Source organism: Solea senegalensis, linkage group LG1, assembly GCF_019176455.1.
Source record: "Solea senegalensis isolate Sse05_10M linkage group LG1, IFAPA_SoseM_1, whole genome shotgun sequence".
In the NCBI taxonomy this organism is placed as follows: Eukaryota; Metazoa; Chordata; class Actinopteri; order Pleuronectiformes; family Soleidae; genus Solea; species Solea senegalensis.
In genome coordinates, this window is record NC_058021.1 from 13124195 (window position 1) to 13255759 (window position 131565).

General features: G+C 41.3%; 7 protein-coding genes and 2 long non-coding RNA genes across 14 annotated transcripts; 6 read left to right on the forward strand and 3 right to left on the reverse strand.

The window, feature by feature from the left end:
• Positions 1-841: 841 nt before the first annotated feature.
• pbx1a (pre-B-cell leukemia homeobox 1a) lies at positions 842-50726 on the forward strand. 3 transcript variants are annotated; one of them, XM_044022001.1, is made up of 9 exons: positions 842-1600; positions 2853-2926; positions 39589-39833; positions 41960-42150; positions 42311-42446; positions 43329-43488; positions 44428-44540; positions 46144-46242; positions 48842-50726. In XM_044022001.1, the coding sequence occupies exons 1-9, from the start codon at positions 1416-1418 to the stop codon at positions 48932-48934; spliced, it is 1296 nt and encodes a 431-aa protein (XP_043877936.1). In that variant the 5' UTR covers positions 842-1415; the 3' UTR covers positions 48935-50726. The 3 variants fall into 3 exon arrangements, with proteins under 3 accessions (XP_043877936.1, XP_043877945.1, XP_043877953.1); XM_044022010.1 differs by having other exon boundaries at positions 46144-46233; XM_044022018.1 differs by lacking the exon at positions 44428-44540 and having other exon boundaries at positions 46144-46233; positions 48842-48907.
• Positions 50727-53400: 2674 nt separating this feature from the next.
• Positions 53401-62578, forward strand: prtfdc1b (phosphoribosyl transferase domain containing 1b). The gene is made up of 9 exons (XM_044022032.1): positions 53401-53624; positions 53820-53926; positions 55631-55814; positions 57032-57097; positions 59678-59695; positions 60838-60920; positions 61096-61142; positions 61287-61363; positions 61991-62578. Exons 1-9 carry the CDS (start codon positions 53565-53567, stop codon positions 62036-62038), a joined length of 690 nt encoding a protein of 229 aa, XP_043877967.1. The 5' UTR covers positions 53401-53564; the 3' UTR covers positions 62039-62578.
• A 1915-nt stretch (positions 62579-64493) lies between these two features.
• LOC122779685 lies at positions 64494-73265 on the forward strand. Its single transcript, XR_006361598.1, has 3 exons — positions 64494-64834; positions 66290-66485; positions 73255-73265. It is a non-coding gene; the product is annotated as an uncharacterized LOC122779685 (long non-coding RNA).
• A 2390-nt stretch (positions 73266-75655) lies between these two features.
• Positions 75656-79842, forward strand: LOC122781937 (E3 ubiquitin-protein ligase TRIM35-like). The gene is made up of 6 exons (XM_044046061.1): positions 75656-76345; positions 77279-77374; positions 77478-77708; positions 77816-77838; positions 78459-78577; positions 78958-79842. Exons 1-6 carry the CDS (start codon positions 75938-75940, stop codon positions 79608-79610), a joined length of 1530 nt encoding a protein of 509 aa, XP_043901996.1. The 5' UTR covers positions 75656-75937; the 3' UTR covers positions 79611-79842.
• A 13076-nt stretch (positions 79843-92918) lies between these two features.
• On the forward strand, positions 92919-106877 carry LOC122780945. The gene is made up of 4 exons (XR_006361750.1): positions 92919-93735; positions 94669-94933; positions 103099-103249; positions 105647-106877. It is a non-coding gene; the product is annotated as an uncharacterized LOC122780945 (long non-coding RNA).
• On the reverse strand, positions 96789-98333 carry tcf21 (transcription factor 21). Its single transcript, XM_044044380.1, has 2 exons — positions 97768-98333; positions 96789-97299 (listed from the first exon to the last, which is right to left on the reverse strand). The coding sequence occupies exons 1-2, from the start codon at positions 98200-98202 to the stop codon at positions 97210-97212; spliced, it is 525 nt and encodes a 174-aa protein (XP_043900315.1). The 5' UTR covers positions 98203-98333; the 3' UTR covers positions 96789-97209.
• Positions 106878-114894: 8017 nt separating the features above from the next.
• Positions 114895-120449, forward strand: tbpl1 (TBP-like 1). Of its 3 annotated transcripts, XM_044034151.1 has the most exons (8): positions 114895-115088; positions 115823-115970; positions 116435-116682; positions 116808-116890; positions 117323-117386; positions 117821-117924; positions 118390-118484; positions 119048-120449. In XM_044034151.1, the coding sequence occupies exons 3-8, from the start codon at positions 116548-116550 to the stop codon at positions 119158-119160; spliced, it is 594 nt and encodes a 197-aa protein (XP_043890086.1). In that variant the 5' UTR covers positions 114895-115088; positions 115823-115970; positions 116435-116547; the 3' UTR covers positions 119161-120449. The 3 variants fall into 3 exon arrangements, with proteins under 3 accessions (XP_043890086.1, XP_043890099.1, XP_043890092.1); XM_044034164.1 differs by lacking the exon at positions 115823-115970; XM_044034157.1 differs by lacking the exon at positions 114895-115088 and having other exon boundaries at positions 115095-115970.
• Positions 120450-120451: 2 nt separating this feature from the next.
• Positions 120452-126264, reverse strand: slc2a12 (solute carrier family 2 member 12). 2 transcript variants are annotated; one of them, XM_044034130.1, is made up of 7 exons: positions 126151-126264; positions 125643-125772; positions 124707-124826; positions 122237-123526; positions 121714-121836; positions 121360-121492; positions 120452-121239 (listed from the first exon to the last, which is right to left on the reverse strand). In XM_044034130.1, the coding sequence occupies exons 2-7, from the start codon at positions 125665-125667 to the stop codon at positions 121146-121148; spliced, it is 1785 nt and encodes a 594-aa protein (XP_043890065.1). In that variant the 5' UTR covers positions 125668-125772; positions 126151-126264; the 3' UTR covers positions 120452-121145. The 2 variants fall into 2 exon arrangements, with proteins under 2 accessions (XP_043890065.1, XP_043890074.1); XM_044034139.1 differs by lacking the exon at positions 125643-125772.
• Positions 126265-128981: 2717 nt separating this feature from the next.
• Positions 128982-130196, reverse strand: lrrc34 (leucine rich repeat containing 34). Its single transcript, XM_044046495.1, has one exon. It carries the CDS (start codon positions 130194-130196, stop codon positions 128982-128984), a length of 1215 nt encoding a protein of 404 aa, XP_043902430.1.
• Positions 130197-131565: the final 1369 nt, after the last annotated feature.

Genomic DNA, 131565 nt, shown 5'->3' on the forward strand with positions numbered 1-131565 from the left:
GAAGTGTCACGGTTGTTGGTGCCAGATCTAGTGGGATTTGTATGTTAGAAGAATGACTATATCCAGCGAGCAGCAGGTCTGTGGGCAAAATGTCTTATTGATGCCAGAGGTCAGAGGACAGTGAGCAGGCTGGTCACTGTATCATTTGTCAATAATATAAATAATCACCCATTTACACGTGAGCTATTCTGAACAGCCAGCACCAGACCACACTGTTGCCACTTGTGTACCTTAAATAGTGGTCAGTGAGTGTCTTCTATATTATTAGAGTCTGTGAGGTTAGTTTTGGACACATAAACAGTGCCATATGAATCTGGCAGTTAGTGGCCAGTAAACATCTCAGCCACACGCCCTCCGACATCAAAGCAGACCCACAACCAATCACACGCTGCGTGTTTGATGCCCAGGAGTGTCAGGAAGTTTAAATTCAAGGCTGGCTGTTTGTGTTACATCATCAAAGAATCTTCCTTCAAACTGCTGCATGCTCAAATAAATTCACCCTGATTTATTTATGCCTCTGACTGATTGCATGGATGTAAATATTCCGCGGGAAAATATATCGTCTCTGTGACAGAGTGTCTTTTCCAAGCACCACCATGCTGTCCTGTAGGGTTAGAGTTCCGCTGCCACTCACAATTATTTATTAGGCTACATATTCACTCTCTATCCATCACTGTATTGCCACCCGGCCCGGTCACATCTCTTTATGTTTATTATAGTGTCCCACCTTCCCGAGGAGGATGATTGACGTTTGCGGAGAGGACCGAGGTGGGACTTGCGCGCTCCTTCTTCTCCAATCGTGGCTCGAGGGGCGGGGGCTTTTTTTTCATCCATACTCTGATTATGAGTCAGTTACCAGACATAAGCGAAACAATAACAGTTGGTGGTGACTTTGTATCCAAAAGCTTCCGCTGACAACTTAAGCTGGCGACTTAGGCGCGTTTTAGCGCACGAAGCTTGCGAGTGTATCGGAGGTTTTATATAAGAGGAGCGCAGCGGCGCGCTCCACTTTTAATCAGATTAGGAGCCTTTAATGTTCAATCCTGTTTTTTTCTTCCCTGCTGTAGCAGTGCACAGGAGTGGCCAGAGCCAAAAGCAGCGATTCAGATCAGATTTCACCTCAACCAGCTGAGAGAGAGACCGAGAGAGAGAGAGGGCGAGAGAGCGAGAGAGAGAGAGCAGAGCAGAGACAGGGTTTGTCAGTCTCCCTCCTCCCAAATCCAGAAAAGCTTACCAAGGAAAAAAGGAGGAGTGCCGGGGCTGAGAGAGAGAGAGGCGCAGAGGAATCCACAGGAATTCCCGAGGATATTTTCTCTGCTTCGTACTCATCGTCGTATCACAATCTAAAAAAAAAAAAAAGAAAAAGAAAAGAAAGAAAAAAGTTGGAGGCGAGGCAGCAGGGACCGTGGTCAAGGATGGACGAGCAGCCTCGGTTGATGCACTCCCACGGGGTAGGCATGGCCGGACACCCCGGCCTGGCGCAGCATATGCAGGATGGCACGGCGGGGACGGACGGAGAGGGAAGAAAGCAGGACATCGGAGACATATTACAGCAAATAATGACTATCACAGACCAAAGCTTAGACGAAGCACAGGCGAGGTGAGGCTGCTCACACACACACTCTCTCTCTGTACCTCTCACACACACACACACACACGCAATAATAATAATAACAATCATAAGAATAATAATAATAAAACACTTGTAAATCTGAGCGGAGGATTTAGAGTGGATCGGATCGATAATAACAATAATAATAATAATAATAACAATAATAATAATAATAATAACAACAATAAAGACAGTGTGGTTGTGTCAAGAAATGAAAGCAGTTCACGTCCATTGAAGAGACAACAACACCGAACTTGTGTAGATTTAATTATTTTAAAACTACTACGTTCACTTACATTTGAATCAAAACTATTAATTACTGCATGGTGAGTGAAGATTAGGATCTTTCCTCATGTGGAGCGGCAGTTTCTCTCTGACTCACAGAGATCAGATTGTAACCATGTATGAGAACATGTTGCAGATCCTCTCTCCTGCATAGTTGTAACCATTTGCACTATTAACGATAATAATAATAATAATAATAATAACCAAATATGATGCAAAGTACATTTGAGTCACGTTACAGTCACAAGTGTCACTGGATGGATTTATTATTGCACATTAATTCTGAGTGTTACCAGACCAGTTATGTTAAAACCAGTGGATTTGGTTCAAACATGATGAACAACTGTCTCTACTTCAGCTCAACTACAGTCAGACCGATTAATCAGTGGAGCCAATCAATTAATGATTTTTTTTTTTTTTTTGCCATTTTAAATAATCAACATCAGTGATTAATTTTTAATGAGTCGTCTCTTTATCACTTATTGATGTACATGTACACATTCCTGTTGTCTGTGGAATTTGATGGTGACCAAAACTAAACTAAAATATTTGCTTTATAAATTATTTTTCATTTAAAATACAAGACAGTGCATCACAGTGCAGATTGGACACACACTATGAGTGTTGTTCAACAATTTTAATGTCATTTATGTTAAAGTGTTATTTTTATCAGATGGAGGGGAGAAAAAAAAAGGGAAATTGGCCAAGTGTATCCACAAATTGCCATCGGCTGCACTGATTTCTGAAGATCAGCATCTTCCACAGAATAATCGGTCGACCTCCACCTGTTTGTGACAGCAGAGAAAATAAGAGGCAGAAACAGCAGGGAAATCTGTGAAAAATTGAGTCTCTGTGATGATGTTGTTGTGTGACTTCAGGATGCCCTGTACGATTATGACTGTTGCCACTTGTTAGAAGATTGATCTGGAAAGACCTGTGATGTCCTCTTTCTTAGGAAACATGCACTGAACTGCCACAGAATGAAACCTGCCCTCTTCAATGTCTTGTGTGAAATAAAGGAGAAAACAGGTGAGTTCAGTTTTTACAGTTTGTCTCTAACTGACGGGACCTTTCTTTTCTTTTTTTGTTGGTCTCACTTGTAACTGGTGTTTGCTACGAATATTTACAATCTTATACATTGATTACGGTGCAAAGACTGAAACATGTCATAGCAACAAAAAAACAAACCAACAAGTTTTTGTTTTGTTTATTTATAACATGTTCTTCCTGATTGGAGTCACACAGCATGCATGTGAAACGCTCTGGCTCTAGATGAAGTGCCGTCATTGGACAGGAGTGTTTTCATGCCGAGGTTTGGGCCTTTCTGGGGCTGGGCTTTTCTAACCCCCTTCCCCACACTCGCACACGCACGCACACACACACACACACACACACAGACTCACACAAACTCTCTCTGTCTGTTTTCTTTGGCCGAGTTCGCTGGTGTTTGCTAAGTGAGCTGTTTTACATGCAGAGGCAGGTCAGAGGGGTTTTCTGTTTATGTTTGCGACGGGGGTCAAAGTCATGAAAAGGAATGTGTGAAACTCGGTTAACAGCCGATTAAAAGGAGAGCGTCTCACATGATGAAAGGCTGCGAATATTCTCTGAGGGACGAGGACAGAGCGCCGCTTTTCAAGGAGGAGGAAATAAAACAAAAAAAAAAAATCTCCAATATAACCTTATCTGTGGGAACACAACTTTGAAGCAGGGCTTGAGATTATTGGGAGGGCCTCGTCGCTGTGTCTGGTGTTGTTGCATCGCGGCCGTGTCGACGGTTGAAAATAAACACACGGTTCCTCGCGTTGAGGCAACACCGTTTTCCTTAATTCGACGTGAAATGTTATTCCCTGACATTTCATTCTCGTGAGTCAGAAATTGGCACCGGCTTTCACTTTCAAACAGAAGGAAGGAGCAGATACCTTGGGTTTTTTAATCAGATTTATAAAGGTTAAAGAGTGTGGTCTGCGAGGTGGGAGCTGTCGTAGGCTGGGGCCCTGTTTTTAAATCGCGAGGCTCGGAAAGTGAGAAGTGAGAGAGTAATGCCTGGCTCTTTGTAAACTGTCTGGCGTCTCCCTGGGTTCAACCAGAGTTCGTTTCCAAAAAGAAGAACAAAGTGACTTGGACCTTTTCCTGGCTTTTCCCCCTGCCTCTCCTCTCTTCCCATCGTTCTTGGCAACCAGGTTTCCAGAGAGTGTCTGATGGGAGCAACCCCCGCCCCCCGCTCACCCCCTCCCACTCTCTGCAAATTCTCTTCCCCTCCGTTGAAGACCAAGTTTGGAAATGAACATATTTCATTTCATGCTTTATTCCCCCCTCCCTTTTTAATGTATCGTATTTTTCACTTTAACTTAAACAGCGCACATCTCAGCACTCTATAAATAACCACATTATTTCTTCAAAGGCAGAAAAGTGTTTAAAAGTGGGGGGGGAACAAAAAACCAAAACAACGCAATTTGTGAGAGAGGGCTTAATAGCAGTGTCCTTACTGTCTGCATGTGAAGAGCAGAGCTGCGGCTCATCTTCGCCCAGAGGAGGTTTGTGCAGACAAAAATCTGAAAATCCTTTCACTGCAGTGACAGAGAAAATGACTCAAACCTTCACCATGGCATTTACAGCCAAATGTGCTGAGTGCAGTGTATATGCGAGTGGAGTACAGCCTGTAATTTGTCAGGTCTTTTTTTATATTCCTTATAAAGAGTCAGCTTCTCCGTGCTTTTTTTTTTCTTACATTGTTGCAGTCGGAGTGTCTTTGAGCAGAAGTGCAAGCAGGAGGATTGTGCGGTGCAGCAGCAGCAGCAGCAGCAGCAGCAGCAGCAGCAGCAGCTGCTCTCCCCTCAACCTTTTTACCGACGAGTGGAAACATCTCTTTAGATCATACATCATTTGTTGCATGTAGTTGTTCATATGTCCTCTCCACTTGGTGTCGTATCACTGGCGCGCGAGTGTTGACAGGGTTGACAGCAGCAATACGGGACACTGACGGTCCACTTGATAAGCAGCTGACAAACACGGCACATGCCAATGGCGGCTCGAGCAGGCCTTAACTGATGACCCCGGCCCACCCCGCTGCCTGTGTATGTGTGCTGGGGTTGGGCTTGTGTCACAGTGGGAGAGTATTTAGCAAGCTTAAACAAGCTCGGGTTCGCACGCTGGCTCATGGAAAACTCCGGGGCGCAGGCTTGTGTTACCACTCGCAGACGTTCCTTTTGGCAGCCGGGGTTGTATTTCACGGTGCCGTTTGCCCCGTCTCCTGGCCCCTCGCTCCTTTTTTTAAACTCTCATCACTGTTTCTACATTTCCTGAGAGCACTTGAGAATTTGTTTTCCTGTGCACTGATTCACATCCTGTGAGGGGAGTCGGACAGCGGCTTTGTTTGTGTGGAACCATTACGGCGAGGGAAGCTGGCACGTACAGGTTGACTAAGTAAGAGAAGCCAGACACCAAGTCAGAGTTTCTGGGTGTCAGATTTCAGACCCACTCTCTTCTCTCACTCTCTCTCCCTCTCTCTCTCTCTCTCTATCTCTGGCCCTGGGACTGTTTCGTCAGGCCACTCTGTGTCAACAGCCTCACATTACCTCCATGCATGCTCGGGTCAGATGGAGAGCTCCTGCATGACTAATGTGATCAGTCGGCTAATGCATTGAACTTCATCAAAGCCGGAGACCTGCTGAATCAGTCAGGACTTAACATATTCACAGTTGTGCTCTGGTCACTTCCCGAGGTTCCTGCATATACAGTAGTTGTCGCCAGTGGCACAAAAGCAGAAAAGGCAAGAAAGAACAATAGAAAAACAATTTCTATCGATGATTCGTCTGCTTGTTTTTTTTTCCCCTTTAATTTAAGTTACCGTATTATGCAAGAGGAGCAGCAAATGTTTCTATTTGAGAATAAGTGTCCAGACATATTTGCATTCAATATGAAAATGCCTGAAGAGATTAAATTAAAGATGATCAAATTCGTCAGCTAAGGATTCAGTTAATATGCTGGAGCTGCAAAGGTGTGCGCACCGTCAAATTACATCCGTGTTAATCGGCGCACTATTACCATTAAATGTTGATGGAGGAACGAGTTGAGTTCCCGTGAAGCAGAGCATGGACCGGTCACTATATGGCTCCCAGTGCTGCTGTTTTTCAGTATTTAATTGACATGGCTGTCCATGATGAGTTCAGGGGTTAGTGTTGCCTCTCTTTGTTACTCTCCTCTCATCTCCAGTGACAGATGGAGGCATTAGTCTCCAATGTGGCGCTGTCCTGAAACTAATGGCTATGTCCTTGGTTTCCCCGCACTAGCAGGGAGACTGTATATCTGTCCCCGGCTTGGAAGTGCAGAAGCAGCAGTTTATCCCCCATGTTTTTAGTTTCCACGGAAATACGGCTGAACAGGACTCTGTCTGTTCCCTCATAAATAACTTCAAATAAATAACTTTGAAATGAGTGCAAAGTTTTCCTGAGAGAATGTTGCCAGGCTTTGATTTGCGGGCGTGGAGGAGAAGTCTACCTCCACTGACCACAAATGTTCATCTAAGTGAAAAATAATAAACATGTAATATAGTTTTATTAGTAGTCTGGGTGGGGAAGTGCTGATTGTAAGTTTAGCTTTGCTTTTAAAGTGAGTTATGCCTTACATAAATAGACTGGATTCCCTTTTCATCCACTGACAGTTCCTCTATTCATATTTATTTTCTCTGCATTATCGGCGCACTTCTGAAGCAACAGTGAGTTGTGGTTTTTTTTTGCTGTTCCCTGTCCGCTGATATAAACTCACTTGCAATTAGGACGGCTAATATATTATGCAAATGTTGACTGGCTTAATTGAGACATGTTAATCATGTTTTAAGAGGCTAATTACAGCCGTGTATATCTGAGGTGGGAGTAGTAATTAGCCGTGATATCATATCTGGCTGTAGAATGGTCATAGTCTGTGTGTTGTCATATGGCGAGTGTGTGTGTGTGTGTGTGTGTGTGTGTGTGTTCCTGTTAGATTTTACACCCATGCATTTCATACTTCACATTCCTGTGATATGATATGATAAGATATGACAAGATAGAGAACGACACAGAGATCAGGAGTCTGAGATCCGTCAGGCCCCCGCATTCAAATGCAGCGTAAACGCATTGTGTCTTTATCAATAGTTTCTTTTCCTGCACGTTCCAATTTAGTTATCTGATGTAGCAGCACTGGCCGCTCTGCACGCTGGGCTTTTATACGAGGCTGTGTTCTTAGTTTTCTGACAGAGATCATATTCCGATCCATTAAGTTAAGAATGCCTTCCCACTTATCAAATATAAAATTGCTTTAGAGAGGAAATTTGCTCTATGGCAGAGTGGAGTTTCTTTTTTTTATCAGATGTTTGTCTCTGGCGCAGCTTTTACTGTCTACAAAACAGCTCCAGTGACATTATTGCAGTTGCGATTGCCCCAGCCATTGTTTTTCTTATTGGTGCTGTTTGGATTTGATTGGATTTTCCACGGTCTTGTGGAATTGCCTCACGCTGTAGGACCAGTGGACGCGTATATTCTCATATCGTTGGATTGAAACACCTGCAGATCTTATTACTGATATGTTCGTGGGACTCCGACTGCACATGACTGCAACTACCTCTGAATATTACTGCTGTTCAGTTTATCACTTTTCCCCGTGTTAAATCTCTTTGGGAGCATGCACACGTTCCATAAGAGACATCATTAATTACTTCAAATATAAATCGTACATGTTAGAACGCGTTTGCGCCCTTTCATTGAGATGGCTGCCCCGACAGTTGAAAGCCTTTAATTTGAGGTGTGGGATCTCATCTCTCTGGCAACCGGCCACTATGATGTAAGTGGCGTGTTGGCAGCGTGCTGGAGTTTTACAAAGGACAACCACCCCCCCTCACACATACACACACACACAGACACCCAAACCACCACCACCTCTGCTCCGACTTCGATGAACAGTCAAACATAAAATGGCAAGCGCTCTTCCCCGGCTGACTTAGTAAAAATGACATAAATTAATACATGCTGCTTAAACGGGACCAAGATTAATGGTTGCCTTTCGCAGCAGCTTAGATCCACTGTCAGTCGCTGCTCGCTGCCCAGATGGAATCAACACCAATCAATGAGGCTGCTGCCTGACTCTCCATGGAGATCTGCTCAGGATGGGGAGAGAGACACATACACTTGCACACACGAATGTATATACTGTACACAGTTGTGTAAAAACAACAACAACAACAACAACAACAACAACATGAATCGCAGCCTTGTTGAAGTGGTGTTTGTATTTTTATTTTATTTTATTTTTTTATTCCTGTCTCCTCTTCTCCGAACAAACTCATCTCCTGTTTTACTTCACATACAGTGGGGTGTTCAATCAGGTGCCACAAAGTCAGATGGGGAAGAGCAGTGAGGCTGATGGCTCAGTCGTGATTGGATGTTTCAATTACTGATAGTAATGCCATGGTGTAGTGAGTCATGCAGTGCAGATAGCACCATTTATTTTAATCAGGACAGGGGAGAGATGGGTGTGGATGTGTCCCCCATCTCAGAGTAGTTTCACATTTAGATGCAAGGGAGTGTGCTCTCTCTCTCTTTCTCTCTTCCTCTCCCTTCTCTTCCCCCTCTCTTCCTCGCGCCCTTTACTCTTTCTTTATTTCGCAAGCACACACACACACACACACACACACACACACACACACACACACAATCAGGTAGATTTAGAGAGGAGGAGAGGTTGCTGTGGGTAACCCATGGCGACAAGGTACTCTCTTGGTGAGCTATTCTAATTTATGTTAATAAACCTTGCCGTTTGCGTGAGAGACAAAGGGGCCACAGATGAGCCTTGGTAACCTCGGCACCTTCGCTGGAAGGTAGAGACACAGACGAAGAACAATGCCGACAAAAACACACTCAAAGTGAAAGAGAGGGAAGAGATATTGAACTGCTGAGAAAGACACAAATACTGTCGCGGGGAGCGATGATAAATTTAGCCACACAAAGGGTTGTTTTTTTGTGGCTGCAAAATCAAACAGCCTCACGCTGGCAGTCTTCAGTGCAGTGTGTGGTATCTGCTGTGTGAGTGTGTTGGAAGGGCAGAAATAGGCAGACAGGCAGTCTCTCGGGATTGCAGCTGCTAATTCTGTGGGACCCATAGAGACGCGGGGTGCTGCAGTTTTGGATCACTTCCCAGGGCAGATGTGACACCACAGGTAGCATTTAACACAGTGGGCGAGAGCAGGAGTGTTAGCAGAGGTCAGCACTTGGCCTGGCTCTTGGCAGTGGAAAGACCATCTCAGGAAGGCTGATAAGAGCACTTAAAAATCTGCTTCTGAAGTAGTGCTGGCTGCTCTCAGGCAGAAATGGAGTCCTCTGCACGTATGAGGCAAGGAAATGTCAACAAAACGCACCCTGATGTTGATCAGAACGTGTGTTATTTGCTCCTTTATCAAGAGGAACAATTAAGGAGTCAAACTTGCCACGGGGGGGTGAGATATTTTTACTTGCAAATGCAGATGACGTGTGGAGAAAGAAAACAGATCGTTAAATCCAAATCACACTCAAGAACGTGTGTGCTTGCTCAATCCAAGCCGGGATACATTTGTAGTTGAACTGTACATCAAAGCCTCATTTCTGGATTTTGTGGTTGATGGCGAAATGGCCAAATCTTGCAATGTTTGCTCCCAATCGTGACGTCAAACAAGATACAACATGTAAACACTTTTTCCTCAGTAACAGCAATGAGGATTGATAACACAGTGACGCCTCCTTGCTGGTTCACTGTACTGTAGCTATCCACATCCCATCTCAGAGAGTGAAAGCTGTGGGTTTCCTCTGTGCCTTCTGTCTGCCAGCTTGCCTTTGGTGGTGTTAGTTCTGGACAGTTAACTCCCACTGAAATTATGTTAATTGCTGTCATTTTCTTTTTTCTACTTGAGCATAATCAGCAAATTATATACTCTTCTTCATTTATTACCAAGCCACTTCTAACGAAGCTTTTACCCTTCAAAGACCAAAAGTTTAGCTCTTTTAGTTAGGTAGTTTGCTCAAACGACATGTGTATACATGAGGGTGTATGTGCAGTATCGGTGATGTGTTGTGTTGTGTGTTTTACGCGCAATGCAGTGTTAGTTTCTGTTGTATCGCGGCAAAGTTCACTAATATCTTCTAAGAAAAGGTTAAAGCTCAATGATATAGACAGAATTAAACTCATATATACACCCTCTCTGTGGCTTCTTAATTCAGAATGTTTTGTTTTGGATATTACTGCAACTTCAATAATATTTTTGATTAACTGTGCAGAACTACCAAGGGTTGCACAATATGACATTAACACCTGAGACGTTGCTGTTTTGCTTCACAAAAATAGAATAGTGATGATTTATTACTGGCCCAGTGTGAGATTAGTGTTTTCTTGTTTTACAAGCTGCGCCACAGAACATGATAACCCATATTTACTTCCCCTGTACATGCTTTTTCCAGTGTAGTTGCATGGCATTATGGGTCCGCTATAGAAGCTTTAGATAGAACAGCTGTTCAGAAATAAAACCACATTTTCAACAAAGGTTTTATAAATGAAAAAGAAAATGCCAAAAACAAACAGAAACATGTTATTTTAAAGTCGGTTAGTCAGTGTCATTTTTCTTTATTTTTATAATTTTGTTTCTTGTAAAGCAGATGTTGTTTATGCAATTTTAATTTATGCAAGTGCAATCTCAGCATTTGGCAAGTGCACCAGTTTAAACAAGACGACAATTTTCATTTTACATAAAAGGCCCCATATTGTAGAAAGGGAAATTTCTATGTTTTTCTAAATTATAAACTACAGCGCTAAGTATCACAATCCACAGAGAAATCACACAGCCCATAATCAGCATCAGTGGGTTTTTTTTTGTTGTTGTTTTTTTTTTTTGAAAGGCCATTAGGATATCTGTAATTTCATGATGTCACAGCCATGCAGCCAGCACCACTAACATCACCACTATTATTGACTGACGATTTCTGCTCAGCCACAGTTGTGGGCTAAGATCCATTCCCCATGTGTTTGGTGCGGCTGCGTGTCACTCAGTAGACTGTCAGTCAGACGGCCAATCTGAAGAGAGACTCACACACACACACACACACACAAAATGTTTGCTTGAGCGTTAGAGAGAAGCTTCCCGAGGAATCCGCCAACCAATTTGTGTGTTCCGCCATCTACCGGAGCCGCCATTACCGCGATGGCAGGTCGCAGTGACTCACTGCCTGCTGCTGTCTGCTGACTGGGATTAGACAGTGGCTCCTTTTACTCATAGAGGTGCATTATACAATGCTTGTAAAGTCATTTAAGTTTTTTAGCTTAAAAAAAATAACATTTCAGAACCACCACATGTCATTAAATAAAGCACTTTATAATCTATTGATGGGACTGTAATTTACTAAGTTGCAGGCATATGAATTAAAAAAGGCGGACATGTTGGTTCTGTGTTTACTTAGGGAACCTATGACAACATGTGTATTTTTACTGGCAGATATTATTACAAAGGTGAATTTCAACACTCCACATGGGAAGTTGCTGCCACTGACGAGCTCAACAAGCGGCACCACGTGACCTGATGACTGTAAAGTTTCACGCTTGCTCAGAACAAAAGGCACCTTCGCCGACAGAGTGCGCGTCGGCGCCGTGTTCAAGTTCACATTGAGCCTCGTTGTTGTTCAAGGAGGGCTTTGGCGTTTATTCATGCTTTCGCCAGCCGCTAACAAGATATGAATCGACGACCCCGCGACTCCGCGCGCACCTCTCACGCCTTGAGCCGAGTGTCTGTTCTTCTATTATATTTTATTTGGATTGCCGGCACCACCTTGTAGCCTGTTTTATTGGACATGTCCTTCAGCACCGTGTTTAGCAGTCTCCTCCCCTAAACACATAAAATTCCTTTATGTTCCTATTACTTGAGTTTATGAAGAGCGTCTTCTTCACACCACCCCCCACATCACCCCACACACACACCCCATCCAGCCCCTTTCCCTGCCGATAAGATCATATTGATAGATTGATATTGGGAGAGCTGTAGTGTGATAAAGGCGCGAGGGTTAAGAGCTTCTTGGATAGTTTAACCTTGATAAAACAGTTGTTTCAGTGAGGCTGATTTTGCCCCATCCGTCTTCATCTGTCAGGGCCCCGCTGAAGTATGCAAATGAAGGCAGTAGAGGGAAGCGCCGTGTGTGGTTAAATGGGGCGTTGCGAATGTGCGGTGTACCGCGCCGACGGGGTGATACTACTTACTGTCCAAATTTAGTGTGTCTCTTCTGAACCCCCACTCAACCCCCCCTTTTTCCTTTTTGTCTGCATTTCAGGAATATATACAGCCGTGAGAGGAACTGTGGCCTCTCGTAAAATTATTACAGCCGTGGCAGCGGCGAAGCAGTTTATGCTTGTACATGTTTTATATGATTATAGATTTTAATGTTTTTTAATGTTTTAGAATGTAGTGCCTGCAGAACAGTGCGTTATCCCTTTATTAGTGTCATCGTGTGCTTGAGCGTCTGTATTTACATGTTGCAGCTGGTTTTATTGCACGCTCCCGCCATACATTTTGGAATATGGCTGTTTATCGCACTAATTAGTAAGTCTGGAGGTGTAAGGGTAATAATCTTTATGATAATAACTGTTTATGCTTAACACTGCTTGCCACCGTTAACGTTGCTTGGGCAGCTTCATTTGCCTGATTAGTTTTGTACCTACTCAGCAGCATTAGGGATGTTTTCTGTGTGTACTTGATTCTCTCATTTATCTCTCGCGTGTCGGCATATTGATTGATTCCCCTGCTCACTCATTATTTTGTTCTGTTCTTCACAACTCATTTTCAGAAAAGGGGGCCAACAGTGAGGACACAAACAGATACCTTGTCTGCTCTCTGCTGTCTGACTATAGCCACCACACACATAAAGCTGTCAATCAGGAGCTTTCCTGCCTGCCCTTTGTTATGGAGCCCGAGCTCTGTGGGTGGGTCCTGTGGGTGATAGATGGCTCAGAGAGCCTATCGGACTGCGCGGAGCATCCATCTCTGTCTGAAGCCTGTTAAACAAGCTTGGGAAAGCAGCCATGTAGTCCTAACCACCACTGGCCTCCACTAAAAAAACTCATTAACATTAATGAAGGATAGCTTTAAAGGTTCTACAATAATAGGCTTGAATTGGATTTATGAGTCAGATAGTTTGCCAGGGAGAGTACGTCATGAAACGTGTCACTGGTAGATAAATGGAAATGAGCGTTTGAAAGGTCCCAGGACACTGTCTCAACAAGGATTTCATCTCAACTTCAATGAGCATTTCTTTCTTTTTGCCCCTTTATCGTTTTCCCTCCAGCGCTCAAATCGAGTTGCATGTTCTAAGTAGCTGTGAAGGAAAGCAAGGTGTTTAATGTTTTAAGTGACTGCAGCGATAAAGCTGTTCCTCTCACACCTAGTGTTGCTGCTTCTGGAGAAAAAAAAAAAAGTTTGTAATGCTTTAAAAAAAAAAAAAAAGGAAAAAGAAAAAAGACCTTTCATCCTCGGCAGCACTGGCCATTTCAATATCTTGCAACTACCACTTTACCTGTCTGCAAGGTCCCTATAGATAGCCGATGTGAAACTGCCATTAGCCAGCCAATTCCTCAGCCACAGATTACTCTGCCCGTACGTAGTAATCACAGTGTTGAAAAAGGTCTGATTGCACTCCATCTAACCTCAAAAGTGCGGCACAAATGGGTTCTTCGAAGGTATGCCGTTGGTTGTTGGCATGTCATCATAGTGCATTAAGACTGTCAAAGGCAAAGTGGCAGTTTTTGCAACCACTTTCATTTTGTGTGAATGTTAAAAGGATGTAGAAATACACTCGGACTGCAGGCCAAACAAGGTCTTATTGAGATGGCGGGATTGTCTTTGTGTGCGTGAGCTGCACCTTGTCACGCCGTTCGCCGTCTTTCGGCCCGCACTGAATTTTCTATTTGAAATATTTATAATTTCATGCATCGCCCTGCTTTCATGGTTTCTTCCTCCGTCTCTCCTCCTCCGGCTCGTCTCCTCCCATCTCCCAGCGAGTCCACTCTCTGCTAACCTCTGATGTCGTTAGTGTTGGAGGGAGGTTGAGGGGAGAGAGGGTTTGCTATTCTTAATGAATTCCACTGTGTCTTTGCACTCCCCCACCTAGTTAACCCTGCCCCCACCCCACGCTCAAGGTGTCAAATTAGTGCAGCTGGAAAAGAACAAGGAGATGAGCAAGGTACATCTCACCCCACCTCATTTCTTCACTCTCCTTCAAATCACCTAATACAACAAGATATTCATGAATAGTATCCATGTTAGATCTCTGCAAAAATTAGATGCACTCCACGTTTTCACTTTAATGATTAAGGAGTGGGTAGTGCAGTTAATAACATGATACTGGTGCTGTACACACCGCAGCCAAAGGTTGTATAAATGTGATTTTTAACATCAGACACTGACAGTTATTTTCTGTGTTAGGATATAGTGGAGTAATGGACTCCTGAGCAGAAAAGTCACACTTCATTTGTGTGTTTTGTTATTTGTTATGGTAGTCAGTCTGTGTTCTGCCTCCCCACATTTATAAAGCGAGATGGCTGAGTCCAACGGCTGCTACACATTTCACATTACCAGGCTGAAGTGACTCATATTTAATCCGATTTTTTTTTTTTTCTCCCCTTGGTGTGGCTCAGATTTGATTTTTCTTTTTTTCAGGGCAGTTTGACACAAATCCTTCATCAATTCTGATTTTTGAAATCAGACTTGTGTGACTTTGGTAGGTGGGCCTTGCACAGGTTGGTTATGTGGCCATGAGACACAGGTGACAATGGTCATATGGAAATAGTTGTGGTAATAAACTTGCAGCACGGCAAAGAGAGCGACGTATATGCACTTTCACGCAACAGTCGCGTTCACATGAAAGTCAAATGAAAGACTTTTAAGTGAACCGTCATATCTGATATGTACTGAATCACATGGTAATGCTACTGTAGCCCGTGATGATTACATGCTCAGCATGGCTATGCTAACACCTGCCCTGTTAAATAGCTGCTAGCCACCACACTAGCCCACTGTACTTTTGAAACAGCACACATTTACCAACATGTCCCATGCAGACACATGACAGGAGCATGCAACGTCAACATAAAGACGAAACTTGACGTGTCCATAATTTTTAAAGTCTGCGCCACAGTTGGATTGCCGTTCTGTCCACTGGGTGTCTTAATTCAGTTGTCCTTCTGGTTTTGTGTTTATTGGGCTTTACTGTATAAACTCCAATTCCCTTTCTACTCTACTTGTACCGTAGGAAAGGTGGAGGTGTGGCAGATGGAGCATGGGTTTTGCTGGTTCTAGTGCAGTGAATATTATTAGATGAAGACCAACATATAGAAATGTTTTGAATAATTGGAATCAGATGATTATTATCATTATTATCATTATTATTATTATTATTATTATTATTATCATTATTTATTTATTTATTTATTTATTTTCGGCTTCTCCCTCGCTAAGATTTTTATACCAGATACCCTTCCTGATGCAACCCTCCCATTTATCAGGGCTTGGGACTGGCACATGGAGTATACACTGGATGTGGGCCCCCCTGTGGCTGGGGTCAATTTAGAGTGTCCAATTAACAATGAGCAATGGTCAGTGCTCAGGGGTACCCTTGACCTAGGGGGGATTTGAACTGTCAAGACACAAGCCAAGTTTCTGCTTGGCTATGGGCTGCCCTAAATATTATTATTATTATTATTATTTTTATTATTAATAATAATATAAAAATAACAATAATAATAATAATAATATTCAATTAATGATGCCAAATTTCAGTCTTTTTTTTGGTTTTGATCATTTTATTCATCATTACTTATGCAGTATTTTTTTATTGAGTGCACTGCAGTACAGACAAAAATATATACCATGAGAGAATAAAAAATTCAATTAAGTCAATGTGCATTATTTGTTAGCAAACTGTTTGATTACACAAGATGGCTGACCTCTTAATAGCTTATATGATCATCAAAGAGGGCAGTTATATACAGTATCAGTGATCTGCAGAGGTAGAAGTGGCTTCCAGATCCTTAATGTACATGGGCAAAAATAGTTGATTGCAGGTTGGTAAAATACTTGTTTTTGGAACGCCATGTTCTGTCCCGAGCTCCTCTCATCAGATGAGCACAGACGAACACAAACACACATTTCATAGGCGACAGTCAACCCCAAGGCAATCTCTCCTTGCGCTGAAAGTCGGCTGATATTTACACATATTTTATTGTGTTTATTGTCCAACTCTATTTTAGATGCTTTCCTTAGGACGTTTTAGTCGATGCAGCAGCAGTGGAAAGGACCTGTATGCAGAGTGATTTTAGCGAGACATTCAATAGGAGCGGGCTGTTCTGTTGAATGTTCCACGAAGACCAGAGAAGGTGCAGAGGTGCAATTCCACGTTTATTCATTTAGGTTATAATGACATTATTGATCGGCTGTACTTTCAAGATCATTCTGTATAAAAACTCAAACTTTACCTCGCTTTGTTTGAACTTGTTGCTTTCCTTGCATGTATTCAGGCAGATTAATAGTGAAAGTGATTGTGATAGCATACCAGACTCCTGCGTAGCTCTGCTGGAAACACTTCTGCATGAAGTCACAGCCTCTACACTTGGCTTTTGATCCACAGGAATGAGGAAAACACACCAAAAAGGCCAACTAGATGCAGAGAGACAAGCTACATAGCTGGTATCAGTTGTTTTTTTTTATAGGTTTAAGTGTTTCAGGGTGGATTTTTTTGCTGGGAGCATAGCAGAGTTGTTTTCATCTACTTCACCCTGCCGTTAACGGCTGATAGTCCTGACTCAACAGAGGGCTGGCATCCCCCTGTGGCTGTGCTTACTCACTTCTGAGCCCAGCGTTTAGTTTCCCTGGCAGAGCCAGGCCACAGCTCATTAGAGTAAGAGAATGTGCCTGCCTTAATTAATGATATGTAAATATCCTTGAATTGGCCACATTTGCATATTAAGAGAGATTTGTGGAATCTGTGCAGTAATATATTTTAATTAGGGATTAATTAAAAATAATGGGAATTTCATTTTGCCTGGCAGGTTGTGTTTGGTGTGAAGTGTGCGTCGAGGCCTGATCTCTGAATGTTGAGGCAACGGCCAACGTGTGAAGAAGGCTCCCGCTCCTCCACCCTCTATCTGTGCTGCATACAAACATGCCCTCACACACACACACACACACACACACACACATGCGCATGCTCTGCCATCACATTCCTTGAGATGCCAGAGCCTTCCCAGGGGGTCTCCACAAAGCGCTGTAGCTTTGAAAAGCGGGTGAAGAGGAGAGTGGGGGGTGGGGGGATCCAGCTTGAACACCCACATGTTTCTGGGGATGGTCCCAGTTTGGCTCAATTTCATCTCCTCTCATCTCTCTGTTTTTGGTTGTTTTTTTTTTACGTGTAGTGGGGGAATGGCTCTCAGACACGGAACACTAGTTATGTTGGCAATTATGTTAATGGAAAGCCATTAGGCCATGATTGTGTATGAGCGAATGGGGAGAGAGGGCACGTTTTCCGGAGATCCAAGTCAGTGTCTGTTTTGATCCACTTCTAGGAGACGCTCAGCCAAAACACATTCTCCATTATTTTCACCCATAGATCTTCAGTACAGCAAACAGTTTGACCATCATGTCAGGGGTTGTTTCGTTTCAGGCTGCCGGGTAATGATGTGCTCTGTGTGCTTTTTTTTTTTTTTTTTCTCTGACAGCTGTGAAAATAAATCTGAATAGAGACAAAGAAGCCATCTGTCATCAGCATCACTAATAGCACTGATAGCACAGCCACTATCACAGCATCTCCTAGGTGGAAATATCCCTATTACCAAGCATCAAGGCTGCTTCCTGCTTCCTGATGCTCCTCTCTGCTGCTGCTGCTGCTGCTGCTGTAGCGTCACAAAGAGGCAAAGTCTTCCCTATTTTTCCTTGAGTAAAAGCTGATTTTTTGATGCATTTGGTCACTTTATTGGTCATTTTCATTTGCAGTAAGTGTTTGGGTTTTTTTTTCAAACTGGGCTCAAAGCGGAGAGCTCCTTTGGCATTTGTGATGTGTCGCCAGTGCGCTGATGTTATTGATCCACGACCTTCCGAATTCATTAGGAGATCCAGCCCAACTGTGCCGCATCTTTATTTATGTTGCTGCCCCCTCCCTGGCCTGCCTCTATCAGCCTCACTCCCTGTCTGCCTCCCTCTTTCATCCTCCATGCATTATTCTTTTATTATTCTTTTACAGCTGCCTTATCACCCGCATTTTGGTGAGGATAAGACCTGTCATCTTTGGGTCTTGTCTGGGGAGATGATGGGAGACTTCAAGGGGGAGGAGGAGGTGGATGGGAGGGAGTGGGGTGGGCGTTAAGAATGCCTGCTGTCCCCCTCTTTTCCCATCTCAAACGGACATCCCTCTCTCTCTCTCTCTCTCTCTCTCTCTCTCTCTCTCTCTCTCTCGCTCTCTCTCTCTCCCTCTACATTGCTCTCGCTCTCTCTCTCTCCCTCCCTCTTGCCGTCTCTCTTTGTAATGAGAAACTCTCTCTAATTGAGGGAGCTGCAGCGAGCTGGCCGAGGGCGGCAGGGTTAGATTGTGATACTGGCTACGTGACCGTTATGCTGATAGAGGTGGCAGATCAATAATTTAGGCCCTGACCTTAATGGTGGTGTTAAAACGCTCATTCCTCTGGAGTCTGGAGGCCTTAAAGGTGCAGAGTTGGATAAAGCCACTGAGCTGGCTGGATGTGGAGGTGGAGTGGGGGATGGTGGGAGAAGCAGATAAGAGGAGAGGTGGAGGAAGACGGAGAGGGAGAGTGTATTTGCAGTCAGCGCCTCAGTCTGTGAAAGGCAGGATCATGAGTGATGTTTTTCCTACTTCTACATTCAGACACTCACATTGTCACCAACATTCATCCTCTTAGTATCTATATGAATGCTATAAGCTTTTTTTTTTTTTTTCCCTGTGTTTGGTATCTGGTTGTAATCCTTTTTCATAAGAAATTCTCCACCCTTTGTCAGTGATGCACTGAATGCATCAGCAGACAGCAGGAGTGAACATAGACTGCGGTAACGAGTGGGTTTAATCTGGTTCTGGGCTTGTCTTGTGCTCCTAGCTTAAGGCCATGCACATTGGAGATTCGGACAGCCATCGATTTGATTCTGAGGGACATTAACGTCACAGCCTCATGCGTCTCTCTGAATCTCTAAGACTGGACTCATTCCCTGCTGGCAGGATGCAACCATCTCAGCTCTCTCCTGCTCCTTCCCACCCTCCCACCCAGCCACCCTTAGGGGATGATATATTAGATATAACCAATTCAATTTTATGCAGCCAGGACAGACGCCCTGGAGACATAAACACACACATTTTTAATACACTCCTCACCAGGAAGCCCAATGCACCAGAGCCTGCGGCTGCCCTGGGTCTCCTCTCACACTCAATTATTAATGTAACGGCCATAGTGGCTTAATTAAATAATAAAGACAAGCTTGCTGCAAAGGAATGATCCAAGGACAAGTTGGTGAGCGAGGGGTAGCTTCTCTCGGTGTAAGTAATGACACGGATGACAAAGCTTGGTAGTAAATATGCGATATTATAATAAAATTTGATGAGCAAAATGTCTTATAAACATACATTTAATATACTGTGTATTCGTAGCTTGTTGTCTCACCATTTTTTATGCCATCTGTTAAAAGAGCGGCCGTATTCCTTCCCTCCAGATATACTGTATGTCTTTTAAGAGAAAGAGCCCTTTTCTTTAAAGAAAAATGTATAAATGATGTGAGGGAAAGGTGCGGAGTTTGGGCTTCGAGATCTTCACATAAATCAATTGTCCTGAGAGTTGGGTCAAACAGGGGCCTATGATACCTCAACTACATAAAAAGACAGATTTCTTTAGATTATGGATTCCTGCCACCTCAAGGGCAAGCCAGAGGAAGCACTCTGTCTGGGATGTGATGAAATGTGGCGTTATCTTTTACTTTGTTTCATTAGATTCACTGGAGATTACACACTCTATCCTCAAAGAGTAGATTCCCCAGCTTTCTAAGATGAGAGATCTTCTGGCCTTGGGGCAAAAGATATATTTCCGAGCTCCCGTCCTCAGCCCATTTCTTGGGGTTCGTGTCTGCTTTAACTTGCAGTTAATTATTCAAATTCATTTTGAAACGCTGGGTTACATTTTGAGTGGCTTGTTCTATGGCAAAAGCCGCCCCCCCAACCCACACCCCCCACTAATGGCAAGTAAGCTCCGCCATTAGATTGAAAAATAGGCCCATTGTGTGTGTTGACTTGGTGGCGTACTGCGATGAAGGATTGCGACAAACTGGAGTGTTTAAATCAGCGAATTGAAATTAATGCCCTCTCAAAGCCAAGCTTGCTGACGATACATTAAAGCTAATACCCCGGCGAGGTCGAGCCAATGTTTGTTTGTGTACATGGAAAAAAACACCGCGAGAGAATGAAATGATTGGATTTCACCCCAAGTAAACATGTTTATTAAAAAAAAAAGAAGAGAGAGAGACGCAATAAGAGGTTATAAGGGTTTTCTATGATTATTGTTTCTTTTTCCGAGTATACTAATCTTTCCTGACACGTCTCATTTATGGATGTTTCTCCTCGTTGTGGTTAGTCCTCGCCGCATCCTTTTGAGTACGTCCCTCTCTGTTCCATCAGCTGACACACGGAGACTCTTTCAAAGGTCATGCCTCAAGTCTGCCTTGTCACATCACTTATTCAGGCTGGTTTTATTTATTCATGCCACTTTTGGATTTTAATAATTGAATGCAGTGAAATGTTTCTTTCATACAGCTGTAAAGTGCTCGCGAGGAGTGTCGATGCTCGTGGAAATATGGCCGCGCGGGCTTCCTTATGCGGCTCGGACAGAGCGCTCCATGCAGAGTGTGAGCGCTTGCTGTCAGTAGAAGCCGTAATGTGTATCGATCGAAATTATCCCTCGCATTCACTGCAGCCAGAGGAGCCCTGAGATGCAGGGCAAAGAGGCAGAGCGTATAAGAGCCTCTTTTTGTACTTTTCTTTTTCCTTTTAGAATTTACTGCCAGTGGCTGAGAGTGGTATTTATTTTCCTCAGACTCTCCTCCGCGATCCTGGACTTGGCAGAGTGATTTTGTAGAATAGAAACATTATAGACTGTTAGTGTCAAAGTGTTAAATGTGATGTATAGAGCTGGGGGTTTCAGAGGGAGGAGGGTGGATAGGGTTGAGGAGGAGGCGGTAAGGAGGTGAGCACTGCCAGCCATGACTGGAGCAAGGTGCTCATGGGAGAGAAGGGCCATCCACCATGTGAGGGATGGCAGGCTAATGTGGCAGGAGGTAATGGCTTTTCTCAGTCCACTGAAACAGAGGAGAGATCATTAGGGGCCACCGTGCCGCACCGCGCCGTCCCTTTACTCTGACTCTGATATGGATATGGAGACACTCATTGTGTTTGTCTGTCTGTTTTTCCTTTGGTGCGGCTGACAGAATTGCTCCAAATATGGAGGAGTGTTTGATTATTAGTTTGGGCCTTTTTTTTTCTTTTTTATTGGGATGGATAGACGCTGACACTTTGGCTCACAGCTGAACTCTAATATGTCCTTAGAGAATGTTTCTCCAGTTGTGAAATCAAATCAAAGACCTGGCCTAGACCTGATAACACAAACAAACGTCTTCCCCTCTCTTTTGCTTTGGTGCACGGAAGCAATTCATGGACGCGAAAGTGTTTCTTTTTTATTCTTATTCACATTAATAACATAAGATTTTTAGTGGGAATCAAAGTGACTGCTGCAGCGTGTCATCGAGGCATCGTTTGACTTTGATCGGTTAAAGAAGATCACAGTCATTGTCACGCGTTGTATGTGTCGCGAGCTACAAAGCAACACATTTCTTTATAATTCAAAACTCAAGTGCTAATCAAAAGAGAAACTGGCTGCACCACTGCGAGTTGGAAAAAGCCCGCAGAACGGAGAAAATGGCCTTCAGTTTTCAAAGGGAAATAAAGACACTGCTTCATTGCCTTTGAGGTTATCAGTGTGTCTGGTCTGTGTTAAAAAGAATTACATGATTTGACACCTGTGTCTTAAAGCAGCACATACAATGAAGCAAATTAGAACTGCAGGCTTTTATCAAGACCAAACACTTTATTGTGACATATTTCACGCTTCAGCCACGGTATTGAGGAATCTTTTGGAATCCATGTTTTCTTTTTCTTTTCTCTTTTTTTTTTTTTTATAAGAAGCCTGAGTGTCTAAACTTTAATTGTGGGGAAAGGCAAGGGTGGCCATGCTTTTTGCAACCTGAAATAAAGGTGTGCTTTGTGCATCAGAGAGGAGTCCTCAAAACCGGTTAACAGCACTTTGAGCTGTCGGTCGATTTTTGCCCCGGTGAGCCTCCAGCGCGGCGTGACAGAGAAGATTGGACGTCATTAAGCTCTACACTCTTTCCGCTGTCTGAGGGGCTGTGAAATGGGCTCTGCTGCTGCCAAAAGTGTGGACTGTTATTGTGCATCTCCATCGCTCATGTGAAGTCTCAAACAGGCATTTGCAGCACATGCAACCTGAGCTGCATATTCATCTTGTTTTCCTGCTCTGTGTTGCTTTTTCCAGATGTTTTTTTTTTCCTTCTTCTTCTTCTAGTTCTTATATGCCCTTCTGTTTGGTGAAAAAAAAAAAAAAAAGGAACGTTAGATCTCTAACAAGAACATTCTCCCTGTGTTGCTGTCAAGACTCATACATGTCGCGTAGGAAAAAAAGCTCGGGAGAAATATGATCGCTCCTGTAAAATGGACCAATTACTCCCCATTGACAACCTTCAAAGCCCATTTTTATTGGCCGATTCAGCCAAATAAAACTTTATGGTATGCGCGGAAAGGGACGGCATCATTTTTGCATAGCTTTTCCAAGCCCAGCGTTTATATGATCCCTGTTATTACACCTCTGTGACATTTAAACTTTATTGAACAAGACTTTAAAATCTGTAGGCAGTATATAAAAGATTGAGGAATTTATTTCTTTCAGATGGGAGCAGAGTCCCCCGACAGTTGAGACCTGGTTGGAACAGACTCGGACATTTTTAACGGTGTAAATGATATTTATGTAAAACACAGTAGCCGCAAAAAGCTGTTATTTCGATTGGTGATGAAGATCAAAATATGGCGAAACGTGCATTTCGCAATATTCAGTTAATACCACAAACATATGGTCAGAGTGACCACTTATATAATAACATAATAAATAAACAACATGCATTAAAATAAAACACTATTATGTGACCAAAATGTGGAGATCCTACAGCTTTATTATTGATCAATATGTTGGATATTTAATACGTTTGTTTTGAAAATGAATTCCAGAAGATATTTTCATTGTATGTTCAAAATTCTGACAAATGTTGCTCTAAAACTGGCAGAAACACATTTGGCTTTCACCAAACAGTTCAATTAGTCAGCTTCATTCAACAATATTTGAATTATTAATGCGATACACGGTCACGACGGTTCGTGTCTCAGCTTTATTTGTTACTACAGATGAGCTTCTGTCCTTCTGGGGAGAGTAAATGTGTTTCCTTAGACAGCCAGACAGAGAGAAAACTACAGAGGGAAAGGGAAAAGCATGGGTAGAAAGGTCCTGCCCCCCTCCTCTGTGTAATTAAAAGGGGGTGTCTGTCAGGGGTGGCTGCTGCTTTGTGTGGCCCCATATGTTTGGGCGCTGATACAGAGAGGATTATTCTGTTTGGAAGCCTGATAACAGCCTGTTTATAACCTTGGCACAGACTGGAACCTAATCTGGCAGCAGCACATCTCTCACCACCACCCGCCCCCTCCTGAAATTTTCACTGAAAACCATATTGGCTTTTTTACCCCCACCCCAACCCACCCCTCCAACTGAGTGAGACAGTAATGACCCAGAAAGACTCAGGTATTCGACGATAACTCTCGCACATTTAAATGTATGTTCCAGCTCAGCTTGGCGAATGGCTGCTATTTCACTGAGACTGTCTTACGATTGTGAAAGTTAGACGTAAAATCATTCCGCCACACCTCAGTTTTGTGTTACACTTCTCCGCCTTTTCTTCCCTTTTGCGGACACTCAGTGAGTGCGCCCCCTTTGTCGCAAACTCCATTTTCATTTTTTTTCTTTTTTTTTTAATCTGCAGGCTGATTAGTTGAGTCTTTTGTTCTCGGTGTGTATTGCCACTGCGCTGCCTCTCACAAAAGTGAGTGTGTCATTATTTTAATTCTGCTCCCAAACTGCTTTGTGCTTTTCAAATAACGGCTCCTTTCAAATGCTTTTCCTTCACTAATTGCTACATGATTGATTTTCAGGAAATTATTTGAACACTAGTTGTACAGGACAGATCGAGGATTCGGTCTATTCTTTGGAAAATATATAAAAAAACTCCTGCTGGTATATGCTGTATCAGTGGTGACAGATTTCTAATGTGAGACGTTACTAAGTGCCTTTTTTCCCCCCAAGTATATACATAAAGTAATTTATTCTTCTATTCCACTTTTCAAAAAGAAATATTGTACTTTTTATTCTATTATTTATACCATTTTATATACCGTACATCTCGACCACAATGATATTTTAATTTATGTATGTATAGTGTGTGTGTGTGTGTGTGTGAGATGAATGTGGAACAAAATCAACTTTGTTTTCAAATTTAAAAAAACAGTGCATTTAGTCAATCACAAAGGCTACTGTTTTTTTGATTGTTCTATGTTCTGTTACTTGGGGAAAACAATGTAGCACATAAAATGTCACATCTTTAAGTTTCCATCCTTGCATTTGAGTAGTTAACTGAGGACAGACTTAAAAAGTCGTATCAGAAATCAAAAATGCTCACATATCACAAACGTTTGATATTTTTCCCCAAACGACTCAGCCCTGTAGATGAAAATGATTATTTTTTGCATGAATCAGAGGGAGAAATACCGAAATACCAGCTCTCTGCTCACCACGTCATTCTCTGCGGTTCTCCCCTTAAATGTTCATGTTAATAAGATGGCTCCAGCCTCGCTGATGAGTTTCCTGCATGTTGAATAAAAGTCACTCTCTGTAATGCACTGTTCTATAGTGAGGACCCTTAACTGGCACACTGCGGGAAGAGGCAGTGCTCAGAGTGGCAGGCAAAGAGAACTGTCAACCTGTCACATTTCTCCCTCCTCTTCCCCCTGATAAATTAAAGTTACACAGTGTGCGTGTTGTAGCAGAGGAAGGCTGTGCAGAAAGCCTGGCTCCTCAGGTCTCAGGAGATAGCTGGCAACTAGGTCAGACTGATAATGTAATCCGCTGACTGGATCCTCAGCCCACTAAATCCAGAGAGAAAAGCATGACAGGAAAAAAAGCGGAAATGTGGGAGGAAAATAGGAACTTTTATGTGTTGTTGCTCTTTCTTTAGCGTTGCCTCTCCGACTCTGGTTAATCTCGTTTACAGAAAAGTAGTGTTCGTGTATTCTATTGTGAGAAAATGCAACGTGTCCGGCCGCCGAGTGTCAAGTGATTAATCAAAAAGTGTCAATGCAACTCACACTCCTTATAGAAGAATCCCATTTGCACAGATTTCTTTCAATGCGCCGCATACTGCATTACACATCTACGACTAAACAGTGCGGGTCTGTGGGGATTGAGTGACAAGAATAAGTTCCTGCATCAGCAAGGTGCATTTTCATTCCCATGCAGTATTCCGGAGAGGCTCTGTGGGTCCACTGTGACAACTCTGCCTCCCTGCAGGTGTGGAAATGAAACAGGCCCTATAAATAGCCCAGGCAGCTGGGAGTAGAGCATTGTAAAGAAGGGGGGAGGAGGGAAGGGAGGTGTGTGTGTGTGTGTGGGGGAATTAGAGGTCCAGCTGGGGATGCAGGTGTGTAGAGGCTGACCGCCAGAATACGACTGCTATCTCACCCAGGGGGCCTGGAGAGAGGAGAGGCTGTGTGGACTCGAGAAGTGGAGTGTGGACAGTATTATTTGCTTGAATTCGTATTCAAGGAAAAGTAGCAAAAAAAACACGCTTTACAACTTTATGTTCAAGGTTTCCGAAATGATATGTAGGTTACAGTTCAGTGTGAAACACAGTGTGCATGAATAAACCTCCGTCCTATGACCCAATATTAAGCTGATGTGCTTTCATGGGATGAAATGACGACTAAGACTTGCGCTGAAGTCGTTTCTGGTATTTCGTCACACATATAATCGAAATAAATAGGAGCAAAAAACATGTTTTACATGACTGTTTCTACCACAGAGCAGCTAAACAATATTTGCATGATGAATTAATCCGTCAATTATTTCTGTTATTAATCAGTATTAGTCAGGAAATGTTGGAAAAACGTCGATCAGTTTTTCCCAAATCTCAAAATCATGATGTCAAAGGTCTTATTTTTGAATTATTGACATTTAGATACTGTATGTGGGGCAAGGAAACCAGGAAATATTCACATTTAAGAAGCCGAGAGCACAGAGAGTCTATTTTAATCATAAAAAAAAAACAAGCCGATCAAATCAATTATCGAAATTGTTGACAATTAATGTAGTAACCGATTCATCTCTGCAGCCCTGTGTATATAGTAGTGGGTGTAACACAGTTGTTGATGACAATAACTGACTCATCTAGACCTTCTCTCTCAGGCACTCGTATAACACCACAATAATAATATACACAAATACAATACATTAGGCAACACACAAGAAATTGTTGCATTTAATCATTTCTCACGTGATAGTGTAGACTTTCATTTTAATTGTGTATCTCTCAGCAACAGTTTGGTGATTAGATGAATTGAATTTAACTGAAGTGGGTCCTGAAAAAAAAGGAAAAAAAGTTTGATGCTGTTTCCATGGTTACCAAGGCTGTCTGACTGTTGAGTGTTGAGCCGCAGACTGTGGCTTTTCTTACCCCTCCTCTAATTCCTGTCAGTGTCTCTGGGCTATTATGTACAAGTTCACCCTCTGGAATAGATGTTTTAATATTCCTGTGAAAATACTCGACCGACGAGCTCATACTTTCACCAGTGTTACTTTGTTTAGTTGTTTTGTTGTCACAAGGATTATACACACAAAGGAACAGATTTGGGGCGTTTAGTGAGACATTTTCAGAATTTTATGGACCTTGTACCTTGATTAAAAAAGACAATAAGTTTGTGCCAGATGAAAGACTTCTTCCTTTTTGTCTTTTATCCCTATTTTATAAGAGTTAGACAGACGTGTGCGATTGTTCAGCGGCGATATGTGCTCTCCTGAGTGTCATCCCAGTTTAAAGTCTGTATTCAAACCAGTGTGCTGTGATACAGGAAACATGGGTTATTGTGACGGCGCTCGCATGGGTCTGGTTATTATGACGGCGAGACACTAACGTAAACACAGCTCACAGCATATAGACCAGTGCATTTGAGGTGATTTCAACTGACGCTGTGGTTGGATTTTATTTTGAGGGTTTGAGTCATTGATTTTTCACAATAAAAAACACACTGAACTATTTTGACAGCGCTGACCGCAGCGTCAATGCAAGTGCTGCATCTCTGCGTGTTGGATCAGAAAAATGTCAACAATCTGCACAACAGCAGACAGATATACAATATAATTGTTTTAGGATTTATATAAAAAACAGTCAGTGCTGCTGATGGTTCAGCCGCAGTTGTTTTTTCAATAATTCTCAAAATTCCTTGTTCATATATTAGATGTACTAGATTTTGTCAGTTGATATTTTTCCCGTGTTTACCCTTTTCGGACTGACACCGTGTCCTTTACCGCACAGTTACACATTGCATTCATGAGGAATCCGTTTGTTGAGTGAAGTGTGTCACCCTCCGCTACACTAGGTGGCGATACGCAGCAGCTTCAGCTTAGCGGTGGTTTCCAGTTGACCTATTATGTTACAGACAGTGACTAGTTGGTAGGGTGTTGCTTTCCTGCTGTCGATGACCTTAAGAATATTGAGTTGGCAGAGCATGACCTTGGCCTCCTTGTCTGTCCAGACATTTTCCTTCTATGTCTTCTTCTTCTGTGTATAGGCTTCTTCTTTTATTTCAAGGACACATCCAGGGGGTCAGGAACTGTGTAGCTTGCATAGAGTGCCCTAAGGCCCATTTATACTGTACGCAAAGACGACTCACTCATGCAAACAGTGAAGAAGCAACCTGCAGTTGCAGTGAAACAACAACAATGTAAAACGAGCTACCACAGCCTGCTGGTTTATCTACAGCCAGAAAACAGTGACCGTTTCACTCACTAGTGCTGTGGTTGTATTCGAGAGGCTGTTGTCAAAGGTCACGACAAACATACGGAAATATTCTCCATTAATACGACGACTTACATGTCGTGGGCTTCCATTCCACTGCCACGAGACCCGCTTGCGTTTCAGTCTAATTTCAGATCAAGCTCAATAAAATAACCTCTTAAATGGTCGCTATGGCTGTTGATGCCTGCAATCTGGCTCTCGGCACTGTTTGGGACGGATGTACGTGAAGCGGCGGAGTATAAATGGGCCTTTAGAGGCAGTTTGAATGTATACATGCCGTAGTAATCTGACTCCCAACCACATTATCTGAAATTTGATTCAGTAAAATTTCAATCAGACTAACATGTTTACATGTATCTTGAAAGTCTGCTTATTGTCGTCCCTAATCCAATAAGCAGATTGGTTTTTAACATCATTTAAACAGACTGACTGACACATTAAAGTCTTGATGTGAACGGGTCAGCGTGTGCCATGTGCAGCATGAAAAAAAACCCAAAAAACTGGGTCAACGTGCATCCAGTAGATTCATGTCACACGCGTGTCTCTCATTTCAATATGATATCTGTGTGTCTGGTGTGTGTGCTGCTGATGCCACAGGGCGATCTGCATACTACATTGCTCCATTGCGGTGTTGTCTTTATATTTTAAAATCAAACTTCTTGCTTTTAGGGCAGAAGACGTTGCTTTCATTTCCAGTGGGTGACTCGATATGCTCTTCATGTAAATGAAGTCTAGCACTTGCACACTGGTGTTTGCGTTAATGCATTCATCCCTCGGCACTGTATGCTTCTTCTTCTTTTTGTAGCTGGAGGCAAAAATGACACATTCCCATCAACAAAAAAAAAAACCCCAAAAACACTCTCCCTCATTCACACAGTCCCACGCCACGTTTCAGCGTTGAGTGACAGCAGGAGCTCCCACTGACCCACTATTCTGCTACAGTGGGACAATTCCACAGGCTTGTGATTAATGACTAGGCTTTATACACTAGTGGCGTGCTAGTCCTGCCAGCCAGGCCACTTAGACTGCTTGGACCACTACCTCTGCTGTAAACACACAGACACACACACACACACACACACTCTCTCTCTCTCTGCCTACAGGCATTGCATCGTAATATTCATTGTTACAGCTCTAAACCTTTGTCCCAAGCTGACCTCCACAACACACCAACACACACACCAGCTCTAACACACACACACACACACACGTTGTTACTGCATCATGGTTTAAACTTTTTTTTGTTGTTGTTGTTTCGTCTCCTATCTTCTTGCCCCTCTGCTTCCCATCCCAAGCATTAGTCAAATAGGATTTGCATCATGGCTGCGTAGTAGTTCTGCTCGTGTCGGATGCAATATCACAAATCCAAAAAAAGTAGTTAAATTTGTCTTTTTTTTAAAGTTTTTTACTGCTTAAATATCTGGCACTGTTCTTCAATCCCTAGACAAACATTGATCTGGCACTGCGCGCACGTTATAAGTAGATGTTAACAAAGACATGAGACGAGATATCTCTGTATAAAACGGAGTTGCCCTCCTCTATCTTTAATGGACAGCGATCCCTCATGTTGTTTTCCTCTCCTGACAGCTCGGGGCAGACTAAGCGTCACTAGTCTTTTGAACATCAGGCCTGACAAAACAGTAAATCTCACCGGGATTTCTCGTTATGACAGTGTCCAAACAAAGAGCACAAAGTGACAAAACAAAGTCACTTGAATTATTCTGCCCTAATGGGAAGCTCCCTTGTAAATTCAGAAAGTTGCTATCGTTTCCGTCTGGAGTAAATCGCTCTGGAGATACAATATTCATTGAAGCACCTTAAAGTCTGTCAAATGTTTTAGTTCAAGCGTCTGTACAGTAGTCATTTTGTTTATAGATGGGAAATAGGATGTACTGTATCGTTACCATATAGCACAAGTAAAAATACTCGATTCTAATGCATGGTTGAGAAATGTAAGATATACATTAGCATGAATTATTGCATTTTTATTACATTATTACATGAATTTAAGCGGTATAGAATGATAAATAATAAAAAAAAACGGTGACATTGACACTACATTGAAATTATAAAATTTTCCAATGATTCCCCCGTCCTTGTGATTTGCTCATGTCGCTGTTTTAATTTGAAAATGAGTTTTTCTGCCCTAGTTTAGATAATGAATCAAGTAAAAAATACTCAAATGTGCTGTATGTTATTACTTATTATTGTGTGTAAATGTGTATCTATAAACTGAACATTTCCTTTGGTTTTTTTTTTTATCTGTTAGTTCAACCAAATAAGCTTTTTTTTGCAGATGTCGTTGGTCTGAGAAATTGTGGTGTTTTCTGAGAAGTAAACTTGAGATTATTTTGGATTTGTCGAAATGAAAATCCATTTGAGTGAAGATTTGACGGATGACTACTTCGTCGTATTTGCTGCTTTCAATTTTCTGGAGGATTTGCAGATTTTGTGTCCGATATGATATCAAACTAAATACATTTATTTAATTGTATAGCCACGGCATCTGTAGAGGGAATAGCGGTGCAGCTTGATTGACGACGGAAATGTCTGGGAGCATTTTGTAGAACTGCCGCGGTGACAATGTTCTGATAGTTTTCGTTTCTCCGTTTGTTGTCGTGTCATGAGACAACAGAAGTGCCCTTTATAGTCTTGTGAGTGTGTGATATGAACTTATGCAGAGCCCGAGGCCTTTTGTTGTGCACAGACTGAGACATGCGAGAAGATTAAGAGGTTGATGGTGATGATGACGATGATGATGATGAATAATCAGGTCTTTCAGGATCAGCATTTATCACAGCGTACGTTTTTCACACAATGAATTCCATCCACGCGTTACAACGCGGCGTAGCGCTTCACAGATGCCGTGGAAGCGTAGATGCTCAGTTTTTGCATTTTATCTAAATATAGAGAAAAGACAATAGGATGATGGCGTGTTTAAACTGGCACTGGCACATTACTAACATTACTGTCATGCCGATCAAAGGGACCACTTGTGCTTTATGAAGAGACGCATTGTCATCATGGAAGATATTGGTCCCAGTGGAGATGAAAAGCATCACGGGATAATCTATATACAGCGAGGACAGTGCTGACTGATCCGTGTGACAGTGTGCAGTAGTATTTTAACCCCTTTTTATAATGTAAATTATTAACAAGAGCAAATTTGTCATTTCGATGAAAGCTAATAATTATGTTTGAAAAACATCCTGTTTATACATAATTCTTAAAGGTTCAGTGTGTAACATTTAGCACACATTGAAAACAGAATGATTTTACAAAAGTTAATTGTTTTTCATTAACCCCAGAATGGACCTTTAATACAAAAGTCAGGAGTCAGGCCAGCGCTTTAGCAATAGTCAACAACAACGGACGAGCTAAACATCATCTGAGTGTTGCTGCAAACTGAAGGCTCCATCGTTTCTCCAGCTCACTTGTGGGGGAAGTGTTAAGTGGATTTTCAGCTGCAACATGCAAATTTCGCCAAATGGCTGGCAAAAGAAAATGTCTTTGGCGACCCAGAAAAATGATCTATCTCTGTGTCTCAACCCAGACTGCGGGTTGGGAATGACTGGAGTACAGGATAATCACCATGTACGAGCACGGTGTGTTTCTGTTCGCTCAGTTTTAAATAGTGCGTGTATATTTACTCCTGCAGAGACGCAAACTACGAGCCAGCTTCACCCAGTAGTCGCAGTGTGTAAAATGCATGTTCAGATGTTGTCAAGTAAAGCTGAGCACAGCGAAGCGGAACCACAACCACTATTGTCTTATAGTGGCCATATGGTAGATATGTCCTTGCATGGCAGCTTAAGGGACTCTTTCTCCCTGAGATGAAACAATTGTGGATTCAAAATGAATGTCCCCTCGCTCTCTGAAGTCCGCGTTCATCAGGGCCCTGCCCTATCAACCGCCTCTGAGATTGTATCACAGGTCCCAAAAGGAACCTGGCCATAACAGATAGACCTAAACAATTATGGTCACACGGTCCCTGCATCTCCCATCTTCACAAAATACCCCACCCCTACTTGTCGAGCCCTGCTCTGTGCCTCCAGATGTGGCTTAATTTACTGCGACTCTGCTAATTGCTGTAATTAAGGATTAATTACTGTTAATTACCTTCGCATAAACTCATCACCAGTCAAAGAGCGGAGCCTTATGAAATGTGCCATGCACAGGAATACACACCGTGGGGACTTAAGGAGGATTGTGTTACTGGACCTCTTGTTTCATTTCTTGTCCTGGTGCGTGGGGAGGGCTTGTAGGTTAACAGTTAGGGCAGGATGTTAACTGTCACGCACCATCTCCTTGTGGCTCTGAAGGCTTAACACATCGCCACCTCAGCAACTGTTGCCTGGGACGGCATCGCTACACTCGCTGTTATTTGATGAGCGGCTGATATTTGGTTGTGGGGAAAGTAGAAAATTAATTTTGATACAGTAGGGAAGCAATTATTTCTGCATTTAATATGAATCATTTTGTGATTGGGCTGAGCAGTAATATAATATACAGTATATATATTTTATATATATATATATATATATATATACTTATATATCACAATGTAATCTTCCTCAATGTCAATATAACTAAGATTTAATAAGTATCAATATAATGTTTATGTGCAAAGACACTCTCTGTGTCTCTGTGCTGTGTCTTTCCAATGAAGAAGTTTCAAATTTTACCCTTAGGACATTTGTATCCTGAAAATGATCTATATCAACTCATTTGAGACCTTTCTGTTGAGATAATGTTTTTTCCATGGCCTATTTTGTGAATTTCTGGACTGAAAATTGAATTCAGCTCAGCCTAACTTAAATCTTATTTAAGAAATGTTTGAAATGATCCGACCTCTTGAGCAAAATGAATGGTCATGCTTCTGGTTCCTATGATGTATCGTACCATCAAACTATATTTTTATAAATGATGTATCAAGTCGGTGTAATTGTCAGAAATTGCTGGGTGTGTTTTCTGATTCTGACCCCATGTGAAATGTAACGGTTGTCTGACCTGTTGTGTGTCCAGTCCACTCTCAAATAAAGGTCAAATCAAAGGTAGACTTATGAATATTAACGCAGTCCCTGATGAAAATGTGTGTGCAGATAGTGGGCTCATGTGTCAGCAAAGTGCAGTTTACATGACATTGTTTTTTTTTTTTTATGGCCTGTACGTGTTCTGTTTCTTTTTTTTATATCATTATTATCGTTTTATGTCGTTTTAAGTAATGCAAAAGTTGAAACCCAACAGACGGAGATACCTCGTTTCGTGTTTAGACACAAAGCCCTGCCGGAACGCTATCCAGAAATTGGTGTTTGCTGTGATCAGTCATTTGTTTACTTTGTGTTTTCCAGTGCATGGTCCTCTCCCCACAGTGATGTCTTTGTCTCGCTGCTCGCAGGCTGACTGTGCAGCTCACTGCTCCACAAGCTTGTGACTTCTTCTTCTTCCTCTTCTTCTTCTGCTCAGCTCCTTATAGTCCGCGCAGCCTGGAGCCGTCAGAAGAGCCTGGACTGAGCATGAGTTTGATTCAGTCAAGAAGATATATATTTTAAGACACCTTAAGAAAGATTGACAGCCAGGGGGTAATGCATTGTCTATTTTGAATAATGAATTATTTTAATGAACGCCTTTAAATGGGAGCGCGCGCTGCACTGCATCGGTGGCAGGGCGGTGCTGGCAATGGTCTTCTCCTCTGGCGCTGGCTGCCTCATTATCAGGCCAAGCCCTCAGGCCTCAAACTGGCCTGCTTAAGCCTCAGATGATGACGATAATTACCGTTATTAGGAGTAGCTGCAGGGGGAACTTGTTCTGAAAAACACCAAGCTGAGTTTTTGCCTCGCTTGCCACTGCCACTGCTGCTGCTGCTGCTGCAGAAGAAACTAGCGATCGCCAGTGGAGGAAGCCAGAGAGGGTGAAAGACAGAGGGAGAGGAGGGAGAGGGGGAAAAAAAGGAGGGGATGAGGGGAGCGGCCACCAAATCCGCCTAATGTGACGCCTGTCAGCTCGTCTCCCACCAGCTGTCACCTCCCAAATGCACTGGGGTTCATTTTTTTAATTGACACCTCGCTTTCCTATTCCATTTCTATTTTTCGCCTTTCATTCTCCCTCCATCACTCTCTTCCCTCCTTTCCTGTATGATCCACATCTCCTTGTCTCTGCCTGTCCCTCCAGTGTTTCTCTAGTGTGTTTCCTTGTCCTTGGCACCAACCACACACACACACACACCCCACACCCCCGCCTAGTGTCAGATACAACACTCCAAGCTCTGCCCCCTTTCTGCACATGATACTTAAGATGGCTGATAAAACATAAAGCTGTTTTAGAGGTACTTTATGACTATGCCCTTGTGTACTGAGGCTGTACAGCTTCCCATTATCTGGTGATGGAGGGAGCATTTTGGGCCCGAGAAAAGTTTCCCATGAGTTCATCGATAGACCACAAATCTAGCTTTCGTCTTAGCGCGCAGAACATTTTAAGACAGTTTTAACAACACGGCGGTGAAAATGTAACGCGCCGCCGGTTCCGTCGTGAGCTCTGATTTGCACATTTTTTGTATAATTATTGTGCTTTCTCTATTAAACCCCGGATTTAACTCAGTAGAAATGATCATATGCCGCACACAGTAAACTGAATTTAATGAAACACAATAATCATTTGGTGTTCCCCGTAATGATAATAGTGTTGTTCTGCACTGTATTTTACTATATTATACTATATACTCTGTGGGCAGCATTAAATATGCCTGCGTTATGATAAATCCTTAGTTGGTGTATATAAAGTTGGACCAACTGAAAAATGTACACATTCATGCTCATGTTTGAAGTTGAAATGACTCTTAAATGCATATTATTTTACTAACAGTTGAGCAATATGATAATTATAAAAAAAGAAAAAGGCAACGTGCTGATGCATCGCCTAGAGATAGCAATAATCCATTAAGACCACTCATTTACCTTGTTGTCAATACAATCAAAAGATGATCAGCCACCAAAATGTATTATTATTGTTTCAACAACACACAACAGACTCATTTTTGTTTGAACTGTTGTCCGTTGATCAACTTTTGCATTGATTAATTGTTGATTTGGTTGAAAAGAAAGTCTGACAAATGTAAAATATATGTCAGAAAGAAGCGAGTTCATACCAGACATCTGTAGCTCCCTCCATATTCCTACTTAAGGTCATAGCTGCTAAAAGCATAATAAACCCAAACCTCTGACTGAACTATGGCGGTCAAGAAGTCATGTTTTGACTTCACCTCTAAACAGCTTCTGGTTATTTTGTTAGCACTCCACAAGTCCATGTGTAGACCACATATTTAGCTTTCAGCTACAGTTAAATATAAATACAGTAAACGCCATTTAGGGCAGTTTTGATTAAGGCAATATTTAGATGTATGCAGTCGCTTTCAATGGCACAGACTTTATTGTCATTTCACAGTGATTGCGCGTCCTTTATTGAAGCCCAGATTCAGTTCAGCAGAAATAACTAGATTATCAGTAAATGTGAAATAATGCAAACCTTGTGTTCATGTTCCCAGTATAATGATAATAGCGTTGCTGCTTAGCACTGTAGTAATGTAACACCACAGTGTGGGTCAGTGTGAAATATGGAGCAGTGCCGGCTCTTATGAAATCTGCTTTATTGGGTTTCGCATCAGATGCAGATGAGAGCAGGATGCTGAACTCCGTGAAGGGAGGAGCAGGGAGGGGAGGATTTGTATTAGTGATACTTGTCATGTCTGCTGTAAATCACGCCGCTTTCTCTTTTTTTTTTTGTCTCCGGTTCCTGGTTGTTGTTGTTGTTTTGTCTCAGAATGCTGTGTGGCAGGGATGAATGGTGGTGATGTTACATTATCATGTGGCTGTCGCTTTCACTCCTGCTGACTGGTCTGTGACAGGCCCACACACACACACACGTGCGCACGCGCATACACAGACACACACACACACACACACACGTATCCACGGTTGTGTCAGGAGCAGGCCTGATTTATTAACTGCTGAAACCTTAGATGACGTGTGCCCACACAATCGATAGACAGAACAGCCACTGCCTGGCTCTCTCTGGGGTCATGTGATGTGGAGGAGACACACACACACACACACATATATATATATATATATATATATATATATACAGCACAGTGATGCTGCTGCTGCTGCTGCTGCTGCTGCTGCTGCTGCTGCTGCTGCTGCTGTTGCTGCTGCGGAGTGTATTGCATTACTGTATTGATGGGAAATGGATCCAGTCCATTGTTGGCTGCTATAGCTGCCAGTCAGAGGCAGGCAGGGTAAACTTTCATCATGGCTGTCAGGGACATCACTGCTGCCTTGTTTGACCGTAAATCTTCCTAATTGTGACAGAATACTTCAACATCATTAATTAAACATGTTTTCATTTAAAAGCACTCACAGGGCGCCAGGCTGGGCGCTCAGGGTATCTGCCAATATGCATAGCTGTGTATTTTTCCCTTTGCATGCTTGTGTGTGTGTGTGTGTGTGTGTGTGTGCGCCTATGTGCGAGTTTGTGCGGCGTGTTTGTGTTTGTGTGCACCTTTATTCTCCCTGTATGAGTGGGTGGCTTAATCGTCATGTTTATTTACACTGCAGTTGTCTGCAAACAGCAGGCAGTTTGGCGATGGGCATGAGCCAGCTCTTAAGGAAGTAAAACAGCAGAAATTAATTTTGTCAATAACCAAAACAAAGGCTTATTCTTGGAGACCCATTTATTATTCAGGAAACGGCGGGAGAATTGTTTATGATACGTATTCATTTTTTATGCCTTGCCTTTTTGGGTTTAGTGCCCCACATCTCAGGGAAGGAATTATACAAGAGAGTGCACAAAGGCAAAGGAGGAGAGGAGAGGAGAGGAGAGGAGGGAGGGAGGGAGGGAGGGAGGAAGCATCAGAGAGGGGAATTGTGTCCCCTCATTGTTCAATTAAGTCTGTCGGTAATGATCAAGATGAGATGATGGCCATCTTCCTTTTGTAGATACTAATCTGTGACTGTCCACAGAATAAGAAAATCCCAGCACAGTATGGACTCCATGCCTTTGTTGCCACAATAGATTTGAAAGAGTGCATACTTTTTTTTTTTTTGCTGTTAAAGTGTTGGGAGTACGTGATGTATTGTAATAGAGGGCAATTCCCTCTGTCAGGTGATTATGTTAATGTATAGGCCACGGTTGTAGAGTTCACAACTAGCAGCCTGACTGGCATTGAGGTCTAATCGATTTCATTGCTATTACTGAACTGAAATAAATTAAGCTGATGGCCGTGGTTAGGGTAATTATGCCACAGCACAGTGAATTGTTTGATTTTCCTTATTAATTGTATTTATTTAATCCATTTCATGCTTTTAGTTGTGTACTCGGGGACTTGCAGGGAATGAATAAATCACTCTTAGGCTCATTAGATTCCCCCTCCGGTTGGGATGTGCCACTATTTTGTCAGAATCAAATTGGTGAGTGCTATAATTTCCCGCTGGTGTGATTCACATGAAAAATATCCACATATCCACTACCTGCACATGTGCGCGGACACACACATACACACACTCATATGCATCTGCTCCCCATCTGAACTCCTGACCTTTTCCAGCCGTCTGATGGCCATTGACATTTGCCTCTTGAGCTGAGCTTGCTCACGTGTTGGAGCTGATGGGAATGGATGATGTTATTGCTGGAGGAGAAAAAAGAAAGGGACAGAAATGCGGGGATCGGTGGTGGAGAGTGGGTGGTTTGAAAAGAGGAGGACGACGGTAGACAAGCTCCCCGAGCTGCCCCGGGAATCCATCTGGACCCCCTGCTCGCCAGAAAGGTCACAGGGCGACTCAACCCTACATCCTCATTACAAAGGAGCCGTCGCTGTGACCGGAGTCTGTTGGGCTGCAATATGGCCTCACTGCTCTGACTGTCACGCTACCTGTCATTTACCTTCACTGTCTGTCTACAATAATCACAAAACAACCACATAGTGTACAGTGGTTGCTTCCTGAAATATTTCGTTAGATGCACGGATTGAAGTGTGTCTGGAAAATGTGGCGCCGGCTTCTTCTTTGTCCTTGAAGACAGTGGATGGAATGGAGGGCTGCACCTGGTCGGCTGTTTTCAGCACCTAGGGAGAAAAGCAGGACACTCAGCTGCTTTACAGAGGGAGCCTTCTGGTGGCAGAAAGAGGCAGGACAGCACATCCCAAATACAAAAGCATGGTGTAACCATGCCTGTTTTAGCTGAAATAATGAAATGGAAATGGTCAGTAGTGCTAAGTTTGGAGTTAGTTGATCCTGTGTTCAGGAATCAGAACGTGTGTGGACTTTTCCCAGTTGATAGAATATGCTGCACACTTTAGTTTAAAACCCATAACAAACACACAAAGGTAAAAAGACTCTTTAGTCCTGTTTAATTAAACAGTACTTATAGAAAAGCTGATGCAGTAGTTTGTTTGTTTTTAAGACGTGAGTTTGGAGGTGTCTCTATTTATCATCACCAGTGTTGATGATAACTGTTGTATTAAAAAAGTATGCACGTTAATGCAATGTCAGTGAAACGCGGTGTCGTGTCAATTGTCGTGTACCTCGTGGACGTGATTTATCGGCGTCAGTGGGTGTTGTGTAGTTTTTTGAGTTTAATTCATTTTCCCAAAAAGAGACCAAAAGGAAAAAAAAAAAGGCAATAAACCAATCGTGATGACTTTGACTGATAGCTTTTTTTATTACATCACTAAAATGAATTATTTTCATCGTAACATTATGTCGTGAAAATCTGATGTAGTGAAAGGCCTAATAAGAAATGATGAAATCCAATGAAAGTGAATGTTTAGCCTTCAAATGTTTTCTATTATTTCCTAGTTTTTAACAAAAAGCTTTTATATTTAAAATGCGTCCTCGTGTAGTGTCTTTCGGTTTAGCCGAAACGCTCCAATCTCCTCGTCTGATTTATTTGAGACATGTATCCTCGCATTAATGTACGGTGTCACACTTGTGTCATTAGTTTGTTTTGCTTTGTAGGCAACATCTGACGAGATAATAAAGCCATCAGATAAACATAAAATAAAGCCAGGAACTAAACTTTGTCTGAGCATAAGGAGAGCAATGAAAGATGAACTGTGGTGGAAGGCTGTGTTAATTTTTTCCTCATGAAATGATAGTCAGAATCAATGAAATGATAGTTTTATGGCCTTCCTGAGCTGCCAGCCTCTGTGAGTCTGCAGGTTTTTATGGCACAGACTTGAACTATTAAAACGATGGCCATATTTCAGTGAGTTCACTTTGGTAGCCTCGAGCTTTAAAGGAAAAAAAAAACACTACTGCATTTTAGTCACTGTAAAATTCCTCTGCCTCGTTGTTTAGTTACTCGTTTCACCTTAAAAGTGAATCACAAAGCGCACGGTGCAGACACTAATGTTGATGTCATCACCTTCCCGTTCCTTCCACAGTGCTCAGTATCCGAGGCGCCCAGGAGGAGGAGCCTCCAGATCCACAGCTGATGCGACTGGACAACATGCTGCTGGCGGAGGGTGTGGCTGGGCCAGAGAAAGGTGGCGGCTCAGCGGCCGCAGCAGCTGCGGCGGCAGCCACGGGCGGCATCGGTGCTGACAACTCAGCAGAACACTCAGACTACCGGGCCAAGCTGTCCCAGATCCGACAAATTTACCACACGGAGCTGGAGAAGTATGAACAGGTGGGATGATGAATATTGTAGCACTTTTTAAAGCTACACTAAACTTGAACACACAGTGTTTGTTTTTGGAAACGCATTACTTTACATTACAGTGTAATAATAGCACAGTAATAAAGTGTAATATAGAGATACTGCAACTTCCACCTGGGCGATAACAATGGTATAATGTGAAGACAATATTCCAGTAATACCATGTCATTTCCATAGTAATACCCAGGCAATAGCTTGATAATGAGTATGACTGCAGGCTCACATCAGTGTAATACCTTCACATTAAAATACCTCAGCATCAGAATTGGTAATTAGCGTTGTATAATTGAAATCTATCCTCCCGCAAGTCCCACACCCTTTTTTAATTGGTTTTACCAAGCTGTTAATTGGTCACTGTGAAAGGTATTACCATGATATTACACTTATTAGTAACGCCACATTGTTACTGTGTTACCTTATTATCTGACCCTATTTGAAAAATATTCCATTTCATAAGTGAAAATTAAAATGCCCACTGAACATTTTGTCCAGCGAGGAGATAAATCAGGTTTTCCAAGTGATAAAAAACAGCCTTGGGTTTTTGTCAAGTTCTCCCCCTTTATGGCAATAATGTACTCCATTAAACAAGTGTAGGGCATTTTTATGCCTTTATTAAAAAAAGAAATGACAGAAATACATGGTAGAGAAAGACAAGGTATGGATGTGCGAGCCACACAAAGTGCAAACCAAGACTTTCTTTCTCTGCGTCGCTGAACTTGATCCGTGTTAACTCAAAAACGTCAATCATAACCCTGACTGCTGTTTTACATGTGCAGTAGTTAAAGGTGTGTGCAGTAGGTATGTACAGTGTGTTGAAATTTATTGCATGTTGCAAATGTTGCGGCGTCAGCATCAAAACTCAAAGGCTGCTTTGTTTGTCCATTGTGGGCTCTTGTAAGAGCATTTTGGTCTTTGTAGAGCTGACGCAGCTCCCGATATAAATATAAAAGGCTGATTCTGGTGTAATGAAAAAACAATAATTACTACTATCAGGTGATTGTACACTAATGAAGAATGAACTGTTATTATTTTACGTTCAATTTCTGCCAAATGAAAGTTTTACACACCGGACCTTTTACAAAGTGTGCTGGATTTAGCCTTATGAGAATGAAAGGTGAAATAAATATTGAATATTCTGTGAATGTTCTACACCGTAACTGCCGACAGGTCTCTCTTCACCTTTCATGTGGAGGTAACCTCCACTTGTGAACCTTACACAGGAATAAACAGGTATAAACGACGATTGAGATATTTTTAACCCGAGTATAATAATAATTTAACGGGCCAACTCGTGACAAGCCGAGCTTTGAGAGATGTTATCTCCAGCAGGCAAGCAGCCATTATATCAGTCACACGCCAGCTCTTTTCCAAAGACTGTAACTTCTTGTCATTCCCTTGGAAGTCAAAGCATTCTGGATTTGTCATCTTCTCCGAGGAAGGCGAGTCATCGCTAACTGTCACAGTCAATATACACCTGAGCATTTTGGTGTCACCGCGCCACGCACTCCTGCGCGCACGTAACAGTGAGCGGTGTCTGGCACACGTGTGCAACCGGCGCGGCGGCTCAGTGCATCACTTTGACTGACGTAACCCTGGTGTTGACAAGCAACAGACACCTTGACTCTGAATGCAGTCATATCCAGTGACTGATTCAGACAGAGAGAGAATGAGGTAGACTGAACGATGGAGTGAACAGAGAGTGAGACAGTTTAAACCTCTTCAATGTGAAAGGGACTGAAAGCCTGCTGTCATTTTAAATTTCTCTTCACTTGTCACATTTTCTCTCCCATTGAAGAGAGGGTCTTTTTAATATTCACAGTGGCGTACAGCCTGGCTGCCTCCACTGTACGACGACACTGCCACATTTGTTTGACGCGCGACATTGCGATGCATCTGCTCTTTTAATGCAGACTGTTCTTACTGCATTCAACACTGACGCTGTTACACTGTCAGCGCTGCTTCTACAAGGTAAAGGTCCACGCGCGGAGTTGCAGCCTCCCCGAGAATCCAATTTCATCCTTTTCGTTCTGTCTGAAGCCGCTGATCGGTCTGTGATAGTTCTTCTTTTTATGAACCCTGTCTGTCTGTGCATCCAGGCGTGCAATGAGTTCACCACCCATGTGATGAACCTGCTGAGGGAGCAGTCTCGAACACGACCCATCTCGCCCAAAGAGATCGAGCGCATGGTCAGCATCATTCACCGCAAGTTCAGCTCCATCCAGATGCAGCTGAAGCAGAGCACCTGCGAGGCTGTCATGATCCTGCGCTCACGCTTCCTCGATGCCAGGTGTGTGTGTGTGTGTGTGTGTCCGTGTCCACAGTGCCACTGTGTGAATACCCTCTGTTTCACTGTGTTTGATGTCTTGTAAATGGATTACTACGTGTGTTTTAACAATTTTCCGTTCTTTTCTTTCCCTTTTGGTGCTTTTTTCTTTTCTCCGGTCCAGACGAAAGAGGAGGAACTTCAACAAACAGGCGACGGAGATCCTGAATGAGTATTTCTATTCCCATCTCAGTAACCCCTATCCCAGCGAGGAGGCCAAAGAAGAACTGGCCAAGAAATGTGCCATCACAGTGTCACAGGTAACCAGAATAAACACAGCTCAAAGGTCAAAAACTAAAAATAAATAGATAAGTCTCTGACCTGAGGCCCAGTAGGATTTTACATCTGATTTTATATGAAGGTCTAAACACTTGGCTGTGAAATGTTTGCATAAATAAATAAATAAACACCAAATGTATCATCATTATTATTATTATTATTATTATTATTATTATTATTATTATTATGAACAGTAGTAGTAGTTGTTACAGTGTTATATATTTGACTTAGGAGAACAAATAGAGCACAGTTTGCACATCTGACCAGCGTACTCTCTGCACTATCCTGTGAGAGTCAGCTGATGCCGAGTATTATCAATGAACAAGTTAATACTGTGTGCGCACATAACATCACTGTGGCTCTTACATTCACTTGATACACTTGAACTTTGTTCGTGTATTTTTGTCTCATTTAGTTAACACAGGCTGATCACTTTGAATCCTTGCTCTTTCCATTTATTATAGATTATATCACACATATTATCCACGTTCTATACAGTATGTGTGTTTTTATTGTCTCCACAGAAATGAAATAACTAATAATAATTATTCATGTGCACGAGGTCTCTGGTTGTTTGTTTGTTTTGATTATTACTTTAGGACTGAAAGAACCATGTCAACATCTATCAGACGCATTAATCTACATCCTTACATATAGTTACCTATTTTTATTATTCTCTGATTTAATTTATTTAATAGATGAAGCAATCTGAATACTGGAAGACACTGCAGATGGCATTTTGTACGCCATATGTCGGGTGGCGATGATATGATATGCATGTTGATGTGATGTGTATGACATGCACTGGCGCCTTTCATACAAATGAATTCAATCGGAATTGTCTGTCCCCGCTAACTCGACAGGTATCAAACTGGTTTGGGAACAAGAGAATCCGATACAAGAAAAACATCGGCAAATTCCAAGAAGAGGCCAACATGTATGCAGCTCGGACTGCGGTCAACGCCACCAGTGTGTCTGCCCACGGCAGCCAGGCAAACTCCCCATCGACTCCCAATTCAGCAGGTGAGCTTTAAACCCTGCGTAATGAAACATGTGGGCACGTCACCAGATCTAGTCAAGATGGAGGAATCAGTGGTGACGTGTTTTTTTATATATATATATATATATATACATACACCGCAACTCAAGAATTCAGTCTCTGGCGCCGTTTCATTCCGACTAACAGCAACAGCCCTTCCTCTACTTACTACTCACCCTCACCCTTGCTTCTTACATTTCTTCTCTTTCTTCTCTGGCTTTTGTTGTCTGTCTCTCTCACTCATTTTCTTTCTCTCATTCTTTCCTCCCCTCTCTTATTGACCTCTCGGTCTTGTGGACGTTAATTTTTTCCTGCCTCTTGTCCGGTTGACCTCGTGCATGCCATTAAGCTGCTCAAAGGGCAAGCGCAGTCTTTTGTCATATAGAGACTTCGCTACTGTATTGGATTAGGACCGGGTGTTGAAATCAAGTTACGAGATGGTCTCTTTACATCTGGGGAGCTGGGGTCCATTAAAGGACGACAACTATTCTTTGAGCCTTCCTGCAGATCAATTATTACTTCCTTAATGAAACACTAGCAGCATGGACATTTAACAACCATATAATCAATAAGACTAGCTTTAACTGGACCTAAACAGTTTTATGATGATTTTCTGTCTTATTGTTCTCGTTGCTTGTTTTTTTTCCGTTTAAAATGATGGTTCAGTGATATTTTTGTAGGTTTGTAGAAAGAGCCGTTTTTCATGATGCCTGCGACACTCCCAAACTAACCCACCTAATACACTTTTGCTGATGCATGATCATTTTAACTCCTTTTCTATCCCTGTTTTCTTCTCTCCTCTCCTCTCCTCTCCTCTCCCTCTCTCCTCTCCTCTCTCTCTCCTCCTCCTCTCTCTCCCTCTCCTCTCTCTCTCTTCTCTTCTCGTCTCCTTCCTCCTCTCCTTTTCTCTTCTGTATTCTCAGGTTCTGCTGGCTCTTTTAACATGTCAAACTCCGGAGACTTGTTCATGAGTGTGCAGTCCCTCAATGGGGACTCATACCAAGGGGGGCAGGTTGGGGCCAACATTCAATCCCAGGTAGGCGCCTTTGTAAGTTTAGCGTCAGACAAGACAAGACTAAAAGCTCACACACCCTTGAGATCACTTGTGATGATGTTCAACCACTGACCAGTCTGCAGAGCAACTTGCCCTACACATTGAAACAGAGGTTATACTTAGCCTGAAGCCTGACATCAATGTAGAAGCTATTGTCAACCCAGAAATGAGTGCAGACAGTTTTGGAAACGGTGCAACACTTGTCAGCGCTCCTGACAGGATTTCGCATAGCCACTGGTGCACTGTCGCTCCCTGACCTTGCCCCAGTGGACAGCAGTGACCAACAGTGACCAGCGCTAGAACGCCGTCCGTAGATTAAGGAATCAGCACCCGAAGTTATGTTTTCATTTACTGTTTTGTGCTTTCAGCATCATTTCCTTCTCCTTCCATCCCACTTTTCTATTCAAATCAGCTCTCTAAAATGCTTTAGGTGGTTTATGAATATGCAAAAGAGATGACCACAACAGGGGGCGAAGTGGTCTTCTGGGTTGGCTTTAAATTATTGAAACTCATGTTGCTTTAAAGGGATTATTTTTCCAATCATGTCAGAATGGCTTCTCAAGGGTGAACGATCAAAAAAATGCAAAAGAAAAAAAAAAGAAAAAAGTTCAACTTTGAATAAATTGGCCTCCTGATTGGAGAAGTCTAATTTAAAATCTTAACGGTTCCCACTGAGTCTGTGAAGAACACCAACATGGCTGTGTGGCAGTTCAACAGTTTACACTTAAAGGGTGGAAGTTGCATGTTGTAGCTGAATATCCCTCAACTCGAGTGTGTTTGACAACGTAAGTAACTTTCAGTTAATGTGAATTCTGAGCCATTTTAAAAACATGACTCCTAATATTAGTATCAAAGGCTCATTCTGGGGTCATAAAATAACAACAATCCATACAAAATCACAGTAATGCGATGTTATTTCCAAAGTAATATCCAGGTAATAGCTCGGCATTTGTGTTTTTTGAATCAAAATGAATCATTTCAGTATTATTAAGTTGCAATACACCCTTCACCTAATGCCCCACACATATTTTCCATTATTACAAAGCTATGAATTGGTGATTGCTATGGAAGTAAGATGGTTTGACCTTACCGTTTATTATGATGACCTTATTGGAATGTAAAGTGTAGTAGTAGAGTTGTATTGTCATTGTTCAAGGAGCAAAGTCTTGCCAATTACATCCGTTACACCATATATTCATTTGTAGCCATGTCAGGTGAATGTAATTGAATGTCAGGTGCTTGAATCTAGTGTCACATTATGAGTAGTGTGCATGTGGACACATGTAGGAGAATGAGCTGCAGATCATTATGATGAATGCCTAATTTTCTTGTGTTATTTCGCTACAATTACAAATGTTTCCGTAATTGGTTCTTGTCACATTTTCTTGTGTTTGTGTCCTTTTGTGGTGTCTGTTATCAGACTCGTAGTAGCAGCCAAATCCTTCTGAGTCACTGTTTGTAACCTTTTCTTGTTTACGGTACCCTTTTACTATCAGACTGACCTTTCCTTTGTTGCATGGCTGTCTTTGTTATCCCGAGCTTTTGTCTGACCGGGCCTTTTGTCTGTGTATCCCCACTGTTCCAGGTGGATACCCTTCGCCATGTTATCAGCCAGACCGGAGGATACAGTGACAGCCTCGCAGCCAGCCAGATGTACAGTCCACAGGGCATCAACGTAAGACCTGTAAACAGTCCCTTTCTGTCCTTCTCTTACTTTGCTGTGATTTCTAGTCACAGGACGTGTGTGATATTGTGTCACCGTGTATGTCTGCACACTGGGATGCCACTTAGCAGAGTTTTCTGGGGTTGGGCTCTTGTCCAGCCAGTTGTGCCCCCTGCTCCTGCGTTGCCCTAGGTGGCAAGCAATGAGGCAGCTACCAGGCTGAGTAGCTGGACATGCTCCGAGTCTGTCAGAGGACATTAGTGTTAGCATGGCACCTGCAGTCGACAGAAGCAAGGGCACAGGTGTCGTCGTCTCTCCCGGTGCTGCTCTCGTGTTGGCACCGGAGGACAAGTTATACCTCTGTCCCCCTCCTCCAAAACTGGCTCCAAAAAAAGAAGGTTTTATCGAATAGAATAAGAATTATCGTCCTTTACAGGCAGAGCTTTGGTGACAAAGAGTGAGGCAAATGGCAATGAGTCACTGAGAACGACAAAGAACAACACACTGGGATTACCGGACATTTCCTTCCCCCCTAAAGATATAGCAGAGACGTTTACTTGGATGACGTCATTAAAAGCAAACGAAATCAAAAGGTCTGTTCCCTGGATTTCTATGGATTTTGATGCTACATATTACTGTATATCTCTAGCCTGTCAGAGTCTCTGTTGGGCAGGGCGTGGTGGGACAGGCCACACTGGAGGCGGCATGTTAGCATGTAGATCCACGGCGACAGGCTGTGCCAGGTTTAACAGAATCAATACGACAGTCACAGGGACAGAAAGAGCGGAGCTTTGGGCTAACAGTCCAAGCACATTGGTCAGATCATTCATCCACAGGAACAGCAGCACTGACAGCCAAGCCTGCAACACCCCCAGTGCTAAAATAAGAACGGATGTATGAAGCCAGTTACGGCATGCAACAGGCTCAACAGGAAATAAGGGTTTGATGCATTGTCCCGGTGTTTTAGAGTGGAAATATAATGAAAGTAGACAAAATATGGTCCGCATGTAAAAAAAAAGACTAAACTCCAAATAAGGGGTGAGAAGGAATTTGATCTTATTAGTAAACCAAATGTATGGAATTACTATTAGTCCATTACAAACAGAATTAAGCATTTGATTTTAATACAAAACACCCTGTAAAAAAAAAAAAAAGCAAAGAACTCTTCTAACATCTGAATGCAAATGCTATTCTGTTCCTACAAACAATGGATATATATGTATAATTCTCCTGGTTAGAAGACATAGAAGATGTAATGGTAATGAGGCTAATACATTTCCTACCAATCTGTTTCTATTAATGTGTAATTTCCCCCCAATAAATCATCAGAACTTATGTAATGAAACCAGAAATAGCAACAACAGCCAGTGGTATGACGTGCACATACTGTACTCTCCATACTGCCCGTCTAGTGTAAGCACTTTCGGTAAAAATACCAGATTTAAGCCACCGTGAAAAACTGAAACATCAGCCTTTGTCTTCCCTAATACACAGACGTGTGTTCTAAAAATACTTGGCCTCACACTTGCTGTTTTACAACAACGTGTGACAGTTTATTCGGAAATAGATTTTAGGCCATATCATCTCGCCCTAGTAGGAACACTTAGTCATGAAGACTCACTTTTAATATAAACAATAAAAGTGGCAATAAAAACAACGGCAGAGAGTATTATTGTTGATTATACGAGGCTGTTGTGGTGCTTTTATAATAATAGCGTACTTTAAACAGGAATTGCATGGAGTTGTGAATTAAGTGTTGATGCTTGTATTCATTGAGCACAGATGATGGGCTTTTTTTTTATTATTATTTATTTATTTCTGAGATCTACTGACTGAGCTATGATGGTTCACCTCTCGCTTTTTATCACCGAACAGCAATTACACCCCTTAAATTGCTAGTGGGTGTTGCCTCTCTCAGAGACTGGAAATGTTGAATAAGATGACAGACAGACAGTAAATAACAGGGTTTGGAAATAAGGGGCTGCCAAAGAACATTCCCTCTCTCTCTCCCTCTCCCCTCTCTCTCTCTCTCTCTCTCTCTCGCACACACACACTAATAGCGTGGAAATTGCAATTAATGTTTTTAATAGGTCTTTAGTTGAGCTTTTATCATGATTTGAGAAAGCTTCCATTTTAAAGAGCTAGTTTTTATTGTGATAATGTATTCTTTTATCAACCATCTCAGGGGTATATTCTGACGTATCCCGCGTCTCGTCTCGTCTCGTCGCTTCTTTTCATCTCATCTTCTTTTGACATTACTCCTATTGTTTGGGGGGAGAAATGAGGGATGTAGCGCAAGCACATTTATTTAATGAACAGTCCATAGAAAAGAGTTTTGTCAGATTTTCGGTGTTGACTGTTGGGAGAGTCCATGGACATTTTGTGGGTCAATCTGGTTTTACATTTTTGCATTTATTTTGTTTTTTCACAGTGATTTTATTGTGATACAGAGGACAGAGGTTCTGGCTGAGCATGTTAATTGCAAGCTTTTTAATGGAATGATGCATAAAAAAAAAAAACTAAATAGGGATAATAATGGAAGATCATTTTATTAGAAATGAGTGTCTGACTGTACACGGTGTGACCATTAAGCTAATTATTTTCTGTCTTATTTTGACAGACAAATGGGGGCTGGCAAGACGCTCCGACTCCTTCGTCAGTGACATCGCCCACAGAAGGACCCGGGAGTGTTCATTCGGATACTTCCAACTGAATACATCCATCTCTACACCTCATCCACGGAAAAGTAAAGAAAAACATAGACTGACCTTGCTATTCACAGTATTAAACAAAGGAATTCACCGTTTCACAGTTTGGAGAGTTACTGTGAAATCTTAACAGAAAGAAAATAAATATCATTTCCTCTGGTTATAACGTTGGACATTTGGGATACAAATAAAAAGTTTGACAAGAAAAAAACAAAAACAATGCCGTAAATATTGGAGACCTTTGTACAGATTTCACATTATATTCGGAGGGCTGGGGTTCCGCATTCACTCGTAATGTTTTCACTCATTATGGTGAAAATGACGCGGTCAATTAACGAAAAATCAAATCGTTGGTTTTATCTGAAAATACTTCATTCTACCTCTCAGCCACTAAAAAAAGTAGAAAAAAATGTCAGTGACCATTATTTGTTTTGTAAAAATGAAACTTTTGTCTTTGCAAGCAAGGGGCACATCTTCTTACTTACATTTTGTTGTCTCTCCCCTACTCTATGGTACGCCATTTAGACTTAAATATTGCTCAGTTGTTTACAATGTGTGCTTGATAAAAGTATGTCCATCTTCCCCTCTGTCTCTGACGAGACAAAACAAGAGTTCCGTCAGGCGATTTTACCTCTAAGGTAACCCTGTGAAGTATGCTATCTGTAAAACAATGAATAAATACGTGTCATTAAAATCGGAACAAGCTTGACATCATTCATTAAGATGTAAAATCAAATCGTTTGACGCCCTGTTCGTTTTGGTCGTGCATCAAATTGGTGTGGTGAGGAAAATCTTCGATTTGCGCCATCGCCACTGCAGTGGAAGAGTTGTTAACAATGCCAAACTGCTGATGTAACCAAAACAAAACTGTCAAGAAAGTGTGTCAGCATGAAGCCAGTCCCAATACATTATTCCATCTTATACCCACAGCCTTGTTTCTTTTTTCCTGCTCATTTAAAATCCCCATCTTCTGTCACTCACCTTTGGTGCTACCGTCAAGCGAATAACAACAACAGGAATGTCCCACGAAGAGAAATACGACAAAATAAGTCACTTTCTACTGAAAGCAAAGTTTGTCAAGGACACCTGTAACTGAGTTTGTTTTCAGTACTATGAACCGCAGTCCACTTCAACCGGGAAGTCGTTATGGTTTTGAGAGTTTTGCGTGCTTACACGGTGGATTCCTTGCTCCTGAAAGTCCAGGGATGCTTGTAGCTTGGAGCCACCGATCGCCGCTGCAGAAGAAGCGTCTGGATGCACCCAAACTGCTGCTCAGCTGTGGACACTTTGATGTAAAGATAATGTTATGTTTCACATTCTGTTGAACTGTGTCCTATCCTGGGTGTCCATTTATACATAAATCAATATATTACTCCGCTGGTACTGCTTTAGTAACCCGAGAACTGACACCAAACAAATGTAGACTTTTCGATTAATGCTTGTCACTACTATCAACCTGATTCTTTTTTTTCTTTTCTTTTTCCAGTATGAAACATTTATGAAGATTGTAAATGTTAACCATTAAGCACTAAAGAGGAGACAAGTCATTATGTCAAATAATGTGTTTTCTGAGCAGTCTAACATTGTTTATAGACACCTTTTATGTTGTGTGGCCTATTTGTTTTTTTGTCGTTTTTTTTTTTATTGTTATGCTAAATGTTGGCTATTATGTTTTGCTTTCCTACTCTCGTGAATTAGCTCATGAACTTTCAACATGTGTTTATGTGCACCATTGTGCTTGACTTGCTTTGTTGGAAAGGGTTTTCAACACATTAAAAACGATATGTCATACAGCGAGACCGTACATCAGTGGGGGTTTTTATTACGGAGTTTACGAGAGAGCAAAGACTCGGCCATTACACAAATGCATCAGTGGTGTGACGGTAATCACAGTCACTTAAGTGATAAGTAAAAGTCAACCAAGGTTAGTGACGGCCAGCAGACTTCCCCTCTTACAGCTGTGCATGCTCTTCTCTCTTCCATAGTGGCTGCTGTCCAGCAAGTTTGTGTATATGCACTCAGAAAGACACACACACACACACACACACACACAAGGACACAGCCATGCACACTCTGTTAAATCCAAGCAAGCAAGAAAGAAAGAAAGCCACAGACGCATAGAGCTATCGTGGCAACTTTCATAACTGTGTAGAAACCCACAGTTAACTCCCTCATCTAACAAAGGACAATGCTGGCTGGAACAAATCCCATAAAAAAAAACAAGACAAACAAAACAGTAAAAGTCTGCAACACTTATGACACAAGTCTGTTGCCAATAAAATATAAACCTTTTTTTTCTTTTAAATAATGAACATAAAGTTGGATGACATGGAAACAAAAGTGGGATTTCTTTTGTGGATGAAAACAGAGACACATGGTAGATTTTTAATCGCTTTTTGATTAATAGTGGATGTCTATAGTAAAGAAAGACAAATAAGGGAAGGAATCCTCAGCTTATTTGGGTCATTTTCCCGATTTTTCTTTTTTTGGGGGGGTAAATATCAAAATCTAATAAAAGATGGACGAGAAGAAGGCCATGTGTTGTGAGCTTCTTCCCGCAAACACGGCAAACGCAGCCGCTGACATTATCTGGTCGGACAGTTGCATGTCGTGCAGAATTACTTTCAAAACAACTGAATATTTATAATTGGGCAAACAACAGGGGTGAGGGTGTGAGGAAGCAGTTGGCAGTAAAGTCTGCGGATGGTCACAGGCCTTGACTGTTGAGTGAGTGTGAAATGCCAAAGCTGTGCTGCTCCTCTGCACCCTGAGGGCAGCGAAAGAACCAGTCTGCTCTCACCGACAGAGACGGCTTCAAAAACAATCTGACAAGACTTCATCTTCTGGCTTGTGCAACATTGTTCAGTGATTATCCCAACATCAAGTCTGCTGCACTCTCCTGTGGAGCACAAACTGCTTTTCTGGAATACGTCGCACGGGGGGGATTGTTGGCTGCTTTCGGGTGGCAGACAACAAAACAGTAAACTCGAAGCACCGCCTCCTTCCTCTGAGGTGATGGCACTGTGTAGACTTATTGAAATCTAGTGCTGCTGTTGACATCTGCCTCCCCAGCTGTCTCTGCACCGCTGTTTGTAATTACAGCTGCCGTGTAAGAGCATGGGTGGGTGGCCCAGACACCTTGTCTCCCCCCCTCGATAGAGGCCAGCAGCCTGCTCTAATGTGCAGTGACATGACAGCCAAGACCCTGCTGCTGCTGCTGCTGCTGCTGCTGCTGCCGGACTCACTTGACCACACGAGTCCCTGGGTGGTTCATCCAGAATTCACTCATTCACACACTGTTCGACAGACAGATTATATTGTGCATGTGAAAAACAAAAAAAACAGGGTGTGGTGTCTTTAGGTCTCTTAAATTACAGGCCTGTGAGTCTTTTTTATTTCTCTTGTTTTGGAAAACACGATGGGAAAATGTGTGAGAATGCATTTGGAGGGTGTACAATTCAAAAGTATGACATTACATGATGCACATAATGGTTTGGTTAGAACAAAAAACAAAAGGGTGGCCCTACTGTTTGTCTCCTTCCACAAGGTGGCGATGTTCACACATTTTGTGAAAAGACTCCATATGCTCCACAGAAATTACACTATTATTATTTACAGCTGCGTTCGATGTAATCCGGCGTGATGGCAGATGCTATAGATGAACAAGACTTGAACTGTTATTTCTGGATTGGGTGTAATCTTGGTGTGTTGTTGTGAAATGCTATGCTTGCAGTTGTGATTATTCAAAGAAGGATAATGGTATGAAAACTGTTTGATAGTGTTAAAGATGATCATTTTTATAATGATTTCTCCCTGCCACGAAAAAAAAAACCAAAACAAAAATTAAGAAGTAGGAGCATCATAAATATGGCTCAATTCAAAGGTATCCATACATTTAAACTACATTTAAATGTGTTTTTAAAGAAAATACACTTTTATACAGTTTGTCTTTTGATCCACTGCTGTTGAGCAAATATTGTGAGTTTGTTAGATGGATAATATTTCAGTCGCAAGATTTCTGTTACCTCAATTTTCTTTGCACTTATTTGCATTTAACATTTATTGACATGCAATACATTTTCCACCTCCTGCAAATGTAAAACATTGTCAAAATTCAAGATTCTCATTCAAATCTCAACACATTTCTGATTTGTATGCAATAGCTCAACTTTTCTGCTTCCAGTCATATTTCACAAATTCAAACTAGGCACAGAGCCTAAAGTATTTGCTATTGAAACATCTGTCTTTCTTGCTATATATTACTTTAAACTCAAGGTCCAGCTTTGTAACACGTTGTCACAAAGTAGTGGTCATTTTACACAACGTGGCCTCCTCCCAACATAACATTGGGTCCGCCTAAACAGTAGCATGTGTTGTGTTGCAGCGCCCCCAGTGGTCGATGGTGGTTGGTAGCATGGCACCGCCTGCAGCCTGTAGGGGGCGTGTCGTGAGCGCGTAATCTGGCTCTTCCTTTTCTCTTTCTCTTCTCACATCACACGATGCCGACTCAGCCAGCGCGGGGGAAACACACTCCTCTCTGCCGCCTTTGCTCCTCCTCCTCCTCCTCCCCCCTCTCCTCTCCTGTGGAAACTCATTCCACCACTTTACTGTGAGACAAGATCCTTTTTTGTGTCGATGGAAAACAACATGGCAGACGTCGCCGTCCTATCCAAGCGAGGAAGCGACAGGATCGTGGTAATTTAATAAAAAGACGCGCTGCACCATCGCGTGCAGCTGCACACCGAAAACTTTCCTTTCCACCGCCTGCGCAATCCTACAACTTTACTCATTAGATTTGTTGCCACGCGGCCGATTTGGTGCAGATAAAAAGTAGATTTAATGAAAAAACTTTGTTATTGTTTTTTTTTTTTGTTGACATTTCTTCCCCAGATCGACGATGACTGGCCGGGCTACAGTGTAGACCTCTTCAGCCATCCAGCTCACTACTCCGGAGATTTAGACAGTGTCATCGTTCCGCATGGCGTTATTATGGACAGGTACAAACACAGTAAAATAACTCACATGTGATCTTTACTTCTGTGTGTGCGCTCACAAAACCATAAAACCACCAAGCCCCATCAAAACGCCAACCAGATGTTTCTGCTGGGCTGGGTTTTTAAGCACTGAACAGAGATCTAGGACAGATTTGTGGGGAATTGCGTAATTCAGACTCTGTGGTGTGATTACAAACCACTAACGTCTTTAAGATGATTTGTGTGAAGCTGAAACAATCTGACAATAAAACTAACAGCTCATTGACAGGCCAATATAAAGCAGTGTATGATGGGAGAGCTCTGACACGCGCAGTCCTCTATGATGAGTGTCATTTTTAATACACCGTACATTTCAATGTGAATGTGAATCACTTCAGTGCATCCATCAAATTACAATCTATGTGTACATGGTCACCAATAATCTGATTATTGACCTAATTCTATAGACATGTTTACATTCATTTCTATATTCATGTTTACCAGTATTATATAAAGATACTTGAATGAAAGTACAAGTATCTTACCAGAAAATGACTTTGGAAGAAGTTGAAATGACTTTTATATAATATTACTTAAGTAAAAGTATATGACATTTACTGCACTTGTGTCAAAAGCCTTATATAAAATATAGTAAAAGTATTAGAACCATGATGTTTACATTTTACGCAGTATAATCCAATTAATTTTCACATCTACAATATATCCACTGCTGTGAAAACACACAAGGGTGTTATAATCTGAAGATAATCTACATTACTGTAGGTTTTAAAATCCTGAATCCATGTCCAAATCCACTGTCCTTGAGTTGTGTTGCACACAGCAAAACAGACACACACATTACCTCTTCATTGCTGAAATAATAATCCAGCATTCGTGTAACACAGCAAATTAATACTATAACCCTTATTATATTTACATTAAGTCCACAACTCTGAAAATGTAGTAATCTGATTACAGTGTTTTCATGTTTTACATAATGTGATTTGGATTCTTTACGTGTCTGATTATAGCTGACACCAGTTTTGACCTTACTCGGGCTATGTCGCTGTAATTAGAAAATGCTGTTAACATAGTAGTGGTTTATTCAGACCATTGTTTTAATCTGGTAATCTGATCATGTAAACATAGTCAGTGACAGACAGTATTTGGTAAGGGTTTTGGTGACAACACTGTAATAGATATGGAAATATCAATACTCTCAGTTGTAACCTGTCACTTTATTGTAAAAAATCACTTGTAATCAACTGCTGTATTTACTTTTATTTCACAAGGACGGTGTCTATTATTCTCCTGACTCATCAGTTTGTTGTTGTCAGAAAATGGTGGACACTGGCTTGTGTAATTCCCCACACTCCAAAGTGACATTATTAAGGCACGTTTGTCTGACAGAGATAAATATAAGATCTTAATATTTATATATACAGTATATTTTTATATATATATATACATATCATATATATGTGATATGTGTGGCTTTTAGAATATGTGCTGCAAATATATAAAAATGTCAATGACAGAGCAGAATTTAAGTTATTTTGCTTGTGTTAGAAGGATTTGCTGCAGCTTTTCTGAGCCACACTGTTACAAAAGTGACTATTCAAGCTTTATTTGAACTGAGTCTGTGTTGTCCTGTCCTGAACAGACAGACCACAGCTTTACTCTTGAGGACTACAGATATTACAGATTCACATTTTGCGTCGTTTGCAGGACAGAGCGGCTTGCTCGTAACATCATGGACGACCTGGGAGACCACGACCTTGTGGTGCTGTGTGTGCTTAAAGGAGGCTACCAGTTCTGTGCTGACCTGGTGGACAAGATCAAGGCTCTCAGCCGCAACTCCACTCGGACAATCCCCATGAGGGTCCACTTCATCCGTCTCAAGAGTTACATGGTAAGCATTTGTTGATTGATTTGTGTGTAGGCAATAACGTAACATAATACCACACAACACAATAACAGTACAATTTAAGTGCAGAATAAAAAGAGACCATGCTAAAGGAGATGACGCGATGAGTTCCCATGATGGTGTGTGTTCTATACTACAAGGCATACTCTCTGTAATATTCCACTTACCTTCTGTATAAGCCTGTGGGGGCAGTGTTATGAGCTGTGGTTGCTTCAGTCATTAGATTACAATGTCATGTGGCCAAAAAGAGGTCAGCTTTGGACCAGAAATCATTGATTGGCTAAAACTGAGAAAGATTGGCTTAGGTTGCAAGAGTCATCATGTTCACACATTGATTGGCCACCACAGTCTCCGACCGTGTTCGGAGGAGAGTGGAAAAGCGCCATAAAAGCACGGCCAAATCACCTGAAGAAAAGCTTTTTCACCGAGACCGTCCCTCCTTAACTCTTTTGCACTTTATAGACAACTATCTACTGGCCTAAGGGCATTTTCATCCTAGTATTTTGTCTTACTATGCCGCTAAGATGGCGATGGTCACCAAACAGGATTTAATTGTGTAGGAATATGAAATGACAATAAAGTACCTACGTACATAACTGGTGGAAGAAAATCCAGGTATTATCCTCTGTAGGTTGGATTATCTGCCTAGATCATTCACCCCCCCCGACCCCTTTGTTTCACATAACAACTTTCAAGACTAAATACCTGCATTTTTCCACCAGTTATTCAGAATTGAAGAGGCCTCTTGAATGACATGTGGTGGAACATCATCCAGTTGTTGTATGACTGAGAAACTTCCATTGAGAATGTATGCTGGAGAAGACTGTGGTCCAACTTCATAAACACAGATTAAGGCAACGTGCCTAAGCTCATTGAAGCAATGTAACAGTGAAAGAACATCATAATCAAAGCTAAAGGTGGTCCTTGAGTGTGTGATTTGTCAGTGTGTTTTCTACATTATGACAGCGTGGGTGTAGTTTCGGATTACCTCGTGCTTTAAAGTACTTTGACGTGAAGTTAAATGTAAAATAAAACATTGGAATCTAATCAAATTGCGGCCGACTTAGCATCAAAGTTGAAAAGACATCTCATTAAATGAATCTTATTATGTCACTGATATTATTGTAACTTTAGTCAAACACATTTAAACATTAAGTGGGAAACAATATCATTAAATCTTAAAATGATCATTATTCTTACAGAATGACCAATCGACAGAGGATCTACACATAGTTGGAGCGGAGGATATGACGTTTTTAACTGGAAAGGTAATAACCGTCTTCTTATCCGCATCTTTTGAAACCGCTCTTTATCCTAAGAGCATCATTATGAGCCATAAGAGGGTGATGATCAGTGGCAGCCTCAAGAGGGCAGCCTTTCCTCTATCTGTCATCTCTCTCTCTCCCTCTTCCTTGCTGAGAAAATGGTTCTGCACTTCCTCAAGGGAGATCAAATATGGCAGCGGTGATGATCAGATATCAAATGTCGCAATATGACGGCTAATCACATTTCCCACTTAATCTCGGCGGAGGGGAAAATGTAAAAAATGCATGATATACAGAGAGCTGCTATCAGATCAGAGTGGATCAGGACGGTGGTGACTGGGGTCTAGTTGTGACAGACTCATTCCTCATCTGCATGTCTTGTTATCGTACGATCAAACTCAGTGTATCATGTGTGTATGTGCTGTTCTGTTAAAGGGACAGCCGACTTTACCGTGTCCTACGTCACTATAGTAATGTGTCACACTGACAAAGAAAACATTTGAACATCCATAACTATGTGTTCTCTATCGTTAACCGATCTGCTGATGTATTTATAACTTTGCCAAAGAGGTTACATTTTCCTGGCATATGTCTGCGCAGGGGCCACATGGTGGTGTTGTGGTTAGCATCGGTTAGCAACTGGTTCGAGATGTGAACACTCTAAATTGACCGTAGACGTGAGAGTGGACGGCTGTTTGTCTCTGTGTGGCCCTGCGATAGACTGAACGAATGGAAAAATGAATGTCTGCGTGATTGTGAGAATAATCTTTCTCGAGGAAGTAGGTTACAGCCCATGGCAGAAATGATGGAATTCTGTCAGTGATCCAGGTTCAGGATATGTGATTACATGTTCTATTAAATGTTAATTATAATATCCTAGGGCAGGCATGTCCAAAGTACGGCCCACGGGCCACTCGCGGCCCTCGGTCAGATTTTGTATGGCCCGCAGCTTCTCTTTTATAATGTATGATTTATCACTAGGAGTGACGGAGTGGGACAGAAAATCAACCCCAGTTATGTGTCATCTCCATTAGCTCAGCTGGTTGGGAGTTGGGTTTATAACCCAGCTGGGACAAACAGATTCACCTCAGATTATGTTATTATGATATCTGACTCCAGATGTGAGTCATTTGTTCGCTCCTGTGCGGCTTAGATTTGGTTACATTGCCATTTAAAATGACAATTGTATATAAAACAGTGCATTTTTATGTTAGAGATAATTAGAGAAAGAAAAATGCACAGGATGCTTTCATTTATGGCATCGGAGTGGCACTAATGTTGGTCGGGACACAAACGGGACATTTGCCAGGTGAACTTTTCATCAGTTCATACCTGCTCGTACTGTTTATGTGTGTGTTTGGGTGTGTACGCACAGGGATGAACTACTTAGCCGCTACTACTACAGGAGTCATACGTCGGTGAGTGAGAGTTCTGGGTATTATAAATCAGCACAACACATAGACAGACAGACACACTCACAAGTGCACACACACATGCACACACGCACGCACACACACACACACACATACGCCCTGTAGCTAGGCGTGGCATAGATGCCTGAAACATGAATAGGACATGAGGTAGTAAAGCCTGAGTCACTGACTCTGTTGGCTGCTTTTCTCTCGGTATTTAAAGTGTACATGTGAATTCCCTGAGCTCCCTGTGATGTACAACTAAATTTAGTCGCCTGTTTGTGACTAAACTGTTAGAGTGTTCTTGCTGGAAGAGCTGAGGTCATTGTGGAAAAAAAGGAATATGTGACATAGTTCACATTATGCCTCTGCTTTCCTTCTGAGTAGAGGACGCGCAGTCACTTCCCCTTTTTTTTTAAACGTACAGTGTGTGTGTGTGTGTGTGTGTGTGTGTGTGTGTGTGTGTGTGTGTGTGTGTGTGTGTGTGAGACCTCATCATTGGTTTCCTTGAACTTTGATATTTTTTGATGGGATGGGACAGACACAGCCAGTTAGACTTAAGATATTTCATTCTTGTATATTGTCGTATGGTTTAATCCACTGAATAAGTATGAATAATGAGGTTTAAATCAAAGCATGGCTGCGTGCACGGATGAATCCCTTGTTTGAAAATGAGAGTAAACGTTGTACAGTTACACAGAGGTTTGTTTAACGTGAGCTATCTAAGCTTAAGCGAAGCTTAGACTGTGACTCCTCATATAAATAGTGCCCAGTTGTCTCCAGTCGATTAGACAAACATTTGCACAATTCCAGCTATTTTAGCGAGACATCCAATGCAGCACTGGTGGAAAACAGATTTCCAGTCTGGACGAGGCTGACATTTATCTGCCGTGTTCATTTCCTTGTGTAATCACTGATTTCATAAAATGTAATAAACGCCTTACTGATGCAGCTCTTGCTTCAGTACATGTGGAGGATGTTTCAACACTCCTCCTTTTTACGCATTTTCAGTTGTTTTCATTTTCTTTTCGATCATGAAATGTGTCGAGTGTTGTTGTTGTTTTTTTTTTAACTCAGCTTGAAAAGTGTGCATATTTGAAAACCTTCTGTTGTTATCAATGGGTAATTGTTTTCTTCTCTCCCTCTGTCTTCCCCGACATGCTCTCGTAAGAACGTACTGATTGTGGAGGTAAGTCGAAGTTTTCCTCTTCACCAACCTGAGTTCAATATGAAGACAGGTTGAACTGACCTATATTTGGAAAATAAAGGAGTGTTTTGTTTTTCCTTTCCTTGTATGACCATTAAATGTCCTGGTTAGCACAGTCATGTAGTGGGCAAATGACATTCACAGGAAATCAATTTGGTCATTTAATTACTGTGCTCAGATATTACAGGATTTTGAAACAGCCATTGCTCAACAACCATGCCATGAATCATCAATTGCCTATGGGCACAAAGTAATGGAAATTTGATTGTATTTTCAAATGAACCCTTTAAGTATTTGTTTATTTATGACGTTGACTAAACATTGGATGACATTTTAATGTAAAACTTCAACTATTAACTATTTTATTTTTGAAAGTAGTCGGTCATATGAACCCACAGGTACAATGACTCAATATAGTGTACCTGTGGCTCACTTTATTATTGGAACACATTCAGAAAATACCGGAAATGTGTATGCAGTTTTAAAACAACACATTTTTCAGTGGGGAAAAAAAAAACAGCCTCTTCAGGTTAAAGTGTCAAATATTTCTGTGGCTCTTGTAAACCTGGAGTGTGACCCTCATTAATGTCACTGGTAAAACCTGTGTTTGTCCTACTATTTAATGGCGACAAATATCGGCTGTGAAAGTTTCAGTCACACTGTTCCAATCCAAATTCCAATGATCACATAATTTGACAGTCAAAGCTGGCGGTGGACTTTTACACAGTACTGCAAGTGTTTTTTATCACAATAAAAATGACTTAGTACATGGTAGAGCCTATATCTAGTGAATGAGTGTACACGGTGTATTATGTTGACCTACATCTACATGACAAATATGTGACAAAGCCTACTTCCGTGGTTTCACTCCACCACTACATTTACCTCTTCCCAATGCAAGAAGTCAATAGACTTACTGTAAAACATCACATGACAGTTTTTAATTCCCTTTTAGGAGTGAAGTGCATTTGGAGAATTCTCATAAATGTTACGTAATACACGCACACTGTGATCAACTTCTTCCTCCTTTTCACTCCAGCGTGAAGTGAATCTAATGTTTTCCTTTTCTGTATTAGCATTCTGCTGCTCTCTCCTTCCTCTTTACTTTTGTCCTTTTCTTGCAGGCCATCGTAGGCACTGGAAAGACGATGAAAACTCTTCTGAAGCATGTTGAAGGCTTCAGGCCCAAAATGATCAAAGTAGCCGGGTAAGTTGAAGCTGACATGAGAATAAGTAAAACAAAAAAAACAAAAACACTTATTTCCCCCCTGTCTAGTCTAGACAGAAATGCTATGGTTTTAAAAATAATACCACCCTTTGACATTCAGCACAACAGGTAGGAATGGTTATCATATGATAATGTCTGCTTTTATTTCCCCCAGCTTGCTTGTGAAGAGACTGCCACACAACACAGCATGCCTCCCTGACTGTATGTACCTTACCAAGCCTTTCATGTGATTATTAGTCAGTAGTTCTTTCACATTTAAAACAATTGTTGCAGCTTGGTAGACAATGAGTCAGTGGGCTGTGCAGATACTTGCAGTCACTATTCCTCTTTGTCCTTGTTTTCTAGACATCGGCTTTGAGATACCCAATCGTTTTGTGGTTGGCTATGCTTTAGACTACAATGAATATTTCAGAGACCTCAATGTAAGTCAGTGCCTGTTTTTTGATTTAAGACAACAGCTTCTCTGTTTTAAAGTAACACAATGTAGGATTTACTCTCAGGTTTGGTGTACCGCCGTTTTCGGCAGTGCTGTCCCTAAATACACCAGACTCCTCTGTTTAATGTTGAGATTAACGCATGTCTTCAGGATTTTTTAAGTCTTTTTAACTGGTCTACAGCTCGGCATTGTTCGGTTTGATGCTTGTGTTGGACGTCGCGTCCATGACTCCTCCAGTGGACCGCAGTCTGTCGACGTCACATTTAGCAATCAGACTCACCAGAGTCAGGTACTAAAAAAATCACCAGGTATTATCCCTAATGGAAAAGCAAAAAAAAGTGCAGAGTCCAGTCGTGCTGGAACTGTGTCACGGAAAAGCGCCAATAGTGCCAGAATAGGCGATGCAACCTGCTCAGGCTTTGACAGAGGTGCCATTCAGCCTTTTGTAAGTTGAAAATCATTTTGGAGACACTATTTTGAAGGTTGAAATCCCACACTGTGTTACTTTAAAGTCATTCAGAGCTACCTGAATGTCTCACATGCATCAAATGAAGTGTTTTTGTATTACATGTAGAATTTTTTCTGATTCTCCAATGTGATTCCCAATTTGCAGCATATCTGCGTGATCAGCGAAAATGCGAAGATGAAGTACAAGATTTAAAGGAGAGGGCTGCACACACAGAGGCAACTGTCACACAGATGTCATCTCACAGCAAGCCTGAGCATTTTCCTTCAAATGCCATGCACTCAAAGTTCAGCTGCTACTGTGATATCTGATCTTAGGCATGTTTTATTTTTTTACCCAGTAAACGTATCTGAAAAGTTTAACATGTAACTGATTTTAGTAAATTGAAGGCTTTACATGGTTTAAATATGCAACTTCCTTTTGAAGTTTACTGACTCTCGTGTAAAATGTTTAACTCTCTCAAACTTTTACTGTGAGCCTGAGTGTGTAAAGAGCTTAATCTATAGGACAACTAGGAATGTGATGGATTGTTTTAGGTCAACATGTGATGAGGTAAAAGAGGAATCTTGGTGTTACTTTTTAAAACTAAAGGGAGCAGTTTTTGTTTGTTTTTAAATACATCCTATTGTCTTCAGCTGTACATTCCTTTTTTTAATGTTTCATTAAGTGCATTAACTACCTCTTTGTGTGTTACCCAGTATTAGGTTTAACATAAAATAAAGTATTTTTAACATATGTGTGTAACCTGATTTATTCACATATTCTCTACTGATCACAAAAATTGTTTAAAGAGTTATTGGAGTTTCATAGTGAAAGGTGTGTTTATGTAATTTATTTCTGTGATGATATGGTTTTGTGTTGATGACCCTGTTATAACAGAGAAGAATCAAAACTAATAGGACATGCGAAAGATGTGCTGCATTTTACTGCTTTAACTGGTAAAGTATTGGGTAGTTTCATTTATAAAGCACAGCTTTTAATGATAGCTGATCATATGTTTTGTGACATGGAAACGGTTCAAAGACGTACAATAGTTGAGTGTACAATAGTTGAATGTACTTTGTTTATTTCTTTTACTTTCAGTGGAAGTAGAACTGGCTGGACAGGACAGCTTTGTGAAAGTCTCCTCCCTGAAGTGACCTCTGCAACAAAAGCTGCCAATCCTAAGAACAGGTGGCCCCTTATGTTGGAGAGGAATAAAGGGGGACATTTGTCGCAGGCTTGAGAATCCCAGCATTTATTAGTCTGTGGCTTGCAATATGCTTCAGACTGCCACTGTAGTACAGGTGTGTCGACATTCAATTCTAATGATCTTCTTAAGGAGGATAATGGCTGTGTGATGAGAGCATAGATTATATTCCATGTGGTATGTGAGAGCTCACATTCCTCATCCAATGCCATCCACATGCCAGGTCTGCTCGAACTCACTTTGAACTGGGTCATGTGACTCGTAGCCCAGGCCTTGTTGTGAATGTGAACTGAGAAACTAACTTGGGATAGGTTTGCATTATCTGGTGTGTTCATTTGTTTCTTACTGAGTATTCTAAATCAGAGTGTCCCAAACTGAAGTACAAGGTGGACTAAATATGGTTTGTCCCTTTTACCAATAATAAACATCCTAAATAATCATGATCTTGATAGGTTGTGATTGGCCTCAACTGAGAAGCCATATGCTGTGCTTGCAAATATGAGCGAGCATCATTTGATTGAAATTGATCATTTTTTTTGTCATTTTATATGTATTTTAACTCACAGAATAAATAATATACTGTATGTTTTGATGAACTTGGTGAATGCAGACAGGCAGCATGAGCGGGCTTAAGGGGGATTTAAATGCTTTGCCCCCTCTGTTAAAGCTTAATGCATTTGTAGAGAATGTGTGATTATAGGACCATGCTTGTTGTACCAAGCTGGCATGGCGGTGATCTTGACAGGTGTTTTCGTGGAAGCGAATCTTAAAACATCTGGCCCTGATACATTTTCATCCCCAGTGAAGCGAAGTGATAATCAACACGTCGCCTATAGCTATCTCCTTAAGATTGCAATGATCTGGATGACTGAGAGGCTTCGCAAACATCAACAAAGACCAGAGAGAAGTAGATGTGAGCTGCAAACAGCTGTGTCTACATGCCTCCCCCTGCTTGACAGGGAATCATTCATTTAGCATTTAATACTTTAGTGTTCTTGATGTGTATTTATGATCCAGTGTGTAAGAATCCCTAACATAACTTATGATAAATAACTGCAGACTGTAACAAACAGAGGACTTTTTTGGAGCGTCTGTTCAGAACTGAAGAAGCCTCTTGGTGTCGTGGGTTTTCCACTGTAATAATGGGTTGTAAGAATCAAATATCACAGAAAGCATTTATTGTCATTGAACAAGACAACACAATTATTGGTGGATCCTCTGTGCAACTAGTGCAATAAAAAAATCCAACATAATGTAATGACATACCAGTAGTAATAATAGGTTACACACACAAACATAGGTTATTGCACACTGTGTTCTGTGTTGCCAGGCCTGGGGAAATGGGAGAAGTTTTATCGCGCAGGTTGAGAACCACCCGTTGGCCGCGGCCCACAATTTGGGAAACACTGCTCGAGGGACTTGTTGAACTCCGTTGGAACGGTTAAACAACGCCACCTTTTCAGAGAAGCTTCGACTTTTTGTAAGCGCGTAACCGATTGGTCGCGTCGAATGCAACTACGCTTCTGGTTGGCTGAGAGGGCCCTGTTTTCCGAAGGTGGACTCCCAGAGAGTCGGGAACGCTGGAAGAAAAAAAAAATCCAGCCACCAAACTGCACCATGCGCCAACCCCGAGAGCGACTGGAATAATCACCGGGAAGCTGCTTGAACTCTTACTACATTGAATTACGACAACGCCCGCCTGTCCCGGAGCTCCCACCGTATGTTTTCACTTCGTCTAGTAACTTTCATGGAGAACCGTGGCCGCCGCTCCTCGCCTGTAATGACGCCTCTTAACCACACAGGTAACTTTGTTTAAACTCCACCAGTTAGCATGGATGCTAGCAGCCTGTTGCCACAGTTGCTTTGGTTGTTTCTTTGGTTCACTTTACGAGCTTCCCACGCGGCGTTCACAACATATGTGACGTAAACAAGCCCCCGTGTTGTCTCGGAACGCCATTTCGAGTGCGGTGTTTTGTGTGTAATAACAAAAAGAAAAGCCACTTTTGTTGGTCAGAGAACAACAGCTCGACAAACACGCTCTGTTCGTGCCTCCGTTGACCATCGATCTCAAACGTGAGGCATTTAAATTCACCTTCTCTCAAAGTCATAAAACCTGTGGTTTTGTTGTGGAAATTGATACGATACGCTTTATTTCAGTGACTCGTACTTTACATTTCTAGCGTTATTTGGTCATAACAACCACATTTCAAATGTGACTGGCATTTATTTCGCCCTGCCTCCTCTCTGTAGTCCACTTGTTTCCCGGTCATTCATTAGGAGTGCAGCGTTGTCGAAGCACGACGTAGTTAAGAGCTGGTGAATTGTGGTGTAATGTACTCATTCACGTGTGCTCCTCGATTAGATTGTTTTTATAACAGTTGGTATCTTTTGCCAACTTGTGCTTACATTCCACCAACTGTTCCACAAACTGTATCTTAAAGACCTGAGGGCAGAACAGAGTTGATATGCTGGTTTTTAAATGAATATCTGTGTAGTTTTACTTTTTAGAGGAAACAATTAACAAGCTGAAACAATTAATCGATTAATCGACAACTATTTTGATAATCGATTAATCGGTTTGTAGAAACAAGATTTCCGATTGTTTAAGCTTCTTAAATGTGAGTGTTTTCTTAATTTCTTTGCTCTGGATAACAAAGAAATCATTAAAAGTTAATCATTTTGGTTTTTCGGACAAAACAAGACATTTGACAACATCATCATTTCCAGGTTTGATGAACACAGAACCACATTTTTTACGGTTTTCTGATATTTTATGGATCAAACAATTAATCGAGAAAATAATTGACAGATTAATCGATTATTTTCGTTAGTTGCACTTCTACTTATTTAAATCACTAGATCTATTTATTTACCTTTTTGTAAGCATTCCCATGGCTCTTTTTTTGTGTGGTTTCCATTCTAAATGTATTATTCTGACCATACTATATGTGAATTAATGTGCATGTGATCTGTATTAATGTGTGTTCCTGTGCGGAGGTTGTGTTTGTGTTGTGATGTTCATTTTAAGTGTTTTAAAAGTACTATACATTGCATTGTTGGATTTTGATTGATTCATATAACTCCACAACAGCCTCTCACAGCATGCAGGTGTCCTGTTTTATACGTGTTTGTCAAAAAAACATCAGGTAGAAAAGAGTATTTGATAAAGGCTTTCATAATTCATAATTTGCCTGTAATTAACCCAATGTTGTAACCCAGTGACGTAAGAACATCTCTCTCTCCCCTCTTTTGAACAGATGGACTAAGAAGTCAGGCAAAAACGGAGGTGTAAATTGGACACAGGAACCCTATTGTCTTGTGTCCCACTGAAGCTGCATTTTCGATGTGGGCGTTTACGGAATACAGTGTTTTAAGTGAAGTTGAATGATGGCATCACGTTGGACTAAATCTTGTGACGATGATGACAGATGTACAAGATCTTCTTTCTGTGAGGTAAACACAATGATACCAAACTTCAGACCTTTGTACATTATCTGTGAAATTATATGCTGTTTTTTTTCTGTAAATTGTGAACTTGAAAGAGGTTCTCAGGAATGACTAACTCCGGTTTCACTCTCTGCCCCCTTTCAATTTGGTGTTGGGGCAGTAACATGTTTGGATATGGACGCTTTGGTTCAGCAGCTTTTCACTGCCTGTGTTGAATCGTTTTGCCTTTTATCTCGCCAGTGCTTCACTATTTTGTTTATTTTTATGATCGCCATCATTAGATTTATGACAGTTTAAGGGATTTTATTTCCCACCAGGGGTTGATAATTGTAACATGGTTACGGCACTGCTTTTAATTAGATTTAAATTTCAATGAAATTCATCACTGGTGTATGTGGTATTGAAGTTCTTAGCTAGACCAAGAACTGTCTCTTAGATTTTTTAACTGTGCTCACCACTCTACTACCAGACAGGACACCATCTTTTCTTCTCACAGCTTGTGTGTCTGAGTCTACAACCACAATAATACATTCTCATTTTGTAATAAAAAACTATCTGAAGTCCATAGGGTGTTTTAGTTTTGTGTTAGAAATAATCTCCATCTAACCTAACACCTCAAAACATATATTACATTACTTACACATACACCGGTCATGCTGGAGTAAACAGGAAGCAGACTGTGTTCTCTAGCATCATATGTACGTGCCCTGCCTGCCTGTCCAGAGTAAATCTCAACCTCAGAGTTATCAAAATAAAACTGTTTAGTTTGTTTCCATCTTTTAAATCATAATGTATTGTTGTTGATGTAACCACCCGAATGAAGACCGTCTTGTTGAATGCAGTTCCCATTGAAATGAAAGGGCCCATTGCCATAGTATCTGTTGATTTCCAGCACCGCCTTCAATGTTATATTGGTTCCCCACTTTAGTCTATATGTGCTAATTTGCAATTTGATTTTTAGCTCAACAATGCATAGGCAAGTTTTACCCTTTGGTAACTAACCTGTTAGTCAATCACTTACCCTGCTTAACTCTACAAAAAATATTTGTGTAGGTCTAGAAGAGAATAAAACAATATTTATTTGATGCAAAGAATAGTGAAATGTAGGTATTTATTGGTGAACTTAAGGCTAACGATATGCTTCAGCCAATTCACTATTCTCACTGCTGTGACAGCTTGTGTTGCATCCCTGTATTTCTTTTCTGGAATGAAATGATGTCCTTCCTTTGCCATAGCAGCCATCTGAATACACCCTCATACATGCACATTTCTAAACAAGTTTATTGACAACAACAATTCAGATTGATCCTTGATATGCAGCATGTTGACAAAAGAATTTGGCTTAAAGTGTTTGGGGGTGAGGAAAAGCCTTGGTTAGTGTATTCAGTGGAGAGCCTCCTTTTAGCAGCTCTTCTAATAATGCTACCATACAAACCAATTCATGTGCTAATTTGGTGCTGGAAACCCCCTGAAGTCTCTGGTCCTGGGTTGTGCTGGAAGTGATGACACTGTGGATTAATGACTGAATAAGTGGCTATTTCAAAATAACTTTCTAAATATGTCGTATGCAAAAGAGCATGTGGTCTCAGCTGAGAGAGATCGGTCAAAAGTTGAGGATGAGGATAAATGGGTGTGACTTTTGTTTTTTTAGAGAATGCATGGTTCTGTTATGACTGCAAACAAGCAGTAGGGAGGATTATAAAAAGACATAGGGTGGATTGCTGTCCCCTACAGGCACAGTGAAGCACTTGGGAGAGATCCTTTATATATTAACGTAACTAAAATTTAAAACATGGATCTTTATAAATACATATTATTGTAAAAAAACAAACAATATGTTGAAGAAGGGTTCACTTTATCAACTGAATAGAGTGGAGTATTTAAATGTAGCAGCAGAAACTAAATAGCAGTGACGGCTTATTTATTAATTATGTATATATTATTGTGATTCTGCATCAGCAAAACAAATGGAGAGTTGAGTAAAATGTATAATTTATGATGAAGCATGAGCCATACTTCGCACTGTAGGGGAGGTATTGACAAACAGACCCCCCTGTCCCCACAGTCTTCATTAAAGCTCAGTGTTTATCTCATTTAGGCTGCCTGCCTTTTACAGAACCCCACACGCAGGCATCATATGGCTCACTGATGGCAATCGGAAGGGAAAATTGACTTCAATTGGATAGAAGAAGCCTGTTACTTCCTGTTGCCTTATGGTTGTGTCTGTGTCTCATGGAAAAACTCAAGAGATGGGCTGCAGATGTGATTTCGTTTTTTCTTTATTTCCCTCAGTGCTTTGCAAAAACATTCCTGTTATCCTTGATGCAGAAGCTGGTTTATATAGCTCATGTATTGGCATGAACCGAATCACTGAAGACTGATAAAAACGTGTTTTTTTTTTCAATGGGGGTTTATTGGTATTGATTCTTTTGTCAGAATCACAGAAAACATTATTTCTTACAGTAAATGATATGGTAGATGTGTGTGGTTAAGGCTAAACAAAACTTAATGTATTGACAAAAGATGTGTAGGTGTACCCCTGATATTGAAATAGAGGAGATATAGGTGAACAGATTTAACATGTTGACTTCTCAGCATGATTGCTTTTTGTTTTGTGATAAATGAAACCCTCTGCCATAATTCCACAAGTATGGAGAGACAATTCTGTTACTCCCCCACACACAGATGGTCGGAGAGATTTGAGTACTTTGGAGAAGATCGGACAACACTAGTGCAGAACATGACTTTATTAAGTGTCCGTTAAAATAGGTACTATCGAGGAGTGTGGCACTCACAAAATGTAGTTTTCATCTACATCGGCTGAGTATTGAATATCCTAACCATGTCCTGCACTAGGCTGAAATACCCAGAACTCACCATGTGTATCATTAAGGCTTTTCACAGTTAAGTGCTTGGTTTGAATGGGATGTGGTGTAGAATGTAGCAGCCCACAGAGAACTAGGTTTCCTCACATTTTTAAGCTGTGTACTTGTCTGGTGTTTTTGGAGCTGATGTCATGCAGTGCTTGTAATGTGTCATTTTGAGATGTCAGCAGAGGTTTTTAAACACACAGACCGTGCCGTGTGGTTTCTTTGTAGTTGTTAAAAATGAGCAAAGTGGAAATCCCAGTTTTTATTTTTAGTTTAAAGCCCGCCTGTAAACACTGGCTGTTGTGGTGTGTAAGCAGCTGTTTAAGTACAGTGCTTTCCTTAAAAAAATTTGACGTTAGTGGGTGGCATTGCTTGACCTGCCCTGCAATCTCAGGGCTTGTTGAACCACTGATGTAGGTTTAAAAATGACCACATATGCACAGGTACCATTTTGCTAAAGCTTATGCGTAACTTCTGTTGCCCACTAAGGAATTTTGAGTAAGACGGACATTGCCGGTGCCTCATGACATAATCCCAAATGTTCTCACACCACCCCCACCCTTCAGTTGATATAAATGTTTATACAGTCAAACTGCTTAAAGGAATACTTCACCGATTTGCATTTAGCTTTGTATTACTAGAATAGGGGTAGTATTTTTGAAACCTCAGTTTCACCGGAGTTGAGAAATATCTTCATTCTTTTCTTTGTTACGTGCCCACCAGTGACACTTGGTCCTGTTAGTGTAACTGTTAGCAAAGATGGCGGACACTGTTTACATTCTGGGAATGAGGTCCATCTAAAAACTGCGGCATTAGCATTAACTGCACTGCAGTTTCAAGCCTCGGACCAAGGAAGGACAAGACCAAAACAACTGTGTGGTAGATTTTGTGTGGTAGAGACCGCAGCGCCCTGTCATATTCTTATATGTCGTTATAGTGACACAATGAACCAAAATCATGATCCATTTTTATACAAAAAATATGTTTTTGTTTACCTCCATTTCCATATTATCAAGTCTTCTGTTGGGCTATTTGCAGTGCGATCTGAAGCTCTAATTGCCTCATGCTTGCTCACACTCCAGTTTACGCTTACGTAAGCTACGGCACGCACAGTATTGCACGCTATCTTCCCAAGAATTTATACTGTTTACCTCAGCTGTGCGTGTACCTGTGACAATCGCAGTTCTCTCACAAGATAACTTGAATCACTCTCTAGTAAGCACATCTCACTTTGGCTCTGTTGCACGCTCTGACATGCAGCAGAGCCCAAGTGACGGATGCCATGGCCGCAGACTGCATCGGTTCTGAACAGCATTTTTCATGCTGAAGATGGAAATCTGGGCTGTATAATTTCACTTGTTTCATTATTTTTTTTGGAAATCTGCTGCCATCTTTTTTTTGTGGACAGTACCCAGTTGCTGCAGTCAAAGCAATGAGGGTTTACTATTGTGATTGTCCAGTGAACACTCTTATGTACACCTCACATGCTCGGGTGGACTGTTCTCCACATCATCCATGACCTAATTTACCACCTACACAAAAGTCATATTAACCAGTGTAGAGATGGTCTAATGATGATAGTAAGGTAGATAGTAAAGAGCTTTTTTGCCAGGCAAATGCCGTAAATATCTAGCAGTGGAACAAATGCTCATTAAACGCCTCACCCATGGCGTTGTAGTGAATCATAAGTAAGCAAAACATCATTTGCAGACAGGAGAGGCTAGGTATGTATTTCATGAAGATGTGGACACAGTGCTTAACAGATTTATTAGACCACCTGTCTTTAAAAATGAGATAACGTTAATATTTTAGAAATCTCTCAAAAACTTGTTTAAAACTAAATATGTTATTGTTATTTATTTGGCAAATAAACTAAATTCACCTTTGTATACCCACATTTGAGCCAGCTCACTGGGCTTCTTCTCTGAGAAGTCACAAATTAATCAAGCATAACATTCAACCACTAAAACAGTTTTTATTTTGTTCAGGAATGCAAGTCAATAACTATAATTTGGTGTCTTAATCAAGAAATAATAATGGTCTTAACAATTTGTTCATTTTTTTCTGTAAAACAGTAAATTTGAAAATTCATAAATAACAATAATAATAATAATAATAATAATTATTATTATTATTATATTTTATCATTAATCTGGTTAAAGAGCTCCTACAATGATGTACATTTAGGATAATTGTGGCTTTGGGTGGTCTAATAAATTTGTAAAGCACTGTATATGGATATTTCTTTTTGTGAAAGGGGCAGATGCTTTCTGTATTCTTTGTGCTCCATTTCATTCAGAAAGAAAGTATTCATGATTATGTTCAATTATTGTATTTTTCAATGAAATTATTTATTTATATATTTATATTTGTATTAATTAACAGAAGTTGAAAACTGAGGGCAAATGGGGGTCTGGAATTTTATTGCCCTGGAAATTCGGCAGTCTTAAGTATGCATGTGGCAATGATAAAACTCCTAGGCATGTGTCTGTCAGGGGTCCCACACCTCCTTCTGTTGTCCACATCCAAAGATCAGAGTTTTGGAAATTGCCCTGTGCACTGGCCACTAAATCAGATCCAGTAGACTGGGATTGGCTTTCCCTGTAGACACGAAGGGAGCAATGCAAGCATGTCAAACATCTATTGTCATATCACCACAAGCTCGTCTACGGGTATAAATTAGCATGTGCATGTTTTGTAAAAGCCACTCAGGGTTCACAGACAGGGCTTAAACATGGAAATGCAGGCATTAGGGAACAACCAAAGCTTGGTTATACTCAGTAAAACCTGTTTTGCTGGTTTCATCAAAATACACACGTGTGTCAGCTGCACCTGCAGCTCCATTTCCCAGCCAATTAAAGCAGGACTATGGGTCTGTCCTTTTTTCCAGTGAATGTGTAAAACTTTCTGATGTGTTCATCTGCACAGATTGGAAACACCCAGCTCTCTGCAACAGCTGGATCAAGTCAGAGAGCTATTAGTGTTTATTTATTTATTTTTAGCTATAACAAATGTCAGATTTCTACCCTTACAAGTAAAAATGAAGTCCAACATAAACTTTATCACTGGTTGTTATGACATGCATTTAATTCACTCAGATTTTCTGACATTTTCTAAACATATGTGCCCAGGCAGACATGGTCCAAATGCCTGCTCATCACATTCCTCACATTGTGGGGGAATGTCTGTGCTACGGGGGGGATGGTTGGTTGGCTTGTTTGAGACAGGGTGAGTGGAAAAAAAAGTCAATTGTGGAAATATAAGACTGTATAAAACATGTTTTCCTGATACTGAGTACTGAAACTGGGAATATGATACAGGGGGATCTGAGTACAGGTGGGTGTTGCTGCGCACACGATACCACAAAGGTGTGAGGTTATAAATAGCCAGTAAACACAGGCGTGGGTGTCCACAGCTCAGAGACCTGATGTGCTGTTCTCACCAGCTGTGAAAAGGGATACCACAACTTGATTGTAAACACTGGAAACCAGTTTGTGTGTGAAATAAAGAACACCAGACGGTTGCTGTTAATGTGCAATGACTGTTTTTTTTTTTTTTTATCTAATTTGGGTGGGTGAAACAAACAGGTGACGTTTTAGCAAAATGGATTCCATTGTCACTATTTAAGCTTTTTTGCTTTGTCACTCTCACTCTCTATTGTTCATCACTTTTCCTGCACACCCAGGTTTGCAAGGTCAGCTGGAGCCAATCCCTGGCATGGGCTTAAAGGTGGGCACCAGAGGGCCACCAACAAGCCAGTAGTGCCATATCTGCAAGAAAAATTGTTTTATGAATTGTCCTTAAAAATCACATGTAGGGTGGGGTAAAAAATAGTGTGTAATAATAGTAAAATTCCAGATCGCTTATGTTATATCCTCCTTCCTCCACATGTGTTTTTCTTGCAGAATGATTGCCCCAGGAGTGGAGAGGTGTGGCAGATTCCCTCGACAACGCAAAACCCCACAGAGTGAGGAGAGCTGGTGCCGGCCTCTGTCCAGTATTTCTTCCAGCTCCCTCCATCTAATGGCAGCTCGGGGCAATTTTACTGCACCACCCTGGGGAGGCTACTGTGGCCAGATCCAGAACACTTGGCTTTATGTGGATTGAATGTTTTATGGTTATAGACATAATATTAAGTATAGGAACAGTCTCGCAAGAATCCGCCCCCGCACCACTATCCTCGGGCCTAATAATTACACCAGCCGAGGAAAAGGCAGTGGGAAAAGTGCGTCTGCTGAGTGAGAGACATTATCATGTAGTTATGTAACTGAGCTCACGATATTCAGTGTTTCCTCCGTGTGAGGAAAAAAAGAAGGCACCGCCAGTCTGATCACTTTATACAGTGACAAATCATATCAAACCAAACTGCAACACAGAGGTTTGGCAACACATGGTTAAAAGTAACCTTACCTTTATGATATATCACATTCAAAACCAACTCCAGGACACATAAATCTGAAAATCGGTTGCTTTGTATATGTGTTTCGTCGTGCGATGAGATGGGAAAACAGTTGATCCACATTTAACAGGTTAATTAAGATATATTTTTTTTAAGACGTCTAAGTTTGAGAAAAGAGAAGAAAAAAAGGACACAGGGAACAGCCACATTATCTGGCCACACGGTGCTGTCCTGTTAAAACAGTTAGCCTTTATTGCTGCAGCGGTCAGGGGGCAAATCGCTTGTGATTTTCACTGCGGAGACTCTGATGGATGCGACTCCTGTGTGTGTGTGTGTGTGTGTTCCTCAGCGTTACTGTCAAGAAGCTCTCGGAAATTGTGTTTTTATCATCACAGTCTACAACTTAACCTGAGATTTATTGAACATACATAGACCTTTGATTCACATCTCACTTGTACCATGCTCATCTCCAACCCCCGCCACTACTACAGCAGTTCCATTTTCATTTTCCAGGCTGAAAGACTTGATCTCTGATCGCTGTTAAACACACGTGAAGCCGAGTCCCGATACTACAACGAAGACATCTGTACTAAAGCAAAGACACTGAGTCTCTTTAAAGCAACAAAACCCTTCAAATAATGTCTCCAAGATTATGTTAATGCTGTATCAATTTACAGGGTCTGTGGCACAAAAGGAACTGCAGCATTCTACTTTATGGCCCACGTTCATAAAGATATGGTCCAAGCATACACTTCAGTTGAGTGCAGATGATCCCCTGCATTATGAGGAATTCAATTCTGATACTTTTAAAGGGGCAGTGTGTAGGATTTAGCGACATCTACTGGTCAAGTTGCACACTGCAGTGGAATTGTCTCGCGCTCTCTCCCCTTCCTCACTGACGCATTTTCATTTGTCATCAAAACCTAAAATCATGGTGACCCTCCTCTGATTATTAGGGTCTGGAGAAAATGCATTTTTAATCTTGCAAGAATTAAGTTGTAATATTATGAAAATAAAGTTGTAATTGTTATTATTCAAGCAAACTCTCAGATGATCAGCGGCAACCTGCATTATATTTTGATATGGGCTTCACAAATAAGGAAACATTTCGTCTTTTTTTAGCACATTATCAATAGCATCAGGACTTTGAAAAAGATTGTGCAAGAAACTGAGTCTGTTTCAAAGAAAGAATCACCCAGAGGAAATGACTGGTAGACAATAATAATAATGATAGATTTCACAATCAAATAATGATAACAAATATCTCATATTACATAATATGTTGACTCTTTTCTCATACCATGACGTTTTTTAATATTACTGACTTTATTCTCTGAGATTACAGGGTTTTTTTCCCTCTTCAGTTCGGCCCTTTTGGTCATACTGTACATTCCAAAATAATAAATAAATAAATCAATCTGTGTAATTGTTTTCATGTTCCATTTCTACCAAATGTAAATAATTTCACCTAAATCTTACACACTGGACCTTTAAATAATCCTTCACTTCTTACCTTGTGATTCCTGGACTTGCATTTTTAAAACATTAAAAATGTTTTGTTTTTTTCTTTTTCTTCGTCATCGAAGATGGTTTTACAGTATCCAAAGAAAAGTGGGAGTGGCTAGGCGCACAGAAAGAAGCAGGAAAGAGGAAAATATAATATCAAGGATCAGATTTGGCCTTACAGGATTAAACAATAAATCGTTTCTTATCAATAAACACAATACAGACAGATGTGATATTTTTTTATTGTTTATTATTATTATTATTATTTTTTTTCTTCACCTTCAAGTAATAGTTCAGTTGGATTAACATTTCGAACCACACTCCATACCAGATGGTGGCGGTAATGCACCAAATCGTTGTTTGCCAACCGCCATTAAACCTCAGAAAAGAAGAAAGAAGACGCTCCTCCCTCATCATGAAACCAAGAAGAAGTTGGAAGGAAGTCTGCTCCACGAGTTCGAGCTCGAGTTCACGCGTTTAATGAAGAACTCAAGAAAGACAGATTTGGTGCGTAAGTGTTAATATAAAGTATATTGACATTTTATCAACACTTGTTGATATTTATTGGCTCAAAAAGCGCTGGACGTGAGGGCTGGTCAAAAACCCCCCAGAGAATCTGTGAAAGCGAAAGTAAAAAAAAGTGCGCACAAGAAAAACAAAAGACAGAGCAAATAGCGGACAGAATGGCAGCCTCGCCGCAGTCAGAGGCGATGTGCACCTGCCCCGTGTGCTGTGACATATTCACAGAGCCCGTGGTGCTGCTGTGCGGTCACAGCTTCTGTCAGGACTGTCTCAAAGAGTGGTGGAGGCAAAGCACACTGCAGACGTGCCCGGTCTGTATGCAGGTGTTCCCCATGGCGCAGCTTCCGCGCAATTTGGCACTGAAAGACCTTTCTGACACGCTGAGACAAAAGAGGAGTCAGGGAGCAGCAGCAGCAGCGACGCTCAAAGAGGTTTGCAGTTTGCACGGTGAGCGATTCAGGCTCTTCTGTCAGGACGATCAGCAGCTCATCTGTCTGGTCTGTAGAGACGCACAAAAGCACAAGACGCACACCTTCCTGCCCATCAATGAAGCTGCAGAAGAGCACAGGGTGAGCACTTCTCCATCTCAATAAAGCAATAACAACTCAACTAATTATCAATGGTCAGTTTAATTATTGACAATTATTCTGGTAAATCATTAAATAATAATCAACCAATCATTTGTCTCACATGACATTCAGTTGCTCAATTATCATAAATTAATAATGAGCGACTAAATTTTTTTACCAGTAACTCATCATCATCATAAACTTGTGGCACGATTAACTGTTAATAATTTACCATTTATTAATCATTAACCACTGATTAGCTGCTCATAGTATTTGATTCGTAATAGTTAGTACGATATTAGATAATGTCGCATTAAAGAATCATTTGTTATTATTAGTTAGCTACTAATGATATTTGATTGGTAATTACTAGGGGTGGGAATCACCAAAGACTCCACAATACAATATTGTCTCGATATTTCAATATACTGAGTATTTGTGAAGTCATATATTGCGATAAACAGAGTATTTCCAAAATCATACATTGTGATATACCGAGTTTTTGCAAAATCATATTTCGATATACTGAGTTTCTGCGAAATCATATATTGCGATAAACTGAGTATTTGTGATATCATATATTGCGATAAACTGAGTATTTGCAAAATCATATATTGCGATAAACTGATTTTTTGCAAAATCAGATATTGTGATATACTGAATATTATGTTAATAGATTTTTTTATGCTAATCCACAAAAAAGTTTATTGAGTATTTGTGACATCAGTTAAAAAATCAATACTTGGTGTCTCAAAAGCGATATAATATCGCCATGCAAAATATCACAATATTTAACTGTATCGATCCCCACCCCCAACCCCTCATAATTACCCAAGAACTGACCATGGATGAATATTTGCTGTCCTACTGTAGTAACTCCTCTGAATTGCATGTACCTTATTATAAAAGTGATGTGTTGACCTTTATCCGTAGACCAAACTCTTGGTCGAGCTGATGCATTTAAAGAGCAAGCTGGGATCGTTTAAAGAACAAAAGCTTGTCTGTGACGAAATGTCCAGTCACGTCAAGGTAAGACACAAACACAAAGTGTTTCCTTTTAAATTATTTGAGAAACATACACTTTGGTTTGGTCCCTTTTCATTCATTGCCGTGGTGTATTTTCTTATTTCAGTTCCAGGCTCAGCAGACTGAGAAGAAGATCAAAGAGGACTTTCAGAAGCTCTACCAGTTCCTGAGAGCAGAGGAGGCTGCCAGGGTGGACGCAGTGAGGAAGGAGGCGGCGCTGAAGAGTGACGCACAGAACATCAGGACCGTCAATTTGACGGCAGAGATCTCGTTACTTACAGACAAAATCCAAACCATAGAACGAGAGCTAAAAACCGAGGACTTTTCTTTCATGCTGGTACTCACTGATCACATGTTTTTCTCCAAAATTTCATATAGTGATACTGAACATCTAAAAAAGACTTTAGGTAATAATGCTTTTTTTCCCCCCCTTCTTCTTGATAGAATGTGAAATCCACTCTGGAGCGGTAAGTGACCTTTTATGACCTTTGTGACTTAATTGCACTCAATATGTGTTTGAATTAGGCTTTAGGTCTAGTTTGACTCCCAGCTGTTTAAATGTAGCAAAGCTACTCAGTGGAACAAAGAATTGCAGAGAAATACCAGAATAAAAATGATAAATATGACATTTCAAGTCCACAGATCTGGAAAATACAGTACACAGTACAAAACAAGTAGCAAATTGTGTACAAATTTAAACATTAATGATTAATAAGTCCCAGGGTTAAAAGTTGATTGTTTTTTTTTTTGCAAACAAAACATGAAATTGTGTACATGAGACAAAAACATGCAGTAATAGCAAACAAAAGAACCCTACACACAGAGACAAACAATAAAGACACAACAAAGGGAGCGGGAGAGGAAGATTCCCAATAAATGAATGAATAAATAAATAAATCAGTAAATAAGAATAAAGACCAAAACTGTGATTGAAGTCTGAGAGTTTTTGTTTTGCCTCGTGTTAACCAAACTATACTTAATCCGTGCTTACAGTATTTTGTTGCACCGTGATTACTGCATTGCAAACAAAGTGTGTTTGTTTGAGAGTATTTCACTGGTGATCTCTGACCTTCGGACGCTTTTTCAGGTCACAGTGCAAACTGCCCGTGCCAGAGACTCCATCGGGAGCCCTGGTTGATGAGGGCAAGCATTTGGGGAACCTGCTGTTCACAGTTTGGATGAAGATGAAGCACTTGGCCAAATACAGTAATGAACTTTTATTCTTTTATCAACCATGTTTTTTATATACATAAAAGAGTAGAGTGTGATGACTGCAACACACTTAAATAAAGTCGGGACAGTTTGTCAAGACCAAAAGGTTACGCGAGTAACGCTGCTCTGGAAGGTTCCGTACTTTACGGATTTACGGGTTATCTGGTGAAGGTAATGGTAAGAAAATAATTATTAAAGGAGCATCCACCCAGGGCTTATTCTCTGCAAGCTGTGGCTCACCACTTTCACACCTAAAGTCTAACTCTTTTGAGTGTGTTGCAGCCATTTTTTATATTCTTTAGAAAGTGTGCCAACCTTTCTGGACAAAGAAATGGTTTTAAAACATAAATGTCAATGTTCATGTGTCCACCCAGGCCCTGTAACGCTGGACCCAAACACCAGTGGTGAACAACTGATTTTATCTGAGAATTTGACGTGTTTATCGGAGAGTGCGAAATCGCTGCGGCTTCCTAGCAACCCGGAGAGGTGCGGTTGCTGCATTGTTCTCGGCCGTGAGAGCTTTAGCTCTGGGATACACAGCTGGGATGCTGAAGTGGAAGGTTTTTGGGCTCTGGGTGTGGCTGCTAGAACCAAGGAACAATCCGTCGAAATGACGTGGGGAATTTATGCGTATGGACCTGAAGATGTGATAGAACTTAATACTGAGAAGCACGTGGTAAGGCAAAGAGAATTGTTACCGAAAAAGATGAGAGTGCAGCTTGATTATGACAAAGGAATACTGTCATTTTTTGACCTTGAAAGGAAAGTATTCATACACCTGATCAAACATAGATTCACAGGCCCAGTCTTTCCATATTTCCGGGCAACTGTGAAAATCCTTCCAACTGAGGTGTCCATGACAAAAACAAAAATGACTAGTACCGTGCACGGTTCTGAACCGGTTCAAGCCGAAGCTGTTCAAGCATTAGCAGCTTTACGTGTAGCAGCCAGAACTGCTTTGGCTCGAACTGGTGCCACGCCTCCTCGCCTTGGAGTTTATTCGGACATACGCGAAGGTTCCCTGTAGCATCAAAAACTATAAATGTAATTCTGTTTGCTGTCACCAGGGGGCGCTGTATTTGAAAATGAATATTTTCATATAGACGTCTTTAGGGCCGGACTATCATCAATCCTAGGAAGTTTGGTTCAGGTCGGACCAGGATTCTCAAAATTGTAGCAGTTAGTTTTTTTGTCGCAAAAACCCGACTTTGCATCATTGCCATGGCAACACCATTAAACTATTTGTCATATTCAGCACACATCATCTACCATGTATTTTGAGTGTTTTCACCAATTTTGAGTTTGATATGATGATCTGTGTAAAAATGATTCCCAAAATCATAAATACATTTTTTTTGTGTTTTCTTTCACCACAAGGAGGCACTGTTTTCAAACTTGACAGTTTTTGCATAGACGTTATAAGAGTTTTGTTTGTCTGATGCAAAACATCAGAATTTTCTCGCCATGCGACATTTTAAAAAACTGTCCATACCTTAAGCTCCTCAACTGGTCCACAGTGACCTCACCAAGTTTGAAGATGATCGCACGAGAACTCTAGGACAAGTTGGCTGAAATACCAAAATCGCCAAAAAATGGCCGTTCAACCCAAGATGGCGGACTTCCTGTAGGATTCACAGGAAAGGCCTTATTGACTTTTTGGACCGTCCTGACATGGATAACATGTGTACCAAGTTTCGTTCATGTACGTGAAAGGCGACAGAAAGTCACCTGATGAAAGCTGATTTGCGTTTTCATAAGCCCCTCCCACATCCAATTTTCAACGCTTTTTCGCCAAACGACTTTCACACATAAATTTCCACCAGGATCGATGCGGTCGCAAAAATCTCTGAGTTTTGGGGTATGGGAAAGGCCTCAAAAACGCAATTCATTTGAGAGAAAAATATTAATAATAGTAATATTTTGCATTTCAATGGGGTTCTCTGCCCTTTGTGCTCGAACCCTAATAAATACATATATATAAACATAAATAAAACTACATAAATAAATAGTGTCACTGCAAACATGATGCTCCAATGTGTAAAAACGCCCAGTACTCCAATCAAGCAGCAGCAGTGCCACATATAAAAACCACTGCCGTCAGTTTCTATTATTATATTCACATCAGAGTGAATGTCAGTGCCATGATTGTTGGTGCCAGACGGACTGGTTTGAGTATTTTTTGAAAATGTATTCTTTGTGATTTTCACACATGACATGCGGCAGAGTTCATAAAAGCAAAGCAGAAATAAAAAGAGAGGGAGAACAACGCTGTACTGAGACGGGAGGAATGAGAGTGCTGATGAGGGAGGTTGGCCGGCGCAGGATGGCGAGACTTGTTGGAGCAGATGGGGAAATAGGAAGGCGTAGTGGGGACGCTTTACAACTGTGGCGAGCGGAGCAGAAAAGCATCTCGGACTGAAAAATGTTCAATGTTGAACCTTTGGGGAATAAAGCAACAGAAGAAAACCATGTCGGACGAGTGACACAGGGGAAAACATAACCTGGTCTGATGGATGTGGATTTCTGCTGAGGCCCAGCATGAATCCAGTCCCAGCCCGAGTTGTGTCAACAGTCCAGGCGTTGACAGGCTGATGGTGTAATTTTCTCAATGCATTCTTGGTCCCTTCATTCTGATGAGTCTGAATTGTCAACGAGTTCATCCCTTTATGTTTACTATCTTTAAAAGATTACGTCCTGAATGACCACTATGAACACAGTGAGTTCAGTGAAGGTGACTGAGGGCCTGTTAACTGCTCTCTTATTTTTATTGTGATGTTATTGATATTATTGTTATGTTATAACAAACAAATAAACAATATGAAGCAATGAGTCTGAATGTGTTCATTGGGAATCTCCAATATTCCCACAATCCCCCTGTGCGGCGACATTTCTGCCAACGTGCACACATAGCACAGGGATGAATCATAATGAGGCAATGCCTCCCATCTCCCAGTGTGTGTGTGTGTGTGTGTGTGTGCGCACCACGGACACACACTTACATGACTCCGACTGATACTGAATCTCAGTGGTATTACAGCTGGAATGCCTGCCATGTTTTTTCTGCTAATGAAAGAATGAAGGAAAACAAACAGAGGGGCCAAATTAAAAGAGAAAAAGGGAAAACACTGAGGAGAGAGGAGGAAATAAATGGGCTCTCACACAGTCTCTCCATTTCCATTTTGTACTCTCTGCATGTTTTACATCACAAGCGTTTCTCGTGGGCCAGTTTTCTCCAGGCTAATGAAGGTTGGAGATCACGGGTTTGACTGACACAACATCTGCTCAAATGTGGTTTTAAGGGGATTTTTCCCCCCCCTCTCTCTCTCTGTCCAGATTAACCATGATGAATTTTAAACTTCATAAGTCTGTCTTTGGAGGAAGCTGGAAGTGTCACGTTGAGTGATTACTCTCCCATTAATTTAATCAGGCAAAGGGTATTTTTCTGTTGACTTTTAGAATTGGACAAATCTTGTTTTTTTTAAGCTCAAATGCAACTGAGCCAATGATGTGGTCAATTTTGGATTAAAAAAAACATATTCCATGCTGTATTTACCGTCTTATTCTTGTGAAATCTAGTACTTTATCTCAAAGGAATGATTTCCTTTAGCATTTAGCATTAAGGAGCTCCTGAGGATGAATACGTCAGATGTTATTTTGCTCATAGAGCCACTTTTCTACTTATCAGATGAAATAAACACATCGTGTCTGTGCCATTTCAAAGCGCTGCGTGTTCAGTTTTGTCCCGAAACATTTGCGAGACAATTAATCACATGCTTGCGTCAGCGATGAGCCGCTTTCTTGAACTCTTGTTTGTATGGAACGTGCGTTACGTGTGAATTTACTCCATATACTTCCGCGTGAATGAATGAATGTATGAATGAATGAATGAGGCGTGTGGGAGATCAAAGGCTGGACAAGGAAGAATGACAACATGGCTCTGAACTGGAGCCAAAACAGTAGGCCGATATCAAGTTTAGAGGAAAACAAGAGAGACAAACGGAGTGATGGGAGAGATGTGCCAACTGCCTGTAGGCTTTAGACACAAGACATACATTTACTTTGTCTGTCTGTCTGTCTGGACGAGAACCTTGTGTGTGGTTTGTCTTGGCTTGGCTTCTGAGGGGAAGACGACGCGTGTGTGTGTGTGTGTTGAGGAGTAATTTGCAAATGAACATGGTGGACCGGACAGAAGTGTTGATAGAACAAGAGAAAAGTTTTTCGAATGAGATTCAAGTGAAAAACACACCACAGTACTGCGTGAGTTGGTTAAGTTTAGTGCAGTCTGTGTACATGGTGTAGTGCACAGATACAAGAACACACGTGCACGTCTTATGTGGTTGTTTTTCCATCTGCTCCTTGTTTTCAGGTCCCGTCTGGTCACTTTTTTAACTGGTGTTGTTGAGGTCTGGATATCTTCAAGAAACAGGATTCCATGTGTATGATGTTGTCATCTCTCTCCCTCTCTCCCTCTCTCTCTCTAGTTATTATTCCGTTTGGCATTTATGTTTCGTTTGGAGGCAATCATTGAAGAATTTGAGGAACACGTGTCCTCTGCAATCACAATCATGAAATCCCTGCTGGCCTCAGACACGCGCACGCACACGCACACGCACACACAGACGTATATGTAGGCCTGATTACCACTCAGCCTGGTCTTTATAATGTTATAGATGCAGATTGAGCATGTCAGTCAGGACCTCACAGGAGGATTGTGGGAGAAGATGATGAAGGAGGGAGGGAAGGACAGGAGAGAGAGGGAGAGAGAAAGTGAAAACCTGCTTCTCAGAAACAAATAAAACATAACGTTTTTTATGAATGAGGTCTGCTTTTGTTAACAAAACACAAAGCATTTCATTAAAGCTGCCTCTCCCCCTCTATGACACACACACACACACACACACACTGGCTGGCTTTGATGGTCAAGTGCTGTGATAAAGTGCTGTCTGCTGTTTTCTCACTTGCTAAGCCCCCTGAGAGTAGATCAATACTCACTCAGCGTCAGGTTACCACTAATGTCTTCATGTTTTTAACCAGGCAGCATGTGTGTGTGCGTGTGCGTGTGCATGTGTGTGTGCGCATCTGCCCCTCGTATGACCCAAGATATAATTATCATTAAATGTCAATAAAGGCCGATAGGACGAGCCAGTCTCTGCAGATAGTCATCAAAGGCCTGACGCACAGCGCCCCCTAAGGACACCTATTAGAAATGGCATTGGAAATGGAAGTAAGATGGACGTACCTGTGTGAGAGAGTTTGAGAAGCCTCTTCTGTCATCTGCTTCCGTCAACACTTATGTTGCTGTTAACGCCTTTTGTCTCAGTCTCATAAAGACCAAAACTGATAAAAACAAAAATATGTGTACACAGTAGTTTCTCTTTAAAATTTTAAATGAATTAGTTTGTCATATTTAACCCAGGTGCAAATCAAAGTGTATAAAGTCAAAAAGGTGCACAATATTAGCAACAGCACGACCCACGACGCATGGTCAGTGCTACTGTAGGAATTTATGTAGGAGTATTTGAGGGACAGTGAGAAGTGTTTGTCTAGTTTTTCTCTGTGACACTGGCTGGGCCACGAAGAGGTTGCTTTTTGGGCCACATGTTGCCCACGGGCCACCATTTGAATAAGGCTGGCTGGAGATGTATAACTTCATTTCTAAGTGACAGGCTGAGCACAAGTTTTGTGAGTAATAACACTCCCAACATGGAATTTTTTCATGATTTATGATTTGACGTCTTGCGTTTTTTTCTCTTCTACGATTTGCTGCCGCCACTAGACCACATTCCCACGTCTCAGCATTCATGTTGGCTATGATTTGTTTAGCCCTCTAAATAATAAGACGCATGTTTTATGAGACAGTGACTTCTTTTAAATTGATAGGAATAGTAAACAGGAAGGGAAATAAACTCTTAAACTTGAAACTGCTGCAGCTACAATGCAGAATCTTTATATTAACAAACAAAAAGTGTTTTCATCGTGCTCCGCCCTCCTCTCTTTCACCTCCACCTCTCTTTATCCATTCCCTCATCTCGCCATCCCAATCAATCTCTCCCACCCCTCCCTCACTAATGCACTCTTTTATGTGCTCTCCTATTTCTCCCTCTCTCCCTGTCGCCCTCTCTGCCTCACCCTGATGTCTCATGGAGCTTTTGTAGGCCCTCTACATTTTTGGGGGTAATGTGATCCCCCCCCATTTCTCCCCAGGGTGGTCCGCTCCTCTCATTCAGACAACAAGCCCGGGCTGAATGGAGCTGGCAGCGAAGGGAGGGAGAGAAAGAGAGAGAGAGAGAGAGAGAACAAGACTGGAGGAGAGGATGGAGAAAAGGTAATGGGTATGTAAAGCAGCCATTTAATCTCACCCTTGTTCATTCATATCTTCCATAAATAAGGTGTGTGTGTGTGTTAGTTTTGTACCTGTGCCATCTGTTTAGCCATACACATTCAGCAGCTGCCATTGCGACTCAGAATGTCGCAAAGTCCCAAAGCAACATATCTATTCAAATCGACTTTATAAAAAATATGTATTCAAACTTAATGTCCTTGCAGTAGCAGAATAAGCTGAAAATATGTCATTGAAGTTGTAAAGTGTGTAACTTTTTCAATTTAAACAAATGCCTGCCACGCCACGGTGTTTTCGCATCTGTGATGACACAGAGCGGTGCATTTTACGTCACGACTGACCGAAGAGGAAATCAGGTTGAGCTGTTGCCCCCTAGTTCTCCGAAAGGTTGTGAGCTAACAAAACAAATGTTGAAAGAGAACTGTTGGGAAAGCGTCATTCTTTCACGAAAGCTCTGCAGGCTCACCCGAGGTGTGGCGTGACAGTGACAGTTACACACCGGAGCTTTAATATACACAAGCCTATTGAGAGCCTGTCAACAATGACATATTTACACATCATTTAGAGTCATCGTTATGGCAACCTGATAAATGCATCGCTTACTGTCGCTCTGTTTTTGACGCGTCCATCTACCTCCTCAGCGGCTACATCTCCATCTACTTCTAACTGTCTTTACTCTGTGTGCTGCTGCTGCTGTGCAGCTGTTGTAACTGCTATATGCTGAAACTGCCATATGCTGTAGCCTGTAGCATGAAGCAGTTTTATCCTCCTTTTATTCAACTGAAGACAGCTGCCCACTGCTGTTTGAAACCAGGTTGACGACAATAGTTTAAAAGGTGAAGGTATAGCAGAGGAAATACAGTCAAGTGACAATGTCATGGCGGTTCATCGCCATGAAATAGACTATTAATCGATTACTAAATTAATTGGCAACTATTTTGATAATCGATTCATCGGTTTGAAACTTTTTTCATGAGTAAAGCAAGATTTCCGATAGTTTAAGCTTCTTAAGTGTGAATATTTTCTTCATTTGTTTGCCGTGGATAACAAAGAAATCCTTAAAAGTGAATTTGAGAACATCATCATTTCCAACACTCTTTTCATGTGATCTAATTTATTATACTTTACAAAGAAGTCAATGTATATAAAAGAGTAAGTAGGTCTCTTTGGCTCATATTCAAGACAAGAGAGACATGGGAGTCAGAAAATTGCATTCCAAAGTTCTGCCAACAGTTTGCACTGGCTCTTTTCTTAACGGCTGAAGCTCCTCCAAGTAGAATATTTATAGCATTTTAAAGAAGGTGTTTCTCCGGTTGGATCCAGCACTGTTTCCACTCTGCTCTGTGCTCTCCTAACCTTGAATTCACTTTGACACTAAGTACACATACAGAGGTAGAAGATCACTATCTGTGAACGTCCTCTGTGTAGTCTTATTAATCTGGCTCCTCATCATCTCTCTCTCTCTCAAACACACACACTCACACACACACACACACACAAACACACACACACACACACACACACACACACACCTTCACATACCACTGCTGTGCCCCAGACAGCCCTGCACAATGTGGATGCCCCAAGGGAGCTTGGGTAACTCAGTCCCTTCTATCTGCCAACTGCTGTGTCACAAAGAAACTTATGTTACACACGCACCACACACATGTTTGCGCTTCATTCATAGTGAGGACACTCATAGACATAATGCATTCCCAAGCCCCTTACCCTAACTTTAACCATCACAACTAAATGCCTAACCAATTTTAACCCTAACCCTAAAACCAGGTCTTAACCCCCCCAAAAACCAAAATGTCCTCACTCCATATGGTTCATGCAATGGTTGGTCCTCACATAGCAACAAGTACAAGAACACACACAAAAGGTCTGACTTCCATTCATTTGGACGGACTATCCAAAGCAGCAAATGCCTAATCCTAACCTTCTTAATCCAAAATGCAACTCACATCTTAATCCCGTCTTTTTTTTTAAATACAAAAACACAGAGATATGTTTATAACCAGTGTTAAACACATGCATAACTGTCCTGCCGTCTGTGTCACTTTACTGTAAAATGTTCTCATGTCAACTGCAGGTTGAGAATGATAAAGTGTTTTTCACATGACCTTTTGAATTCTTTGTCTCTGGTTTTCTGTTTTCCTTGTTTCCTGTTTTATTTTGTACTTCCTCCTAGTGTGTGTGTGTGTGTGTGTGTGTGTGTGTGTGTGTGTGTGTGTATTGTTTAGTATTTCTTCCTGTTCTGCTTTGCCCATGATTATGCAGCCTTTTTTTTTTTACTTTGTTTTAATAACCCTTTAACACCTAAGCCTTCTTTTTCACTTATTCCAGAATAACCCTCAATATCTGGCAGTTCTTTACAACTTGCTGCATGTTAAAATAGTGCATTAACAATTTAAAATGAAGAAAATGTTTTATTTAGAAAAAAACACTATAGTTTTACATGGACGCCAGATTGTGTGTGTTATATATTTTTATGTCCACTGCAGACACTCATTTTACTTTTCCTCCAGTCGAGACATGTTTTAGAGCAGTACTGAGGCTTTTTAGCTTTGGTAACATTCTGACATAAAGCAGCTGTAGATTTTCAGAGCATAAAATTCATTCATTCATCTTCTACTGCTTTATCCTCCACATGAGCTGTAGCCCAGCTGACATAGGACGAAAGGCGGGGGTACACTCTGGACAGTCCATCACAGGGCCACATAGAGACAAACAACCCACACGGGGAGAACATGCAACCTCCACGATGAAAGGCCCTTGTTCCGCCCAGGTCATGAACCCTCATGCAAAGGCAAGAGTGCTAACCACTACACCAACCGTGTGACCCGCCTGTAATTCAATTCAACATTTCCCCTCATTTCTGACACATAGACAAATGTTATTTCTTACATATAGCACCTTTAACCAGGTACTTGACAAGGTCAGTGTTTCTACCAGAAAACTTCCTACAGAGGTAACATACACTCAAGCGCACGCATGCACGAAAAAGAGATGCACACACTCACTAATTATACAACACATGCAGATGCACACATACTTGATGCTGCACATATTCATGTTCCTGTCTTACACACACACATAAACCTTCAGCAGACATTAAGTCAAGTCTCTCTTACTGCTGCCTCCAAACTGGAGCTGATCAAGAGAGAGGAGGGGATTAAAGAAAAGTGAAACCAAGCTAATGTCCTTACATACCATCAGGGGAGCTTTGAGGCCTCACACATGGCCATCTAAGCTCCAACAATGCGCAAAGTTACTTCAAGGACACCGTGATTTTTGTCACCCCGGATTAAACGACTTTTTGATTTTTAATTTTAAAAAGTCCACGTGTTTAAATTAAAAAAAAAATCTTTTTATCCTCACTTGTCACCTCTCACGGCGCAGAAGCCTTTAAACTAAGTCTTTGTGTGTATGAGCGCGCGGTGTGCTTGAGTTGGAGGAGGTTGTTGTTATTGGCCGCGGCGCTCAGGTTCAGCTCCAGTTTGGCTACCAGCTCCAGACCTCAGACACATATGCAGTGGTTGGTTGAAGTGCATGGAGGGAATGTGTGGTCACACCTGGGAATGCTCTTTCAGCTGACCTGCCTAACGTTCTCTCTCTCTCTCTCTCTGCATCATTTCCTTTTTCTAGAGGTGGAAAGACACAAATTACCTTCAGTTTACTTATATTTAAACCCAGTTTTACACGTGTGGATGTAGTACATTAAATAGTTCTTCAACAATGGCCCTAAACAAGTACATATTCATTAGGGGCTTAATAATAACAGGATATACAGACAGAATATAAATGTGTCAGGTTTGGTCTCATAACAATAACTTTCCTTTTTCGTAAAAACACACCCTCTTACATACTATTTGATTTTTACATTTTCAATTCAATAAAGTTCCACTTACTGACGTCCCCGCCAACTGTTAGGTGAGAAGATTGACAGCCCTCGTATGTTAGTACAGTAAATATTATGCTGCAGCCAGCAGCTGGTCAGCTGAGTGGAAACATGGGGGAAACAACGGGGCCTGGCTCTGTCCAAAGGAAATAAAATCTGCCTACCAGCACCTCTAAAGCTCACAAATTAACACATTAGATTTTTTTCAAAAAAAACCCTCTAGTTAAATATAATTTGAGGTTTTATTTCCAGTCTTTAAACTAAGTTAGTTCAGCCTCATGTTCAGGAAAATATTAAACTCTTCTCATGTGTCGCTATAGTGTGTTTTCCAAAATGTCAGACTACTCCTTTTTATTACGCACAGTTAAGTCCAAAGGTTTGAGACCATGTACCCAGAAATGATTTTATTAGAAATCGTCCATTTATTTTTATCTGTATCGTGTAAAGTCAGCACATGTCGTCTTTTTTTTCACCCCCTGAAATAAAGGCAATATCCCTTTATTGGTAATACTCACATTTCATCTTTCAAGAGTACACACACACACACACACACAAAGCACAGGATCCATATTGCAGGCTGGCACCATAATGCATAGGATGCACATAGTTTCAGTGTGAATTTTAATTCTGATTTGATTGGAATTAAAGTGGTTTTAAGCCAGAGTTAATAGGTTTAGTCGGACTCTAATCCTGGTTTAATGAAGGCCTTGGTTGGGCCTGCCCACCCCCCCTTTTTTTCATCTTGGACTTCAGCCCATCATAATCCAAGTAGTGAATTAATCACCCACTTTTGGGCAAGTGGAGGACGTGTGTGTGAGTGTGTGTTAGAAAAGAAACAATAACATGGTTTTTCTTATGATTATTGTGATCATTGTATCTTGTACAGTTTGCTTGGGTCATTTTTTCTTTTTTTGCTTTCTTGTGTTCATGTTTGTGTGTGTGTGTGTGTGTGTGTGTGTGTGTGTGCGTGTGTGCATGCATTCTTCACTGTGCTCACTCTGGTACATGCTCGGTCGCTCCCTCGCTCTCCATCCCTATGTAACTAGAGCCATCCTTCCCCTGTCAAAAATAAAAATCATTTGTCCGCTGCACGAGTGTGTCCATTAAATATGCATGGTGGAGGGAACTGGGGGCCGCGGGGGAAGAAAGCCGATACTCGTCTCTCCGGAAGGGCATCAGAGTACCAAGGTGGACAAATGGCATCGAGAGGAAAACGGATGAGATCGAGAGGATGAGTGAGGGTTGAAGTAAATTTCGGGTGCTTTTTACCCTCCACCGACACCAGCACCCCCCCCCCAACTGTAAACTCACTCACAACTTCCTGAGAAGGCATTCGACTTTTGGGGATCCATTGACAGTGTCTCCCTCTCTCACCCCAGCGATACAGAGACACAAACACTGTGTTCGACAACTAAGAAATGCATCGCGTGTGATTTAAAGGCAGCGGCCTGAAATATGAGAGGAAACAACACACTGTGCTGAGCAAGAGACCCCCCCCAAGGATTTTTTTTTCCCCTCATAAAACTGAACTTCCTCTACATTTAGAAATAGATTTTTTATAGAGTTCATATAGTGTTGCTTAGTTCTCCTCCCCAAAGAGTTCTCCTTGTCCCTCACTCACAACGGCTCTCAGCATTCTTCATTTTTATCATTGAAGGGCTGAAACTTCCTCTGTCTATAGAGCAAGTTTAAGAGCTTTGTTGATTATTGTCGTACAAATGAATTCAAAGTTGGCACCGTCACAAGAGCTTGCTTGTCTGACGTGTGTCAGTCTGTGTTCTCAAAATAAAGTAGAATTTGACATAAGAACTCATTAACTGCTGCTAACTGTGGGCCTTGTGTCATTTAAAGATGCGGTTAACAACAAACACGATACATTTTCAATGACCTTTTCCTCACTTTAAGTCGAACTTTTACGGTTCACTAATCTCCAAAACCAAGCACTTGGCTGATATTATGTCATAATTTGACTCAAACCCCTGTGAGATGACGCGAGGGAGTTTGTTGACAACTACAAATATGGGGTGAATGGAGGATCACAAGGTTTGAGATCAATTTAATTCGACTGGACTCAAATCCTCCTGCTCTGTTCCTGTTTTCTTTTCAGCTGTTCTGATGTGTGGTCTGTTTTGCCTCTCGTTTTAATAAACCTTTGTCAGTGTGTACTTGTAGTAGTAGAACCTCTCGGACTGTGCAGTGGAGAATTGCTTCACTTGTGTGTGTGTGTGTGTGTGACTGTGGTATTTCATGTTGGCGTTGAACTCATGTGCGACGACCGCACACTTGCGTAATTCTTGCATCCGCACATTTTTGATCGACGAGTGTAAGAAACATCTTATCTGTTTTCTCACGTCGCCATTTCCTTTTTCATCGGGCGGACTGTGTCGATCTTTTGCTCCCCTGCTTCCTGTCTTTTGGGACTCACTGTTTTCTTTTCTTGGCCCTGTCCATCTGCTTCTTATAACACTGAGGCAGTCGGATCTGGTTTTGCAGAACCCCATGAAAAAAAATCTGACATTTATTCACGTACAACCAAAATAGTCCCCTTTTCTCCATCAAAATAACCCACGAGTCAAGAGAGAATCCTGTGTGAGCACTGTTCCAGTGGGGTGGTCAAATCTGGACCCAATTAAAATGGGGACCCCCTAAATTTCCTTCACACCCAGCTTGAGGAAGACCCCAGATTAGAGGAATATTTTCCTTATTGCCGACTTAACTTTTTGTGAAATTCCATTGGATAATAATTGAGCCCATGTGTGCTTTGTATTCCGGGGTGTTCCCATTTTTTTGGTGGACTTAAAAATGCCATGTTCTTACAGACACAGACACAGTTTTGACAAATCAATTTTTTTCCTCTTCTTCTTCTTTCTCCTCCTCCTCCTCCTCTTCTTTTTACTGGGTTTTCACCGCAATCCTTGGATCGTTGCTTGGAATTAATAGAAAAGGGGGATTTCCACCCCCTTTAAGTCTTGGTCAGATTTCCATGTGGAAAGAGGCGGGGGCTTAATTGAGATCAAATAAACAAAGTCACCTGTGAATGATTTCAGCCTATAATGAGACACATGCCTGCTTGTTCAAACATACGCACGAGGCCGTGCACGAGCCCGTGCACGCTCGCTGTCCTTTATTTGATAAGCACTAAAGCAGGTGTTTGTATCTCATACCTTCACAAATACACACACACACACATCAAGGCTTAGCCACGGCTTCTAAGACTCAACAGTGAGAGCTTGTGTTCTGCTCCCCTATGCAGTGACCCATCATCCTCCTGCTCCCTCTGGCTTTGTGAGTGTTCTCCTCTAACCAGGAATGAATAGCCACTTGTTAAATAAACCCACGGACGCTGCTTGGGTATCATAGTTGTCTGCACAGTATTATTTTAAGTGGTAATATTAAGAAAAGCATCAGGACGCCGTCTGACTCTCGGCTCTTTTCAGCAGACGGTGCTCGACCTGCGACTGGTCCGTGGAGGACTGTGGGAGTCGGACTTTGATTCATGTCTTCCTAATTGTAATAGACCTGAATCCTCTTAAAACAACACTGGGGTAATTCTTGTGCACACAGACACACACAGAGACAGAGACACACACATGAATACACGCGCACAGAGGCTTGTGTGCACGCACACGTACTCTACACACAGGTAATTGTGCCCACCTGGGAAAACATCATTTAGTCAGTCGCCCCTTCCTTCTGCTAACACTGCTCTTGGATATGTGTGTTTGTGTGTGTGTGTGTAAAAGCGACCTTCCTCATCCATTTCTTGCTCTTTCATCCCAAATTGCATTTGACTATTAACACTCCCTAAGCCCTAAACCATCCAATTACAGCACTATATTTTATAAGCTCACCAGTTCAAGGCTTCAGGGGGAAATGACTGTTTCTTTATGCCGCCTCAACAACTGACTAGGTTGTGCTGGTAAAACCGACCATCTGTCTTTACTCCTCCAGATATCACAGTTCATTTGAAAAACAGCCTTTTGCAGTTTCTTCTCATCTCACTCACAGGACTAAAGCGCACAATTCAAGTCCATATGTATATTAGTGATTTTAATTATTGTAACTCAATCACCACAGCGCGGGCCCGACAGCCACCGTGTTTAGGTCAAATTCCTTCACAGTCTGCTGAATGTAAAGTAATGCAAGCGGCGTAAATCTGAGTGTGTGTGGAAGCGAGGACTTCAAGGGAAGAGACACAAAAACCTCTTTGAGCTTACGTCTGTTGGGTTTCGCCGTGGAAATGTATCGTTCTCCACTGGTGTGCAGCACCAGGAGGAGGAGGAGGAGGAGGATCATGGTTAAAGCCATTGGAGCAGGATGGATATTCATCTGTTCTACTTGTCTGCAGCACAGCTATGTGTTGGTGTTTTTGTGACGGAGCAGAGGTCCTGTTTTCTGAGCTTTGATGTGAGCATATGATGAGTGTCAACATTTTTATCAAATTCATCAAAATCTACCTTCCTACCTACATGCCTAAAGATTACATGATTCAGTGAATACTTTTTGCATTACACTTACTTTATAAGACACTTAAATGCCAAATGTTTGTATCCAACTTTTTTTCCATATTAGGAATAAGCACGGAAAGTGTGTGTGGGAGATGAAGAAAGAGACCTGGCACCGTCCACGTCCTCAACATTGACATAAAGGCCAGAGGTCTCATGGCAGACACCTGCTGTGCTCCTTTTAATAATCACTAGCCGATGCCAACAATGACACACGCAGGCGTGGGAGCGTGCCAGTGCACATGGGTAGGTGAATCTGGACAGGCTCCAGCAATCCCTGGCATCTCCTCTGCTCTGCTCTGCTCTGCTCTGCTGGCCGTGCCAGGCTGCCCGGGGGCCGCGAGGCCATCTGACATGACCTGACACCACTGTCAGCTGTTGCCTGTTGCCCAACCTCAGTCATGTAAGTGCATCTGCCAATTGTTTAAAGGAGTGATGGACGCAAGCGTAATCACTTACTGTGTCTTAATCACTTATTCGTGTCAGACCGCTCCTCAGCTCGGCGACCTCTCGACCTCTAACTGAGCTCGTGCTAATGTCTGCTCTGTGTCGTCGTCGCGTATCGTCATCTTACATTGTCTGTGAATCTGAACCAAGCAGTGCTGCGTTTAATTAACTGCTACTTTTCTTCATGTGACACTGAGCCAAACCCTCTATTTCACTGCTTTTCAGGACGGCCACATATTTTAATCCGTAGGGTATCCTTTGCTGCCATCTAGTGGTTTAAATCGACAGTGGACATCAGTCACTGAGGTTTGGGGAAAGGCTGAATTCATCCACCTCATTATTCTGTCATAGAAATGATATGTAAGGCTGATATGAAATCTGAAATCAACCAAGGAATTACAACTGTGACTTGTCCTGTTAACTGTAATAATGGTTTTTCAATTATATATTGAAAATGAAATGTATCTGTGTACTTTCCATCCTCAGACTGTTGTCTATACTGTAATGGCACCTTATATAGAGTGGAGTATGAGCACCTTCATAGTGACATCATTTTAAAGTGGTGAATATTTTTTATTTAACTTATTTTTAAATGTCTATAACTATATTCCAACAACAAGAATGAATCTATCAGTCTAATAATAGTAATATTTATTATTATAATGATAACAATTCCATTTAAAAAAGATATGCCCAGAGTAAGCAAGTGATAATCACATCCTGTGATTGACAACAGGAAAAAAACAGGCACAAAACAAAAGCAAAAATTCAAAACAATAAAAAAAGCACAGATGCAAAGACACACAAAAATACAAAGTTCTTGCTGCTACTCTTAAAATAGAAAAGAATTAAGTCTAACGTATTGTTATGTTCCTTTTTGGGTTTACAGGTTCATGCTGACCTGTTCACTGACCAGACTGGCACCAAGTGAGTCTGACTTTTGGACATAGGTGAGGATGCTGAGAAACGTGGTGGAGGAGCAGAAGGTGAAGCTGAGGAGGACGGAGGCCAGATTAAGGGAGGCGGAGAAGCAGCTCACTGAAGACTGAAGGGAGATCACACTGCAATGGAGCTGACGACTCAGAACCAGTGAGCAACAAGTGATGGACCTGAGGAACAGACGCATGGACCGGAGGAGATTTGAAGAGCTGAAGGTTGGTCACAAAAATCATGAGCTACAGCCCTTATAAGCAGGATGTATAACCTACAGACTCAGAGCACAGTTCAGTTTTGTTTTTATTTTATCCAGCAACTGACATTGCATACTTTGTCCAGAAGATGGCAGTCTAAATGGCCAAACGTACAGACATGCTTTATGGAAGAGTGACCTTTTACCTTTTCTACTATGAGAAAACACATCAAACGTTCAGTTTACTACATTTAAATAAAAATTAGAGACGCATGTTTCCATCTGATATCACTATTGTGTGTTGATATGGAAAAACAAACCGAGAATGAATGTAAAATTCTATTCTATTATGACAAACAGCGATGCCATTTTAAAGTATGTGCTGCATGTGTTTTTGACAAACAATGAGGGCAGAAGGACAATGTGATGGGATCAGTTGGAACACGGGTGGTTGCTGTCCTCCCCTCGGTCTGTGGACCTTTTTCACATTTTGGGCAGATGTCCAACAAAACAATTAGCAAGTATGGGAATCCCGGCACTGCTCTCATACTGACCCATCCCTCCCTCCCTCCCTTCTCTATCTCTCATCCTCTACCGTTCACTGCAGCTGGCCCCAGGAGGGAGGAGGCCAAGTTTATTTTCTCCACGGTGGTCCCTTTGGGGTGGCGGCGAGGCCTCTGCCACGCTGCCGCTGATGTATTAGGTGCGGGTCCTTCAAGAGATGTCGGTGGGACTCTTTCTTCTTTTGCACTAAGTCTCATTTCTTTCATTTTTTGCATGAAATGAACGAGTGCACAGAGTCAGATCGTGTCCTTCCCATAGTTAACTGAAGGAAGAGCTGAGTGTGACTGATGAATGCTGATAATTGTGGAGATGATAATGATGAGGGTGAAGCTGGAAAAGCCCAGAGGACCCTTTTTACAAATGGGTCATGTTCCTTCAACTTGTGTTTCTAAATAATATATAAAAAAAAGTTGTTGTTTTTTTACTTTATATTTCAATGACTCAGTGTAAAGAAACCTGCAAATCTAGGGACATTTGCAATTTGCTCAAAGCACTATGATATTAGAGGATTAAGCATTTTTTCTTAATGATTATCTAATAATCTGACCATAAGGATACAGGCATGTTTCAGTGTCTCCAGGTGGAGTGTTTACACCGAGCCTCTTTTAGGTTTACGCCTCTGGATGTGAAAATGAATGTTGTGACATTCGATGGCAAGACAAGAGGGAGAAAAAGAGAGAGCAACGGAAGTGGCGAGACACCTACATGGTCTATACTCTTCTTTACTTTCATCCCAATAAGAAAGAGGGGGGAGAAAGAGAGAGAGAGGGAGAGGCCTTGTGTCAGACTGCATAAATAACTGTCGACATGGTGTAAACACAGCGGTCATAACCCGAGCGAATTAAAACAACTGCTCTGGGCGGGATTAAAGCTCAGCAGCACGCAGGTTTTCTAGCACTTGAAGAAAACATCTTCAAATGCTGTCTCACTTTTCCACGGTATTACAATAAAGAGACAGTGAATTAAGTAAGACAAACAACGTGCTTTCAAATTCTGACTTGTTTAACCTACAAGAGAACTCTCTGCCTATTAAGGCCTCCACATATAATCTTTGAAGGCAAGAGTTTGTTTATGTAGTGACAACCACGTCTTACTGTTATCTCTTAGAAACAACAGAGGGAGACTTATCTGTGCTTCGTTGGTGCTCAGGTTCTGCTGCTCTGAAGGAGTGGAGTGACGAGAGACGGTGCCAGGTCAAAGTGTTGGCCCACACATACACACACACACACACACACACATAAAAATAAAAACAAAAAATAAAAATAAAAACAAAAAATAAAAGAAAGAGGGGAAAGAACACATGCAGCACACAGAAGTGATACAAATATATTTTTATATACATGTTAATCTGTACAACCATTGGAGACAGTGGACATGCATGTGCACATCCATCAAAATGCAGCTGCCAAATGGGCCTGCATGAATTATGTAAAAAAGAAAAAGAAAAATGCCTCTGCAGAGTATTTTTTAAAAAAAATAAGCTATTTAATGCACGCTGTTTATCTTTGAACCAGCAAAGACACGAACGAGAGACAGGAGTGCATTTAAATAAAGTTCAGCTTGTTTTACAGGAACGAAGGGAAGAGGACGCACTCTTCCGTTATTCCCACTCAAAAATCTGCGGAGATGACATTTCAGACACTGGCGTTTGTTTGTTTTTTGTTTTTTTTTGCTTTGTCTTTCTTCGTATACGAGTCATTGTTCCCCCTTTGAAACGTGGCCTGGCGCTCGGGTGCATCAGGATGCAGTTGTGCCACATAACCTCGTTGTGTTCAGCATCTCCTTCAACTCGTTCTCCGGTTTGCCAGCCACCATGAAAGGCCACGTCTGCGGAAGGAAAACACAAACAAAAACATTTAAAATTAAATATTGCACAATGCGTTCAAATCAAATCACACTTTTAAATAATAAAACACCCCCAAACATTCACTCTGTATTGTAGAATATTGTAGAATTTCATAGTATCATGCCCTATATAATATTTAATCGATCATATCAGGGGCAGATTTTGTTAAAACTGGGTGAAAGATGCAGCAACATAAATTAAAAAAGTTTAAACGTATGCACCTGCTTTACTTGATGATTACGCACGTGTGTGTGAGGCCTTGCAGGCCATTTCAAACCCTGAGACTGCAAAGTCTATTAAAAACAAAAGTTCTTACATCAAAAGCTTACTAATCGAATGTCTTGGAGAGAGCAGCCCTTGTATTATTCCCTTATAATTTAACAAATTAACTCATTTGGAAGAGATAAAAAAACACATCCAGTGGTTTATCTCCCACTGGATCATCTCACCAGGTTTACTGGATGAATATATCCGTTCTCGTATTTGTCGTTGGCGAGTATCTGCCGGAGGTGCGCGATGTAACTGGACGCCAAGCGCAGCGTGTCCAGTTTGGAGAGCTTGGTGTCCGATGGTACCCACGGTAGAGACGTCTTCAGCCGGGAGAAGGCTTTGGACAGGACGCGCATCCTCGCTCTCTCGCGCGCGTTGGCCGCGTTCCTCTGCACCTGCTTGCCCTCCTGCTGTGCCCCACCCTTACGTGCCTTTTTCCGGGACGCGGTCTTCCTCCTCTTGCCCGGCGCGATCCTCTGTTCGTCGTTTGCGCACGGGCCCTCGCAGTTGGAGCTCTCCTCTGTGCTCTCGTTGGAGTCTTTGCCGGAGGAGCCAAACTTCAGGATGCCGTCCAGGAGCTCGTCGTCGACGTCACTGAGAGACCCGGTGGACATGGTGAACCGTCTCCGACTTGGAGCGAGCTGACTCAAAACATGGGAGCGGGGAGCTCAGGCTGGACACGGTTTGGTAGACACACGCGTGGGTGATGTGTTCGTGGACTGCAAGCCGTGCGTGAAGGAAGAGACTTTTTTATCTCCATGAACAGAGAGGGCGTAACCTCATGCTGGGAGGAGAGACACGGGTTCTGATCTCACTTGGTTTCCAAAAAAAAAAAAGAAAGAAAAAAAGTAGATGTTTTATATGTATGTATTTTATTACATTTTTTTTTATCTTTATTCTTCAGATTGGAAGGATTATTGTTTATAGGGTTAAGATTGGGTCCTTGGACCTTGTCTCTTTTGAATGATCTACCCATTTAATACAATGAAAAATAAGAATAAGATATGCTTCAATTCTGTTTATCAAACTAATACCTGGATAAACATTACTCATAGGCTGACTCTGCAAGTTTCTACAAAAGTACTGTATAAAATTGTCGTTTTTTTTAATTCATGCTACCCAAGAAATATTCATAAAAATCTTTATCAGGGGACTTTATCTGGCCAAAAGGGAACAGAGCAGGTACCTAAGCACAAGTCTATCTGTGCACGTCCATGGTCTGGACCTATTTTTCCCTCTTTTTTATAACCTTGAAAAATAAATAAAACAACATTCAACCCAGGGCCCATAACCAAAATATAGTTCAGAATAAAATAAATGCCAATAAAATCTCAGCATTAAGGGTTTTGCTGCATTTTAACATTTGTCAAAGACTGTGCCAAATGTGACTTTGACTTCCCAATCGTCATATTCTTACACACACTGTAGTTTAGATGCCACCTCTCAGTGTTTCGCCTCGTCACACATCTCGCCACTTAACAGGATAAAGTGCAAGGACAGGGGGCGTCACGTCTCGAATCACAAACTGGCGCCTCGTTCCCCTCTGATGTAATGGATACCCAGCAGCACCCACAATCCCCTGTTTGGCCTTCCACATCATTCCACACTGATGCTCCATGCACCGGTCCAAACAACACAAGTCTCTGGAGCTGAGTGGAAAAAACACGTGTTTGTGGATCGTGTGTGACTTCTTCACAAATTGTATTTTTCCTCTATAAATTTGTTGCGTTAAACAATGAGCTGTGTTGCATGATTGTGAGTAACTGGAAGCTGCAGATGTGTGTGTGTGTGTGTGTGTACGTGTGTTTATGTGTACCTTTGCCTGCACAGCTGAAGTGTGTGTGTGTGTGTGTGTGTGTGTGTACGTGTGTTTATGTGTACCTTTGCCTGCACAGCTGAAGTGTGTGTGTGTGTGTGTGGGGATAAGAGGTGTGTGTCTCTTGAGAGCTGACCTACCACCCCTTTGCTTCCGGTGTCACAGAGCATCCAAACAGACACCACTATTACATTTGATCCACTTTAATGACACAGTGAAACACAGCTTTGTCCGCGAGGTTACTTCAATTTAAATTGTGAAGATTTAAATTTCAAAATTCCTACCACTTAATGATGAAAGAAACACAGTGTTTGTGTAAAGAAGGTCCCTTAACTCTGCCTTAAGAGCGATAGAAGGAGGAAGAAAGGTGAGGGGATGGAGGGAGAGGAAGAAGGCCGCTCAATCTCCTGGGTGGGCTGGAAATCAAAGCACTCAGTGGAAAAGTAATAATAGAGTCTGTTAGATTGATGAGCACCTCTGAAATACATGGATACACCAGATAGTAAGAAAGAGAGAGAGTGAAGCGGAGGCAGGGAAACTAAAATAGCTCAGGGCCTTTTTCCTTCTTTCTCTTCCACATTTATAACACAGGTCCGATGGGATACTGTCATAAAGACTTTAAATCTCATAATAAAAAAGGAAAATTAAAATGTACCTCACTGTGCCAAGCCTGATAAATCAGCAGCGTTTTAAAACAAACGTTCATATAAATGATAGAAGGGCACAAGTGTAAAGGAAATCTTTCCAATGACCATTTTCCCTCGCAGAGTTGTGGTCACACACACACACACACACATGACATGAGGCAACAGGTGGAGGGGAGGGAGTGGGAAAAGTGGAGGGAGAGAGGAAAAAAAGAGGGGACCCCGGCAGTTAGAGAGGGACATGCTGCTAATTAGCCGGTTTGAGGTCAAAGGCTAGGCTGGCGGTGTGATGTCACCATGAAGGGACGGGTTCCAGATGTTGCTCGCAGGGCCACCGAGAGGGGAGGGGACACCTGATTCCTCGGGGTCATTATCATTTCTCACACACATGCACAACAAACATTTGGTGGTGACATATGCCCAGAAACAGAGGACGATCGGATCCGCCACGGTGACCACAATCCCAGGGATCCTTCCTGACAATGTTTTCCTGTTGGTCCTTGTCCGATATTTTTGTTTTACTTGTTAACATATGGTCAAAAGTTGTAATTAGTGCAGCGACAGTGCCTCACGCGGTCTCTCAAGAGGTTGAAAAGAACAAAAGTCTGATTTGTTTGGTGCCACATGTGTAGGGGCATCAAAAATCTGTCCATGGTATAACAGCTTTTCCCTTCACTCAGTCAAGTCTTTAAAATGTGAATCAGGTGCCAAAAATACACAATAGCTTTTCAAGTTAATAGTTATATACGGTCTTTAAAGCTGTCATGTGACATTAGTTTGTTGGAAATACTATCAGCAATTTAGATTTTTGTAGAGGAAAAAATAGATTCACTGTAATCTTTATCTTATCCGTTTCGGAAATGGTGAATAAGAAGAAAAGTTTCACATTTTCTCATGAGGTTTTCAAATGTCTGATTTGTTGTTTAATTTTAAAGTAAAGGCTGTCAGCCCTTTTCCCTTTACTCAATCAAGTCTTTAAAATGTGTGAAATGCTTTTCAAATGAAGGCCTTTTCTTCCTTAAGACTGAGAACAAACACTTATATATTGTCTTTAAAGCTTACAGTTGTCCGGCGACATTAGCTTGTTAGAAATAGTATCAGTTATTTAGATTTTTCTTGGGGGAAAACATAGATTCACTGTAATCTTTATCTTATCCGTTTCGGAAATGGTGAATAAGAAAACAAATTTTTTATCCTCTTTCCTTATTTTTTTTTTTACAACCTTATGTTTGTTTTTGGGCCACCCGGTTCACGTAGTGGTTGCATGCTCTCCCTGTGTGTGTGTGTGTGTGTGTATTTTCTCCAGGTTCTCCAGCTTCCTCCCACAGTCCAAAAACATGCACTATGGGGATTAGGTAAATTGGACTCTCTAAATTGAGAGTGAATGGTTGTTTGTTTCTATGTGGCCCTGTGATGGACTGGCGAACTGTCCAGAGTGTCCCCCCTATCACCCTATGTCAGCTGAGATTGGCACAGCAGCCCCCCCCACAGATAAAGTGGTAGAAGATGGATGGATGTTTGTTTTCTGGGGTGGAAAAAGAACAGTATGTTTAACTACGGAACAACTGACTAATGTGAGAGAACAGGGGAGTAATATGAAACAAAGCGCTGTTTTATTTACTGGAAAAACATTCCGCGTGTATTTTTATATGACTCAAAGAATGAAATGAAAACAATCAAAAAAAATTAAAAAAAATAGAAAAAGTCACAATTGGCTGCAGCACAAAAACAGAGTGAGACTGTAATCTTGGAATGAGGCTTAGGGTGAGAAAAACATCATCCATCTATGTCTAAGTACGCCAGTTCCCTGTCCCTTATCACAGCCGCACTCCCCCAGCCCGTGCACACACACACACACACACACACATTTGCACATTACTGCTTTTCACCTCAGTTCAAAAAGAAAAAAAGAAAAAGAAAAAAATCAAAGCAAAATAATAAGATTGAGGTTGCAGAGAGTGCAAAGACACAACCCGGGAGTGGAGAAAGTCACTGCGAAAGGATGTGGCAGACACACTCTGCAGTGAGAGAGAATTATGAACATGTTTATGGGAGTGAAAATGTATTATTATATTTCAAAAAGACCATAATCCTTTGATATCCTCTGACAGGAACATCCGGGGGGAGGCACAACAGTGAGTCTCCAAGAATGAGACTGATATTCTGTCAAAGTGTAGGTTAACGACCTGGAAGTCTTGTCCTTAGGCTGTGAGGGAGTTGGAGTGTGTTAGTCTTTGGAATGTGCGCATACATGTACGCACTGATCTGCGCATGTGTGTGTGTGTGTGTGTCTGTGTGTGTGTGTGTCCGTGTTAAATGTAGTGCATTTCGCAATGTGGATAAGGATCTCGTAGAAAAGGAGGAATGGTGGAATCTGGAAAATGTTCACATGGGATTGGCTTAAATGTTCTCCTGTTCATCACCCTGATCCACCAACCAGTGACAGGGAAAACCTAAAGTCAAAATTTTAAAACCGTTGATAAACACATGGTTAATCACTGCATTGCATGTTTTATATTGCTATGAGTCTGTGTTTTATTTTAACTGGAACACCACTTTTTTACCTTGTCTGTTGTTAGCGTCGTTATCATTTTCCTCCTGTGAATTTTTGTTTTATTCCATCAACCTGCATAGATATTTTAAATGTCTAGCCTTTGACTATAATCTGGCACATGTTGATGTTCATTAATTTGCTATGGCCCCACTCAAAATAAGTCAAATAAACTGATAAATAAAGGTAAATGATGAAATTCAACAAAGGATCTTTTCATTTTTTTCTCATTTATTAAAATATTCTGAGCAAAAACTGTAAAAAAAAATACCAGCACACCATGCATGTGTTAATGCAGAGTGTGACCAGAGTTCTCACAACAAGCCGGAGGAGCATTCACCTCTATAGACACTAACCTAGAGTTTCTGAAAAGTACTCAGTTTCTCTACAGACAAATATTCAGGGTGTTTTGCATTTTTTTTTTGTGTTTCTCTTGCTAACATTTCCAAACTTTACACCAGTGTGGATTTCTTTTAAAGTGCTGTTCCTCTCTTTATAGGTCAGTTGCTGTGCAACTAGAGAAGAAAATAAGTCATATCATAACCAGACGGACGGAGGTCAATAACAAATCAACTCTGAGGGAGGAGAGGAGTGAGAAACAGAGCCGAGTACAGACTGCAGAGAAAACAACACATTAACATAGATACACAGTAAGTCTGTTGCCCGAATATCCACTGTTTTGGTGAGTTTTACCCTAAATAATTACACACACTTAAGCTGTTTCTGGCTCAACGCTGACTTGACCAAATGCCCAAAGTGTCCTGTCGGAAGCCAGTGAGATGTGATGCAGCTGCAGTTGGAGTGTGTTTGTGTGTGTGTTTTAACCTCTGCTGCAACCCCTGGTCAGACTTGTGGCCTCATGATCGGATGCTCAGATAAAAGACGGTTGTGTGTGCATGTGTGCGACTTGCGTTTGAGTGTGTGTGCGCGCGGGGGGCTTCTCTCTGCAGGAGTGGGCAGCGGGGCAGTGTGGGACAGTGCTGGGTTTCAGAGTCAGAGGTCTGGTCTCTGTCATTGTGATTGAGGCTACAGTTTATAAACAGAGACGAGGAGAGGGACACTGCTCAGTTTTCCATCTCACACAGTCATGCTGTTTTGATGTGTGTGTGTGGTTTAATCCTCCAACAGGCCAGAGCTCCCAGTCCCACTCAACTCCTCTTCTTCTCCCAGACCCCCACAACCACACACACACACACACACACACATATCTCCTGTGTCCCCACTGCTGTGGTTGGATGTCTGGTCATTTCAGTCTAGCCAAAACAAATAGAGTCAAAGCAGCTGAGAAAAAAAACAAGCTATCTAGCCAAGATGCAATCACACACTTAATACTGTTTAATGTATTTCAAAGTGGTAATCTGCTTCATGTCCACAGGGCAGGTTAAACAGATGCTTTAGTGTCACACAAGCATGAGGAATGAGTCTGACATCAATAACGTTAAATACACAAGTTTAATTTGGATTCATTTTGATTCTACAGGAGATTAGTCCACCTTTTGAGATGCTAGTGGAGGTGAAATTGCACACTCATGGACTCATGGTAATTAAAAAAGTAAAAAAATAAATCCCTGCCTTTGCATATTCAATAAATCTGTGGTTTAGAATCCACATATCTGTGGTCTGACAAACCTAAGTGATTAATTTGTCATAAATCATAGTTAACAAAAGTTAACGCGTAATCCTGTTTACAGACAGATGCAGGTTAAATCATGACTTTCTTGGTGGAGCTAATAGTGTGTTTAAATATCCACCATCATCACTTTTTCATTAGATCATTCTTGCACTTTGCATCCCACCAGATGACTTCTGTTTTTTTTGGAAGTCCAATAACTTCAGCAATACAAATGGCAGCATTAACAACATCGAGATCCCCATTTCATCTCTTGTTCTAACATGAAAAACCCATGTGTCATGATTTGATGTTATGTGACCGTGTTAAATCGCTTCCATCACTCCAAAAGGGAATGCCTCTCTCACCAGTGGTCACCCATGTTGTCTTCTAGGTGCTAATGTTACCTGACCTTTAGGTCTTGTGTTCTTGACCGTAATCAAGCTCCTACTTTGCCACTGCATTTCTCAAAGATACATTATTCAGCTTTGTCTTCCTGCACACAAGAGAATTACAGTTTCTTATTTGTGGTTCCCCAGATGTAAGCGATTCACTGGATCAGCATCCTCCCAGAATCTGCTGAAGATTCATGTCCCACAATTGGGAAATAATACTTCTTTATGCGAACATGAGTGTGAGTGTTTGAGTTAACTGTGTCCCAGAGAACATTTCACAAACGTATCGCACTCATCTAATCTCCGGCTGATCTCTGTATAGGTGAAGGGCGATAAAATGTCGGGATCCATGTTACACACACCCAATTAGCAGTGTAACGCTGAACCGTAGCCGATTTTATTCACACCTGATTAGTCAGACTGTTGTTATTATGGAGCGCGATGATGGAGAGCGATGATAAACAGTGCTGCGCTCTCATTGGCTGGATCAGGTTCAACACTTTGATCTTCTTCCTCCTCATTACTCAAGGGGGAACGACAGGTGTGTGTGTGTGTGTGTGTGTGTGTGTGTGTCTGTGTGTTTATATGTGGAATTAAAGCACATAAATTCCTAAGTCGTTATCAAGAGGGTGAAATCTATTTATCGGTTATATTTATTATCCACATTTATACTCCTTGCAGATGCTTTCGAAGGGCTGCATCCTTTTTTTATTTTGGAAAAATGAACTCAAGTTAACCCAGCACCTCCCATTTAGATGTAATAACCTCACAGCACGTTATGTCTTGAGACTCTGTGTAACTCATGCACAAACATGGGCACTGATACAGACAAACATACACACGGATTATCTATAACTTTGGTTGTAATGACTGCAGCATGTGGTGCGGAGGGAGGCAGACTGAATATTATCAAACCCCAGGAAGAGAGATAGGAACAGTCCCTATAGGCACCACACAATCAGACCTCTGAAACTCAACAAAACTCCCCTTGTTTAGAGTGTGGGGCTTTACACTTATGTATTTCTGTGTGTGTATCTGTGCAGGGGCAGGTTCAGCTCCCTCTTGTGTGTATGAACAAACTCCAGGCTTGAGTACGATACACCCATACATATCTCCGGATGAACCATCCAGAACTGCTGATAGTTGGGGATGTGTTGACTGCTCCGGAACCCAGGGAACCGCTGGCCTTCCTGGGTGAAGTGATTACGCACATCACTCCTCCTCCCTGGCTGCTGCTCTCCACGTCCTATAATCTCCTCTCTGGTCCCACAGGGAAGAAACACCCCCGCCAGTCCGAAAATGGAGGCTCCTCCTGGGCTACTCCACTGGTACTCCCTCTACTTTAGGAGTGGGTCTGCTGTACAGGGAGGTAGCTTGTACAAACATTGCACATTTGACTTATGTGCACAATTCCTTACGCACACTCTCACACACCAACATACTGTACACACAGAGAGAGAGGCGGGCGTAGGATATACAACAACAAATCTCTTACACTTGTAATATAAACATGGAAAGCCATTGGTTTTATTAAAGACATAAAAACGAAGGAGTGCAGAAACTGAGAGAATGACAAAGAAAGGAATGTGAAATAATGAAATGGACCAGACATGCTTAGCTGTTTAGGACTAGTGTGGCATATAAGTGAGCCTTAGGTGTGTGTGTGTGTGTGAGAGAGAGAGAGAGGGGGAGAGAGAGCGCTAACCTTTGCATCATCTTACATCACATTTCAACCTAATCTGTGTGTGCGCCAGTGTGTGTATCAGTTCTCCCATGAGACACAGATATTAGGCTACCGGAGGCTAACAGGAGGTAACAAAGAGGCGAGATGCAAAACTGTGATAAAGGTGCCCTCAACACACACACACACACACACACACACACACACACACACACACAATCCCACATGCACACATAAAATCTCAAGAGACCATGGATATTCTCAAATCCCTAAATCCCAAAGCAGGAAGCACAACACAAGAGTGTGTATCACTTAACTCATTAGCACGTGTGTGTGTGTGTGAGTGTGCCTGCACATGTGTATGTGTGCACGTGTGCGTGTGTGTGTGTAACATCCAGCTTGAATGCACACAGACAGGTCCAGTTAATAGCAAAAGACAGACACAATAGCACCTTAATCACAAACAGATGTTTGCTCACCTATTTGCTAACTGTGGGATTTAACTATTAGATTTTCACGCTAAACACTGAACACAGGTCCATTCAGAAACTATTATTCTATAATAATATCTATCTATCTATCTATCTATCTATCTATCTATCTATCTATCTATCTATCTATCTATCTATCTATCTATCTATCTATCTATCTACCTATTATATAATATATAATGGAAAATAAAAAATTGTCCACTTATGTGTGTGAAAGCCTTATCCCTATAACTTTATCCATAAGCAGTTAATACCTGACCCTAATTAACCAAACCATAATTAAAATTTTAGACCTAATCTCAGGAATGAGGTTCTGACTCTTGAGGACGAGGGTTTTTTTTCTCCATAAGGACTACTGGTCCGGCCAAGAGGTAACACACAGACACACACACACACACAGAGTTACGCAAACAGGTCGTGTCCCTGTGGTAAATCAGCTGTTGTCCAGCTGTTTAATGTGTATTTACTTTTTTGACTTATTTATTTGACAACATCAATCTGCATTATAAGAGGTGAGAAGTGTGTGTGTGTGTGTTTAAGACTGAAGCAAGTCAGGCACAGACGGTTAACTTTAACTGTCCCACGGGTTCTTATGGTCGTGAACATTGTTATCTTCATTAGCCAATATTTTCATTCATTGTTGACATTATTTGTGGTTGTTTGTCCCAGTGCAAAATCATCATCGTCACTATCACCATGTTTTTCACACGTGACAATTGGACATTTTGAGGGATTCACTACAGGGCATCTGCTCTGGCTGACACCTCAGTGAGTCATTCCTACTTTTTCACTCCACTGTTTCTTTTAGGATTGGATAAAAAAAAAAAAGAGTAAAATCAATCAACAAAATGGTGGTCCTTTATCTATCTATCTATTATTCCCTGGATGCTAATTAAAGATAATAAACCTTGCAGATCATTTCTCTACTACTCCAAACTCACCGTCACCTCTGCACCTCTCGCACCCACACACACACACATGGTCAGATACGGTTACAGTCTACACACACGTGCACACACACTTGCGTCAGCATACGGCAGGTGTGTGTGAACTCTTCTTGAGTCTCTGTGCATGGAGTGAGTGTGCGTATAGGTAAGACACTGAAATGCAATGTTTAAATAAGCAGTGAATGATGAAAGATGGGGTCAGTGGCTTCACAGTTCACACAAAGCTACATCTTTTAGACATGTGCCCACACACACACACATGGAGAGAGAGAGATTAATTCCTCTCTGTGTACAAGTTTAAACCTCTCATTTATCTTAAGTCCACGCCTTAAACACAGGTGTTTGGAGAGTTTACAGAGATTCTTATGCCAGATATCATGATATCATACGACTATATTCATTCCACTTTTTTCTTCTTTAAACACACAGTCGTTTCCCACAGAAAATCCCCCGATGCTTCACTTATCACAAACACAGGCCTCTCTTGTGCGTTTGTTTTTTCCCCACTCCCCAAGTCGGTCAGTACACAGATATTTAGCTCAGCGACACAGAGTCTCACGGACAGACTGGCCCTACGGTTTTTTATTGAGCAAGAAGATAAAACGGCTGGTTCTGCTTTGTGTCCATTAGGGCTAAAATGTCCAAAAGAGTGTCTGATGAAATGGAATAAACTGTTGTGGTTATCTTCCCTGGCTGCTGCGGTGGAGCGCGGCCAAAGAGAATGAGACAGACTACATGCTCACAGAACAACACATTAACGAGACACACTCAGTATCATTCGCACACACAAATCTGCCCCTCCATGGCATCGCCCAGGTCTGTATTTATCCCTAACCATAACAGAGTGGGTGGATAATGGCTGATGGGACAGTCGTAAAAATAACCTGGCACGGGTCTGTTTGGATTAACCTCCTCTCCTCACCCCTTCTCCATCATGTTTTATTGCTCTTTTCTTCTCCATCTATCTATCTATCTATCCATCTATCTATCTATCTATCTATCTATCTATCTATCTATCTATCTATCTATCTATCTATCTATCTATCTATCTATCTATCTATCTATCTATCTATCTATCTATCTATCCATCTATCCATCTATCCATCCATCCATCCATCCATCCATCCATCCGTCTATCTAACTATCTAGCTTGCTATCTGTTGTACTTTGTCCATAAAGTTCCATGGATGACACATTCTTCTCTTGTTCTAATGTGTTGTGTGTTTATTTTGGAAGCGCATCATCAACAGTCTTATCAGCAAGAAAGCAAGAGAGATTTCTTATTACTATCCCTCCAAACTAACCTCTTTGTTTGGGTCAGGTGTCAAAGATCTAAAAAGCAAAATCGGAGGGGAAAAGCTACATGCATGTATCATCATCATCGTCATCACAAGGACTTCCGATCCTGGGGGTTTGAACTCACAGACGTGCACCCATGTGCAGTGAGTGCATGTCCACATACTCAGCTTCCTCTGAACTCATTTTTTTGTTTTTGTTTTTTTTTTGTTTTTTTTTGCAGCAACTTCTGAATGTCTGGCTCAAATTTGTTCTATTGAAGGCAATAGTCACGTGTGTGTTCCTACAAATTAAAAACCTTTGCGTTACCCAGAATTGTTGGGATGACCCTGACTTAAGGTTCATGTTCAGTTTAAACCGGAAACAATTATGTTGTAAACCCAATAATAAGAGAGGACATTGTGGTCCCTGTAAACCGTTGATCCTCACGTCTGATGAGACCGGGAGGCCAATATTTTATATCTCTGCAAAGAACAGAGAGAACACCATATATCTGACACAGCTTTATTGGCTTATAGTCTTTAATGACTTCCTGTAGCAAAGCTACAGAGGAGGAGACAGAGGGAGTCTAACTTGTTGAGAATGACAGTGAGATCTGTCTTTCCTTTACTCTGTTTCTCTGTGTTGGAGAGTCTCTTTAAATGTTTTATGATCTTTACCTTATTGCCTGTGTCTGCTCCTCACACCAAAAGGCTGATTCCTCGTTGGCTTTTCTCTGTCTGCCACTTTCACCATCGTTCGGAGAGAGACTGTAAATGCCTCTTCAACATGATAAGTATATGACCTTGTCTGTGTGTTGCTTAGTGTATCTCTCTCTCTCTCTCTCTCTCTCTCTCTGTGAATGGCTGAGATGGGGTTACTAATGAGCAAATGTTCAGATGATGAAGCCGTTTTCCAAGAATCTTTTTTTCCCAAATGCCGTGGCCTTTGGATGACTCCCCAAGGAGACCATTAATTTAGATATCAGTGTGTGTGTGTGTGTGTGTTTGAAAGAAAGAGAGAGAGACACTACATGTACGGGGACATTTCTTAAGTGTGTCAGTGTGTTTGTAAACTTGTTTGTTGGTTTGCTTTATCGCACACATATTCATAAATGTAACAAAACCCCTACAACATTAAACAAAACAATAAGCCCAACTAAAAGACAACACCCCCTCTTATCACATATCCCCTCCATCCTGTCATCATTCTACACCTTCACCCCAACTCGCTCCCCAAACGCCACCCCAAAACATCCTTCTGTGTCAACACTTCCCACCCCCACTTCAAACCAAAGTCAGACCTTCAACGTTGAGGGGGGCTCCTCATGCTCACTTACATGGCGTACAGGAAAAGAACGCCGAAATCATTGGCATCACCCTTCTCCCTCCTATATTACTGTAACATAAACAGTGCACATTAGCACTCACAGAGCCCCCAACACACTCTTTATCCAGGTGTGTAATTGAAGTGAGGTCCGATAATCTTGCACTGCTCAGCTAACGTGTGTGTGTGTGTGTGTTTTTTGGTTGTTATGGGCACTCTTTATTTATGGGTGCCTCCGTGCTCTTTCGATTGGTCGGTTTTTGAAGTGCTCTGTCTTTTAGTGGGAGAGGAAGAATCCACTCCACAAGGCTGACAGCAACTTTTTCTCTATCCAAACACTGTCTGTCTGAGGTGCTGACAAAATGGCCCCTGGTCCCCGTTTCTATGGCGAAAATGTATTGTTTTTTTCCACATTTGCGAACAAGGAGACACAAAAAACAATTTTGGTCATTGAAGGATAATAGTATTTTCCTCAGATATATAGTACACATGTTCACATTATTTATCATGTGATGATAAAATGTCCAATGTAGGGTCAAAGACGTTTCACATTTAACAAATGTTACATTTTTGTTTTATATTTATTATATAATGTATATTCATTGATAAATACATATATGTCTTCCTTAGATCAATTATGAAAACGAGCCTTTTCGTCCAATTGTTAATTTTGCATGGCTTGGGTGTGTTTTAATATAAAATAAAACACAAAACATCAGAATAAAAAAGAAATAAATCATAATCACTCCTAATAACTAATTATTCCTCTGCTGACTCGAGCTGCACCCGATAATGCTAATGGAAACATCTTCCTTTCCAGAACTATAGTCTAAACATGGCTCATAGGCAGAGAACTCTGTGACATTTGTGCAGGTGTGTTAATACTAGTTCAGTGGAGATGAGTGTTGGAGTGATTGTCTCACATCGAGAGCCACGACTGCATGGAAAGAGAGAAGATCTAACCTCTCAGAGACCCCTGATGAGCTGCTACAGAGAGAAAGACGTCTGATATCATGACTGTGACTGTGACTCATTTAAACAACATAAAAGATAATATTATTAGACTTTGGACAGTTCTGATTTATCAGTTTTCTGTTTGCATCCCATAAAACTTGCTGAACACACATCGTAGAGATTTAAAGTGTGTCTTTACTCCTGTATCTATAAATCTGGTATCTATAAATTTGGGTGAGTGTGTACGCACATGTAGGCAGTGTGGTACGTAGCCATGCCCCTGAAGCCTGGCTGACTGGTCCCAGTAAGAATGGAGCTGATATAAACAGGCTCGGCCGTTCCCACGTCTCTGTTTACACTGGGAGACCCCAGAGCAGCACTACCAGAGCACTGGATTCCCTCTGCACGGCAAACTCACACACTATCTGTCTACGTCTCATCCAGAAACACTTGAAGATAACTGCATGCATCCAGCACATGGATATGCATATAGAAAATAATGCACACACCTGATCTATACAATGCCAAAGTGGAGAAAAGCGATGCACTCAAGCAGGGCCGGCTCTACCTAATTTTGTGCCCTAGGCGAGATTGCTCTCCGGCCCCCCCACACACACACACGAATTACACCAGCCAAATGAACAATCACACATGTTAAATTTGACAACAGCAAACAGCAAAAAATCACAACTTTCAAGTATTGAATTACAGCAACCACAAGAACAATCACAACAGTTTCATTTGAACAACAACAACAAACTGTCAGGTAACTCTTTCCAGCATGTCTTTCACTTTAACTAAAATTGTACACGTCTGGACTTCCTTGCAGGAAAAGCATCTATGGTATCATCAAATGACACCTGCCTAGACACTTCACGGTTGATGCTCTTTTCAAGAGAGAACACACAAATGAGGGCGACTGGGAATAGAAAATCATTTTTATTTTCAGATGGCGCTCTAGGCGACCGCCTATATCGCCTATGCCAAGAGCCGGCCCTGCACTCAAGCTCATCCTTTATCTCAATACGTGTCTCTTTTACTTTGCTTTTACTTTGTCATTACCACCATGGTCACTGAGTCCCACCTGACCTCCAATTCTTCCTCACTGCTGCTGAGGAGTTCCCACAAAAGCTCGCAAACAGAGTTGACCTCAGTTTTACAACACTGCCGCAAAGACTCTCAAAAGCTTTAACTTTGCTCTCCGAGTCCTTTTGAAATAAGCCTGTGATGGACGCCCAACATAAACAGAACACTGGGGTCCTGACAAACACACCCAGTTTACAGGCAACAGTGAGGTCACCTCAGCGGCACGGCTCTGCTAAAAGATGCATCTGCTGACGCGGACGTTTCCAGATTTTATAAAGACATGGTCAGTGTTTTTGGAAACAGTGGTGAATGACGAGGGCAGAAAGATACTTTTTTGAGGGATGCTGAAGAGTGCTTTTGTCAAACGGATACCAGATCACCCAGACCCATTTAGAGGAAAACATTAGTTAGAATGTATGGATATGTGGCCTCACTTTTGCTTGATTAGGTAATATTGTTCCACCACTAGCAAAACAGCTCACTTTATTAATAATTTCCGTGTCATGTGTCCAGTATAAATACAAAACATGGAATATTAAAGTTAGCCAATCACCCACAATTCAAATACAAGCTGTGTCTACACAGATATGCACACACACAAGCAAGCACACAGACACAAATATTCCCAGAAGCATGAAAAAAAATCACTCTATCTTTGACACACAGTTACAGTGATGGATTTTCTATTTATTCTTAGACATATCTGCATCTATTATGCCACAAGTGCTCACATCTGTGTGTTTACATGCCTCATCTTATGACCTAATTCAATTAAGAGCATTGTTCCCCCGGGAAGCAACTTCCCCAGTGATGAGCAGCCCAACAAACTGTAAACATACTCCTGCGCGCTGCATCAGCCTTCTCACAACACGCACACCATCAATGCCCGTGGTCTGACTTTTCTAACCTGCTCTAAATCTGAACCTTTATAGTAAACATGTTGGGACATCTGAACAAGGCTCTTGTGCACGATGGATGTGAATTACAAGGCTATATTTCACCCGGGAGAAGCCCAGGAGGATTAAAAGAGAGGAGGAAAGAGACAATTTGGTAACCAGGGAGGAAGAACAATAACAACAGGGCTGAATCATAAAGAAGTTATTTTTCTGTTTTGCTTGGGTACGGGCCAGGCATGAGATGTGTTTGTAGTTGTCCCAGCAGAAAAGTTGGTTTACAGCACACAATGCGCAAATTTTTATAAGCAAGAAATAATTCACTGATGTTAAAGTGCACACATGGATGTTTGTGCACACAGATTCATACACACACACACATTCAAAGTTCTGTTTAGTTTAAGCCACTTTATCTCATAAAGATTGCATGTCACTCTTATCATTTCCACACGGTGTTGTGCAAAAACCACCGAAAGTAGAACAAGTTAGATCATCCCAAAAGCATGACAAACAAACATGAAATGCTCAAGAAGACACGGTCAGTCTCCCTTCAGTTCAAAATGTGACAGTTTACACACACATCGGGACAGCTTTCATTCATTAAATTCATTCATGAGACACATCGCGAACGGCTGCAAATTCTCTCATTGATAACACAAACATTCTAAGCCACCTACAAACTTTACTCCTTCTCCTCTTTTGTAGCCAGTCCAGATTTCCCCCGAGGAGCATTTACTGACCAGATGTGCACATTTTCTTTGGAGACGTTACTAATCCACGCAGCTTAAAAGGCAATGCAGCATAAACAATGAAAAAATGTTACACGTTGTTGTCTAGAAATGATGTTAATATAAGCCTGTTAAGTGTAACATTGGCAGACAAAGACGACTGCAAAGACAAATTTGTGGAAACACACAGTCGATGAACAACTTAACCCTTGCTAGATTTATATTGTCTCAAAGTGTATCCATAACAACTTAAGTAATAACATTAAGTTAGTTGCATTTTTGCATGACATGGAGGATGTTATTATTACCTGATATAATGTCAAAAAAGTCAACCTTATACCTGGAGAAGCATTTAGCCATGTCTCTTACTACATCAAGTCAAGACAATTGTATTTCTAGAGCATATTTATAAACAATCAGGGTTGAACAAAGTGTTTTACAAAATAAAAAGCATACAAACAAGGAACAAACATAAAAGCAATAAAAAAAACGTAAAATAATAATAAAATGGTAAGAATCTAGACAGAGGTAATGGCTACTGAACAATGGGAGGCAGCAATGCACATAACTGCCTAGTTTCTTTGAAATAACAGAGTTTGAAATATTAAGGATCAGATTTGGACACACGATTTAGCCATCAGTAAACATAATACAGGTAGATGTGACTACTGTGGGCAGGAGGAAGCAGTCCAGCATGTTTTAATTCAATGTCAAAAATATCAAAGGGAATGATAAAAATATATATCAAAGGGAAAGATAAACAAAATAAAGTTTGATCTAAAATACATTTTGGGATATATGGTCGATTGGGATGTATGTTTTTTTTTATTTATTATATTATTATTTGTTGTATATTATTTTTAAGTAAGTAGTAGCAGCAGAATTCTAAACAAACTTTTTGATCCATACTCCGTACCAGGTGGTGGCGGTAATGCACCAAACCGCCATAAAACCTCAAAGAACAAGATCAAAGCTCGGTTTGTTTTGGGAGCTGCAAACGGAAGTAGTCTACCCGCTAGTCAACTGTATGTGGATGAAGGGGTTTCCCTGCTAGTTTTACCGTTTACTGGGTCGTTTATGTGTTGGCAGTCACAACGTAAAAAGGTAGGTGAACCTGTATAGCAAACACGTTTAACTGAATCGAGAAAACAACGACCAACAGTGCAACTACCGCGTCCGTGTAGCCATTTGACTGCTAGCCCGCTAAGCTAGCGTTGCCAACAACTTTTCATTCATTAGTGCGGGTGCACTTTTCTTTGTTGCTAACCACCGGAGTCTTCGTTCTTATTCACATTGGCTGCGCATAAGTGATGTATCTTTGTAGTCGTTAGTTTATGTAAATATTTTAGTCACAAAAAACACAATTTCGTTCATTTACGTTGAAATAGTTACTGATGTGTCGTTTTGAGGAGCTGAAGAGATTAGCCTGTATTATTCCTCCCAAACATAATAGCGTTGCAACAACGTCAAAAACACAACATTATAGATTAAAGCACGCTTTCACTTGCTTATTACGTAATGTTTAAAACTATTTCATGCCACCACTAATATTTATTTTTTTCCGGATATTGTGTGTTAGTGTGCAAATGATACATGCTAGCTGAAGAACGTGAAAAGACAATTACAGAAGATTATTATTCATACATTTGATACCAACTGCCCCAAAACATCAATAGAGTAACTGACGGTGCGCAAATGAAAATGCATGGACAGAATAATACATTTAAACTATAAGAAATAATCAATGACTGTTACCTGAAATATTTTTAATATAATGCAATTATAATAATTTCTCCTATTAATCCTAGCATTCTCGTGTTTCTTTTATTATTTTGCAGGTGTATGACGAGTTACCACAAGCAGCATGCTTCAACCAGTTAGTTAGTTAGTTGCACTGTATGTGCAAATGCTTTATGTGACACATGAAAGGACCAAACAACGTCTTTCTATTTGGGTGTCAGTGTTTATCAAGACTACTATTTACAGGTTGGTTTGTTAGTTCATAGAAAAAACCTTCCCCCTTTGTGATCTATCTATCTATCTATCTATCTATCTATCTATCTATCTATCTATCTATCTATCTATCTATCTATCTATCTATCCCAAGTATGTTATTGATTTCTTTTTTGTTTACTATGTAAAAACTGATTTAAAAAAACGTTTATTTTTGTTGTTGCTTTTTTTGTAATGAAAATGAACAATTCCATTTTTCAAGCCACTCGCTGGAACCATTCATTTTGGAACCATTCATCTCCATATTATAAACACTGTCCTTCTAATCTCTTATGGGCAGAAAGAAAAAATAATAGGAAACAAAGAAATAATAATATAATATGAAAGGGGGGTATAGGACGTGTGAATACACTGCATTTCTTTTGTACACTCAGTATGTGTGTCATACAAATTTGTTAAGTTTACAGTTTGTAATGCATAACAACTACTTCTTCCAGCAAATCTTGTTCTTCCTGCCTGACCATCCATGAAATGGTGGTGTTGGTATTATTGTTGATGAACGTGTGAGGAGAAAACCCCGTGGTACGCTCGCTGCACCACACACTTCCTGATGGATTCCAGCAATGATGATGCACTTGATATCATCATCACCAATGTGGTGGCGACCTTTAGGACTAGGTGTCACCTCAACCTCCGTACCATTGCATTAGAAGGAACCAATGTCATCTATAAGCCGGAAGTCGGGGTAAGGAAATTAAATGATGCAATTGAGAGAAGTATTTACTGACTGACTGCATTGTCAAAGGTTTGTGCCTGTCTTGTCAACTGAAAATTGACTATGTGTAAATAAGTTAACTCCTTTTGTTTCAGAAAGTTCTGATGAAGCTTCGGAAACCCAAGATAACGGCATCAATTTGGTCCTCAGGGAAAATCATCTGCACCGGAGCAACGAGGTAGATGCAAGCAACACAAAAAGCTCTGCTTTATTTCTCTGGCTGCTTTGAACAGAAGCTTTGAACTGCTGTCTTGCCTCTCTATTGTTGGTGTTGTAACTACGACTTACCTGATTAAGGAAATAATGCCGGGGCATATTATCATTTGCCTTACTTGTCATAGATACAATGCTGACATTAGAGCTATTATTTACTGTACATCAACTAAAATCAGCCACTACATATTGGCACAGTGATGGCTTTGGTTGTTGGAGTCTTGCACCCACATCTACTGTAAAGGCTGCCACCTATTGTTTGTGTGTTTTATATTTCTTGCATGCTGATCTACACTCATTAGCCCCCCCAACATGAACATTGGCTTCATTGTTGTCTTGTTCTGTCTGAACCATCAATAATGTAATGCTCCACATTTCTGCTCTTTTTTTTGTTCAGTGAGGACGATGCGAAAGTGGGTGCTCGTAGGTTAGCACGCTGTCTGCAGAAACTTGGCTTCAAGGTAAGAATGACGACACAGCTGGTGGTTATCAGCTTTAGGGAAAAACAACAACAACAACAACAACAATGCTATTTAACTAGATCCACGCATTTCTGGTCCATTGTGAAGTCTTTTAGGGACATTAAAAGTTTAACTGGCACTGTCTTTCACACACTGATGTATTTCAGAGACAAGGGAAAACTAAAAGTTATTGCTTTGAACAAAGCCTACATTAATATCATAAATGTTGATTTAATTCAGAAAATGTAATAATTTTATACAATCAAAGTACATTTTTACAAGAGCAGCCCAACTCTAACATGTCTTAGTATTAGGCTAACCTTATATACCTTAAATAGTCAACATTGAGGTTTTTAGACTAAGAAAAAAACATAAGAGTTTCATTTTAATGTAAGGGGTTAAAGAGTGTCTGCGTGTGTGGGTCGTCTATTCAGGTGAGGTTTTCGGCCTTCAAAGTTGTGAATGTGCTGGCAGTGTGCTCCATGCCCTTTGCCATCCATCTCGTAGACTTCACCAAGAACAACCGACCCATTGCCAGGTAATACCTATCATTATAATTATTCTGCTCCATATTTCAGTTCATTAGTAGTAGTTGTGATTAAATAAGGGAAACATTCGCTGTCACGATTAGCTTGTTTATTATTATGTTGATTTTTTTGTTTTGAGACTCTCCTTAATACATGTCTTATGAAGCCAAATGTGTTATCTTACTTGTCATCCATATTTGCTTGTGTAGGATGACCTCTAGTGGTGAGAGCACACATTAGCATTCCAATGCATCCAAGTCATGACAAATGCAATAGATCCTGCAGTAAATGTTTTATTTAAATGCACAATTTACATGTTTTTCCTTGAGCCATGTAACTAGCCTCAAAACTATGGCAGTTTATTTGTTCTTGTGATTTAGTCTCAATTGTATTTACACCTCTCTCTCTCTCTCTCTCTCCCTCTCTCTCCCTCTCTCTTCTTCTCCCCCCCCCCTTCTGTGCGTGTGGTGTGCTAGTTATGAACCAGAGCTTCATCCTGCTGCCACATACAGGATCAAACATTTAAAAGCAACAATACAAGTATTCTCCACTGGGAGTCTCACAGTTACAGGTATATATATGCACACACACACACACACACAGTAGCTTAACAGATTTAGGACAAATTGTTACAAGGCACTTTTATAATCAGATTTACCAGTAAATTCCTTAAGGAATGTTTCAAAGTCGTGAAGTGTAATATTCCCTCTTTGTGTGGCAATATCAAGCTCATGTTGACCCGCGTGTAGGGAGCATTGAGCGATTTTGAATAAATATCTAATTGCGATCATTTTGACTACAATTGCGATTGGAATATGATTCGTGATACGAGAGGGAATAGTACTTTTTTGACAGTTATTCTCATTTTCATTTGAATAACATATTTAAAATGATTACTATATGTGCATATCTGTGAAAATATGATGTGTATAGACCAGGTGGATTTTCACACATTTTGCCTTTAAGAAATATTGCGCCTCCTGCAATTTGAAAATTGCATCAGGCCCTATTGCGATTTTGATAAAATATCAGTTAATTGTTCAGCCCTACTTGTGTGTGGAAGTTCTTGTCATTTTAGTTTTCATTTTATTTGTACTCTGTGCTTACTTTTATACAACCCCCCCACTGTCATAGGACCAAATGTGCAGAATGTGGCCACAGCTGTGGAGCAAGTCTATCCACTACTCTTCGAGTGTCAGAAACCCCTGAGGGAAAAACGAAGAGGTGAATTAAGGAGTCAAGAGTGACGAAGCACCTTATCTGTATTTATTTCCTTGATTTTCTCACTACATGGCAACAGTTAATCTAACACAGTCAGATCTTTAAAGACTCATCAACTCAAACCCACCAGTGTTGTTGTGGACTGTGTGGCTCTTGTGATCTTTTTTTTTTTTTAACAGTGAACATGCAAATGTCTTAATGCAAAAACTGCTTCTCTAAACAACATTTAGATGAAAGGAGGTGGAAGCATTTTGCTCTTGCTCTTTGTCTGCTCATGGTCAGTTTTGCATGGACAAAGAAAGACCAGCTCTTACAACTGAGCCATTCTCATGCTTAACAGCGGTGACCGTATCGGTATGTTTACACTGCTTAGTGTCGCTTTTAACCATGGAAACAACAAGTCATCCAATATGCCACTGTTTCGAGAAGAGTTTTCCGTCCATAGCTTAGTTGTAGAGGCGTTAACACAAATGCAGGATATTTCCTGTATTACCGACATTTGCTTGAATCTGAATCTGGACTGTCTTAATCAGGATATATCCACATATCTGCTCACAATGTGCATTCATCTTTGATTTGAATTATTTTGCACATTTCCTGTTGTCTTTTAGCTGCAACTCCCTGTAAATTTGTTTCTCAAATGTGGCATCAGGGTGTACTTACCTTATGTCACTTAATTTCTTATCATTTCCCAATAGTTTTCATCCCACAGTAAGCTTTCAAATATGAAGCTGGTTTTAATGTACAGAGTAAGATTGGTGTCCTATTTGTTGTCGGGAAAGCTTTTAGAATATTTTATTTTAAAAAGGTGAGTTGCTGAGCCAGCATTACTTGGGACTTCCTGGTGACTAATGGCAGCAGTGGCACTGAGAAAGAACAAAAAAAGAAATTGTTTTCTAATATTATAGGAGGTATAAAATGCTTTTACAACACTGTGTAGATTTTCTCCGTCCAAATGAGACACTCAAAATTCAGGGTAGGAAAGGTGTTTGCAACGTGTGCATTCCTGAGGCATCCGCTTGTCTTTGTTGGTATTTAAAAGCAACATTTAACTACTATAAGTGTTCAGTGAAATCCTGTCCGAGTATGATGCTGAGCTTAACCAAGATCTCTTCTCTTACATGGTGGAAACTGCAATCCTTGTCATAACACGGCTGCTTACCCTTGTGCTGATTATCCATAGAGGTAACCTATGTATGTATATGAAAATATGTCTGAAGTATGTGGGATGGAGATTTTTTGAACTAGTGTAAAATATGGATGTGTGCCACTTTTTTGTACTTTGTATAAATTAATAAAGATTAGTGATAAAACAGGTTGCTTTGTACTTTGTATTTTTCCTTTGTCCATATAGCAGGTTACATTTAACAGCTTTAACAAAATAACACAGTGGTTTTAAAGATTTTCAAGGTGGCCGACGTTAATAAATAACTCCTACATTCAAGGCACAAAATTAAAAAAAAAAGGAAATTAAATTGTAAAAAGGTAATTCTTGCAGTAAAACATTCAACTTAATATTTATTTCACCATGTTTTTTTTTTTAGCATTTAGAGTGGAGGTGGTTGTGCTCATCTGTGATTATCCTGCAATGTCCTCTACTGTTTTAATTCCAACTCAAACAGTTTTAAAACTTAATTATTTTGTTTAAAGCACTTTGTATTGCCTCACCGCAGGAAATGTGCCACTTAAAACTGCCTCGACTACGATGCTGTGATAAAATGCCGTGTGTTTATGCTACATATGACATATGGAGTGTCTTTTCTCTTGATTTAAAAAAACAAAACAAACAAAAAAAACCCTGAGCTGTCCTAATTGGAGTAAATACCTCTTCATTATGTAATTACTGTAGTGTATGTTGTATAATGTATGTTTCTCCCTTCACCTCTGAAGCTATAAGGATCTACAGTTGGAGCAGCCGACTTGTAAAGATGTGACTCCAGATGAAAGACTAGTATATTAGTATTCTTCTAGATGCTCGGTCAAGGTGCACAGCTGTGGAGGGGTGGAGGTCTCAGTTTTTCACGTGTATCTCCGGAGCTGCACTGCTATGGATTAGACTCTCCTGAGGCTGAACCTCCCCACAAAGACTCCCCTGAAAATGCTTCCTGGTAAAGTAAAGCAGGGGGTAGGAGAGACCGGAGATAAAGAAAAATGAAGTCAGTTTCACAATCAACTTTGCGAGGTAACAGTGATAGCACAGATGTTATGTGAAGGCGCATGCTTACTTCTTAGCAAGTTCCTTTGATATCTCCTCCAGGGTTCGACCTTTGGTTTCAGGAACACAGAGGATAACAAACACTAGGAGCACAAAGCTCATGGCAGCGTAGAGGAACATCACGTTAGGAACACCAATTTTTTCTAGGAAATCAAGAAAACATTTTTTAATGTTTGCATGCACAGGAATATTTGCATATTCCCCCGATTATCGCACTGCTATGCAAACGTTGTGACTGATTTTACCTGAATTAAGTTGCATTCAGAAAAAGCAGTAATCTGAATACAGATTCAACTTCCCCCCCCCCCACGGGTTGGATTGTTTGTTTACTTCAACACATCGTTTGCGCAAGAACAACACACACCCGTAATTGTGAGGAAAGTGAGGGAGATGAGTAGGTTGGTGGCCCAGTTTACAGCCGACACCACAGACACGGCCCTGCCTCTGACTCCCATTGGAAAGATCTCGCTGAGGACCACATACACCACTGGAAAAGAAAAGAGAAGCAGAGACATACGAAGACATGAGTGGTGATGGTATTTGAATAAGATTTAAAAAAAAAACCCCAATACCTTTGCACAATTTGTTCAGCCTGGAGATTTACAGTCTTACGTTTGTATTTAAAGTGAGGAGTGCTTCATCTGAGAGACGTATTTCAATCTATATTTAACCTAAGCCTAGTTATTGTGTGACAGCCACTGCTGTACTTTGTACTAAACTGCACTGAACCATTAGAATCAAATTCATAAACAATGTTTAGTGAATCTTGAAAATGAGATACTCATTTGGCTCACAACTGGCTGGGAGTTGTTTGTTATTTTAAATATCTTTGTGTGTTCATAGGTGTGGCATGGAGGTATATAAAACTATAATGAATGGGTGCTTACTTGGCCCGAGGCTAATGGAGAAAGCCGCCACATACGCCAGCAGACTGATCAATGATGCCCATTTCAGCGAGGAAGACACTTCTTGAGTCCGTCCTCCTCCCAACTCCTGAATCCCATCATCCTCCCTGCTAGTCCTCTCTGTCTCCTCACTACTCCACTGACCTGGGAGGTGAGGAAAAATGTCACTGTTTTCTGGCTCTGTAGAGTTTCTGTTTAAATCCCACAGAGTATGAGTGTAGTTTGGCATCGTGTGACTTTTGCACAGGCTGGTGAGGTGGGTGTGGCTTTGGAGTGTCAGTGCGCCAAGTACAACGAGCGAGAGTCCCATTGCCACAGCGCCGACGCACAAAAAGCTCTTAGGTCCCACGCGGTCGACCAGCAACACGGCGGGGATGGTGCCAACTACTTTGACCACCCCAAACCCTGTAGAGGCCAGAGTTGCTGCAGCGTCGCTGTTGAAGCCTACGCTGCGGAGAAGCGGTGAAGCGTAAGAGAGGATGTTAGGCTGACCAGTAGCCTGCTGGAGGAAAACTAAAGCTACACCCGTTAGCAGCCGTGAACGGAGGTTGGACTTGGTACTGAACAACTCCCAGAAACTGTGCTCTGATTCCTCTTTAAGTCCTGTCTGGATGTTCGTGAGCTCCGCCTCTACATGCTCCGTGACGCCGCCCCTCATTTTGGCCAGAACTATTTTGGCCTGCTCCAGTTTACCCTGAGCAACCAGGAAGCGTGGACTGCACGGGAGGAATAGGAGTGCACCTATTTGCAGCAGTGCTGGGGGGATCACCAGTCCAAATGTGTACACCCAACCATTGGGCAGAGTAGCGAAGGCGTAACTGCAGCTGAATCCCAGCATAACGCCCACAACTAACATCAGCTCATACAGCGTCACCAGAAGACCCCTCCTCTCTCTTGGGGAGATCTCTGCAATGTACAGACACGCCGCTGTCCCCGACAGTGCCGTTCCCATGCCGACTATCACGCGGCCAAGTGTGAGTGAGACAAGTGAAGTCACAGCAACGAGCACGACAGTTCCCACAACCACCAAGGCGCCACTCAGGAGCAAAGAGCAGCGGCGGCCATAGCGATCCAGAATGGGGCCTCCGGCCAGGCAGATGAGGAGAGCACCGAGCAGGTGGGAGCTGACCAGCAGTTCCTGTTCCCGGCAGGAGAGGGAGAGGAGTCCTCGCAGCTGCAGCAGGACCCCAGAAGTTAGGCCCATTTCATAGCCCAGCATCAGGCCACTCAGAGAGGCAGCTAAAGCTGCTACCACCACCAGCCAGCTGCAGCCTGGAGAGGGAAACAGAAACACACAGAGTCAGAGTCAAAACACAAGAGGCCTGGTCAGCGTCCACCATAATGGACTCGGGGAACAAGTCAGCAGGTTCACATCAAGTGTGTCAACCTTTGTTCTGTCCAAGTGATTATTGTCTTTATATGGTATATATGAGCTGCATTCATATCCTGGATATTTAAGGTACATATTAAACCTGAAAAAACAACAACAATGACCCCGTCCAAGATCCTGGTTGTGTTAATCATGTACACGTAGGTCATGAATGTGCACGTTTGTTTCGTAAGGTTGACGCATTGATTCTACTTGACACGCCACAGACTGAAATGATTTATGTTAAACTAAAACTTAACTTGATGACGATGGAAAAACTGAATGCACTCATTTTTCTTTTGTCCAAGAAAAGCTTTAGTTGCAGTCATCTCTTCGGGTCATGACATCTGGTTACATGAGGTTAGTGTTGCGGCATTGTTAAATTGGAATTTTGTTATGAAGCAGTGTCACATATTTGGAAACGTGCCACTACGGTCAGTGTGACCAGAACTCAACCATAAAGGCAATCATAAACGCCAGTTGGCTTCATAACTAACCTGAGATTAAGAAACAGGTGACGTGAAGAAGCTACACAAACAGAACACCACGTTTTGGAATAATCAGTAGTGCTTTCAAAGTGTAGGGAATTCATACACTTCATACTTCCTGAGTTTTCTGGAGTTTAACTCATTACAAACTCAATTTACGCATGCAGTCCAAGTTCCACTTTTGTGGGAGGCGTCCTTCTTAAGTTATCCAGATAACTCAGTGAAGCTGCTTCTCGGAAACAAGGTTAGTATTTATCAAGAGAAAGCACTCAGGGAGCGCAAACCTTCGCACAGTGTCAAATCACTCAAGCGGTGATACAGATCACCGAAATCTTATCATTTTCTTCTACGGCCTCAGTAAATGTCAAGTTACGCCAATCGCAAGCAGACACACACACAAAACGCAGGTAAACAACTGAGCTCCTTTGGTGGAGATAATAAATATTGATTTTCTGGTTGATCTTGTTTTAAATTAGACGATGTACCTTCACAAACTAATCTCTTTGAGCCACAAACAAAACAATGACACACATGCAATGTTCAATGTATTCAACACATAATATTATCTTTTCTTCTTTTTTTTTTAAATGTGTACCTGGGCCTTTGGTTGGGGCCACATTCTGGGTCTCACTGCCGGGGTTGGCTGGGAGGTAAGAGGTCATCGTCTTGGTCTCACTGTTGGGGTCCATTTTCAACCACCACAAACAGTAAAGACCTAAAAAAAAAATTGAAATAGATACATATCAACAAAATTATTGTGTAGAATATGCCACATGCATCTGATAAAAGTGCTTGGTTTTCCACTGACAGTTTCTGAAGGTGTGTGTGACAGAATTATGGCTCTATTGCACATTCCAAAACATAGTAGATTATGAGGGCGGGTGTAAAATGATAGTCGTGACACGTTCATTCCAGCATGTGCCACTATACTAATGGAGCCCCATTAACCAAACCTTCTGTTGACCCTGGTCCTGGTCGTGTCATAAATTCCAGCTCTGTGAATCTCACAAATGTCACTTGCAGCTAGCTGGTTTAGTGACCCTGCGACATTAAGTGAATCTGAAAACGACTTTTGAGGAATGAGGAATGTAATTAAGTATGTGTTTAACAGGCGGCTAAAGTAGCGTCATTTACTGTTAGACAGTAGGTCTGGTATGTCATGTCATTATTTGATTGCATCACAACACTTGGCGCCAATTAGATAGATAGATAGATAGATAGATAGATAGACAGATAGATAGATAGACAGATAGATAGATAGATAGATAGATAGATAGATAGATAGATAGATAGATAGATAGATAGACAGATAGATAGATAGATAGATAGATAAATAGATAAATAGATAGATACTTTATTCATCTCACAGAGAAATTCACAGTTCAGCAGCTCCAGAACATGTTACAAGATAGAAACATAAGAGGCATGCAAGTCTATGTACAGTCTAAATATAAACTGAAACATATGTATAAAAAGGAAAAAAGAAAAAATATATAAAAAATATAAAGGCGTTAGAAAGAATGAGATGTACATGTGTGCTTGCGTGTATGTGTCATGTATGATGCAGGTTGAAGAGTCTGATGGCATGGGGGAGGAATGATCCCAGTCTTTCTGTGGAGCAGGACATTGACAGCAGTCTGTCACTGAAGCTGCTCCTCTGTCTGTGTAATTAGATTGATATTGCAATTCATTAGTATCAACAAATGTGATTGCAAACCTCAATGATGCATTTCTTGAAAACAAGCTGACCTCATACTGTTAAGATTGATTGAATAAATAAATAAATAAAAAAATGAATAAAATACAATGTAAATCTGGGGTTGTTTATATGCACTTTGGTGTATCTGCTCAAAGGTTAAAAGGTCGTTTTGTGGAGGCCAGAAACCACACACACACTCTTAAAAAAAAAAAGTAAAGGCCGAAGCACGGTCTTCAAGTATGGGCTTGTTTACGGTTTAAGTGCAAATAAAGTGTGGCTCCATGAACGTTTGCGTAAAGAAGAGCGTGGTTTGGCGCGGGAGCTGTGACACTGTTCTTACCTGAGTTTCTGCTGTCAGCTCAGAGCCGGGTTTGTCGGTCCATTCGCTCTCTGCAGCTCCACACGCTCTCTCTGACCGATTTAACTCTTCCTCTTCGCTGATGTCGCTGCAGGGCCAGGCAGTCAGCTTGTTTTGGTTTAGAAATGTTTTAACTCCGCCCACACAACCCCCAAAACCACCAATAGGAAACGCGGACTTAAGCTGGGCCAACACTAATAACACCCGGAGTGAATTATTATCGATCCAGACGCGTTTGACAGCCTTTGCACTGATTGTGTGTAATTCTGCAAATCCACTGGACTTTGTTCTGAGGGAAATAAATCAATTCATAAATGAATAAAACATATTCTTGTAAAAAAAAGTGATATAGCTCTTATAAGGAGGATTTTTTTCATTTATGGTAATCATAATTCCCTTTGACCAATATTGAGTTTAGGATATCATTACTCATTAATAATTGCTTATTTGTGTCCTCTATGTCACCCATCACTTACATTTCACTGTGTTTATGTTTGTTTTCCTCAGATAACAAGCAGGAAATGGGAGTGGCTCCAGGTTAGGTGAGGTCTGCTTTAAAGATTGACATGTTAATGTGTGTTCAGAGATACTCAGGTGAATATTTTTTTCAGTTGTACAAACACTTCTTTGTAAATCCTAGAAGCGGCGGTGCATGAAATTTGTCATAGATCAGCAGTTTTTGTGAACTACTCAGACCAAACCGTCCGACCAAGTCACTTTAATCACCTTTCTTCCTCGTTTTGATGCTCAGTTTGAACTGCAGCAGGTCGACATGTTCAAGTTCCTGCCATGTGATTAGATATGCGTGTCCGATGTATCCATCGCTATGGGTGAACCGGCATTATAACACACCTGGATCAATAACGCTGTGTCACTTCCTCTGCATGGGATAACAAATGGAGAGGCCACCTGCTGTTTTGCTCAGTTCCCATGGCCTGTTTCTAGGAAAGCTGCAGGACTGAGCTGTCACACATGCCCCCGCTGCTTCACTTATGACAGAATGTAGCCTCATGTGTCTGCAACATTCTGCACAGTTTGTACTTGGCCTCGGAGATCTATTTCCTGTTCTGGCATGATCTATAGAATTGAAAACTTTGTCCCGTTTTCAGCAGTTGCTACTTGATGCTCGATTGAGTTTGCCAAAGGTGCGTGAGTGTGCACAGCCGCATGTGTGTGTGTTGTGTAATGACACAGAGGTTACTATGGGTGGAGACTGAGCTGTAGGTCAGCAGATATACAGCACATCTTGACAAACTGTTCTGTGGAAGGTTGCTTCCTCATTAGTTTTTAATCTCATGTCTTAAATGCATGGACAACATGATTCAAAGTTCAAATCACACTCATATAATATGTTTGTTCATTCAACTAGGGATGGGACGACACCACTTTTGTGTGTCCGATACCGATATCACAAACTCTACCGCTATTATTCCAATACAGTCATTTTAGACCATTTATGAAGCTGTTAACAACACATTTGTGCAGAGTCGTTTCAAAGAGATTTTCAAAGAGATTTTTGGATTGTGTCAGATTTGACATTTGTATCTGTCCGATATCCGATCCAGTGATTTGGACCAGTGTCCGATGTGGCGCCGGTGTGTGAGGCTGCTCGTCTACCTCTGTCTTCTACAGTATTTTATTGTTTGTTCTTAGGTCTATTAGGTCACACATTTTTATATTTTATTTATCCCTGATGTACAGCACTTTGTTTCAGCTGTTGTGCTCTATAAATGAAGTTGGATTGGCTTAGAGTTGGATCGATAACGATTCCCATCCCTAGATTCAACCTTATGGTAATTTTTAAGGCTGGTTTGATAATTTCCACTGCAACATTTTTCAGCACCACAAGTCAGGTTTACACCATGTCTGTTTCTAAATCCACAAAGAAGGAGACTTTCTGGAACATGTTTTCAACTCTCAAACAATTGGGTTATAAAGCAGCTTTGTTTGTCTCATACATTTCATGCAAAATTTAACACAACTAATCTTAACAGGTTCCAGAGTCTTCTGAAAATTTAAACGAATAACTTGAAATCAACAAATAGGTCAATAGGTTGTAGGGATAGGGCAAGACTGAGGCCTCCGTCTTGTTATACATGCATGAAATGTATAAGATGAAGAATTCAACATTGAACCGTCATGGGAAGCTCAAAGGAGCCATGTGACACAACCCTGACCATGGTGTCAAAATAACTCTTCATACACCATGTAACAAGATGGAAGAAGCCATTGTTACTACATTAACTCGTGCTAATGGTACAAACAACTGACTCAACATTGGGGATGTGACTGACCTGACCTGACCTGAACTGTAGCACTAAATCAGAAACTGCGGACACTGGATGTCAGTGAGTAATGATGGCAGAATTGCTTAAAGATGGTCGTACATCACATGCATTAAACGGTTTGATAGTAATACTTTTATACTTTGTGTGTGCGCGCTACTATGCTGGGAGACATCGTGATGTAGATGTATCTCAAAATGATACAGGAAACCAATGGATCTGGGATCGTAAGGATTGAATTGAACTTTTTATTTTTATTTATTTATTTATTAATGAGGCTCTAGATGAATAGATGAAAGTTTCCCATTCATGCACTCTAATGAAGAGACTGAAGAGTGCAACTCCTCTCACCAGTGTAAAAGCCTCAGATCTAATCATGAGTCCTCTGTTTGTTGCGCTCTTATCGTCAAGATGTTATTATTAGAGGTCATCATTTTACACTCTGGACCTTAAGTCATCCATAACTTCTCCTTTTTCTTCTTCTATTACTTGTACGTGATGCAGTGAATCAGTTTGTGTGACAGGTGATCAGGTGGATGCTGTTGGTTTTAGTCGGTCACCTAGGAGTGAGTTGTAGGTGTCATTTGTGCCAGAACTGTCTGTTCTGTAATGTCTCCTTAAAGCATTGAAGACCTCAGCAAGATATATGTGACCATCGACCTCGTACGCACTGACGTCTGTATGCTGTGGCAGCAGGCGGCCGCTGGACAGCAGATCTCTGAAGGCCTTGCAGACAGGCTCGTCCTTGTGGTTCCCCCACACGTAGATGTGTGTCAGAGTTTTGTTTGCCGTCATCGCCTGAGTCAAAGCGAGCAGACCCTCTGCCTTGATGTTGTTCCTGGTGACAGACAGCTCTTTCACGCTGCAGCCGGGACAGGTGATTGCTTCACTCAGATACTTGGCGCCCTCACCCTCTATCCGGTTGGATGACAGGTCGATGATCTCAAGTGTCGGGTTCTGCTTGAGCACCTCAGCGAGATAGCGGATTCCATCACGAGTCACGCGGTTACAGCGCACATCCAGGTAGCGCAGGCTGCGGTTGAGCCTCAGGCCTTCGGCCAACCTCTGCATCCCAGTGTCCGTCATCCCCATCTTCGCCAGGTGGAGCTCCACCATGATGCAGTTCACCACCAGCATGTCCGTGCAGTGCACAGCCCACTCCTCCAGGTGGCTGAAGAGCAGAGGTCGGCTGAGGTCAACACGGTGTAGGGTCTTGTGGCTTTTCATAGAGATGATGAGCGCTATGATACTCTGAATCCCCAGATCACAGTCAGCCAGCTCCAGCTCCTGCAGGGTGTCGTTCTCCTGCAGCATCTTGGCCAGGTGCATCCCTCCTTTGTTCCCGATCTTATTACCCGAGAGCCTTAAAGAGAGCAAGGTGCGGTTACCCTGCAGACTGCTGCACAGGATTTTAGCTCCATCTGTCAGGATGTCATTAAACATGAGGTCCAGACAGCTCAGAGATGAATTCTCCTTCTGTAAGAGTTCAGCAAGGTATATGACACCTTCATCTGTGATGTTGTTGAACTTCAGATCAAGGCCCGTCAAACCCTGTTTGATTTGCAGACACTGAACGAGCATGCGAATGTCATCGTCGTCGAGTCTCTGAACGGGTCTCAGCCGATGGTTTCCTGTTATTGTTAATGTCACGTTCTCTGTCGCAGTTGTCCGCTGTAAAACTTCTACAACATGAGAATTTATTTTTACCTTATATTTGGCACAAACAGCTTTATAAAACTCCATTGCATTAAATCCTCATTCTTATTGAGTATGTCCTTGTCAACTTACGACATAGACCTGTGACATATTAGGGGATGTGTGTGTGACGTCACCTGTTCCTTTTATCTTTATCCTTTTATCACTTGCTAATCATATCACCAAGTGTTGCCAGAACCAAACTATTTAGGAGAGCTCATGGGAAAGATGGAATATGCCATCTTGAACGATTGAATGATTGGTTTACAGAAGTTGCTCTTGTTGTTCAGTAAAAAATGGAAGATTAAATGAGTCCCTGTTAATTTAAAAAGAAACAATTCAAATCACATTTATGAAACCCCCAATGCAAAGATTGTCAGTGCACTTTTTCAAAGGACTTTTGGAAAAGGTTAACAAACAGTGGCTGCAGTGATTTTTGAAAAGCACAATATGATGTTATGAAAAGATAGATGTGAAAGGGATGGGTATTAAAGATGATTGTTGAGGGAAACATGGATACTGGAGCATGGATATTCTTAGTGAAATCACAATTGAGATTAAAATAGGGTCAAATAAAAAGAAGGGACAAATGAAGTGGAGAGATAAGAGCGACAGTAGGGTTTTAAATTCTAAAATTCTTAAAGTGACATCATCAAAGTCACAAAACCAACCTCTATCAAAGTTTAAGGGGCGTGGTCAACTCCTTCTTGCTTGCACTGTATTGCGACATGTTTTCTTCAGGAACAGAGTGAGGAATGAATTTTGCGACGTTTGGACATTCTTTATTTTATATGTAGTACTTATTAGGGCAGGGCAAGAATAGATAATGTCTGTGTAGTTTACAGTCTGCTGGCTGACCTGGATGTTCTGTTTCTCTTTAGAGTTGCTCGTGTGGAATTTGATAGAGAAACATTTAACTACAAACCATGACTAAATAATTAAAGTTTATTTAGTTTCACTTAAACCAGATTTAAGGCAATACATGCAATTTTTAAAAATACATGAAAACAATCTAAATCATACGAAACAAGGCAATCATGGATGGCAGCCTCTGGTGCTATCTGTTGGTCATAGTGGCAAGTGCAGGTCAGAGGAAGCAGAGACACACACACAAGCACAGAGCCACCATAAACAAACCTTCAATTCCACTCTGTGGGGTGCAGGAAATATGACATTTTTGTGAAATTTTGGACAACATACTATAGAATGACTTTTTTGTGAAATTTTGGACAACATACTATAGTATGACTTTATTGTCAAATTTTGGACGACATACTAACCTATGACTTTTTTGTCAAATTTTGGAAGACATACTAACATATGACTTTTTTGTCAAATTTTGGACGACATACTATACTTAGTATGGCTTTTTGTGAAATTTTGGACGACATACTAACCTATGTCTTTTTTGTGAAAT

What these genes read in the sequence shown, in the direction of transcription:
- lrrc34 (XM_044046495.1), bottom strand. Translation starts at nt 130,196, where the DNA reads ATGGAGTTTTATAAAGCTGTTTGTGCCAAATATAAGGTAAAAATAAAT.
- slc2a12 (XM_044034130.1), bottom strand. Translation starts at nt 125,667, where the DNA reads ATGACACATACACGCAAGCACACAT. An exon ending in ACATACACGCAAGCACACAT is followed by an intron (nt 124,827 to 125,642) that starts GTACATCTCATT and finishes TTTTTTTTTTAG; the next exon opens with GTCTTTACTGTTTGTGGTGG. An exon ending in GGCCCCAACCAAAGGCCCAG is followed by an intron (nt 123,527 to 124,706) that starts GTACACATTTAA and finishes TTCCCTCTCCAG; the next exon opens with GCTGCAGCTGGCTGGTGGTG.
- prtfdc1b (XM_044022032.1), top strand. Translation starts at nt 53,565, where the DNA reads ATGGAAAACAACATGGCAGACGTCGCCGTCCTATCCAAGCGAGGAAGC. An exon ending in CATGGCGTTATTATGGACAG is followed by an intron (nt 53,927 to 55,630) that starts GTACAAACACAG and finishes CGTCGTTTGCAG; the next exon opens with GACAGAGCGGCTTGCTCGTA. An exon ending in TCCGTCTCAAGAGTTACATG is followed by an intron (nt 55,815 to 57,031) that starts GTAAGCATTTGT and finishes TTATTCTTACAG; the next exon opens with AATGACCAATCGACAGAGGA.
- LOC122781937 (XM_044046061.1), top strand. Translation starts at nt 75,938, where the DNA reads ATGGCAGCCTCGCCGCAGTCAGAGGCGATGTGCACCTGCCCCGTGTGC. An exon ending in AAATGTCCAGTCACGTCAAG is followed by an intron (nt 77,375 to 77,477) that starts GTAAGACACAAA and finishes TTCTTATTTCAG; the next exon opens with TTCCAGGCTCAGCAGACTGA. An exon ending in GAAGCACTTGGCCAAATACA is followed by an intron (nt 78,578 to 78,957) that starts GTAATGAACTTT and finishes GTGTCCACCCAG; the next exon opens with GCCCTGTAACGCTGGACCCA.
- pbx1a (XM_044022001.1), top strand. Translation starts at nt 1,416, where the DNA reads ATGGACGAGCAGCCTCGGTTGATGCACTCCCACGGGGTAGGCATGGCC. An exon ending in GTGCCATCACAGTGTCACAG is followed by an intron (nt 42,447 to 43,328) that starts GTAACCAGAATA and finishes CTAACTCGACAG; the next exon opens with GTATCAAACTGGTTTGGGAA. An exon ending in AGGGCATCAACGTAAGACCT is followed by an intron (nt 46,243 to 48,841) that starts GTAAACAGTCCC and finishes TTATTTTGACAG; the next exon opens with ACAAATGGGGGCTGGCAAGA.
- tcf21 (XM_044044380.1), bottom strand. Translation starts at nt 98,202, where the DNA reads ATGTCCACCGGGTCTCTCAGTGACGTCGACGACGAGCTCCTGGACGGC. An exon ending in ATATTCATCCAGTAAACCTG is followed by an intron (nt 97,300 to 97,767) that starts GTGAGATGATCC and finishes TTCCTTCCGCAG; the next exon opens with ACGTGGCCTTTCATGGTGGC.
- tbpl1 (XM_044034151.1), top strand. Translation starts at nt 116,548, where the DNA reads ATGGATTCCAGCAATGATGATGCACTTGATATCATCATCACCAATGTG. An exon ending in TGCAGAAACTTGGCTTCAAG is followed by an intron (nt 117,387 to 117,820) that starts GTAAGAATGACG and finishes TCGTCTATTCAG; the next exon opens with GTGAGGTTTTCGGCCTTCAA. An exon ending in AACAACCGACCCATTGCCAG is followed by an intron (nt 117,925 to 118,389) that starts GTAATACCTATC and finishes GTGGTGTGCTAG; the next exon opens with TTATGAACCAGAGCTTCATC.